The sequence below is a fragment of the Chenopodium album genome, chromosome 8 (genome assembly GCF_948465745.1).
Source record: "Chenopodium album chromosome 8, dcCheAlbu1.1, whole genome shotgun sequence".
In the NCBI taxonomy this organism is placed as follows: Eukaryota; Viridiplantae; Streptophyta; class Magnoliopsida; order Caryophyllales; family Amaranthaceae; genus Chenopodium; species Chenopodium album.
In genome coordinates, this window is record NC_137841.1 from 3,198,022 (window position 1) to 3,339,005 (window position 140,984).

Consider the following 140,984-nt stretch of genomic DNA (forward strand, 5'->3'; position numbering starts at 1 on the left):
CCAAAAGACCAAATCAACTTCACAAGTCTCTATAAATTCTATTTTGAAACCATACGACAATAGGAAGAGAACCCTAAGCCTTAAAAAGTGTTTAACTCTCCTTTCTTTCATTGATGTGAGACACTTACATGTATTGTTTAAAAAGGGCATGTTTCAATGGGACTTAAAGATTTAGAGCAAAAATTTAAGAAAAAAAAAATCTTACCTATAGGTTCCTTAAAACCACAATCAAACACATATTCAAAATATATAAAATGAAAAGCCAAGGCATAGGTGATAAAACCTTGAAAGTAAAACAAGAGAGGATGTTTGAACCTTTAATTGGTGGTGTTCACTGGTCACTCAAGCAATATCAACCATTTATGTTTTGTGTGCTTGTATTTTGATGTTAAGTCAAACTAATTTAACTTCATGCAATCACATAGGTAATATCAATCACATATACATCATTAGATATGAATCCAACATTGAAATCTAGATTTGCATTAGCCTTACCATCTAATTAGATATCCACAACATGCTTAGAGCACTCTCACTCATGGGCATTTTTTTGCCCATGAGGAGAATTTTTTTTTTTAAAATGGAATAATTGTTTCCCAAGCATAAAAAAAAAAATGCCCATAGCAATGCTCATAACAATGGCATATTGGCAAATCAATTTGCTACCGTGTTGATTTATTGGTGGGCCATGCAAGTAATATAACAAAATTTTATAAAAAAGTAAAAGCAAGGTAATTAACATATAATCCGTGAGTGTGAAGGAGAGAGAGAGAGAGTAATGTGGGTTTTTTTTAGCCCATGAGTGTTTGAGAAATTGTAAAAATAAAATGCCCATGAGTAAAAGCGGGAAAGAGGAGTGAGAAAGTGGGTAGAGAGACAATGCCATTTTTTTTTTGCCCATGAATAAGAGTGGTCTTATATGACTTGTTTATTAACAAAATAACAACCTAACATATTTACTAAAAACCACTAGTCAAATATTTGCAATTCACAAATCTAAAATCCACAATTATCAATAACATTTATTTCAAAAAACCCTAAAAAAAACAAAAGAAAAAAAAAACATGCATATCAAAATTGTTATGTATAAAAGAGCTAAACCGAGATAGTGTAAGTGAATATACTTTCAAATCTACCTCCCACCCACGTCTAATAGCCAATTGATATGTCATACATATATCAAACCCATTAGTCAACTACAGACCACCCCTTAAATCATACTCAAACTTGCTCCAATCAAAATTTGAGATGAATCCAATGTGAAATCCGAAAAATTACATCCACCAATCATCCTATATTTTCCTATGAAGGTTATGCACTCATGCGGTCATGCCCTGGCGCCTGCCCAGCTAGGGCACCAGCCTCTCACGAATCAAGGGACCAAAACGAAAAAGAAATTGAGAGCCTAGCCAAGTAGCCAAAGTTAGGCAGCTCTTTCAGTCCAATCCATGCTTCAAATGCAAAGGATAAATCTTTCTTTTCACAATCTCTCAAAAATCAAAACCCCTCAATAGTAGTAGAACTGTAGAATAGTGTTAAGAAAAACAAAGACAAGAAGATGAACTTCACTTCAATACATAACAATTCATCCTCCATTACTCTTTCAACCTTACCTTCCTCCTCCTCTTCTTCTTCTTCCTCACAATCCTACAACAATTACATCTTCTCTCACTACCCCAAACCTTCCAATCTCTCTCTTCCACGTGTCCCTTTCTCCCGCTCCGTCCTCTGCCACGCTCGCCGCCGTAGCAACTCCGGCCGCCCCGTCTCCTCCAAGAAAAACAAGGTCTTTTTTCTTTCATTTCTTGTTTATAATCTTAATTTTGATTTCTTTTTTATCCATTTATATGATGTTAATAATAAGTTTTTGTTTAGTTTTCCATTTCCCATGAATTTGTGGATAATGGGAATTTTGTAATTATATTTTCTGGGATTTTTGTGGAAGTATTTAATATCAATAATATGGAATTAATTAGTGAATTTACCTTGGATGAGTGTTTTGTTGAGTTAATTGGGACTGTATTTTACTTGGGTTTGTTGTATTATCTTCATTTAGCAGCCTATGTTACTCTAATACTCATAACAATTCATTTTTTCTCGAATACCCATGTCGGATACTTGACAATTGGATATAGATATGAGTATATGACACTTCATTTTGGACCAAAATCATGCTAAATTTTCGTGAGGCAGTTTTGTGTGACACTTGTAGCCGAGTTTAAGTAACATAGAATTGCCAACAATTTTGGATTTGATTTTAGGTGTTTAGTATGTTAATAGTCTATAGATGTGGGGTAAGTTTTATGTAATTGGGTTCTCACTAAGTCACTCTTGGTAAGCTGAGTTCGAGTCAAGTTTTTGTTGGTATTGGCTATCACCTGCCATGTTTATGATTCACTCCTGGTAAGGTGAGTTCGAGCTAAGTTTTAGTCTGTGGTCTTATATATTGATGACTTTATGGGAAGTACGACAGTGGAAATGGTAGTTGAACTGAAGTGAGAGCAAATAAGCATAACGCTAGGTGGCACCATTGATCAAGTTATGTGCCTTGTGAGTTATGATGCATTTTGAGAATGCTTTGCAACCTCTTGAAGTTATAGGAATATAAAATTTTAGTACCTTGGCACAAAATTTTCTTGCATTCTTCTGCAATTATTGTGGTTTGCAAATAATTTTGTGCCTTACATGATGAGGGAGAATCAGTCTCATTGACATAAGAGTATAAGACTGCTGTGTGCATTTCATCTCCTATGATTGCCTTCTCTGTTGCATTTTATTTTCCTTTAATTATACTGGTAAGAAATGCATTATACAATCCAACAAGATGATTCTTCTTGTTGCTTGCAGAGTCGCAAGAAAGAAGACTCTAATAAAGATGATGATATAGAGGAGGATGGTTTTGAGGCTCTTTTTAAGCAGCTTGAAGAAGATCTCAAGCAAGATAAGGAGTTTTTAGATGATGGTGAGGATGAGATTTCTGAAGAAGAGCTTGCCATGCTCGAACGGGAGCTAGAAGAAGCACTTGCAGAAGATGAAAATATGTTGGCGTTGTTAAGTGCGACAACAAATGATGCTCCCAAAGGAGAAAGTGCAAAAGAAGAAATGGAAGAGGAAGTTGAAGAAGATGATGCCGGTGATGAAGAAGAAGAAGACGAGGAGGAGGAAGAGGAACCAGTACAACTGAAAGGTTGGCAACTTCGTCGATTGGCACAAGCGCTGAAGGTTGGCCGCCGTAAAACTAGTGTAAGTCATGTACTCTTTGTTGTCAATACCATTTGTACTTGAGTCATAATCAGTGTCTGAGACCCTTGTGTTAGAAAATCTTGCAAGATATATATGAAATTTATACTTGAAGATGAATTTGGAGCAGAAAATGAGTGGGAATGGAGATTGTAGCGAGTAGAAGAGCCATTTCAGTGCAAATATTAAATGGGTAGGGACTGACTGTCGTTGCAATTCGAGATCGACTGATATGATGTTGAAGTTGCCATCATTTTGAAATGAGCAATTAACTGGGCTTCTGTTACTGTGACATTCATTTCTCTGTTGTCGAAAAGTGCTTAATTAAAGGCTTGCCTTTGGAGTACGCTGATATATTTCCATTAGGCACATGTACTGATGTGTTCACACATTGTGCTGTGTATTGTGAATTAGTGAAATCATGTCATAAATAAGTTGACAGGACAATCAGTCTGAAACAAGCTCCTTTCAAAAGGTGTAGGTTAAGGGTGTTGAATAGAAAAGTGACTTATCATGCACCAATGTACGTATTGTAGTATTTGTTCAAAGTTGTTTATGGTGTATGTAGTTTGTGAAGGGGATGTTGCTTTGTACTATATTCCCAGCTCATGGTAAAGAATTTCCTATCTTTGTTGGTAAACTATTATGGTTTCACCATTGACCAAAGTTATCATTTTCCTTGCAGATAAAAAATCTCGCAGCTGAGTTATGTCTTGATAGGGCTGTTGTTCTTCAATTGCTGCGGGAGCCACCACCTAATCTGTTAATGATGAGTGCTTCTTTGCCTGATAAACCAAAGCCTGTTGTCACGATTCCAGACTATGAAGACACGCCAGCTGTTCCTTCTGAGGTTATTGCTGATTCTGAGGTGATTGCTGATTCTGATAAACCTGAACCCAAGGTCGAAACTCCCATTCATGTCCTGCAAGGTAGCTGGTCTGCACGAAAGAGATTGAAGAAAGTTCAAGTTGAAACTCTAGAAAACGTCTACAGGCGTACTAAGCGTCCTACAGTAAGTTTATGTCCATCAAGTATTCATCTGTTTAGACTCTGTTCTTTGCACTGCTTTCTGCAAAGAACCTGAACCAGAGTTTATATCCTTATATGCTGCTTATCTTTTATATCATCAATAATTATTGACGTTACCAGTTATTGACAATTTATTCATTTAACCTTAAACAAATAAGTTTAAGGAAAAAATACTTTGGACTTCGGATAAGTGCCTATTAGTTCAGACAAGTTATACTGAAGTCCAATTTACAACTAGGATGAATTTATAGAGGGTCAATAACATTTAAGTTAATATAAGAGCTTTCAAGTTAAGAGAACAAAGCCTGAGTGTTGAAGAATGTTTTTAATTTTGAATTGGAGTGTTATACATCTGAAAATAGTATGCTGTGTGTTTATTATCAGATTCCGTATTTTTTGGATAAATAAAAAGCATCTAGTTCATTTGATCTCGCAATTGCCAAGCTTTGATTTAAATTTATAGTTATATACAAAAATATTTCTTTGTTCATTCTCTTACTTCTCTTTCGACATTTTGTGGTAAAGTTCTTGTACTAGTTAGTTGTTTGTTAGAAAGACTGAGACTGAATCTTAAAATGTGCAGAATACCATGATCAGCAGCATTGCCCATGTGACAAACCTTCCTCGCAGGAGAATATTGAAATGGTTTGAAGACAAACGTGCCGATGAAGGTGTGCCTGCAGAGCCTGCTAGTGCACAGCAGCAACCCTATCGACGCTCATCTACTGAATCTGTGTTTACCCAATAATTTTGTCATCCTAGTGACTTGTAGTTTATTTTGTAAAATAGCTTTATTAGTGATTATATGTAAAATTGGTCATTAAGCTTATGTACTTTATGCCTATTCTGCCAAGAGGAACCGAGGGGGTAATGTATGGAGTAGTAAAAAAAAAAAAACATCCTACGAAGTATTATACTTCAGAAATCATAAAAAAATTACTATTATACCGAGTAATGTATGGAGTAGTAAAAATTACTATTACACAGTAAAAAAAATTTGTACTTTGTATTAGTTAAATATTGTATTCGCAAAATGGTCTCACTTTAGATGTCAAAATTAGTGTTTGAAATATTCAACCGAAATATTGACACTCATATCAATCACGTTATCAAATCTTTACTTTGCGTCATACACTCGGAACAACTTATACCAGAGTAACCTACCCACAAATAAATATTTCGTAATAGTGATGGTGGAATGCAACTTAACATAATTAATAATATTATGATATTATATTAAATATTAATAACATTTAAGATCTTGCTAACGAACGTTTCCGGACGGGCGTGAGATAAACATTTAAAATAATCACACGTCGATTGGTATAATTAATGCTCATTTTAATTTAATCTTTCTACCATTAGCAGCTATCTTTGACTTTAAAGGCGTTTGTTAGCTTTTGCCTGATATTAATAGCTAAAACTCTAGAAGATGTACATTATACTTCGTATGCCGTATAACCGTATTTACGAAATCAATTTTGCAAAATGGATGGATTATAAACCAAAATCTGGCAAATCAAAATCACATACAGACATACACAGTAACACAAATACACTTATTTCTTGATTCATCCACGATCCACCCAAAAATCTAGAAATATTCAATAAATGGAAATTTGGATATAATTTAGTCAATTTTTTCATCAATAAAACATTAGGAAGTAAGGAAGAAATGGGTGAATCAAAACCCATGTTTAAAATCGAGCAAAGAGTTCATTCAATTGGGGATACTCGAAGAATTGGAACGGTGAAGTATGTTGGAGCAGTAGAAGGTTATTCTGGGGACTGGGTTGGTGTTGATTGGGATAATGGAGATGGTAAAAATGATGGTTCTATTAATGGAGTTCGATATTTTCAAGCTAAATTGGAGAAATCAGCATCTTTTGTTCGACCCCATCTTCTGTCTACTGGTATTACATTGTTGGAAGCTCTTATGATTCGATATCGAGGCGAAACCACCAAGGAAGAGGAAGGTATATTAATGTTATTTACGGCCCGTTTGATAGGTGGTCATTACCATTCCCTCGATTTATTACCGCTTACTAGACGGGGCGTGAGGGTTATTGTTTTATTATTTTTAGTTATGTTTGTTGTTGGTGTTATATGAGTTGATTGAGAATTATTTGGTTTTGGTATATAGTGAAGTATGTTATCAGCTTTTTTTTTTTTTTTTTTTTTTTTTTTTTTTTTTTTTTTTTATGAAATGATGAACTTTATAAGTATGTGCAATGTGCTACCTTAAATGAGGAAATATAGATTGTTTTTCGATGAAGTTAGGCAAAGTGTAAAGAGTGGTGTAGGACAAATGGTGTACATTTGTTGTGAATTGCCTTAAATTTAATAACCATGGCAAGACCATTCACTAATTTGATGTTGTTAAACAAAATAATACAAGTAGAACTTATCATGTGGTTTATCACATTCTAAATGGGTTCATTGGGAATCAATTTATGTGGAATTATGAGGAAATGTAAAACTGTGGAAATCTGCAGAAATGTAAGCAAATTTGACTATGATTTGAATGGGAATTAAAGTTGAGGTGACCAGATGAATGACCAACTTGCATCGAATAGACTTAAACCCATTATATTTACTATGATGTTTGATGATTCTTTGAGGGTATTTTTATTTCGTGTTGCCTATATGTGTATGTTAAGGTTGCATTTTACTATCCCTAGTTTAGTAGTTCTCGAATTTATATGCTAGTCATTCCCCTTGCAGATGAAATGTATGTCCTTTCAGCAAGCAACAAAAAAGTTTCTATTGAACTTGTCGGGAAAGACAAAATTCAAAATAAGCTAAGTCAATTTGAAGAGCTATGCGGTGCCTCATTAGCTTATCTTGGGGTTAGCTCCGCTGGACCTCCATCTCAAGTTAGTTCAATTGTACCCAGTAAGTTGTCATCTTCTTTTACCAATTCTTTTTGCAATGTGATACCTTCTCTTTTGGTAGCTAATTACTAGTAAAAGTGTTTACAAACTGTGCTCTATATTCTATGTAAATTTTTGAGATTTATGTAAGTTTTAGCCATTGCCAATTTTCCAATGCTTATTTTGTTCTGGTTTTTTCTTATGATGATCCCATATTGATTTTTCACAGCTTCGTTTCAGCATGTTCCATGAACGTGATTTCCTTGGTAGCTTTGTGGCTTTATGTGAACACTAAAGAAAGAAATTTCTTGAGAAAACTGTCTCCAGTATCTTAATTCTGTTTGAAGGCTGTTTTTTTGTGGCCTGAAAAATGCTGAATATGCTTGTGTGCCTTTGTTAGAGCAAATTTTTAGAAGTAGTTAGTAGATTACTAGTCAGAAATGAAACGTAGTATAAAGATTATAATCTGAATAGATCTGTATGGACTCTTCTTGTTCATTTTAGTTATTTCTACAATTTCTCCTTTCATCGTATTTTCTTCTTTCACATGAAGTCTTGGATGCCATGCAAAAGAAGTGCTATTCCTTTTATGGTTATATGAATGCGATAGGTGAAAATGTGAAATGATATTCTGTATTAAAATACTAAAGAAATTCAGATTGAAAAATAATAATCTTAGGAAATGTATAATGCTACAGAGATGGGAAGAAGGTGAGAATGTTGCTATACAGTGCGCTAGACGTTAGAAAATTGAATTGGCAAAGTGGTAAACGCTTAAGTAGTGTATAATGCAGCACTCTGCAAAATTAATAAAATAAATTTAATATAATATGGATTTGCCTCAATTTTGGTCTGTGTGGCTGTTGTTGAGGACAGTTGAAAGTAGAGTGTAACGCAGCACGCATGTGTAGGATGATTAATACACGTTATTTTTAAAAAGTTGCATTAGTTTCTTTGAGTGTTGATCTGTCATGCCCTGGATGCTGAAAGTGGGTTATTACTCACTCATGAAAGTTCAGTCCATAATGTTTGAATAACTCAATTTTATACAGAGAATTACCTATTGAAGGAATCTATATCTAGAATTTCTTCTTGATACTTCTTTGTTTTTGTACAGACCTGAAGGAGCTTGATTTAACTGGAAACCTGCTTTCAGACTGGAAGGTCAGTTTTTCATAACTTAAGAATCTCACAGACCATAATATACCTGTCATTGAGTTGAAGTTACTAGGAAGCTTTAGGTTATAGCCACATCATTTCAAATCGGTGGCCATATGGGTGGGAAATGTGACTTATCAATCTATCAAATCTAACCACCCCCACCCCCACCCCCCCCCACCCCCCCCCCCCCCCCCCCCCCCCGCGCGTCCCAAGTTAGTTGCCACAAACGATTTTCTAAGCCACTATTTGGACCATTGATATCTATATGACTGTACATTCATATCGAGAGAAAATACATAATTTGAATATACACATTGAGATGAATCCAATTAGATACCCCATGACTGTTTTCCATGTATAGCTGAAAATATATGGACTATGGTCGAAGTTTATAAATTTTGACCTTTAAAAACATTTGTGGTGACTAATTTGGAACAGAGGGTCTATATATTGTTTATGTGTATCACCTATAAAAAAGGACATAATGCCTTGGCATGCTTAGCTTTGTAGCTATAGCAAATTTCTATTTCTTTCAGTAGAAATTTTTGCAATGATCAATTCTTTTAATTTTATATATGTTCCTTTATTCTTAACTAAATGGTTAATGGTCCAATATTAATGCAGAACAGGAGATTCTATTGTTGTGTAACATGAATATATATCCAAAACTATGCTCATTGATTCTGTGATTTTTTTAGGTTTAATGCTTTGTGAAGTACAATAAACCAATGCTGGTCAATCTGTTATTTTTCAGGATATTGCCGCTGTCTGTCAAGAGCTACCACTTCTTTCAGCATTAAATTTGTCAAACAATATGATGTCGCAGGATGTGACATGCCTACCGATGCTAAGAAACATCCGTGTTTTGGTGCTGAATTATAGTGGTATAAAATGGACACAGGTGCGCTCTTTTGTCTAGACCATCTTTTGTGGGGTTTAACCTAGGAGTGACCTTTCATTAATTACAAGACTGATGAGTGAGGGGTGCATGTATTACTGTATTAGTGACATAATATGGATCCTGATTTATTGTGTGTGTGTGTGTGTGTGTGTGTGTACATATATATATATATGTCTTTTTTACAGTTTTGCATCTGTCAACTGTATCTGAGAATTTTTGTTTTCACTTCCACAGGTTGAGTTGCTCAAAGAATTCTTACCATCTATAGAAGAATTACATCTGATGGGGAATAAAATCAGTGAAATTACGGTATGCCGTTGATGCTTCTGCATTATTGTTTGCTTTATTTTTTTTTCTTTATATTGTCTCCTTGTGATACTGTGAGTCCTGTTGGATGTAGATTTCCTCCTCCTTCCTCTGCAGCTCTAAGGATCATTTAATCAAAAGAAATGTGCTATTTCCTCTTTCCTGACAATTACTGGGAACCATAAATAAAAGCAAATAAGCAAAAGCTTCTTTTAATCTAAATGCTTTCCCAAAAGTAGAACTAGTGTTGGAAACTAAAGACTGTCTGCACAAAGAAACGAGAAAAAATGGATATTTTCAACATGGTCGGGGTATATTGTCTGACATATTCATGCTGGTGGAGTCCTCGTCCTTAAGCTGATTTAATGATTAATTTTCATATTCTAGAAAGATGAGATACCTTTGGGTTGCATATCTCTTTGCCTATAAGTAGTGGAAACTTTAATATTGCACAAGATTTTCTTGTTGCTTTTATTTTCCTGTCTGATTATAATTGTTTATCTATGAAGAAAAAGGGTCATTTGTCCATTAAGCTAGTTTGGAAATGAGTGGAAACTTAAGTGGAGCTTTTTTGGTAACCCCCCACAAAAAAAAAAAAAAAAAAAAAAAAAGAAGAAAAGAATTTCAGCTCCAAGGTTAGTTCTTAAAATCTGGGATTGGATGCCTGTTCTAATTATCATGTGGTGCTTTAGCTGAATTAATAATACTTCTACGAGTCTTATCTTTGATGTAGACATTGATTTAACAGCTTACTTAATTTTTTTTAATTAACTTTCAGCTGGCTGGGTGTACATTTTCAAGTTTGTCTCTGTCTAAAGTTACATTTTTATATGTTCTTTGCAGCCCACGTCAGCCACTGCTCAAAGTTTTGGTTCTCTGCGCATATTGAATTTGGAAGAAAATTGTATATCTGAGTGGGGTGAGGTTTTGAAGTTATCAGAGCTAACTAGGTATTAATATACTCCATGAACTCAATGGTGGATAACATTTTGCTTTCAAGTTATATGTATGCTTTTTTGTTTGCTATAAAATGAAGGGGAATGAGAGGGAATAGATAGGTCTGCTGCAGTATCTGGAGCTGGAAGCTTGTTTCTTACGTGCTATATGTCCAAGAGGACTAGATCTGAAGTAAATGCATTTTTTTTTGTTCCAGTTTAGAGCAGCTTCATTTAAGCAAGAATAACATAAGCAAAGTATTTTACCCATTTACCAACTCTATGGATAAATCCACCCACATTGAAGCCTTTCAAAATTTGCGTTGCCTTCTCTTAGGTAATTTGTGATCAATTCTGTAGAATATTTGTCTATGTTGAATTTCACTTTCATATAAACTGAACTATATGGTGTTGCTTTTTTGTATCTTGCAGGTGCTAACTGCATTTCAGATCTAGATTCTGTAGATTCAATAAATTCTTTCCCAAGCCTAACAGTATGTCCTTGTACCTTTACTAATTTGTTACACGCTTATGGTGATCAGTTATAATAATAGTATTGTGTAGCATATGGTGCTGAAGTGTGGTGATACATGCTATTACTTATGAATGATTATATTTATAATGTTGGTCCTTGAAGTTTGTTTATTGTTGTGACTGTGAAATCTGTGTCTTTAGTGGGTTTGATCATCTTCTCAGGCAATAATGTGCATGTTATACTGATTAGAATCCTCAAGAAAGGCCAGAAAACTGGATTTTAGGAAAGGTAGGAGCTTTGGGGACATGAGTCTCTTGCTCATGTCCCCCATTCGACCATTTCTCATGCTTAGTTTGACTTTACTCCACTATTGCATGCTAACAGGGTAGAAGAGAACGTATAGAGAGAGGTAAAACCGTAAAATTACTCTGTAATCGTAATCATTAAGAATCAGGACATGCTATGGAAATACTGTGGCATGACTTGCCTTTATATAAATTGATAGAACTTTGTAAAACTATTTTAAAATAGATGTGTAAACTTGATATGAATAGTTCTTTTATGTGATTAATAATTGCATGTTTTATCACTAGAAATCCTAATAATAACATTAAGCAACAAATAGGGACTTCCAGGGGTATGTGACAAGGTGCTTCCTTGTCCTCTTCACTTTGGTTGTTGATAGCTTGACATTTTCTTATAAGAGAAGGCTTTGGGTTATGTCAAGGGCATTAGGCCTTAAGGATACATGGGATGGTATCCTTTTTTCCACTATCTCTAATTTGTGGATAATAGTATAATACTACATTTTTCCTTTTGGTTGATGTGATCAGGGGCAAGAATGCTTTTTACTACCATGCAAGTATTCTATATTTTTCCAGGGTTGAGGATTAGTCTAGGCAAGTCTCATAGATCAATTTGGAACTTTTTACTCTTAATTTGCTTGCCTCTCTTGTTTGCTGTGTTATCTAGTCTCAAGTCTCCACATTTGCATACCTTACCAGGAGTAAGGCCTGGCTCTTGTGAATCTTTGTTCTAAAAACATCTCTTTAGTAGGGAAGTTGTCATGGTGATTCTCTTTTGAGCAAGACTCTTTTTGCTTGTAAGGTTTCAGACTTCTTTTCTAGTCCATGAAAATTTGTATCCTAGATTTAGTCTATTGTTTCCAATGGCCAGACATAGTTTGATGTGCATAAAAGTCAGTTTTTGGAGGATTTTTGGGCTGTGGAGGGAGTCGTAAGATGACTTGGACAAGGTAGTTGAAATGACATGAAAAGAATGGGTTTGCAAGAGCATTTGGTGCAAGATGGATGATCATCGTGTATGATTCACAGGAGATAGATCCTTGGGTTATGTAGCCTACCCCATCCTTTTAGGAATTAGACTTTGGATCTGTTTGAAGTCCCTGTTGCTGGAGTTATTTTGGCCTCTATTTGTCACGATGTCATTTTTTGATGTGCTAGTTGAGAGGTAATGTATTGAAATTTTGACTTTGATAGAAATCCTAAGAGTGGGTTTTTGTCAATCTTTTATATTCTACCTATAGAGTACTGCATGCTTTGTGATTGAGGGTTTGTTTGTTAGACATAGCTTGTTTCCATTATTGACTGTTCCTGTATAGCAAGAAAGATAAGTTGTCTCTAGGACATATCAAAAGTTGTTTCGTCAAACATGCTTGCCACTTAGAGGTTTGAGACAAAATTTTAAGATAGTGTGCTGTATTTAGAAGTTTTAGGTGCTTTGTCCTCTTCTTTAGTTTATATTCTCTGATCTTAGCTAGCAAAAACCTTTCAAGTTGTAGTTTAGAAGGAATTTAACTTATCCGGGATGTTCTTGGGGGTTTCTACTGTGGTGGGGTATGAGATCCAGAATTGGCTGTTTAGTTTTTTGGGTTTTCCTCTAGGAGGCAATCCATGAATCCACACTCGGAGAGTCTGAGGCCTTTTGAGAGCTTTTTATCTCACAACTTTCAAGGAGATTGAATGGTTGAAAGAAGGTATAGTTTGCTTTGCCATGGAGGTAGGGAGCGTTATTGCTGCATTCATGTTTGTCTAGCATTCCTTTTTAATATCTCTCACTTTTCAAGATATAGTTAGGAGAAGTTTAGATATCAAAGCTCAATTGATGGGATTGAATTATGTATAGGTTGAACATGAAGCAGTATGTGGCACAAGATGGTTCTACTTTCTATGAATAAATACACAGGCTGCTATTTGTCAATCGTATGTTAAATGATGACTTCATTCAAATTGCTTATGCTAAATTCTTCACAGCTGGATTTGTTGAATTTATCTGATCTTTAGATGCACATGTTTCCATTACATGCTTGCTGATATTATGAACAAGGGTAAATTTTCTGGATTGATAGGCTGGATTACCATATCAGACTGCATATGATACCATATCACAATCATAAATTCTAACAAGATACCATTATTTTCTCCAAAATTGCTGAGTAGTATAGACTCTATTAGAGCACCATAGTGACTATGATGATTACCACTAAAACATACAGGAAGATAGTGAAACTCACCTAAGATTTAAGCATTTAACCGTCAATTTCAAGATCCAGCATCACAACAGAGGATTGACTTGATTGAGGAATAGATGGACATGAAGATCCTGACATAACACTCAGTCAAGTATTTTCTGAAGGTGGTGAAAAAGCAGAAAAGTAAAATAAGGTTGTGACTTGTGATGGAAGAAGTCGCTTTTATCCTGAATTAATCAAAACAATTTGATATTAGGACCTGCAAGAATCCCTAGAACAACTGATGAGTTATTGGTGTTGCACAATCATGGAATGTACCTCTTGTGCGACTTGCTACGTCTTTCAATCCCTTCCTGACCCTCAATGCTCATGTTCAGACACAGTTTCTCAAATTATTCAAAGTATTTAAAGTTTGGCGAGGAGTAGTGACATGCTTGTGGTTGCCATTATCGAACATTAAACTATCATGTGATCCTTCTAGATAATGTTGTTTTCTTCTGTATAGTGTTCTCTTTCAGTGGTCATGGACTCATGGGGGGCTTAGCAGGGTTCAAGAAGTCATTGCACTTCCGTTTTTTGTGTTTAGGGGTTGTCAATTTGACATAGCCTTGTTTATATCATGTTCCTACTTACAAGTTAAGTTACCAGTTATTATTTTGACATCCAGTTTTCTTAGTTCGGGACTAAATTATCAATGAAAAAAGGCTGAAATTTTTGTAATCTTATTGCCTTTGCTTTTATATGGTTGACATCAAATTGTGGAGGTTGACTCTGAACTTTGTAAGAAAATTATTTGTAGTTGAAAGCATTGCTGCTTTAAGGACTCGAGAGTAAATGAATATATTGACATTCTTTCCTTTAAGCACACTATACTGTTCCTGTAAGTTGTAATATGTCTTTGTTTATGTATGGATTTATGTAGGATGTTAGGCTCTCTGAGAATCCCATTGCTGATCCAGGACGAGGTGGAATACCCAGGTTTGCTCTGATTGCCCGATTAGCAAAAGTTGAAGTACTAAATGGAAGTGAGGTGAGTTTCAAAAATTTCTCGTCTATTAGATAATTTTTTTCATGCAGAATGAGTTTAAGATTAGATGAGTACTTTATATTTTTAATCATGGCAGGTGAGCTATCGTGAAAGAAAAGAGTCTGAGATCCGGTAAATATTCCCAAATTACTTTCACTCATTGATTCATTGGTGTGCATACTATGATTGTCGCTCATATTAAGACGTTTTTGCTTGATATGCTCTTTTATCTAATTTGCTTTTCTATGATATTATTACTTCTACATGGAATTATGATTCTCTGAAGGCTAACTTGCTATTTAAACATTATTGTTACATAATTTCATTTGTGGTGTAACTGGTACTTTGAAGAACATCATAGTTTGTTGGTCATTATTTTAAGCTATGTTGGAATAAAAATAATTTTGGTCAAATTCTTATGGTTTGAGGAAATAATAACCAATTGGGAAACTCTTAACCAGTATCGATTTTCCAAAGTGGCAAGAATTTTTATGGTATTAAAAAAAAAAGATCAATAAAACAAAAAAAAACCTTCCCTGCTCTTAAAAAGGGTTTGATTGTTTTCTTTGGCAATCTCAATTTAACAATAGTTATAAAGACTTCAAAGGAGGAAGATTTCAAGTAGGTTAGTAGTTGAGATAGAATGTAGGAAATTTTGACTTTTGCTACCTATCAATTTCAGTTTTGCTACCTATCAAAACTTTTATTTTCTTTTACTACCTAACATATGCCCTTTTTTTTAACTTTTGCTACCAGTTAACGGAATCAGTTAATAATTCCGTTAAGTTTATTTTAAAAATAAATAAATAATAATAAAATTAAAATTAAAATTAAAAAATTAAAAAAAAATAAAAAATAAAAAAAACCCAAATGCCCAGCCCTCTCGTCAGCCACCTTCCCCCTCCCCCCTGCCGGCGACCGGCACCCAAAGCTGCGGCCGGCGCCGGCGACCCTCTTTTACACCCTTTCCCCGCCATTGTAACCCAACCCCCTCCCTTTTCCCCTTCTTGTTGCCCCGACCCTAATCACCTCACCAAAACCACAATCGCCACACACCAATCTCTCTCCTCTGCCCTCTCGGCGTTTCTCCGGCGAACCCACAATTGCCACTCCGGTTTCGAGCTCGGTTCTTCAGTCAACAACAATCGAAGCCACGATCGCCAAACAGAAACCACAATCGCCAAATAAAAACTTACAATCGCAATCGCGAACCCAGAATTCATGATTGATTGAAGAAAAAACCCTAGATTGAGAAGGAGGCAAACCATTTCTTGGGGAAATCTGTGGTGGCTGGTCGATTGTGGCGAATTGGTGGTCGATTGTGACGTTAGCAGAGCTGGGTTAGGTCGCGAATTGGGCTGCTTGGTTGGTTGAGGGAGGAATTGTTGCTGCCCTGTTGCTGGCGTGAGGTGGTGGGGGAAGGCAGGGGCTGCGAGCCTGCGATGGTGGGCTAAGGGAGGGGGCTGCGATGGTGGGGGAAGGGAGGGGGCTGCGTTGGTGGGGAAGGGGGGGTTGGGTTCGCCAGCGCCGGCCAGGGATTACGGGAGGGGTGGGCTTGGTGGCTGGTTTTTAAAATTTTTTTTTTTATTTTTTTTATTTTGGTGGCTGATGAGGAGGCATTTAGGGTGGCTGAAGAGGTAGTGGTGGTCGGAAGGTGGTCATGAGGGTGGTTGGATCTCACTAACGGCATTATTAACTGAAAACGTTAACTGGTAGCAAAAGTTAAAAAAAGGGCATGTGTTAGGTAGTAAAATAAAATAAAAGTTTTGATAGGTAGCAAAAGTGAAATCGCGTTTTTAACAGGTAGCAAAAGTCAAAATTTCCTAGAATGTATTAACAGGAGTATAATCATAAGAGCAGATTATTGAGGTAAATTAACTTAAAAGTTGAGCTTGTTTTAGTTAATATAAAGAAGTAAGGACAAGGGTGTTTCAGGGCTAGGAAATTATTGTGATTCTGAGTTCTTTGTGACCAAAAGAAAGAAGAATATTAATATGAAGTCTAAGTATGTCGTCGAGATAGTATGAGGCATATAGACATATAGTTGTGCACGTCTGAGATGAGTTTCATTGCAAGTCATTGTAGTTTATGTCTTAAGGAGGTACTTTTTGTTCATCATCTTCTTACTCTTCTGCCCTTGGCATAGCCTTTTAGCCCTTTTTAAGGATGAAGTGTGTCTGACCTTGTTACTTAAAGATGTTCTTGAAGCATAAAAATATGGATGAAGAAAGGTTGCCATTGTGGTGGTCCGCTTAAGAAGAAAGAAACCAATGGATTATTAATCCCTTGTCAAGTTTCAAGTTCCTTTTTTTTTTCCCCCGGTTTTCTTTTGAGGCTTTTGTATAGCTAAACACATCTGGTTTGGATACATTTTATTGCTCCAAAAAATTGCATAGCTTTCATTGTGAATCCAAATACAGAGCACATGTTTTTTGTTAGTAAGAGTGTTTTCCATTACAGCCATCTGTACTTGTTTTGCCACTTTTGGCTAGCAGTACTCAAATTCTTGCTCCTACTAGGGAATAAATGTGCTTGCTTTTGTTGTCTGTTTAGTGCTACCCAACGGAAAATTCCATTATCAGCATGGTGTATGATTTAGCTGAATTAAATTATCATCCACAGGATGCATTGTTAAAGGACTGTTAGTCATGTACTAAATTTTTTTACATTTGTAATTTCTCTCTTTTGTATGAAAATGATTCCTAGAAAAATTATATCAACAAGTATGATAACTGTAATGAATGTCATGCTTCCAGATAGTATATATCTTGAGAATCTTGCAAAATACAGAGTTGTTTAAGCCAAGACTCTTTCTGCATACGATTGACTTTTCCTGCTGATATATGAGAGTCGTCATCTTTCTTGCAGGTATGTACGCTTAGTTATGTCAAAGCTGCATGATAATCAAGAGGAAATTAAGCGTTCCCACCCCCGGTAATTTTTGTTTTGTTCAAATCTTTTGAAGCTTTGATAATTTGTTGACCAATATTTGTAACTGATTAGTCCAAGGATGGACGGTACAGGTGATGGGCCTGCTGGCCACTGTAAATAAAGAGTACCATACATCCACCATGGTCATGTTATTCTAGTGGTGCATCCTATGGAATATGTTTATTCTATATTTATCTTATGCTCAAAGTACTTGAGAATTAATTTACATTTGAGAGGACCATGGAAGGTCCATGCCCAATTTTTTTTTCATAAACTAACAAGTTAATGTGTGCTGCGTGATCCCACAGAATGCCTACTATTCCTCTTTGAAATGTCCTCGTAACATGCCCACTTAGCTAAGAGCCGATAGATTAAAGTGATTGCTTATTTTGGTCAACTTCTCATACAACCCTTGCCGTTTTCCTAGAATAATGATTGAACTGAAACATGATCCAATAAATTCCAACATTGGCATAATACATCAAAAAGATAAGTTAATTTTCAACTATGTCAAAAGTCTATGGAGACATCTTTTTTGAGATGAAATGTTAAGTTGGTAATAAGAGACCAAGAGGGTGTTTGCTTTTGGGCTAGTGGATAAACAATGCCTTCATAGTTCATACTACTATGCATCTTGTGATAATGTTTTTACAAAATCACAAAAGATATTTCAATCGGAATACATATCATTACATTCTTGACAGGATGAAGCTCTGTCTTAAAGCACACTCTCTGTGCGGCTATTGTGGATTATACTATCATTCCACTATGGCCACAACACCAGAGGTTTACACATGAAAGCCTGGATAGTAACTCTGTTGGCCAAACAGTAAGAAAATGAACAAATTTGTGAATTTCTGATTGCATGAGTCAGTCTATTTTCTTCCATGATCTGCTAGATTATGCCTTTCAAGATTTGGAGGTTTAACATTTGTTCCTTTGTTTGAATATTTCCCTTTTGGCCACTGCTTCTTAGAATACTTCCATCTCTTGTCTAGTAGTTTCTTTTTTAATACTTTAATCCTCTCCTTTTGCTTCTATTTGCAAAGTTGCTCCTTTCACTATGATAATGAGAAAAACAAAGTGTGCAGTGGCTTGTTTTACTCATTATCATAGTGAAAGGAGCAACTTTTGTTGTATTTTTTTGTTGTCGTTGCTTGACTCCTGGTTGCTTTGATATTGTGCTCTCTAATCCATCATGTATGTTTGTAAAATTGAGATATGCTGTTATGAGAACAATAGCTTTGGATGTATAATTTGATAAAACTTCTTTTATTATATATTACAGCTTTCATGAACTCAAACGTTTGCATGGTTTAGAAGATGAAAGGCCATCAAATGGAGCAAAAGGACCTCAAAAAATGAGCTCTGGACTTCTTAGTATGTATACGAACTTGTGATCTGTTATTTTGAAGTATGCTATTTAGATGTCTTTCTTGTCACTTATAGACATCTCAACTTGGCAGCTATCACTCTGAAGTGTGTTGGGGCATCAATGGGAGAGAAGCCACTGTTGACTAAAAAGTTGCCAGCTACAACTACTGTAATTTGTTTCACCTTTATTTTTTTGATGAATTGGTGGCCTTCCACTTTCTCCTTGTCAAAGAGTTGAATGCAGGATCCATGTGTTGGATTTCAGTTGTAGCATACAGCCGTACAGAGGATTACCATTCTCTTTGTTTAGGTTCTTTCTATAGGTTACATTGACATTTGACATAACTTCTCATTTGTTTTGCTCTTGCAAGGTTGGCAAGCTGAAAATTCTTTGTGAGACATTCTTCAAGTTGAAATCCATCAAGTTAAAGCTGTTTTTGCAAGAAGAGGTACTAAGTGGTCTTCAAGCTCTATACGCTTTTGGCTCACAGATATTGTGCATTTGATAGCAATGTTAAACTTTAAAATTTTAAAAATTGAAAAATTATTCCCTTGGATAGAATGTAGAGGGTTAAGTGATGCCCTATTTGTTTCTTTTTGGTTGTTGATAGATGTAATCTGCTTAAGTTTGAAAAGTACCTCTTTAAAAATTGTAGATAGCCTATCTATGTACCAATGTAATTGTACTAGTTTTGCGTCATGACGCATGTTAGCATACATCTTATATTCACCTGAACCTGCCAGCTGCAGGATCCATATTGAGCGGTCATGTGATTGATATTGTTGTATGTAACATGTGAATATTTGTAAGATTAGACTAAGGCAAATTCACATAGAATAGTATAATGACACTTTCCAATGAGCTATGTTGTTAATGTAAGTGATCGAGAGAAAAGACTTTTAAGACACCTAAGTATTTTTTAGCTGAATCTCATCACATTTAGTTGCTGCATATTAGTCCATAACTTGTGATGTATGATCTGAAATGAAATAATTGCACTAATTCCTTTAACTTGGCTAGTAGCTAGCGATTATTTTTATCCACCATCTAGTTGTTGAAAATAAAATTTCTTACCACGTGCTTGTGTTCCCTTGCAGGGATCACCATTACCAATACTTCTTGATAATGAAATGGATTCCTTGCTTGATGTTGGAGTTGGAAATGAATCAATCATTCTTGTTGATGAAGATGCATAGCATGTTAAAGAAACTGCAATGGAGGTTTTGTTTCTGACAGGTAATATGTCATGCTGTTTTTGTTCTAATCTTAATGTTTATTGAATATATCAGGCTGAGTTGAGATCTAAATGAATTGATACTGTAATGATGACCTTAACACCAAACAGACCTCCTGCTACAACATACGAAGTATATCCTTTAATATTGGCGTTTTTGTCTGCCTTGAAAAAAAAAATTGATATCACGGTTGTTTATAATGCTTGTTACAGATTGAACACTATTCATATGGACCTGAGCGGCTGAGCCACAATACTGATGTGGGGGAGCAAGTCCCTTTTTTAGAGTGTGAGCTATGCGCTCAGTTCTCCTGCAACTTTGGGAGAGTGGCCAAGTTAGCTTGATCAGATGTGCCATGGGAGGCACTCTCCAGTTTGCTTATTGAGATCAGACCAAATGCAGGAAGAACTGATATGTGAACATGATATCTGTATGTGTTACTTGGTGATTAATACTTGTACTACAGGCTGAACCTATTACAGGGTTTGTAACGCTTGATTCATGGCTCCCTATCCTGTCAATGTTGCAGTTAGATACGAGTATAATTATAAATCTCTACTTCCCGATTTGTTGTTGCTTCACAATCGGGTACTGGTTTGAAATGGTACAATGGTTGTGAAGAGTCCAACTGATACATAATTTGAACTAGAAATGAGAGTAAAATAGAGTATTTTCGAGATCTTTTAAGTTGTCTAAGCATAATATTATTAACGCTTCTTGAAATAAGAATACTTTGCAATTTTAAGGTTTCCAGATTACTAAGAACATGAAGAAATGGAAGTCGATGATAACTTAAAATGTTTAATCATATGACCTTGGCCCATTTCCTATCTAGGTTGGTTTAATCCGTGAGTACCTCTAAGGTTCTAAGGTAGTCGGTAGAGAATTAGGTGGGCATAGTATGTTAGGCCAATTGTATACATCTTAATTCTTAAGACTTAATTATATTATGTCTTTACTATTTAATTTTTTTAAGCGTGCAAATCAGCATATACATATATCCCATGCGTTAGCACGAATACGTTTGAGCAATATTAATTGTCCAAATTAACAACATTCCTAATTGGCACCCTTAGAACCTTTTTAACCATTTGATTATAACAAGTCAATTATCTTACAAATTTTGATAAACACTCCAGCAATGCAACAACAACATACAATATGTCCTCTTTTAATGCTTCGTAAAAGATTACTAAGCCAAGCTTGGTTTAGTAGAAAGGAAAACATCTTTTAAAGTTTAATCCCATTAGTGAAAATTTGGGGATGAGATTCCCTTACCTTTCCCCCACTCTTCTAAATTATCTAGCTTGCTAAACCAGGTCGGTTTGACCCGTGGGGAGTTTACGTCCAGAAGACCAGAACCCTTCATCTATGCCCCACTTTCCCAAATTCTCATGTTTCATGCTCATGGACTCATCACTCATGGTATGTCCAGTTATTGTCATCATCTAGGAATAAAGTTCCAATAAGATTGCCCTTGTCTCTCAACATTTACCAACCAAATTCATCACAATTTAATAAGGTTACTTTTGTAATTTCTCAAACTATTTGTCCCAAAAAAACCCAAAATCAATTTGTATTCTGTCCTCCATGGCTCCATACCCTTTTTCAACCAGCACATGTCCACGTCAGAAAATCATCCCATATTATTAATAATATCCACAAATCAATCGCAACCCTTGATTTCCTCCCTCCTCTCTCCAAATCCAACGGTTCTAAAACATCCACGATCTCTTCTCCAAACCTTTGATTACTTAAATGTGTGTATGGCTATATAACCTCCACGATCCTTCATTATTCACCGTTGATCAAGAACAACCTCATCCAACGGCTCAGATTCACTCTCTACTCCATCTTCCCAAATGTTATTACTCTTTTGAGTAAACTCTGGAAATATCCCGCCTTTTCTCTCCCCAAAAAATACAGAGAAGTCAAGAAAGAAGAAGGAAAATCAGAGGAAAACAAAAACACTTTTTATTATATTATTAATTTAATTTAATTACATCATTTTATTATAATTAAAATTAGAATTATTAATAAATTTGTGCTATTAAAAAGGTTGGAAAATATGCAAGAACAGGCTACTACAAGTGCTACTTCTGCTGCTGCTAATTCTTTGCCTTCTAGTAGTGAGAGATCTTCTGGTTCTGCCCTTCAACTTGATCATAAAGAAGGTAACTTTTATTAATTTTTTTTTAATTTCAATTTTAAGTTTTAATTTTTGATTTTCAGTTTTTGTTTGCATTAGAATGTAATTTTTTTTAATATATTTGAATGCCCATTTGATTTATTTGGTGAAATTCAAGTTTATTTTATTTGGGAATTTCAAAAAATTTGAGATTTTGGGTAGAGGGGAATTAACTACCCAATTGATTTTGGTTGATGAAATTTGATGTGAATTTGAATAAGTTATATTTTATTCAATTGAGAAATTTAAAATAGAGGTGATTTAGCAGTTGTTTTAGGTGTGAATTTTTTTTAATTAATTTTTTTTTTTTTGTGGAAGAACAGTAAAGGGTAATGGTGTAGACGGTATTGGATCACATGTCTTGGTTGTTTATTGCTACATGTTTGATTGAATTCTTTGTTTGAATGGTCCAAGGTGGAAACTTTTTGGATAAAGTTGTGAATTTTCTTATTAATTTAGTGTGGAATTGAAGAAATTTATGGTTTTAACATATGTGATTTCGTTGATTTTTATTGACATTTTAAATTGGAACATAATCAAATAATATATAAAATGAGTGAGTATTAAGAATATGAAGTTTATTAAGTAGAAAATTGAAGAAGTTTTGGGAACTTCTCAATTGGATTGATTAGAATTTCCAGGGCAAAGGCTATAGTATATTGGGAATTGGAGCTTTTTTTGTAAAAAAATAAAAAATTTAGGAGTTCTAAATTTTCACTGTTTTGGTGTTTGTTTTGATGTAAGGTATGGAGAGTGATGACGAAATCCGGAGAGTACCAGAGATGGGAGGTGAACCAGGAGTAAATTCGGCTTCCGGCCGCGACACCAGTTCTGCGGCCGGTCCAGACCGGGTTCAAGCATCAGGACAGAGCCAAAGGAAGAGGGGTAGAAGCCCTGCTGACAAAGAAAGCAAACGTTTGAAGAGGTAAAACTAATGTTACAGTTTTTAGTTTTTTTTACATACTTAAATTGTTAACCAATTTGGTGAAAGTATGGCATTTTGGAAATTTCAGTGGTAAAAATATGAGGTTGATTGATATTTTTACTGTTTAGGATTAGGGGATTAAAAGTGGTGGTTTATTTGATATGGGCAGGTTGTTGAGGAATAGAGTTTCAGCTCAGCAAGCAAGAGAAAGAAAGAAGGCATATTTGAGTGATTTAGAAACAAGGGTTAAAGATTTGGAGAACAAAAACTCTGAGTTGGAAGAGAGATTATCTACTTTGCAAAATGAGAATCAGATGCTTAGACATGTAAGTTTGATTACTTGCAATACATTTTTTTTTTTTTTGGCTAATATCGTGTTTAAACTTATTGTCACACCGTATTACTTTTAAATCGCCTTTTGCTGTCATAAGACTTGTCGTGTTTAATATCAATGTAGTATTAATTGCTAGGGCTAAATTATGATGCAAAAGTATTGCCTTTATCGGTCACTTACGTAATGTGTGTAAATGATAGCTTTTGAACTTGTGTTTCGAAATAGGGTGAGTCGCTATCACAATCTGAAAGTTGCATATTTGCAGTTATTGTCATCTAACAGAATATGTCTGCATCATCTCATTACCCCCCCCCCAAAGAATATATGTGATATTGATGTTATATGGTTACACACCTACGCCATATATCTTTATTACTAGTGATAGTTTTGGCATTTAGCGTCAGGTTGAGAATGGTAAGGACCGGTAACTTGCATTGGGCCATGGAGTGGAACCTAACCTGTCTCGGAGACTAGATAATACTCATTAACTCCTAATAGAGTCAAACAAATCGGGATAATCTCAAAACACCCTTGCATAGTTACATATGTCAAGGATATATGAAATGGTCCATTGAGCTGAATGCTCCTGTAGGGTTGATAAATTAAGACAAGAGGCCCATTTTTAACATTTAGGGATGTCATTCCTGATATGTGATCTTCATTTTTACGGGGCCCACTGCCACTATCTCCATTATCATCTATTTTAGCTTTGGCTGCCATTATTGTATAAATATATGCTGCCATTATTGTATAGATACATCACATGGATTCAATGAAATAACATGTTGGGTTGGCTTGTGCAATTTTCTTTCTTTGTTCTGCTTGTGGTGGGACCGTGGGGGTGGAGGGATGGTCTTTGGCAATCCTTTGCACTTTGGCAGTGCATGATCATGAACCAGGATATAGTAGCTTTCCATGTCTATATGCTAATGTAAATGATCATGAATCAGGATAATGCAAATGATCATGAACCAGGATTTACTTAGTAGCTGTCCACGTCTATATGCTAATACACACAAATTAGCAACTAATAATATAAGTTAGTGACATACAAAGGCAAGTATGAGCTATAATGGAAGGTTTGTGCACATTAGGGACTATTATATTTGACTTGTTCTGTCTAAAATTAACTTATTGATCTGATTCATCTGAAATTAGCTAAACATGTGATTGTGTTAGAAAACTTATTTAAACTTATACTTTTGAATTTATCTGTGTACAATTTGCCTGAAGTAAGTCAAAATAATTTAAAGAGAGCAAGGCCTTAGCTGTGTGCACATGTGGCATTTGATACAATTCTTCCCAAATTTTAAACTACTGTGATTTCAGTTATTCTCACCTCAATAGTAAAGCTTTTCATGTGTAAACTATATTTGTAAATCACCCAAACACTGATGCGGTTAACTGTTTTTATTGAGGACTGTGTAAGAGATTAATGTCATTTTTTCACTCATTTGCAAGGATACATTGAATATATGAGATTTATATGGCCTTGATATAACTGTATATAGTTTATCACTGATGAAGATTATGAATATTGAGAATATGAGTCATTTAACTGTTCTTTTGTCATCTTAAAACCATTATTCGAACTTAGCAGCGAGGAAGCTCCAGTTAAGTGGCAAAATTGTAATATTATTAACTCATGGGGGCCTGTTTTTAATAAAAAGTTGATTTATTTACACTTTTTCCATTTGATAACTGATAGACTTGTAATTTCTCCTTAGTAGCACTTGAGCTCTTCCTACAATTCCTCGTGATTAAGTTTATGTTATCTGAACTTGCTGGTCATTAGTACGCATATTTATATAGCTATAAAGAGATAAAATTTCTCGCTTTTTGGGGTAAAGACATGCTACCCAGTGTTTTATGGGGTAAAGACAAATGAGAACAATCAGATTATCTTTATCCTGTTTGTTGGATGTAAAGCCAGTAAATGACTGTCTATGTTTTTCTTATCAGTATAAGATGGATCAAACTTCTTTCACATGGAGATTTCTTATACTTTTGTGATTGTGAAATGCAGATACTGAAGAACACAACAGCAGGCCGTAGAGGAGGTGGTTCTAACGGTGATGCATCCCTGTGACATTACGAAACAATACAACCTTTTCATGAAAGCTACCCTTACGCAGGGATTCAGATTTCGGATAGCGTTTAGCACATGCAACAAATGAAGATACTGAATTAGGCTATGTTTGGCACACTGAAGCTAGCTTTTTGGAGCAGCTGTTTATGGACATCGGTCATGAGTAGCTTTTGCAAAGCTTGGGGCTACTTGGAAGATCATGTGAATGACCGCTTTTGGAATTAAGAGGCTTATTAACTTTCTTTGGTGTATGCCAAACAGTGCCTTGAATATTAGATATGAGTTAAAATATAAACACCAACCGCTTTGTACATAGGCCTGGGATGCTCTCGGTGGCTAGCATCCAGAAACATGAAGGCTTAAAGGGCAGGATCCGAAAAGATGTTCTATTTCTAACCCGATGTGATAAGGGAAATTCCATTGTTCTAAAGGCATGTCTTTTACAGAAGATTAATCATGGTATGGAGATTCTCCTTTGAGATATAAATATTATGTGACATCAGTAGTTTGTAATATTGTGAAGTATCAACAAGAAGCCTTGAAATTTGTTAGTGTAAACCAAAGGTTTGCCCTTGTTAATGTATTTTATAAAGCTGTAATGGTGATGAATGAAGCATTTAGGATAATAATACATGCATGGTCATATACTCATATGTGGTTGGTCGATTTTTTTATCTTTATTTTTATATTATAATTTTCCAAATAAAAGTAGATATCATATTCCTAGTCGATATTGATTTGCTGACATTTTCACAAAACGTCACGAGGCTGTGATAGATTTTATTAAAACATAAGATAATATTTGTTGTAGATGTATGATATATTTTCATATATTTTGTATACTTATCAGGTTATCAAACACAAGTCTTATAACCCTATATTTTATGATTAACATTATTCACTCCAATTTGAAGAGTTTTTCCGAAATCTACATGTACCTTAGCATGCTTCAAAACAAGAGTTTTCACGAAATTTAACATATACCTCCATACATAAACTCTTATCACGATGAAGCTGTGCTACTTAGAGAATCTACTCCCATTGAAACGAAGCAGACTTTTTACAGACGAAAATGGGGGTATGTATGAAACTGCTCATCTACTTTGCTTTTATCTGTAATTTCTTGGTATGTATTTAAACAATCTTATAAATACTTGTACTGTAAACTCTTTTTCAGAAATTGTGAGAGTAATGACAGAAAAATCGCCAGCACATTGCATTCTGAAAATCAATTCATTCTCTATGTTTCAAGCTGTGAATGGAACAGAATTTAGCGTTGGGGGCTATACATGGTATGTAAATCTCAAATTTGAATGCAATTGTTGTACATGTATGATTTTATCATTAACTGAATACGTCTAGGCCTGATTATGGTGGTGTCGACTGTCGATATTTGCCTCAGGGTGCTGTCTGTTAGTCTTTCTAAAGGGAACAAGAAAGAAAAAGGAGATCACCTCTCAGTTTATGTGACATTGGTTGATAAACTTGCACCTGGTAGCTTTGTCGATGTGGTGCTTCGATTTTTTGTTTATGATCATCTAAGGGATGCCTATCTCTCAGTCTTAGGTTTGGACTCTTTTTCTTCTAAACTATAAATTTCATATTATGTGATCTGCTTCTTCTGGTGTTATGTGTTCGGTCTACCTTTAGTTTCAACCAACCCTCGATAATTTAACTAACTAAGCTAGTTGATCATTAATTATTCCATCCAAGTACTTGTTTACGGAGCTTAATAAGCTGTGATGTTAATTTTGATGTAGATGTAAGAGAGAAGCGATACCATGCTTTGAGAGATAAATGGGGAGTTCCTAAATTTCTCCCGATTTCCACATTCAAAAAAAAGGATTATGGGTTTTTGGTTGATGATTGTTGTGTATTTGGTGCCGAGGTTCTTGTCATAAACAACCAGCAGGTTAAGATATCTACTATGTCGATTGTGGGAGAAAATTGTGACAAATATACCTGGAGAATTGAGAGCTTCCAATCACTGAGTGATCGGTTATGTTCTCCAGAAATTTGTTTTAATGGCTGGTCATGGTATGTATTCATTGTTAATTTTGTCGTTATATTGTTCACTAATTGTGAGAAAAGACTTCGATATCGGAAAATGGTCGCTGACTTCACTTTTTCGACGTTGACCATTATGTGAAATGCACGTGATGTTTAAAAAGTGTTTTTTTTTTCCTTTTTTTCATTCAAAGATTTTAAAGAAAGAGAAAAATGGGGATAAAAAGAGGGAGAAAGTGAGAAAGTGGAAAAAAAAGAAGGAATGGGCCTTTTTAAAATATAACGTGCCAGGTGCGTGATTGTCAACACCGAAAAAGTAAAATCAACGACCATATTTCGACGTCAAAGTCCCTCCTTACAACAAAATTGACTTATAAGGACATTTTTCACCTCTTTGAACATAAAAGGTCCTTATTTGCAAAAAACACATAAGTACCTTTCTAACAAATTTCAAACGTAGAAATTTTCACAAGCGTACTCTTTGATTTGCCATTGTTGCACTGTATATTTCCAGGAAATTGGATTTACGTCCAAAAGGGGACTCGTCTGTGAAGGGAGAATACGTCTCATTGTTTCTGCATCTAGAAAATAGCTCGAAACTAACTCATGGTAACAAACTGTATGTTAAATATATTCTTCGCGTAAAAAATCAACGCCAAGGACAAGACTGCCAAGAACTCGGTATGATAATTTTTACCTGCTGCTCTACCTCAGGGCATAATATCTAATTCATACATATATAATTTATTAGTTTCTTTGTATTGCAGTTCATCAATGGTTTTCTGCAAGTGCGAAAAGCTGGGGGTTCAAAAGCTTTATTTCTCTCAAAGTTCTAAATGATCCTTGGAAGGGCTACTTAGTAAACAATACTATAGTTATTCAACTTCATATTCAGAAGATGATTTTGCTGAGAGATGTCGAGTCTGATGTCAACTAGATAGGAGTAAGGAGAGCGTTAAGGATGTCTAACAAGAAACAATTCCGCGATTTTCCTTGTTCTTCATACCATGAGAAATGGTTCATTAGTGCAATTTGCAACAATTGGTCTTGTATGTACCCGGTCTACAATAAATTATTGTGGACCCAAAATTTGACACTTTCAAATAATATAATCACATTGTGGATGATATAATCACTTTTTTAGATGATATAATTATCTTTTTGTGAGTCATATTTTGAATTATATAATCTCATATTAAACCATTTAATGAGATTATATAATTATCTTTAGGATGATAAAAATTTAAAAATCATCTTTTTTGAATGATGTAACTTACTATTTGATACTTTTTATAATGATAAATTCACTTTTTGAGTGATACATTTACATAACAATTTCAGATGATATAATCACTTTTGTAGTAATATAATCACATTTCGTATGATATAATCACATTCGTATTGTATACTAGAAGGTTGGTGTATGCCTTTCAATTTTTTTTTTTTTTTTTTAGTCAAATACAGTTAAATTACAAATTTGGTATATGATTTTCGGAATTCATATTGAAGCTCATTATCTAACTGATATGATAAAGGCATGTGTTGTACTAATTTATCATAGCCTGGTATGGAATTGGAGATTCTCCTTTGAGATCACGAATACTACGTGACATCGATGTAACAATGTGAAGAACGAAGTATCAACAAACTTTGATATTTGTTAGTGTAAATGTCAATGCTAAATAACCAAAGATTTGTCCTTGTTAATGTATCTTATAAAGCTGTAATGAAGAAGAATGAAGAATTTAGGATAATAGACTTGATAATACATATACATGCATGGTCATATGAAGCGAGCATTGTGAAGAACTATTTTCCAAACAATGAAGTATAACCTTTTTCCAATAAGACTCCGGGGTGTGATAGATATTAAAAAAAGATAATATTTGTCATAGATTTATGATATATTTTTATACTCCGCATATATCTTAAATCTATAAGAGTTCTCGCGAAATCTAACATATAATATAAACCTCCGTATTTCGAAATAGTTGTGTTGTACTGCAACCAAGATGGAAGAAAGTAAAGTCAATCAACTTCCTTTGAAGCGAAGCAGACCTCTGAAACTGAAACTGCTCATCTACTCTGCTTTTCTCTGTATTATTTTTCTCTCTTATCTCGGGTATAAATATCATATGAATTCTTGTTCCGTAAAGTCATCTGCAGAAGTTGTGAGAGTAACAACAGATAAACCGCCAGCACATTGTATTCTGAAGATCAATTCATTCTCTGTAATTCAAGATGTGATTGGATTTGGTTCAAACAAAGATCATCACTTTAAATCAACGGAATTCAGCGTTGGGGGCTACACATGGTACGTATATATGAACTCGTAATGCAATTGTTGTACATGTATGATTTTATCATTAACTGAATACTTGTAGGCCTGATTATGGTGGTGTCGACTGTCGATATTTGCCTCAGGGTGTTGTCTGTAAGTCGTTCTGAAGGGAATAAGCAAAAAAAAGAAGAAGATTACCTCTCAGTTTATGTGACATTGGTTGATAATCTCGAACCTGGTAGCTTTGTTGATGCAGTGCTTCGTTTTTACCTTTATGATCAGCTAAGGGATACCTATCTCTCTGTCTTAGGTTTGGACTTTTTTTCTTCTAAATTAAATACTACGTATTTCATATAATGTATTCTATTGCTTCCATTTCATATTATTTGCAACAATTAGATATTTTTCGCTCACACTTTATATCAAATTGTTGCAAATAATATGAAACGGAGATAATATTTATCTTAGAACATTAATCACAATTGTTAAATCAAGGTGTCTAGGTACCCTTTATTATCATCACACTATATGTTGATGAATTAAGTAGTTATATTTTAGTGCTTGCTAAGTTGCAATGTTAATATTGATGTAGATGTAAGAGAGAGGCGATTCCATGCTTTGAAAAATACATGGGGAGTCCATAAATTTATTCCAATTTCCACATTCAATGATGCGGAAAATGGATATTTGGTTGATGATGTATGTGTATTTGGTGCCGAAGTTCTTGTCATAAACAACCAACTCAAGATATCTACTATGTTGATTGTTGAAGAAAATGATAACAGAAGATATACCTGGAGTATTGAGAAATTCTCGACTTTGAATGATGAATTGTTTTCCCCTGTATTTCTCTTTGATGGATGGTCATGGTATGTTTTTAAGTCTTGTGGAAAATTTCACTCAATTGTGACTAAAAATGCTTATTACATACTTTATCTGATTTGTAATATTTCAGGAAATTGAACTTATTTCCTAGAGGAGAGGCTGATGATGGTAAATGCCTCTCATTATTTCTGTACCTAGACAATAGTTCTGGGCTAACTCATGGTAACAAACTGTATGTTGAATTTATTCTTTATTTGAAGAATCAACGCCAAGGAAAAGACGACTATCACAGTAAGATAACTTGTAAGTTTTAACACGTGACATCTTATTTCTTGTTTTAAAAAATTAGCTAGTGTCCTCTAGAATTTATAATTTTTATTATTATTTATTTATTTATTTATTTAATTTTTTTTTGCAGTACGTACCTGGTTTTATGCAAGCTCAAACGATTGGGGCTTCCCATACTTTCATTCTCTCAGGGACGTACATGATACTTCAAAAGGCTACCTAGTGGACGATACCATAATTATTGAAGTTCGTATTCAGAAGATGATTTTGCTGAAAGATAATATGGCTTCTGTCTAGCAGAAGTGATGTATGTCCAATAAAAAACAATTATGTGATTTCAATGTGCAAAGCAACTGATACAAGCATATCATTTCCTTTATTCTTAACTACAGAATATTAAGCATTAGTTTTAAAATTTATTTCAAACTTACATGTAGATCAAATATCATTCATAAGTAAGGATAAATATTCTCCATCAGATACTACGTACTCGGTTTGAATGAAGGGAATACTACTAGGGAGAAGTGTTCAAGGGCTGGGAGTAGAAGAGTCGGGTATAGGAAAGAAGCTTAAGAGAAATTAGAAAGTTGCAACTTGGGAAATGATCCACATGTTAATAACTCTTCATTTCAAATAACAAAGCAAAAATTAATCGACACACTCTTCCAATTCACAACACACTATTATATATACTACGAGTAAGTGCATAATTGCACCTTGCATAAATTTTAAGCTTGAAGCAGAGCAGCTTCTTATAGATGAAGATGGGGGTATGACACTGCTCGATCTTATACTTTGTATTCAGTATAAAATTTATTTTCTATTTTACTTTTAGAGAGGTACTTGTTTTTTTTTTTTTTTTTTGAAAATAAGGATGCATTCATTAAGTCATAGTTAAGTTACAAGCCAAACTTGCTGGGACATCACCAGCCAAATGAAGAGAGTTCTCAGCACAAAAGTTTAAGTCTTTCACAAAAGTATCATTACAAACAGGTGGTGGGTGATTCAAGATACAAATTTCATTCAATCTATCCAAGTTGGCTCTTGCATCCTTTGCTAGTACATCAGCTAGACAGTTGCTACCTCTGCTTTCAAAGAGCATATCCTGATGGAGCTCCATTCTCAGGTCCCTGCAATTAGTTAGTATCGAAGGAGCATTAGAGACACAATCAATAGAGTTAACTTCCAGCACTGCTCGTTTTGCATCCGAGCAGATCAAGACATTATTCCACCCCCTATCCTTAACTAACATAAGAGCTAATTCAATAGCTTTTAATTCAGCATCGTAGCTTGAGGGGAGGTATCCTCTCCAGATTTGACCCTCAATCCATTCACCAGAATTACCTCGACACACAACAGCACACCCAACCTCCTTAGTGGAGGGAAGAAAGGAAGCATCACAATTAATTTTGAAGAAGTTGGAGGGAGGAGGAGACCAGTGGTTTGGGATGGGCTCTTGACTTTCGGTATTAGACCTCAAGGAGAAGTAGAATTCCGAAGCAGCCCAAATACACTGATTGATTGAAGATGGGAGGGGTGTGTTTGTGTTTGAGATTGACCAAGCATTTCGCCTTAGCCAAATGCTCCAAACTGCAAAGCAGAATATAACATTCCAAGGCATCGACCATTTGGTGATTGTGTTATTTCTCAGGTTGCTAGAAAGCCATTCAATCCATCCCAAGTTAGTCGGAATGGTGGATGGGCAAGGAATGTTTTCCCAGAATTCTTTTGCTCTCACACAATGAATGAAAATATGATTGCAGTGCTCATCCTGATCTGGGCAGAAGGAGCATTTGGGGGAGGTGGCTGCCTTTCTAAAGTGGAGATTTTTTTTGTGAGCAATTCGATCCCAAGCTAATAACCACATGAATGACTTTATCTTGGGATGAGTATTCGCTCTCCAAATAAGCTCCCAGTTCACGACAGGTGTGGTTAGCTCACCAGTTTCTTGGATGATCATTTTTGCTTTTTTTGAATCAAACTTGCCCTTGAAGGACCAACTTGAGTAGTGAGTGTCGGGTTTTTGAGAGAAAGGCACTGATTGTATCAGATCAAATAAATGATCAGAAATTTCGAAGGAAAGTATTGTTTCTAACTGGATTTTGGTGGAGTGTTTGATTGCAGAAAGGGGGAGGTGATTGGCATGAAGATCAATTGGGCCCACAAGGTAATGTCTTAGAGATAGATTAAGCAGCCACCTATTATCCCAAAGGGCTATACTAGACCCCTCACCAACATTCCAAACAATACTTGATTGGAAGATAGGCCATGTTTTTCCTATCCCTTTCCAAATGAAGGAGCCCTTATTGAAGGGGGGTGGGATTATGCTTGGAATCAATATAAATTTCTCTAAGTAATTGCGCTGCCCAGCCTTTGTTGTTATAAACTGACCAGCACAATTTTGCTAAAGAAATTTTGTTAAGCTCATCATGTTTCACAAAGCCCAGCCCACCTTGATCTTTAGGCCTGCAAACCTTAGCCCACGACACCCAACTTATTTTTCTTTTGTCAGTATTACTTCCCCACAGGAAGTTTGAGCAAATTGAGTCAAGCTGCTTGGTCATATACTGGGGAAACAAAATGGATTGCATGAAGTACCTCGGAATTGACTGAAGGGAAGATTGAATAAGGAGTTGTTTGCCAGCTTTGGTTAGAGTACTACTCTTCCACAAAGCAAGCTTAGAGCCGAGCTTATCTATCACAAACTGCAAGTTTCTTTTGGAAGGCTTCTTGGAAGATAATGGAAACCCCAGATACTTCCCTAAATCTGAAGTTGCTGTGATATTTAGCTCTTGTTCGAACTCATCGATCATTGATTGAGGGGTATTAGGAGAGAATAAAATGGAACTTTTTTTATCCTTCATTTTTTGGCCTGAAATTCCAAAGAAGTGAGAAAGAGTTTTTGACATTGAATGAAGGGTTTTTTTGTTGGTTTGACCAAATAAAAGGACATCATCCGCAAATAGTAAGTGAGAAATATTTGTTTTCCCACCCCTAAATCGGAAGGGGCTCCAATTATTATTTTCACAATCTTTATGGATTAACCTTGAGAGGTATTCCATACAAATAATAAAGAGGTACGGCGATAGGGGGTCGCCTTGCCGCAACCCTCTAGAGGGAGTGAAAGAACGAGACAAGCAGCCATTAATAAGAATTGAGGAGGAAACCGACGTGACACAACTCATGATAAGATCAATCGTGTCGAGAGAAAAGTTGAAATAGAGGAGGCAATGTCTAATGAAGGGCCATTCCAATCTATCGTATGCTTTCTCTAGATCAATTTTCAAGGCGAAACACCCATTTCTCCCCTTTTTCTTTTTCCCCATGGAGTGGATAATCTCCGAAGCAATGATGAAGTTGATATCCGTACCACGTCCGGGGAGAAAGCTATTTTGATTCGGGGAGATGAGCGAATGAAGGTGAGACCTAATTCGATTGACCAAAATTTTTGACACAAATTTGTAACAACAATTTACAAGGCTGATGGGGCGAAAACTTGAGATGTTTGTGGGGTTTTGGATTTTTGGGATTAGGCAAATGACTGTTTTATTTAAATTTTGGGGAACAGATTTTGAAGAAAAGACGGAAGAGATTAAATGAAAGCACTCAGGATGGATTGTATCCCACATTTTTAGGAAGAAAATGGCGTGGAAACCATCTTCTCCTGGGGCTTTCAACGGCCCAATGGAGAAGACAGCTTCCTTGAGGTCGGTCAGAGAAGGTTGGGTCGAGCAATTGATAGCTTCAGATGAGATAGAAAGTGAAGGAAGCTGAATATTTTCAGAGGTGAAAAGAGATTGAAAGTGTTGGATTATGTGATCATGGATTTGATGGGGTTCGACAATCCATTCCCCCACCTCATTTTTAAGACCCGAAATTTTATTACGCTTTTTACGGATAGTTGAGTAGAGATGGAAAAATTTAGTATTTCTATCTCCGTTTATTAACCAATCCGTTCGAGCTCTAGCTGCCAAAAACATAATATATCACAATATATTTTGATTTATCTTTGTTAAGTGTGTGTATTTGTTATTATCCTGTAAAATGATGTACATATATATGTCATATGCACGTATGCTCTTTTGCAGAAGTTGTGAGAGTAATGTCAGAAAAACCGCCAGCACATTGCATTCTAAAAATTGATTCATTCTCTGAACTTCAAGATGTGTGTGCGCCTAGATTTAGCAAAGATTATCTTGAATCAACAGAATTTAGCGCAGGGGGTTATACATGGTGAGTGATACATTTTAATTTAATGCTACTATATATTGTACTCCATACTTTGTAATTTATAATAGCTATATCTGGTTATTGTTTCTTGTTATGGTTATGTCAAATGTCAATGTTCGTTTGCCTCAGGATGCTGCATGTGTATCCCAAAGGGAACAAGCCAGAAAAAGGAGAAGATCACCTCTCGGTTTATGTGACATTGGTTGATAAACTTACACCTGGTAGCTTTGTCGATGTGGTGCTTCGATTTTTCGTTTATGATCACCTAAGGGATGCCTATCTCTCTGTCTTAGGTTTGTACTCTTGTTATAAAATTTTAACTGAAATATAAAATTAATTTATTCTAATTCATTTGGCACATTCACATTAATCACATTAATCACATTTGTTATAAAATTTTAACTGAAAAAAAAAAAAAAAAAAAAAAAAAAGCCATTTCAATGTATATTGTGGAGAAAATTTTAGAAAACAAGGGGTCTACACCTTATTTTCATCAAAAACATTATTATAAATTAACTAGTTGTAAAGTGCTTAATAAGTTGTATTGTTTGACTTGATGTAGATCCAAGAGGGGAAGAAATAGGGGTACACTTGGTGTACCAAAGAATATTGTACACAAGTCTCCTATTGGTTGATAAGGAATCTTTTTATTTTATGGACCATACAACTTTTCATTTAAATTTCAAACTCATTTTCTGAAAAATTTGAAATTTGAATTTCAAATAAAACCCCAACCCTTCAAATACCCATTTTAATTAGTATATAATCCAAAAAAAAAAAGGCTCTAATATTTTTTCTCTCTCCATCATTGATAGAGAGCAAATATAATTGAAGGCCAAGATTTTTGTACTACGTTTATCTTATTTGTGAACAGATTTCCGAATTCTTATTTGTTGAACAAGATTTCTGTATTTCTTATATGAAGACCAAGGTTTGCCGTTGCGGTGTTGTCCCATCTTTGATGTTGCCGGTGTTTTTCTACCGTCGTGCCGGCGTGTGGTGACCCATTGCCGTTGTTTATAATTAATACGATTAATTTGATGTTAATAATTTTTTATAAAAATATGAACTTGTTAAATTATAATATTGTTGAACTTGTATAAATTTCGTTGAATTTGTTCATATTTCTTTGACTTTATTGTTGGAATTTGGTTGAATTTGTTGCCGGAATTGTAATTGGACAAACCATTTCCGTCCAGGAAAAATAATTTCAAAATCAAAACAACCTAAGGTGAGAGATAAAAAAATTAATTGAAACTGATAATCGTAAGCTGTACTTTTATCTCTCAATCATAGTAAGGTGATCTATGTTTTCTTCTTTTTTAAAAAAAAAAAAAAATTGTAACTTACCCATATTTCTATATTCCCCTCATAAAAAACGTTGTAAATTCTATAATGAATTCATACATATCACATGTACGATGTACCCCGCCCCACTTAAACTTAACTCAATTATCTAATGAATATAAACCATGTTTATGGATATGATTCTATAAATACATGAATAACTACATAAAACAATCATTTTAGTGAATGTTTGATACTTTAAATACATTAATGATTACAAACAATACTTTAGGTTAGAGTTAATCAAACATATATAGCAAGTTACACTAACTAAGGGTATGTTTCGATTTACTGAAAACAACTGAACTGAATTGAACAGAGCTGAAATGAATTGTTTATGAGAGAAGAAAATTAGAAACTGAACTAAACTGATTGGAGTTGAACTGAACTGAACTGAAATTAAATGTAAATGGCACGATACACTAACTATAGTAATGTTTTTTTGTTTTTTAAATTAAAGTTCTATTTCAAAATTTACTACAAACACATATAACGTAAAAATAATTACAATTTGACCTCCCTACCAATAAATAACCGTTACTATTTCATATTATAATAGGTTTAAAATCAACTCAGTTCAGTTTAGTGCAATGTAGCTCCAATCAGTTCAGTACTATTCAATTCTGTTTAGTTCAGCTCAAATTAGTTCAGTCAAGTTTAGTTCTACTCCTATATAATTTCCTTATCTCATAAAATATTCATTTCAGCTCTATTCAGTTCAGCTCATCTCCAATTAGTTTAGTTCAGCTCCAATCACTTTAGTTCAGTCCAGTCCAGTAAATATAAACAGGCCCTTAGACACAATTTTTTTAAGACATGGAAATAGACAAATATTATCGATCATGTAGTCAAATTCGATAATATGTAGAAGAAATCATTATAGAATTTATAAAGGAAAGTGATACACTTAGAAACTTTTCCATTTGGAAAGTTGTACATCTAAAAAAAACAAGAATTCTATGTAGATTTTTGTTAATACATATTATTAAGTTATATAACCATAACAAAGTTCAATACTATTATAATCTAACTACAACAAATTTAAATACCTTTATCATCCTATTATATTTAACACCCTAAACCCTTAATCCTAAACCCTTACTACAATAATTTGCACTAATAAAAGATCATATTATATTTAACGGTATCATACAGTATTTTAACGGTGTAATGAAATTCATTTGACATCCGCACACATGGTGTCATACATAAAAATATATATTTCATTCAAAACATGTGTTATACCCAGTACATGGTTGGTTTATAGAATTATTGTTTGCTACGTGATCCAAGTTCGAATCCAATCCAAAGCTATTTTCATAATTTTTTCATGACCATTTACTTTAGGCCTGAGCGCTATAAAAATTGAAGCCTTGAAAACAAATTCCCAAGGCATGTAATTTGAACGAGACAAATGTAATAATTCATATTAATTTACATTTATTTTTTATATAAAAATAAATTAATATATCATACTCGTATTTGCGGAATCATATAGTTTTAACTTTTAAGTTTGTTTCCTTAAAAGTAGGGTGTTGTATAAGTTTACATTATATGTAGAGACTGTTCCTCGCTGGCCAATTAATTGCCACAAATTTCATCTCCTTCAAATAATGTAATTATGATACTACAAAAAACATAGAAACCCTATTAAAAAATAAATACTTCGATTTTTTTTTTTAACGAAAACCTAGGGAGGTATATTAATTACAAGTAGTAGACAAATTGTCCACGAGTACATAGGGAGTAATATCTTCTGGACAATGATTGACCCATACTTATTCAACCTCGAATGTACTCTATCTAAATGATGAGCTACGAAATTATCCTATTGCTTTACATGAGACCAAGACCAACCCACAAAATCGAAAGACAAACACACCAAGAGAATATTGTCTAGGATATTATCAAGGTCAGTAAAGAAAATAGATGCTTTTGTCTAGCCTTGAAACAATAGCTTTGCAATCTAATTCCACTAGATTTTTTGTCACATTGTAGCGTACTAGCGTTTCCCAAGCCTTTGCCCAAATTCAATTGCCATTGCCTCTGCAATATCAGGTGGCTTGTAACCACGAAGCCTCTTGGAAGCCGCAAACAACACTTATCCCCTGACATTGCTAGGTGTCTTCGCCATTGTTGCTGCCGTCGCTAATCCTCAAAAAAAAAAAAAAAAAGCTCCAATTAATCTCAACTTCAATCTTTTCCACTTTTAATTGCAACAATATAAATTCTTTTTTTCTTATTGCAATTCTATCTTTATAAAATCAAAACCATGACATCCTATATTAATAAACATTCAATTTAATCGAAAACTTAATCGACAAAAAATTACTTACCTATGATTTTTGTCTTTAACAGAATTTCTTTCCCCTTCGTATAGTTGTTATATTCAAATTGTCATGTCAATCGAAATAATTTTGGGGAAGAAGATGAATGTTGCCTAAGATATTCATAAGAATTTTGGGAAAGTTAATTCTCTATTCCACATTAATTGTTTGCTGTAGTTGCTGCCCAAGTGAAAATAATACCGCCACAATCTGTATAAGCGGTAAATGGGTGAAATTATTCCCGCCCAAGCTTCCCTCTTTTTCCCTCTTCTATTTTTAATTTCCCTCTTAAACTAGCTGATTTGGCATAATTTAATTGGTGGTGTACAAAAGAATATTGTACACTTAGTGTACCTCTAGCCTTTTACATCCAAGAGAGAGGCGATTCCATGCTTTGAAAAATACATGGGGAGTCCCTAAATTTCTTCCTATTTCCACTTTTAATGATGTGGATTATGGATTTCTGGTCAATGATTGTTGTGTGTTTGGTGCTGAGGTTCTTGTCGTAAACAACCAAGTCAAGACATCTACTATGTCTGTTGTTGAAGAGAAGGTTGTGATGAGCTATACCTGAAGAGTTGAGAGATTCTCATCATTGAGTCATCGGTTAAATTCTCCATAATTTTGTTTTAATGGATGGTCATGGTATGTATTTTTTTTTTAGTATCTGTTTCTGGAAACAAAATGCTCCTGGGAGTCTTAGGGTAGTAAGGGTAATCAAGATGTCCTAGAACTATGTCCAATGAATGTCCGAATTTCCCTCAGCTATGCCTTGCTGTCCGAGAGCTAGGCCTGTAAAAGAGAAAGAAGGTTAACTGCCCCGGGGGTGTGACCCGGGAAAGCCCCTCCGATGCTTAAGTCAGCGAATGTACTTTCTAGAGAGAGAAAGTAGAGAGAGAATTCGGAAAAAATTACCATCATCAATGATTGGAGAGCTATTTATAGATGTACTTTCAGGTGGCAGAAGTTGTACTTAATTGGACAGATTAGGGGTAAATCTGTACTTTGCTCTGACTAATGATGGGCTGGATCATGGAGGGGTATTTTTGTAATTCCAGGTCACTGGGCTTAGGACAATGGACTAGGCCCAAACATTTAGCCCCACGCGTGATGTGGGAACGAGATCGCATGAAGTTCGGATATCACGCGGAATAGAGATGAGAGAAGTTGTCACATATGCTGAAGTAAATCCCGAGGTGTACCTGAGGGCTAAAATGAGCCCCAAGGGTATCTGAGGGCTAAAAAGAGCCCCAAGCGACTTGCAAAGGTGAAAACCAGCCCCAAGCAATGCATAGAAGGTACTTTAATTCAGATGATTGAGCAGTTTTGAGAGTCAAATCTGATGATGGCTTAAGGATAACTGATGATTTTTCCCGGCTGAGAGGGTGCAGTCCATGCCGAGGGGATTACCTCGGTTGCTTCCCCGAGCCCAGGTGAGGACGGTGCGAGTGAGAGAGATAAGTCGGAGAGAGGGAGTGATGTGAGGGAGAAAAACGGGTGAGAATTGAGGGAGATTTGCGGGGCCGAGAGTTTGTCAGCCTAGGTGCCAAGAGGGTAGAGTGAGGCCGAAAGGGTCGGTGCGCGAGAAGCCGAGTGACCCCTAGCTCTCGGCATCTCTGATGTTTGAGAGTGAGACGGCTGAGGGGGTTTTCGCGCGACAAGCCGAGGGGGAGAGGAGATGCCATAAGGGTATCCTAGCCTTGCCGAGGGGTTTAACTCAGGGGTTTTTTTTTTTAATTTGAGTGAGGTGAGAGAGGTTTCTCGGGTTTTTGTGAGGTTAACATGAAGGGAGAGTGCTGAGGGCGAGCCGAAAGGGTTGATGGGCAGTGCCAAGAGGTTTTACTTCGGGTTTTTAAGTTTTTCCCCTTAGGAACCTGTGAGTCGGGGCAATGCCGGAGAGAGAGAGTTTATTGTGAGGTTTTACTTTGGCTTAGCTGGGTGTTACCCCGGGGTGAGGCAATATTGAGTGTGCTACCCCGGGGTGAGGGAGCAATATTGAGTGAGAGGGAGAGCTATACCCCGGGGTGAGGGAGTATTGAGTGAGAGGGAGAGCTATACCCCGGGGTGAGGGAGTATTGAGTGAGAGTGAGAAGAAGGCATGCTCTCCGGGGTGTTAAGGTAGTTTGATTGTTACCCCTAGGTGAGGGAGGAGTGAGTGAAGGTGAGAAGAGGGCATGCTCTCTAGAGTGTTAAGGTAGTTTGATTGTCACCCCTAGGTGAGGGAGGAGTGAGCGAAGGTGAGAAGAGGGCATGCTCTTCGGGGTGTTGCTACCCCTAGCTCTCGGCATTTCTGAAGTCCGAGAACTTTTGTACCCTTGCCGGAGGAACTTTGAGAATAAAACCCCAAGAGACTTTGTACCCCGGGCGGAGGTGCTTTGACAACAAAACCAAGTGCTTCATACCCCTAGGCTGAGGTACTTTTGAGAACAAAACCAAGTGCTTTATACCCCTAGGCGGAGGTACCTTGAGAAATAAACCAAATGCTTTAACCCCCAGACGGAGGTATCTTGAGAAATAAACCAAGTATTATATACCCCTAGGCGGAGGTATCTTGAGAAATAAACCAAGTATTGTACACCCTTAGGCAGAGGTATCTTGAGAAATAAACCAAGTGTCCTATACCCCCAGGAGGTAAAACTTTGAGAAATAAAAAGTCAAGAAGCTTTATATCCCAAGTCGAGGTACTCTTTCAAAATAACCCCAAAAACTTTATACCTCGGGCGGAGGGAGGCGATGTTGAGAGAGTGATTGAATAGCCCGAGCGGAGGGAGGCCAAGATGAGAGAGTGATGAATAGGCCAAGCGGATAGAGGCCAAGCTGAGAGAGTGACTTAATAGGCCGAGCGAAGGGAGGCCAAGTTGAGAGAGTGATTGAATAGGCCGAGCGGAGGGAGGCCAAGCTGAGAGAGTGATGAATAGGCCAAGCGGATAGAGGTCAAGTTGAGAGAGTGATTGAATAGGCCGAGCGAATGGAGGCCTAGATGAGAGAATAAATCAATAGGCCGAGTGGAGGGATTAAAGAGCCAACTTTAGGCTGGGAGATGCCGATGGGCTTGACTTGTCATGTTGAGGCCTCCTCTAGGCTGAGGGCCTAGCTTCAAGTATCAAGAGCGTGCTCGAGATGGGTATATTAGCCAAGATCTCGGCATGCATTCTCTTTGCTAAAAATTACCCAAGGTTGAGGGGTGATATAGATAAGTCGAGAGCTGAGCCTTAGATAGCGACGCTGAGAGCCTGGGGTATGCCTTGTTTTTGAGTTTGTCACAAACCCAAGATAATTATTTTTCTCCTAATTGAAGCTTGATGATTATTTCTAACTTTTGAATTTTGTTGATGTTGTAGAAGCTAGTCCCCGGGGTGTGCTTGATGAGAGGTATGCTATTCCAATCATAGGGATAGGCTAGGGACGGAGAAGTACATTATCCCCAATCTTGAGATAGATTGAGGGCTAAACGAGCCCCTTGTTATATATGTATGAGAGCTAGACTATCCCAACTTTTAGGATAGGCCGAGGAGAAGTACCTTATCCCAAATCTTGAGATAGGTTGAGGGCTAAACGAGCCCCTTGTTATATATGTATGAGATCTAGGCTATCCCAACTTTTAGGATAGGCCGAGGAGAAGTACGTTATCCCAAATCTTGAGATAGTTGAGGGCTAAAAGAGCCCCTTGTTTTATATGTATGAGATGTAGGTTATCCCAACTTTTGGGATAGGCCGAGGGTTGAACGAACCCTAAGTTTTAGATGTATAAGAGGTAGGCTATCCCAACTTTTGGGATAGGATGAGGGGCTAATGGAGCCCAAAGTTAAAGATGTATGAGAGCTGGGGGGAATCCCATATTTTAGGATAGGCCGAGGGCTAAACGAGCCATTTGTTATTTAAGCGATTCGCCAGGACACTATCTCAAACATTGAGTATAAGCTAGCATCTTGCCCCAAACATTGGAACAAACTTGTTATTGATAACGTTAGTTAGCGACCCGGGGTGTCTTGTATGAAGGAAGGCCCGGTGCTTTTTGAGAAGATAATGAATTCCTGAGATTTTAGAGCTTTAGGCAGCTATGTAGATAACCAACTCGAAAAATGAAAATGATGGACTATAAAAAGAAATATCTTCTAGTATAAGCTCTTATTGCCCCTAGGACATCATTGTCATTTGAGAAGTTGCTCAGACACAACGTCTTAAGTCCGCATTCCAAGCATATCGATTGCAGGCTCCACCTTGTAGATATTCATGATAGACGGGGAAGGATAGCTGAGGACCTTTCTATTTGGAACTTGTGAGTGGAAGAACCTCGAGTGAATGACCTCCTTGATCTTGTAAAGTTCATCTTCAAGAGGGATGCTTGCACCTTAGCATTACCCTTAGCTAGGCATGTTAAGTCGGCTTGGCATGCCGAGGGCTTGATAGAAGCATATCCCTCGGCTAGGCATGTCGAGGGGATGATAGAAGCATAGCTCTTGGCTAGGCATGCCAAGGAGACGATAGAGGCATAGCCCTCGACAAGGCATGCCGAGGAGGTTGATAGAAGAATAGCCCCCGGCTAAGCATGCTGAGGAGATAATGGAAACCTAGCCTTCAATGGCGGTTGAAAGAAGCATATCCCTAGGCTAGACATGCCGAGGAGATGGTAGAGGCATAGCCCTCGGCTAGGCATGCCGAGAAAGCCGAGGAGACGATAGAAGCATAACCCTCAACTGGGCATGCCGAGATGGTTAATAGAAGCATATCCCCCGACTAGGCATATCGAGGAGATGATAGCTAGAGGCATAGCCCTCGGCTAGGTATGCCGAGGCGGTTGATAGAAGCATGGCCTTCGGCTAGGTATGCTAAGGGAGTAGCCAGGCAAGCCGAGGGGATATGCTAGCAGGCCGAGGGGGTAGCCAAGCAGGCCTAGGGGGTATGCTGGCAGGCCGAGGGGGTAGCCAGGCAGGCCGAGAGGGTATGCTGGCAGGCCGAGGGGGTACCCAGGCAAGCCGAGGGGGTATGCAGACATGCCCAAGGGGTAGCCAGGCAGGCCGAGGGGGTAGCCAGGCAGGCCGAGAGGGTATGCTGGCAGGCCGAGGGGGTACCCAGGCAAGCCGAGGGGGTACCCAGGCATGCCCAGGGGGTAGCCAGGCAAGCCGAGGGGGTATGTTGACATGCCGAGGGGGTAGCCAGGCAAGCCGAGGGCCTTGATGTTCGGTGGGGCATGCCGAGAGCCTAATGTAGACTGGTTGGGGGCTCGGCTTGCCCATGATTCTTGAATTGTTCATTTCATTTGAGTGAGTTGTAAAATGATGAGAGCTTAGCTTGTATAAGGGTTTGCCTCTAATATTTTCCTCGACTTCATGCTTATGCCAAGCTGAGAGATTCAGAGCTTCTCTAGTAGCATCTTGATATGTGCTGCGGGGACGCCTAGTGTTCACCATGACTTTTTGTTAGCAATCCTCACAGACGGCGCCACCTGTTTCTGGAAACAGAATGCTCCTGGGAGTCTTAGGGTAGTAAGGGTAATCAAGATGTCCTAGAACTATGTCCAATGAATGTCCGAATTTCCCTCAGCTATGCCTTGTTGTCCGAGAGCTAGGCCTGTAAAAGAGAAAGAAGGTTAACTGCCCCGGGGGTGTGACCCGGGAAAGCCCCTCCGATGCTTAAGTCAGCGAATGTACTTTCTAGAGAAAGAAAGTAGAGAGAGAATTCGGAAAAAATTACCATCATCAATGATTGGAGAGCTATTTATAGATGTACTTTCAAGTGGCAGAAGTTGTACTTAATTGGACAGATTAGGGGTAAATCCGTACTTTGCTCTGACTAATGATGGGCTGGATCATGGAGGGGTATTTTCGTAATTCCAGGTCACTGGGCTTAGGACAATGGACTAGGCCCAAACAGTATCATAACTTGGGTGAATTATAATGATAGACAACATCATTCCAAGACAGATACTACTTTTGAATAAAATCACTTGCGTTATATTAGAACTAGAAACTTTCTGTCTAGTTGTGTGATTAAAATTGCATACTTTCTCTGATTCCTCACCTTTGTACTACTTATATCCAGGAAATTGGATTTATATCCAAGAGGGGACTCTAATGCAAAGGGAAAACACCTCTCATTATATCTGCGACTAGACAATAGCTCTAGTCTAACTCATGGTAACAAACTGTACGCTAGATATATTCTTTACTTGAAGAATCAACGCAAAGGAAAAGACCACCAAATGCCCGGTAAGATAACTTTTACTGGCTGCTTTACCCAAGACATACATTACATCTAATTTCTGGTTTAAGATGTTGGTTGGTTTCCTCTGGAATACATTTCATTTTATTGCAGGCCGTAGCTGGCATTCTGCAAGTGCTTGCAGTTGGGGCTTCTCAACCTTTCTTTCTCTCAGTGTCCTACATGATACTTCAAAAGGCTACCTAGTGGACGATACCATAATCATTGAAGTTCATATTCAGAAGATGATTTTGCTGAAAGATATGGAGTCTGTCAAGCTTTCTTTCTCTCAGTAAGGACTAAGGAGTGTTAAAGACGTCCAATAAAGAACAATTCTGGCATGGGATTTCCTTGTTCCTAATTCTATGACAAAAGGTTTATTATTAATGCAATGTCAAAGCAATTGATGCTTCTTGTTATGGTACTCCGTAGTATTTAGTATGTTCCAAGCAACTTAGGGCCTGTTCATATTTACTGAACTGAGCTAAACTGAACTGAACTGAACTGATTGGAGCTGAACTGAACTGAACTGATTGGAGCTGAACTGAACTGAACTGATTGGAACTGAACTGAACTAAATTGAGTTGAAATGAATATTTTATGTGAGAGGGAAATCAAGAGCTGAACTGAACTGAAATGAACTGAAATTAAGTAAATATGAACAAGCCCTTAGTATGTCTATAGATTGTTATTTTGAATCCTTAGTTGTCTTCTTGTACTATGAGGCAGCAGTTTCAATACTCTTGGGTATCTGTTTTTTCCGTAAATTATTTGGCAAATTGACAATTAAAGTACAGTGTTGTTATGTGATTTCTGAAATTCATATTCTGAGACTAATTATATATCTATAGCACCAGAAAAATATAACAGTATATATCAAAAGCAATACGCCATCATTCTAAAACTCTCATCCATTCCTAACACGTTGTATATATATGACTTTTTATCATTCATGATCTTCAAGACGCAAATTAAATTGGTATTTTCTTTATCCCATACGTCTTAAAAATTTACTCCGGTGTAATATATGACTTTTCATCTTTCATTTAGTTTTTAACGTTTGACCTGAAAATGCAATGAAGCAATAGGCCACTATTTCAATTGGAATTAGGAAGGTTAACTTTTCTTTAATTTGGTGTATGACAAACAATGCCTTGAATATCGCGAGCTTAAATACATATCAATCAATAGGCCTGGGATACTTGTGGTGCTGAGGATAATGCTAGCTTTGAGAAGTACGATGGCCTGAAGTGTAGGATCCAGGAAGATGCTCAATTTCTAACCCGAAATGATAAGGGCAGTTTCATTGTTCTGAAGGCGTATATCTTGTACTCATAATTGAGACTTGAGTAGTTTGTAGCAATATCAAGAAGCTAAGTATCAATACAATTTTGATTTTCGTTAGTTTAAATGTCAGTGTATTAACCAAAATTTACTATTGTAAATGTATCTTGTAACACTGTAATGGAGAAGAATGAGGGCATTCAGTATAATATTACCGTATGATAACACATGGTTATATCATCAGTCAAGATCGATTTTTGTTAAATCAGATAAGATACAAGATTACCAATGTGAATTTTTCAATAGAAAAACGGTTTGATGCACCTAGCTCTAGTATGAAGCATTATTAGCTAGTTTTGAAATTTGTGACAAACTCACGTGTTGATAAGTGTAAATGATTGTTAGGATTAGTGTGGAGATGCATCAATTCATGGAGGCATAAGGGAGGAAGCAAAGGGTTGCTTGTTGGAGGAAGTTCGACCGAACACCTCCCATGGTGTTTCCGAGGTTCGGTCGAACCTTCAAGCAGTAGCAGCGCTGATTTTGGTGAAAGTGAAGGAGTGGTCGAACCACTTGAGGTCCGACCGAACCACCTCTGGTTCGACCGAACTCATGGGTAGGTTCGGTCGGACCTCTTCTGCCCTGTTTCTGCCGTTTGATTTCGAGCGATTTGGCTGCGATTTAATCTTGACCCTTGATTGCTATTTGTACTCCTAGACTATATATATATCTTGATTAATCTTCTTCTTGAATGTATTCACAAATATAAACACTTAGTGAGAGAGTTTATGGAAGATTTGTGAGGAGCATTTGAATATACACAATTCATGCTTGTAATCTTGATTTCATTCATCATCAATAATACTCCATAGTGCAAGGGTGGGTTTTTTCTCCCGGTTCTCGGGTTTTCCCACGGTATTTGTCTCACCTTTTATTTGCTTTAATTTCTTCTTGGTTGCTCTTGATAGTTTATCATCAATAATACTCCATAGTGTAAGCTTGCTTGTTCATTGTTGTTGTGGGTTAATTGCAAGTTAGTTTGAACCCTTAATCCTTACAATGATGTGTTACAATCGTGGTAAGTAATTTAATTTCAAAGAATACTAAAGTTGAAGACAATAATTCTACTAGGGAGAGGTGTTCACTGTTCAGGGGCTAGGAGAAGAAGAGTCAGGTAAATAAACAGGCTTAAGAGAACTAAAAAGTTTCAAGTTGGAAAGTGGTTCGCTCATTAATATCTCTTCATTCAAAAAAGGACTCATAGCAAAAATTAACAGAAGCACTCTGCTCCAACTCATAGCATTACTATATATACCTACATTATATTGAGTGTTGCACCACCCAAAAAAAATATTGGTTTGAAGAGTTGAGGTTGTGCTGCTAATATAATTATATACTTCAGAAATCGTCGTATTGTACTGTAAACCAATATGGAAGAGAAACTCCTCCCTTTGAAACGCGGCAGACCTCTAACTGATGAAAATGGGGGTATGATACTATAATGCTCATCTACTTTGCTTTTATTTGTATGTAATTTATTTATTCGATGCACGTACATTATAAGTGTTGTTCCTTAAATTCATTTGCAGAAGTTGTGAGACTAATGACAGAAAAACCACCAGCACATTGCATTCTCAAAATTGATTCATTCTCTGTGCTTCAAGATGCTATAGTTGAATCTAATGAAGATTATCTAAAATCAAAAGAGTTTAGCGCGGGGGGTTATATATGGTGAGTGATGTGTCTCAATTTGAATGCAATTATTGTACCTTTGTAATTTTATCATTAACATAATAATTGTAGGCCTGCTATAATCGTCTCTTAGCAAGCTATTATTAGGTGGTTTTGTAATAATGTAAATAATTGCCTCAGGGTTCTGTCTGTATATCCCAACGGGAACAAGCTAGAACAAGGAGATGAACACCTATCTCTTTACGTGACATTGGTTGATAAACTCGCCTTTGGTAGCTTTGTCGATGTGGTGCTTCGGTTTTTTCTTTATGATCAGCTAAGGGACACCTATCTCTCAGTCTTAGGTTTGCATTTTACTTATTACTAATTAATTATAGTACGTTTAAGTTGAGAAAATCTTATTTATTACAATTTATTTTTTTATCGAGTACTTGTGTGTGTGTATATATATGTGTGTGTGTGTTTGTTTGTTTAATTAATAAGTTGCAATTTTATTTTTTGTGTAGATGTAAGGGAGAAGCGATTCCATGCTTTGAAAGATACATGGGGAGTCCCTAAATTTCTTCCGATTGCTACTTTCAATGATGCAAATTCTGGATTTCTGATCAACGATTGCTGTGTGTTTGGTGCTGAGGTTCTTGTGGTAAACAACCAGGTCAATATTTCTAATGTGTCGATTGTGAAAGAAAATTGTGTCAGAAGCTATACCTGGAGGATTGAGAATTTCTCGACTTTGAATGATCAAGTGTATTCCCCTGTTTTTTGCTTTGATGGATGGTCATGGTATGTGTATTCCCCCTCTTGATCAATGTATACGCACATGTCAATGCTCAACTTTAATCTTTAATATGTTTAATTATCTATTGGCAAAATTAATAAAAAAAGTACTGACATTAGTTAAATAGATTATGGAAATATACATTGTGACTAATAAGATAGGTATGTGATACATAAGAATTGTTGTGTATTTATGACTATACCATACTTCTGTATTTTCTCTCATATGAATTAAAATACTTTATATTTTTTAACCGTTTCTAGGAAATTGAGCTTATATGCAAGAGGACACAAAAATGAGAAGGGGGAAAGCCTCTCATTGTATCTGCGGCTAGACACTAAGCTAACTCGTGGTAATAAACTGTATGTTGAATTTATTCTTTACTTGAAGAATCAACGTGAAGGAAAAGACCACCAAACACATAGTAAGATCAATTTACGAGTTTCCTGTTAAACTTTTAGTCAAGTGTCCACTGAAATACATAATTTGGTTTCCTTATATTACAGCTTATAAATGGCTCACTGCAAGTGAAGACAATTGGGGCTACACAACCTTTATTCCTCTCAAGACGCTACATGATTCTTCAAATGGATACTTATTAGGCGACACTATAATCATTGAAGTTTGTATTAAGAAGTTGTTTATGCTGAAAGACATGGAGTCTGTCAAGCTAGAGTATTCGCGTTATGGATGTCCTATAAGAAACAATTCTGTGATTTCCTAGTTCTCAGATACTATGAGAAAAGGCTTAACAGTTAATTATGTGTAAAGCAACTGATCTGATGATGTTTCTGGTTATGGTAGAACATTTAGAATGTTCCAAGCATATATCATGTACAACATTCCAGGGAACTTGATGTATGACTTTAAATTGCTGTTTCAAAATTCCTAGTCTACTTTTTACATTTTCCGTCTTTTAAGACAGTTAAACTACAATGTTGGTATGTGATTTTATAAATTTATGTTGTGAGACTGATCATTAAGCGAATCGCGCCAGAAAATACAGTAAAAGCAGAATATAGATATCTGTGCAGCACAGTTGAGAAGGTCCAAAAGCTATGGTGAACTATAGACATTAAACATGTAACATTTGGTAATTTCCTATAATACTATATATGAAGAGACAAATAGACTCAGGTTTCAATCAGTATTAGTTGTATGTAGTCAAGCATAATTGCCGTGGTATCTACTATATACAGAGTAATTTCCTAAGTAATTATACATACTAGCTTAGCGACTCCATCACTGTGACTAAGAGGATAAACAAGAAGCTGAAGGGTCTATCTCCTCTCTCTTTAATTTGTGATGACAATTTATGAGTTTGCTAAGTCTTGACGTGTTTTAGTACAATATTTCTAATGTAAAATGGGTAGGCAGCACTACGATTGCCCATCTTGTGGTGAGGTAGGACACTCGGGGTAGTTCAGAAATCAGAACTAATATGTAAGAAACTCTTTATTTTAGCGGAGTTTTATTTGAAACAAATAGGCTACCTAACATTTTTCTCAAAAATAAAAGTAATATAATGGACTCAAGTCACACAACTCCAACTTCATTTCAACTCTTGAAGCTCAAATTTTAAGATATTTCTCGTATATAGCTACTCCATACGTTTAATTTGAAAGAAATAACTTTTACTGGGAGTAGTGTTCAAGTATGAGAAGAACAGTCAGGTAACTAAACATGCTTAAGAGAAACTGGAAAGTTTCAAGAAACTTGGAAAATGATCCTTTATTAATTATCTCTTCATTTCAAACAACAAAGTAAAAATAAAGGGCACATTCCAACTTATAGCACCATTATATATACCTAGTGCATATTTCAGCATGTACATTATATCAAATAATACAAATTAATTTTAGCTTGAAGCTGTGCTACATACAATTTTAAATCCACACTTCTGAATTTGTCGTGTTGTCATATTGTGATCAAAATGGAAGAGAAATTCCTCCCTTTGAAACGCAATGAACCTCTTATGGACGAAGATGGAGGTATTTATATCATGCTGAAACTTGTATATATACTTGTTCGTTTAGTGATGATACGAGTAATATTCAGTGCATTTTTTATTTTGCAGAAGTTGTAAGACTAATGACAGAAAAACCACCAGCACATTGCATTCTCAAAATTGATTCATTTTCAGCAATTCAAGATGCATCTATTTTTAAATTAAACGAAGATCATTTCAAATCATTAGAATTTAGTGCAGGAGGCTATAGATGGTGAGTTATACTCGATTTAATTAGGCTTATATCTCCATCTATTAGTATGTTAAGGACTAATAGTATATTTTGTACTATTTTTTATTATATATGGTGGTGTTTATATTTGCCTCAGGGTTCTGTCTGTACGCCCCAAGGGAAAAAAGCTAGAACAAGGAGACGAACACGTCTCGCTGTATGTGACATTGGCTGATAAACTCACCTCTGGTAGCTTTGTCGATGTGGTGCTTCGCCTTTTCGTTTATGATCACCTAAGGAATGCCTATCTCTCTGTCTTAGGTTTGGATTCTTACTCAAAACCAAATATTTATGTTACATATTCTAACTTGTTTATCACACCAATCACATTTTTTTTTGAAAAATAAACTAGTGTTTGTGGAAATTTCATATTAATTCATCTCAATTTTTTTCTAAAAAATTGATATATAAGTTGCAATGAATGTTGATCTTGATGTAGATGTAAGAGAGAAGCGATACCATGCTTTGAAAGATACATGGGGAGTCCCTAAATTTCTTCCGATTTCTACATTCAATGACGCGGATTATGGGTTTTTGGTGGATGATTGTTCATTGTTGTGTATTTGGTGCTGAGGTTCTTGTCATAAACAGTCATGTCAAGATATCTACTATGTCGATTGTGGAAGCAGAGTTTGTCAAGAGCTATACTTGGAGAATCGAAAATTTCTCATTGTCGATTGATCCGTTATCTTCTCCTGTATTCTGTTTGGGTGGATGGTCATGGTCTGTATAATGTACCTATCATTTCCGAGTTAGCATGACAAGTTATTAAAATCTCATTTAATGAAAAAAAAAAAAAAAGGTAGAAAATATCATTGCAAGACTTACTAGTTGTAGCTTAATTACCTTAGAACAGGAAATTCTCACTTTAAATTGCAACTTCAATTCTGATTCATCTTCCCTGTATTTTTACTAGGAAACTGGCTGTATGCAAGAAAGGGGACCGCAATGTGAATGGAGAATACCTCTCATTGTTTCTGCAGTTAGACAACATCTCTGAGCTAACTCATGGTAACAAACTGTATGTTGAATATTTTCTTGACTTGGAAAATCAACGCGAAGGAGAAAATCACATAAAACTCTGTAAGATCATTATACTGTGAGAAACTGAGAGTATATGCAGAATGTCTAATTTTAGTTACAGTCCTCAATCTGAAATACTTAATTTAGTTTCCTTATTTGATCTTGCAGGTTATAACTGGTTTTCTGCAAGTGATGACAGTTGGGGGTACCCAGCCTTTATTTCTCAGTGATCTACATGATTCGTCGAAGGGTTACTTGGTAGATGATGCTATGATCGTTGAAGTTTGTGTCGAGAAGATGTTTGTGCTGAAGGACATAGAGTATGCCAAGGAGCAGGAGCAGGAGGACGAGGAGTACTAGTAATGGATGTCGTCCGACATTTTTTAGTATGTTCAATGAGCGAATGAAGCAACTGATGCGACTTGTTATGGCAGCATTTTTAGCATGCATGTTCAAAGCATATCTTAGTAAATTATCATGTACTACATTTTAATGAACTTGAAGTATGTGACTTTCAATTGTAGTTTCAAATTCATAGTAGTCTACTTTCTACACGTACTATGAGGCAGTTTCAAGATTTTTTAGTCTTTTGTTTTTTGGCAAATTGACTTCCGATGTTGGTTTGTGATTTTGAAATTCATATTGTGAGGCTAATTAATATAGGAGTACTATTAGAAAAAGAAAAAAAAAAACAATACACAATTAAGAAGGGACGCCAAAGCCCAAAAGCGATATGTACTCCATTAATAGTCATGTGTTTTTTTTATAAGGAATAAAAATATGTTTAGCACACTTATCTTCAACTTCCTATATGAGCAATGAGCTATATGAGGACATGAGGTGATAGAGTATTAGAGTAGAGCTGTGACTCTCTGAGCTATCAATGTTTTTTAAACGTATTTGAGGCAGAGTGAGGTGAATCGGTGATAGTGATTTTGTCTAATTTTTTATTTTTTTTTGAAAGATAGTGATTTTGTCTAATTAAATCAGCCAAATGTATTTTTTTTTCTAAATTTATCTTATAAATAAACTTTTTTTTTTTAATAGCAAAAACATTTCATTAATTAAAAGTCATACGACATCTACAATAGAGATTCGACGTTAACAAATACATAAGATTATAACCCGTAAATAAACTTCCATATAACTACTTATATTTTTTTTTCAAAGGTTAGTATTCACTTGTTTATTTTAATATATTTTTTTAAATGTTTTAAATTATGCAATTTGATTTGGAGCTTTAAAAAAAAAAATTTAATTTTATTGACTTGAACCGAACCCGACTCGAACCCGAGAATGACCCGACTTGAATATGACCCAACTTGATTATAACCCGCAAATTATTGACTTGAACCGAACCCGACTCGAACCCGATAATGACCCGACCTGATTATAACCCGTAAATAATTGACTTGAACCGAACCCGATTCGAACCCGGATAGGACCCTAACTCGTTTAAACCCGTAAAAACCCGAATGTAACCCGACCTGTTTTTCACCCGACCCGAATGTAACCCGACCTTTTATTGATCCGACCTAAACCCGACCCAAACCCGATAAGATGTATGACCCGACGTGACCCGACTCATGCATGACCCAACCCGAACCTGACCCGCATAGGTCCCGACATTAACCCGTATTGACCCGACCCGAGATGACCCGACCCACACTAACCCGACTCAAACCCGACCCATTTACCCGAATTGACAGCTCTACTTAAAATGACTTCTTAACTTCTAATCAATAAAATTTAAAAAGCAAATACAATATTAAATGAGTAAAAATAATTTAAGTTTGACCAAAATGTTTTAAAATTTATTACGGAGTAAATTTTAAACTTATGAGATACCGGGCAAGTGAATAGAACAAAGTGAAAAAGTGTAAACTATCCTAAAAGTAATGTACGGTAAATATGTTTAGAGACGTTTGACTTGAAAAGTTGTAGGTTTTGAGAGACTTTGTGTTTTTAAATATCTCCATTTTCTCCCTCCTCTTCCAAATGAACTAGAGAGTACTAGATATGATGTGCATTGGACTTCAAAGTTGGGTTTAAGAATTTATTTGTCATAGCTTAACTGTGTTTTGAGTTTTTTTATCATTAAAATACACAAGTTTAATTACAATAATTAAAAGAAAAATTTAGAAAAAATAATTCCAACTTTCATCAATTTTCATAGAATAATCCCAACTTTGAATTATACTGGAATAATCCGAACTTTGGGGGTAGTTCTTTTTCTTCAATCCCAAATACTGGTTACCGGTTCAATGGGTTTTTTCTTTTTTTTTAAATAAAATGACACGTGTCGTACAGCAATTGGATAAAAAAAAATTTTTAAAAAAAAAAATTACCCAGCCTGCGAAAACCCCAACCACCCTGAGAACAACTTCGGCAACCCGCCACCACCATAGCCCAGCCACCCAGTTGTCGAACCTTCGTCCCTACCCCACCACTAGACTCGCCGCTCCGGCGCTTCCCCTTAGCCACAGTCCCCTCCCCGAATCCGATCCCCACGCAACCACCTATAAAAACCCTTGAAAACTTCCATCCAATTCGCTTTGAGGGTGTTTTGACGGTGTTTCGAATGGTTGGAGGGGGTTTTCGACGGTGAGGAGATGGTTGTTGGGGGTTTTCGGGAGTGGGGGAGAGGTTTTGAGGGTGTTTCGAATGGATGGAGGGGGTTTAAAGAGATTTTCGGTTATGGAGGGCCGAAAACCAAATCGGGAAAGGAGGGGATTGGGGGTGGAGGTGGGTCACGACACCGGCACCTGGGGTTGGAGGTGAAAGAGGCGCACGGTTGGAGCAGGGGAAGGGAGAGGTTACGGTGGCAGGAGGTGGTGGTGGTTACGGGGGTCAGGAAGGGGGATAAGGGTTTGCTAGTTTTTTTTTTATTTTTCTTTTTTTGGACCAATTGCATTTTGACACGTGGCATATAACTTGTAATATCAGGTCATTGACTTTGGTTGACCGGTTTAGGATTGAAGAAAAAGAACTACCCCTAAAGTTCGGATTATTCCAGTATAATCCAAAGTTGGGATTATTATATGAAAATTGATGAAAGTTGGGATTATTTTTTCTAATTTTTCCTAATTAAAATAGACTAATTTAACATATTTCACCCAAATTAATTAATTTAAATAAACATTTAATAAGTAAAAACAAAAAAAAAAGAAAAAAAAGGAAAGTAAAAGAGTGATCTAGAGTTATGCTCCCATTTTGACATACGCTACTTACTACGTTGGCGTCAGTTGGAAGTATCTATACAACCCAACTATTACGTACTTAAACTTGCCTTTTCAGACGAAAATACCCTCACTGGAAACAGCTATTTGACAGCGACATCCGAATTTTCAAAGATCAAACTTTCAACTTCTATAAGGGTAATGTTGTAAATTCATTATAGATATCAAGTAGCGAACAAATATGTTCAAGTCCACCAAACAAGCGATTTCCACCGACAAGGCATTTTTGTCTTTTGGGCTTTCCTATTACTAGACTCTACCGACACTCTACATTTTCTCCAAGTACAGACTGTCTCCCATATTTTTTTTAATTTTCCATAAACATGGAAAATACAAGTATCACAAATTGCATTCATTTTATTAGGAGTAATTTTATGAATAGCATTATTTTTAAGGGCCTATTCTCATTGACTGAAATCAGCTGAATTGAACTGAATTGAATTGAATTGAACTGAGCTTAGCTGAATTGAACTAAATTGAAATGAAATGAATATTTTATCAGAGAAGGAAATTAATAGTTGAACTGAACTGAACTGAACTGAAAATAAGCGTATGAGAACAGACCCTAAATACTTATCCTTTTATTTTAGTTCGTTACTCGTATTTTAAGTTTGTCTATACTTTATTTTATTTTTTTTTAGCTATTGAGACTACAATTTTATTCTCCCAGCCATTACATTTAAAGTACTCATTCTAGTTAACTCATTTCAACCAACAATTCAAAAAGTAACTTCCATCCATTTGGAACAAACAAAAAGGGATGAAAAGAGTATGTAGTAATGTTTTTTGGACCAGGGTATGTAGTACAAAGCTCCAAAAGTTTTATTGAATGTTGAACAATTATATTTACGGAGTATAAATAATCAATACACATAGAACTAAAATGAAAGCAATATTTCCTAAAAAAAAAAAAAAAAAAATACTAGTATTACCTTTTTGGATTTTAAAAACCCCTAAGCGTTAGAATTTTGCATATAATCAACTTGATTATTAAAATGACGTTTCAATATTGTGAAGATGTTATTTTCCCGTATAAACACTAAGCTTAAGGGACTATTCACACTGATTGGACCTAAACTGAATTGATTGGAGCTGAACTGAATTAAAATGAATACAACTGAAATTAATATTTTATTAAAAAAGGAAATTAAGAGCTTAGTAGAACTAAACTGATTGGAGCTGAAATGAATTAAACTAACCTAAAATTAAGCTTAAATAAACAGACCCTATATGTAACATGGTAGATGTATTTTTTTATTTTTTTTTAAGGTAAGAAGAAATAAATAATTGGTATTAAGAAACCTTTTTTTTAGATGAAGTATGCAACAACTTTAAATTACTTTAGTGTTAGGTATAGGATCAAACCTCTTTCACCCTAGGATCAAACCTCATTATAATAATAGTACTCGTATTTTACATATTTTATAATTTTTAATAAAATGAATTTATTACAATGTATTAGAATTCAGTAAATAAAAAAACAACACAAATAGTAAAAGTCGAATTGTGAGTTTGTGACCTTTATAAACTACTACACCGACAAATACTTGATTTCAGCCTTAAAAATCACTCAAGTCAAAATACAATTAAGTAATGATATTGCATTATTACAATCATAATTGATTTAAGTAATGCAATTAGGAGCAGACACATTAAACTAATATAAGCCCACTTAATAGAGAAAGTGTTGTGTACTTGAGAAGAGTAGGGGAGGAGAGAGAAAATCAAAAGGGAGGCGAAGAAACAGGGGATATCGATATGATTTGATATTACCCTTTTCATTTGTTTGGGTTTCTTACAAATTGAGCAAATACCCATTTCAGATCTCCCCAAAATACCCCTCACCCACAAAAATTCAGCTTCATTTTGGGTTGAATTTGCTCAGAATTTCATAGCTTAACAATGGAGGCTGGTGGTATGGTGGCTGGATCTTACAATAGGAATGAACTTGTTAGGATTCGGCATGATAGTACTGATAGTGGGGTGAGTTTTCGTAGTCAAAATTTAATCTTGATTTGATCTGTTCAAGATTTTGCATCTTTGTAATTTTTTATTATTATAAAAGTAATTTAGATTTACATTTCTGTTTTTATTATAATTATTAGATCTATGCTGATTGATTGAATCAATGGTTTGATCTGGTTTGATTATTGAAGGTTGTGAATTGTTTATTGGCGATTCAGATTAATTGATAATTGATGTAATAGTGAGTTTATGATGTCTGAAATTGACCGAATTTGAAATTAATTAGTGTTTTTGAGGAGTGATACTGTAGTAATTTACTGTTCATAGCTCAATTCTGATCATGGGATCAAATGAGCTAGACTTTAGGTACTTAGGTTTCAACTTCAATGAAGTGATTTTGGTTGTTTATACTGATAGTTCTTGATAGTAATTGGGCAGTTTGAGTGGGATTTGTGCTTTAATCGATTGTTGTGTGGGACTTCGTGCTGCAGCGAGTGATTAGAGTTCTGATGCTTGATTGATCGGGTTAATTAGATGGTTGTTGTGTGTGATTTCGTGCTGCTGCAAGTGATCAGAGTTCTGATGCTTGATTGTTCGGGTTAATTAGATGGTTGTTGTGTGTGATTTCGTGCTGCAGCAAGTGATCAGAGTTCTGATGCTTGATTGTTCGGGTTAATTAGATGATAAACTTCTTTGTGGGATCGTAGATTATAAATTTCGTTTATGATCATGTCAATAACAATTGGATTAGAAAGTTTGTGTCTTTATCTATATTACTTTGTATTACTAAGAATTAATGAGTGTCATGTAAAATGGTGTAGATTGATTGAAAATGTTGTATTGAATTGGAGCAGGATGCATGTTGAAAGATTTATTTGAGATTGTTTCCATTGCAAATGTGTCATTATATTCTATTGTCTAGTCAAGTATTTCAATTTCTAGCTGTTGATGTGAGCCTTGTGCATTGTGATCAGCAGTCTGCTTTGTAATTTATAGCCATTTGACGAGTGTTGTTTTTATTTTTTATTTTTTTTTTATTTTTGTAAATTGCAGTCCAAACCTTTGAAGAATTTGGATGGCCAAATCTGTCAGATCTGTGGGGATACTGTGGGAGTTACTTCAAATGGTGGTGTCTTTGTTGCTTGCAACGAATGTGCTTTTCCAGTTTGTAGGCCTTGTTATGAGTATGAAAGAAAAGATGGAAATCAGTGTTGCCCCCAGTGCAAGACTCGATACAAGAGACAAAAAGGTTTGCTTGTTTTAGCTTATATACTTTATATCTTTCTGACTATCACTAATTCTTCATTTATTTTATCAAACTCTGCCTGTTTAGCACTGGAAAATAATTGTTAACATGAGTTTTGCATCAGGGAGTCCTCGAGTGGAAGGAGATGATGAGGAGGATGATGTTGATGATTTGGAGAATGAATTCAATTATACTAGGGGAACCAGCAAGGCTAGAAATGAATGGCAGGGAGAAGATGTAGACCTCTCCTCATCTTCTAGACATGGATCTCAGCCAATTCCTCTCCTTACCAATGGTCAAGTGGTAAGTGATGCAATTTCTATTCAAGCTCTTTTCTATTTTAATTATTGGATAAGGCTTGTTATGTGAGTCTTGCAAATTATCGTTTGGTTTCCAACTGGTCTGTATTAATTGCTATACAGTGGTTGGGAAATAAGCTCGTATTTAGTCTTCTGAATGAGGCACCTTGGAATTATGTCTGAAAGCATACCTTTTTAACGAGAAGCTTTAATATACTGCTGTATGAGAAATTAGTGATTCTTTGCTAGAAATTGATGGTGCAAATATTTAGTTTGATGATTGCGATGTGAAATGCAGTTACTTATTAGCTACTGCATACTTTTCAATGTTATTCTGGTAAATATGGGGTTTCAGTGACTTTGATGTTTCACTGTCGGGTGATGTGATATCTCTATGGTGATTCTCTTTTTGACTTGTAAGTAGTTTGGACCAAATTTTAAATTATATATATTCTATTTAATATGTTACTTGTTTCTGAATATATATGATATTATCCTTTTGATCACCATCAGCCCTAGGACCTTTTTCTATTCATATTGGATGTGCTCGACAATGTACTTATAGAGTATCTCCACGCTAGTTATCTGTTGGGTGAATTTTGGTTACTGTTTATGGCTGGAAAACTAGCTGCTTACTGAATTCAATTTTGTTTTTGTCTCAGGTTTCTGGGGAGATCCCGAGTGCCACACCTGACAATCAATCTGTGAGAAGCACATCAGGTCCTATAGGTCCTGAGAAGCGTGGTAACCACTCACTTCCTTACATTGATCCATCCCAACCAGGTAATCTTTGTTACTCATACTGCTGTATTGGTACAAATGTCAGTATTTTTCATTTTGTATGTTATACTTGATACTAATGCCTTAAATTTTGTTGTGACAGTTCCTGTGAGAATTGTGGACCCTTCAAAGGACTTGAATTCATATGGGCTTGGTAGTGTGGACTGGAAGGAAAGAGTTGAAAGTTGGAAACTCAAGCAGGAGAAAAATATGACTCACATGGGGAATCGATATTCAGAAGGAAAAGGAGGTGGTGACATGGAAGGCTCTGGTTCAAATGGTGAAGAACTCCAGATGTGAGCATCTGTCCTGTGCTTTTCTGCTCTCTTTTTTATTTTTATTTTTATCTTTTTTTGGGGCGGGGAGGGGAGGGGACTGTTTAAGAGGTTTGCATTAAAATGTTTTCCTGAGATCCCATGTGCTCTAATTTTATGCTCTACTTACACCAAATGGTGACAAAGGCTTGGTCTTAGATCATGCTTGTCCTGAGTTGGAACATGGGAAATGAAACCTTATTTTTTCTTTTGCAGGGCTGATGATGTGCGTCAACCAATGAGTCGCATTGTCCCTATCCCTTCATCGCATCTCACTCCTTATCGAGCTGTGATTGTTCTTCGGCTGATCATCTTAGCCTTCTTCTTGCAATATCGTATAACCCATCCTGTGAAGGATGCATATCCTCTGTGGCTCACATCAGTTATCTGTGAGATCTGGTTCGCAATGTCATGGATTTTGGATCAGTTTCCAAAATGGTATCCTATCAACCGTGAGACATACCTTGACAGGCTTGCATTCAGGTCAGTTTGCATTGCTATCTTTCTCCTGTATGTGTTGTTGGTGTCGTCACTTGTGAACATTTTGAAATATTTATCTTTATTGATTTTTGGATTGGCAAATTATTGTTATTTTGTGGTCATTAGGACAAGACTGATCTTGAAAATTATGCGTACTTTGCTAGGCATGACCGCGAAGGAGAGCCATCACAGTTAGCTCCTATTGATGTGTTTGTCAGTACTGTGGATCCTCTGAAAGAGCCGCCTATCATTACAGCTAACACTGTGCTGTCCATTCTAGCAGTGGACTACCCAGTCGACAAAGTTTCTTGCTACGTTTCAGATGATGGGTCTGCTATGCTGACATTTGAAGGTCTTTCTGAGACTGCTGAGTTTGCCAGGAAATGGGTTCCATTCTGTAAGAAGTTCAATATTGAGCCAAGGGCTCCAGAATTTTATTTTCAACAGAAGATCGATTACTTAAAAGACAAAATTCAGCCATCTTTTGTCAAGGAGCGTAGATCAATGAAGGTAACAATCATATATTTTGTGTTTATTTAAGATATTTTTGTCTAGTACTCGGTTGAGGCTCGGGTTGTACTGTTGGGTCATGGGCTTATTCTAAAAGATACTGCTTTGTAAACCAGCCCATTTAAGGCCCAGACTAGTTGGTTGGACCTTTTTGAGCAATTTTTTTTTTTTTTTAATACTCTATAAAATGAGCCTGCTTTCGGCTAGTGCTCCAAGCCTTCCCACTGCTTGTTAGGTTTTGAAATGGCCTACTGTCCATCACTGATCAATCTCTGGAGAGTAATGATTGTTGCCCTTTTAAATGCAGAGGGAGTATGAAGAATTTAAGGTCCGCATCAATGCCCTTGTTGCCAAAGCACAGAAGGTGCCTGAAGAAGGATGGACAATGCAAGATGGAACAGCCTGGCCTGGAAATAACCCCAGGGACCATCCAGGAATGATTCAGGTAAAATCATTATTTTTTAGTTACTGCACTTTTTCTCGTTTATTTGCTTGCCTTCATGATCTAACAATCCTTGGTTTTACAGGTGTTTTTAGGCCACAGTGGAGGCCTTGACATGGATGGAAATGAACTGCCGCGTTTAGTCTATGTTTCCCGTGAGAAGAGACCTGGTTTCCAACATCACAAGAAAGCTGGTGCCATGAATGCTTTGGTTCGTATACGCTTCAATCTTCCCACCCTTTTTTTTTTTTTTTTTTTTTAAATAATGTGCAGTATTTACTCTTTATTACTCATGTATTATTTGACACTTCATCACATTTGATGTGGTTTCCTAAACTTTAATTCTGTGATGCCTGATGTCTTAGCTTGCACTTGTCCTTGTCATATTTGCTTGATCATTATTTTTGGAAAAGTTATAATTTCTCTATTATTAGCGACTATTTGAGTTAAACTAAAAGTTTTACTGGATTCTGCAGATTCGTGTTTCTGCAGTACTGACCAATGGCGCATATATGTTGAATGTCGATTGTGATCACTACTTCAACAACAGCAAATGTCTTAAAGAAGCCATGTGTTTCATGATGGATCCTGCTCTTGGGAAGAAAGTCTGCTATGTGCAATTCCCTCAAAGATTTGATGGCATAGATTTGCACGATCGATATGCTAACAGAAATATCGTGTTTTTTGATGTATGTATCCATTCTCTAATACTGAAAATATTGTTGTAGACCTGTCTCCTAGTTGTATCAAATATTGAATAGTTTTTGTCCTTGTATTTTGCAGATCAATATGAAAGGGCAGGACGGCATCCAAGGGCCAGTGTATGTGGGTACTGGATGTTGTTTCAACAGACAAGCACTCTATGGGTATGATCCAGTATTAAGTGAAGAGGATTTGGAACCAAATTTCATCATCAAAAACTGTTTTGGATCAAGAAAGAAGGGGAAGAGTGGTAACAAAAAGTACACGGATAAGAAGAGGGGACCCAAAAGAAGTGAATCTTCCATACCAATTTTCAACATGGAAGACATCGAAGAGGGTGTTGAAGGTAAATATATATATGCATTTTTTTTGCTCTCTATTGCCGTTACTCTTTTAGTGTTGTGCTTGTGGCTAAATAGTAAGAGCTAAAGAGTAAACATTATTGTTGGATGGTGCTATTGCTATTGTGGTCTAAAGAGGTAAATAATTCACTGATTTCTTGTTGGACAGGCTATGAGGATGAGAAGTCTCTGCTTATGTCTCAGAAGAGATTAGAGAAGCGATTTGGTCAGTCACCAGTGTTCATTGCAGCCACCTTCATGGAAATGGGAGGCATTCCTCCTACAACAAATCCTGCAACACTGCTGAAAGAAGCCATCCATGTTATTAGTTGTGGATACGAGGACAAATCAGAATGGGGTAAAGAGGTGAGCAAAGTAGAAACCTTCATTGCAATAGGAAAAAATTTGAAAATTTACGCATTTCAGGAAATCTGTCTATAACAGCCCCTTGTTATACCAATATTCACAGAACTACCCCTTGTCTTGGTTTATCCACCTTAATTTATTTTCCTCACTCTTTGACGCTATAAGATATTAAGATCCCACAAACTGTTTATTTTGTTAAAATGAAAAGGTGGTGTATTTTTAATCCCCAGTTGTTTTGTAAGTTCATCTTTGTCATTCACTCATTTGGGTATCAATAAAGCCTTTCAATTAAAAGATAAAAGGTTGGTTGTTTGTTGACAAATAAACATATGGATTATCTAGTGAAACTTGCGGACAAAGGACTATTTTTTTAAATTTGACATGATTTTTCTACATGAGCAATTTCATTGTGGAAAGATGTTTTTTTTTTTTTTTTTTGGTTTAAATAAATGAAAAGCTTATGTTGCATAATAATGTTTATTATCCAGATTGGGTGGATTTATGGTTCCGTCACAGAAGATATTTTGACTGGATTTAAGATGCATGCTCGTGGCTGGATTTCTATCTACTGCATGCCTACCAGACCAGCCTTTAAGGGTTCTGCTCCCCTCAATCTTTCTGATCGTTTGAATCAAGTACTTCGATGGGCTCTGGGGTCTATTGAGATTATGCTTAGCAGACATTGTCCTGTATGGTACGGTTACAAGGGGAGGTTGAGATTCTTGGAGAGATTGGCATACATCAACACTGTCGTCTATCCACTGACGTCTATTCCACTTATCGCCTACTGTATTTTGCCTGCTATCTGTCTTTTGACAAATAAATTTATCATTCCCACGGTAAGTATTGTTTCCACTTTTTGGACTAAATAAATTGGAGTTCTGTCAATAAATATATGAAGTAGAACATGTCAAAATGTTTACTTAGTATTTTAAATGTTGATTCTGAAATAATTTCTTGTGTCTTCTTGCAGCTAAGCAACTTTGCTAGTGTGTTGTTTATCATGCTTTTTATGTCCATTGCTGCTACCGGTATTCTTGAGCTTAGATGGAGTGGAGTTTCCATCGAAGACTGGTGGAGAAACGAGCAGTTCTGGGTTATTGGAGGCACATCAGCCCATCTGTTTGCCGTCTTCCAGGGTTTGCTGAAGGTGCTCGCCGGTATTGACACCAACTTTACTGTTACTTCCAAGGCAGCCGATGAAGATGGTGATTTTGCTGAACTTTACATATTTAAATGGACATCACTTCTCATTCCTCCCACCACCGTCCTGATCGTGAACTTGGTTGGTGTTGTGGCGGGTGTTTCTTATGCCATCAACAGTGGTTACCAATCATGGGGTCCTCTCTTTGGGAAACTCTTCTTCTCCTTCTGGGTGATTGCCCATTTGTATCCCTTCCTCAAGGGTCTCTTGGGTCGTCAAAACAGGACACCTACCATTGTTATCGTTTGGTCCGTTCTTCTTGCTTCCATCTTCTCCTTGCTCTGGGTTCGGATCAATCCATTCACCACTGATGCCGAGAAGGCTGCTGCTGGTAATCAATGTGGTATTAATTGCTAGATTGCCTTCTAAGTTATAAGGTTCACTAGGCAACCGCTTTTTGGTTCAAAATCTCAGCTTTTGTGTAAATACCAAGTCATATGCCGGACCTTCGGATTAAAGCACGAAAAGACGTGACAATGTTGTTCCTTGTGCTAGTTAAAAGGAAATCAAAGGGACCAAAGTGCATCTTTGTTTAGTAGCTTCACGATGTTTTAGTGTAGCTCTGAGTTGCTTGTATTTTTTGATAGTCAGTGACACTTTGGTCTTGCAACAGTTACAAGTACATCTGTGAGACTGTGAAAGTGAAATTCATGTCTCAGTTTGTTGTTATTTATGTACGATTAGCTTTAATTTTTTTTTTTATAATTTATGATTTGTAAAGAAAACATACTTAAAATGTACTATTCTTTTTGAACCATTATTATTATATAATACGTACATGTTCGCACGTATTTGTGCATCAAATGATCGTATATTCTAATATTTGTATTAGTGAAACAAGTCTTGGATGATCATATTAAAAACAAAACAAACTTTTTTTTTTTTTAATCATGATGATTGTACCTCAAATGTATAATTGTCCTATTTAATTAAATTTACAATTACCTCAATACATAATAAAAAATCATACACAAAGTATTTTGTACTCGTATTTGTTATAGATCATGTTACTTATTTTCAAAGAAAAAAGTTATTTTTTTCTTAAAAAAAAAAAATGCATGAGTTGAGTATTGGGATTTTGGAGGATTCTCGTGAAAACGACTCTGCAATTATATACTACGTATTAGATTTGTAAGAAAAACCCTTTTCAAACACCATTTTTAATTTTTCAAAAAAACACCTTTTTAGAGATTTTTTTTTGTTAAAAAAGAATCACTACGGTAATTTTTTTTTTCTACAAGTAGAAAACTGTTTACCTGATTAGAAACTGATTTCCTCGTATTTCTTTTATTTAACCAATCAATAACAATAACTATATACAAAAAGACACACCAACAATGACACGTGTCATTTTCTGGTGTGTCCTTAGTTTTTTTTTTTTTTTTTTTTTGAATAAAATTCAATTAAAGAAACAAAATTTATTTACAAAAATAATTCTCTAATCTTATACGATAAAACTACTTAAAATAAAAAAGATTTGATATATATTTTACAAGAATATTTATATAGCTATTAAAAAAATTCTTAACTCATAATTTGTGAATTCCTTTATTTTACTAATTTTCAACATCGCTTTATATAACACTAGTTTTGTACCCGTGCGATGCTCGGGTTGTTTATTGAATTTTGAGATAAATTTTAATCTATATGTCAAATTTTAAAACATATCATTATTGATACAAAATTAGTAAGGAATTGATGTGTTTTTGTGATGATTTAAACTATATAATAGGCATGTAATGACTAATAATAATAACATTGGTGAAAAACATTTCTTGACCCGTAACCTGAAATAATAACCCTGTCCGAAATGACTCTAGATTGTAAAGTATATTGTTTTAATTGATTAGAATATATTATAAATAATGGATGTGGTGCATTTTGAGCTAATTCCTTCGCTTCAAAAAAAATACTATGATACAAAAAATAAATTTATACGATAATTTATGAGTGTAATAATTTTTTTTAATAAAATTATAATTTAATTTGTACATATTAAATGTTGGTACTTTATCGAAAATAAAACTCTAAATTAACAATTTTATCCTAAAATTCTATCCAAATTTGATTGAATAGAATTCTAAATTAATTTTTTTATCATACAAATTGAATTCTATATAACTTTATCCTACGTGGCGCGACACTTGGCGAAATGTTGGAACGCCAAGTGTCGCTATCTCGTCGTCTGACTAAAAGTTTAACTTTATATATTAGTTATATGATATCTTACGCAATCCTTTATTTTGCTCAAAATTTGTCAACTATATTTTTAGAATTTTTTTTTTGTTTTATAAACTTATTATAATAATAGTTTAATAATGGTTATTAAAAATTACCGTGCATGGTACGGGAACTAACCTAGTAGCCACCACTAAATTATTAGTCGCATAGGCGGCTTGTCAATAATAAGGTGTTTATTAAATGATTTTATTCTAAAAAAAAATTGAATTTTTTTAAAAAGGAAAATAGTGAAACTTACGGTGCCTATATTATTTATAAAAAAAATATATGGTGTACATAATTTAATGATTGATTTTTCAAGCGTTGTGCAGTAAAAGTTAGGAAAAAAAAAGTGTAATACCGATTCGTTGTAATATTGGAGTTCCTAAAAAGAAATTTAGTGGTTAATATAATAAAAATATAAAATAGGTAGTTTTTTTTTTTGGTCTAGTATGTCTGTTATTAGGAAAAATAATAGTGGAAGTTATTAGGAGGTTAATTTTTTTTTTTAAAAATTGAAAGTAAGGTTAATTTTTTTTAGAGTGGTGAAAGTTATTTAGAGGTTAAAAAAAATAATAAAAAAAGAAAAAAAAAAAAAAAAAAAAAAAGGAGGAGGAGTGCATGAGATTTTTTTTTATCTTCTAAGAGTTCTAACCCACCTAATTACGTATTTGATAATTCAATTTAATTTTTTTTTTAAAAAAAAAACCACCACCCCCTAACCACCAGCCAAGGCAGCCACCCCCCTCTCATCCGCAGTCCCTTCATCTCTCATCGGAGCCGCCGCCCAAATCCCCTGGACCTAATGTATGTTTTCTTCCATTTCATTTATTAATTTGTTCGAATTTTGAGATTATTTTGTCCGAAAACCCTAGAAAAATCGATTTGGGGTTTTTCAATTTTGTGCATATTGCTTGTAATCGATGGTTGTTTTGGCTTTGATTATGTATATATGTGATGCTAGGGTGATTTAAAAACAAATTGCAATTGATTTGGACTTGATTTGAGCATGTTTGAGTAAATTAGAGCCAAAAATTGATTATGATGGTTGTTATTGTTGACATTAGTAGTGCATCCTCTAATTGTTAGTGAAGTTTATGATGTGATTAGCTTGTTTCAGATAGAGGTTAACTGTTAATTGTTACTCAAGTTTATGATAGAGGTCTGTTTGTTTCAGGAAAAAAGTTAGGATGGAGGTTAACTGGGCAGAACTGCCGATTGATTTGGTGGTTAATATAGTCGATAAACACATAGTATCATTCGTGGACGGTCTAGCCTTTTCCGGTGTGTGTCGTTCGTGGCGCAAAGCTTCTGAATTAGTCAATTTGAAACAAAAGTGGGATTGTCAAATGCCGTGGCTAATGCTAACTGATGGCAACCAGGATATCACCGAGCATGAATGGATAGGGCCTTATCTAAAACCCGATCATGTAGAGTCGAGTGTTATCGTAGCAGCAAGGAGTATTGAAGACAAGTTTGATGATATTAATACTACTCGAAGCTTGTTGGATTTAACGCAGGAGAAAGTTAGATGTTACAATGTCGAGTGTGATCTAGGATATGGAAGGAATTGTTGGGGATCGTCTCATGGTTGGATACTAACTCAAGGGATTGATGATAACATGTACTTATTTAACCCTCTTACCAAGGATCGCCTCGATCTCCCTTGTCGCCGTACAATCCCCTTCCTTCTGGATAATTCTGGTGAATTCCTTCGTGCATATTTCATAAACAGGGCTGTTGTACTTAAGGTGTCAGGTGATACTTTAGTGGTGGTACTTATATATGATTGCTATCGTAGAGCTGCAATTGCCAAGCCCGGGGACACACAGTGGACACCAATTGTAATTCCACAACAGGGAGATCTCAGGAGGGTTATGGATGTATTATATCGTAGGGATAATCTTGGTACCGATGGACTTGTATTCGTGAATGAGAGTGGCAATATTGCACTGGTAAACCTTGATGATGTTCAGAATAAGAAACCTCTGGCATTGAGTTGGTACGGATGTTACGTACCGTATATACAATCTGTATTTCTACATACAGATTCACAACTTAATTTTTTCGATCACTCTACCTACATAGTTAATTCTGGTCAGGATCTTCTCTTGGTATTGAGGAAATTTGACACGGAAATAAACGGTGAAGAAATGGTCAGAGAAGATGAACATGATATTGATTATTACAAGACAGTTAATTTTAAGGTTTACAAGTTTCAGTTTGATGACAGGAGTTGGGAAGAGTTGAAAGATTTGCAAGATGTTGCTCTATTTGTGGGTAACAATGCAACTATGGCTGTTCGTGCAACTGAGATGGGATGCCAACGCAGTTGCATATACTTTACAGATACTTACCCGTTCGGTTCCAGTGCCACCAAAGATAAACTTGCGGGACATGACATTGGTGTTTTTCAAATGGGTGACAATATCATCCGGCCATTGAAGCTGGAGAATAACACCCACTTACGCTCTTCCTATTGTTGTCCCATGTGGTTTCGTCCTGCAATTTAAATTTAAAATCAATTTTGTCTTCCAACTTGTACTTTTACTGAGTTTTATTGTTGTATCAAAGTGCTTGAATGTAAATATCAATTCTGACCCAAGTATTGTTGAATTAGCCCTCAAAGTTTAGATCTTCCCTTTTGACAATAACTTTGATATTTAACACACCAAAACTACTAGTGTACGCTAAGGTGTCTTGCATTGATAATTCCTCGTGTAAAAGAAAAACTAGTTAGGTACTTGATTACACTTTACTCCGTATCTATCAATTGTATCATAAGTTCTTAATTGTCTACTTTTTACCAAAATTAAAACAAAATTAATAGAAACTTGAAAACACACAATCACACAACGTTATAACTTATAGTACCAACCTTATCACCACATTACCTACAAATCTATCTTTACTAGGGGTGAGCAAAAAAAAAAGGTACCCTGAATAAGAACCATAACTTGTTAGGAATCGCAGGTTCCGGTTCCAGATAGCAAATTGGAGAACCTGTTGTAATAGGTTCCAGTTCAGATACTCAATTTTTTGGAACCGAAACATGTAGGGTACCCAGTACTTGATAAAAGTATCACTTAATTTCAAATTATACCCAAATTCTTACTCAATTTTTAAATAATAAATTTCAAAATTATAATTATAGAAATATATATTAAATTTGTTAGACAACTACTATTAGTTTGTCTTATTTGCAAGTTGCAAATATAATAAATTAGTTACCAACCTAGTTTTTTATTAAAAAAATCCGCGAAAAAGTTAGTGAGTATATTATAATATAGGGTACCCTGAATCAGAACCGGAACCGGAGCCTGTTCAACATGTTCCAGTTCCGGTTCTCAATTTCCAACAGGTTCCGGTTCCCATTTTGAGGAACCTATTACAAAAGGTTCCGGGTCCTGGAATTTTTACAAGGTACCTTGTTATGCTCAACCCTAATCTTTACCCATAATTTCAAGTAGAATACACATCTAGGCATCTAGCCGATTTAGGTGATAAATTATTGATTCTTTAACAGGGAGATATATTTACATGTCACTAATCTTATTTAATGACTTTATAAACATCTAATATTTATTACGCAAGTTTATAAAAATTATTAAAAATAAAAAGCAGTATTTTATCAATTAATAAACGTGTGATTTTAGGATATCCATGATTGTAGGATATGATAAAAGATAACTGATTTTCCAAATTTAACAAACAAAAAAAAGGGGGGGGGGGGGTTTACAACAATTTTGGGCATCATATTAGGTTTTGAAAATTTTAATTACAGACGGTGTTATCATGCTTGGTACATACAAAAAACGCGGAAAGAACATGTACCTAATTTGTAAAGAACGTACAACTATTTTGTAAAGAACATATATCTTTTTTGTGAAGAAAAACTAAATATTATTACTTTTTATTTATCAAAAGAACATCCGTAATATTAATAAAGAACATCTTGTCAAAAAAAATATTAATAAAGAATATGATAATATTATGTAATACTCCCTCTGTTTTTAAATACTTGCTCCATTTCTCTTGGACACGCATGCCGATGTTAATCTTTGATCACTATGATGAGTCATATTTATATAGAGTTTATAGGCACGTTTATGCTAGTTTTATAGTTGCTTTTTGTGTCTCTTGTCGCTTTTTAGGTCGCAATTGCATAAGTTGTCCATTTTGTATTCTATTACGCTTCGTTTGTGTTTTCTTAATGTTTCAGGTAGTTTCTATAGCTATTTGAACGCTTTCGGAGTGGTTTTGGAAGAATCGGACAATGAAAGGATGAAAAGTCGATGAATTGAGTTTATTAATCGAAGATCTCATGTTCGTGGATGTAGACTATGAGGATTTTATGCATGAGAAATGAAAATAGCATCCACAATGATCGTTATGCACATTTCGGAATTGAATTTGAGTTAGAAATGAAGTTAAACGATGTTTTACAAAGTGGTAAAACTAACTCTTATTCACTCTTTTGATCATAACTTGAGTTCTACAGATCGAACTGAGGTGATTCAAATTGCGTTGGAAACTAGACTTGAAGATATTTCCATTGATAGGTCACACTCCCCTATACGATTCCTAGAACGTGAGATACATCCCTTTGAAGTCAAGTCTGCGAAGCTGCCAACCCATCGCCCAGTCATCGGGCGATGGACGTGATGTACGCTCGAGCGTGAGCTGCTGGTTGGGGCGATGGTTCTCCATCGCCCGATGGTCGAGTGTCATTCCGACCATCGGCCACCCATCGCCCGATGGGTGAGGTGTGCGCGCAAGCCACGAGAAATCCTACATCGATTATAACTCTTTCAATCGACCAATCATACACTAGCAGAATAAACTTGATGGGCAGCCACAAATGGCAAGCGGTTATTGAATTCCGCTTGCCAAAATGTAAATGGCAAGCGGTTTAGGATGAACCGCTTGTCAAAATTCCAATGGCAAGCGGTTTTAAATGAACCGCTTACCAAAATGTAAATGGCAAGCGGTTTGAGCATTGAACCGCTTGCCATTCGGTCAAAAAAACCCTAGAAAAGTTGAACCCAGCTCACGCCTCATCTTCTCTCTCCTCCGTCCCCTTTCCCCTCATTTTCACGCTCTCTCTCCTCTGATGTATCCCCTCATTTTTTCTCTCTCCTCTCATTTTCACGTTCTCTCTCCTCTTTCTCCCCTCCATTACGCCTCAGTTCTTTCTCCACTATCTCCCCTCCATCCTTTATCTTCTTCTCTTAATTATCTCCTTTCTCAGCCTCCCTTCTTTCCTTTCTCACGCCTCACCACAACAAAGAACGACGGACACATATCTCACGCCTCACCACAACGAAGAACGACGAACGCCTCAGTACCCAACGACGAGAATGAAGAAAACGTTTGGGTTCAGTTTTCCGGCTCGGCGTTAGGGTTCAGATCGTTGCTTCTCAAGTCATATCTCACTTGATTTTCCGGTATTTCATTAAATTTTTAGCTAATTTTCGAGTTTTTGCATATATTATGTTTGTGTATAATTTAAGATCTAAACCCAATATGTTTGTGTATAATTTTCGAGTTTATAGCTTTAAAATCGGTATGTTTGTTTATAATTTTCGAGTTTTTATCTTTAAAATTTTGTTGTTCAAAGTTTAAGATCTGATTTTTTTTTTTTTTTTTTTTACACAAAAGATCTGAAATTAAGTTAATAATTATTGTTGTTTATTTTTTCAACTTATTGTTTGACAGATACGGTGAATCGGGATAGGGTGGTGGTGGTAATACGGGTTAAGGTGGTTGGTGGTGGCGGCTGGTGGTGCGCGCGGCTGGTGGTGTGCACGGATGGTGGTGTGCACGGCTGGTGAACAAGAGCAGCATCAGTTTTATTTTGCTTGTTTTTTTTTTTTTTATGAAAATGTAATATTACAACAATTAATTAATAAAAATATTAATTTTTTTGCATATATTGTGTTTGTGTTTCAATTTAATTGAAAAAACTAAAAAAATAAAAAATAAAAAAAATAAATTATTTTTTATACCCATAATGGGCAACGGTTTGGCCCCAAAACCGCTGCCCTTTCACTACAAATGACAAGCGGTTCTGAACCGCTTGCCATTTAAAAGGCTAATGGCAAGCCCCCCAATGGCATGTGGTTCAAAACCGCTTCCCATTAGGGGGTTTGAACCGCTTGCCATTATGTTTATTCTACTAGTGATATCACGACTATTGTAATTGCTATTTTTCTGATTTTATTTTATTTTAATTATCTTTAGATTAGTTTTAGAATATTATAAATACTCAAGGGATATTATTTTTCCCTTATGCCTTTTTTTATAATCATCACTATTTTTAACAATTGAAAATTAATAATATATTCATTGAGATTTAACAAGTACCCACAACACTATTTTTTTATTATGTATAAATCACAAACATTAGTCAAAGTAGGACAAATGAATAGTGCAAAAAATAGAAATGGAGTAAGTATTTAAAAACGGAGGGAGTAAACATTATTTATATATACCCACCCTAATTTAAAAACGAAATTCAATGAACATTTCGCAATAAGCAACGAACATAATATTATAAATAAAAGTACATTACGCTGACAGGGGCGGATCTTCTAGGGGCTGGTCAGGGCTTGACCCCCTTAGAATCTGATCCAAAACAATAATATTAAGAAGTTAGAAGCAAATTTTAAAAAAGCCCAATATGTAGCCCATTGCAACCAACAATCCAAAAACAATTTGCAACCATTTCATGTATTCCATTCCTTTATTTGCTTTTACTTGGCCCAAACTCACATGAACATCTGATATATTGGCACATCTCATCAATACATAAATGTCAGTAACTCAATGCTAGCCTGCCAACTTTGCCAATACAAGTTCCATTTTTTTCTAAAAAAAAAAATAATCCTAAAACCTATAGAAGCAATAATAATTCATTAGAGATTGCTTGTTATTCATAATTTATTTTATTTTTACTTTTATTTGATAGGTAAATTAAATATATAACAGTATATAAAATTATAAATTGATAGTTTACATTTTTTATTTAAATATGGAGTAATACTTTATAGCTACTTAAAAAAATAAGGTTACACTATTTTGTATTATTACTAGTGTCTACTTGTTTTGAGTTTAGAAATTGAAAGTTAATTCGGCCCCCCAAAAGAAAGTTATCAAGATCCGCCACTGACGCTGACAATAAAAGAACATGGAAATATGTTCTTTTTACTCTTTTTTTTGGTAAAAAAAAATATGTTCCTTTAGGTATGTGTTCATTACAATTTAATAGTATGTTCCTTTCACAATAGATGTATGTTCTTTACATTTGTATAATATGTTCTTTCCGCGAGAAATGTCTGTACAATGCATGGTACAGACGCCTGCAGGAAGACTAGGAACCACGCACTGATTAGGTTTACTAACACCATTAGGTCTCATTAGTTTTACATAAAATTAAAGCAGTAGTGTTTTTTGGGCATTATAAGTTTGAGGCAAAAAGGTGCAATAATGGTGTTTGCAGAATCACTAACTTTATAAAAAAAATCGGGTGTACAATAATTATTGTACATCCATTATAAAGATAACCTAAAGTGATTAAAAGTTATTTCTGAAATGAATAAAAGTTACCCCAATATGCGTTAAAGTAACCCAATTCAAATAAAAATTATCTATGTTTTATTAGTAAAGAATCACATTTTAAATGACTAAAAATCAATTATTAGTGATTGAATGTAATTAAATTACCTTTATAAAACTTTTCTTGTTGTTGATTTATATAAAAACTCATGCACGGTTATTGCCAAAAAAAATTATGTACGTATATACTTATTAGTGATCATATATTGTAATATCTCGTTTTTAGTCATTAACTTTTGTCTATCTCAATTGTATCCTTGAAACAAACATTATGTTTGCCACACAAAAACTTATAGTAGAAGATTGTATTTTTTAAAAATATTTACAAAGATTATATTTTGCTATTCTATTTTTCATTTTAATTAGTTAATTGAATGTGAATATAGAAAAAAAGTAAATATCATTTCTATTTATATCGTAATTAAATTTTACAAATAATTTCCTTAAATAAATTTTCTATTAAATATTTTTTTTACAAAAATACTAAGGACACACCAGAAATAGACATGTGTCATTGCTGGTGTGTCTTTTAGTATATAGTTATTGATTATTGATTGTATTATGTTTAAAGTTACCCAAAAAAAAGACAAAAAGTTACCCTAAAATTAGCTAAAAGTTGCTCTTATACTGCTCGATGCACACTAATATTAGTGTAAACCGAATGTATACAAAAAATTTTGTTGCAGAATTAGAGGGGTGCATTATATAATGCTCTTCCGAAACTAGATAATTCAAGTGTGATCGATAAGAAGGTACTCAGTAAATGTTTGAATGAGATCACTCATGCTCTTCGCGATACTGATGTTAACTTCGAGTTTATCAATCGCAACATAAACAATATTAAGAACAATATAAATCTTGATCATCTTTCTGAGGGTCTTAATAAGCGCAAAATTATTGAACAAGTACTATCTTTCTCTACTGTATCTTTTTTTTTTTATAAAACCTTGATTATTATTGTCAATTAATATCAATTACTTATAATATTGCTTTTTGTTGGTCGGTTTTTAACTTGATATTTGTTTTTTTTTAAGGTCGTATTCAATGAGCTATGTAGGTTGTGGATAGAGTTGTTCATCATGGACGGGTCAACCCGCTAAACCCACCCAACCCGGCCCGCAAAATAAGCAGGCTTGGACAACCATTTTGAAAAAAATTGAAAATTTGGGCTGGCTAGGCTCGGCCCGTTAATATAAATGGGCGGACACAAACAAGACAATATATACCGTGGGCTAGCGCGCCCGTCCCGTTTAATTCAAAATGTAATAGTTTAATGATTTTTTAGTTAGTTGATTATGTAGTATATTTTAGAAAATAAATACAAAGAGACTAATATTGGACTCTAACCTTATCACCACATTACCTACAAATCTATCTTTACTAGGGGTGAGCAAAAAAACAGGGTACCCTAAATAAGAACTGGAACTTGTTAGGAAGCGCAGGTTCCGGTTCCGGAACCTTTTGAAGAGGTTTCGGTTCCAGATATCAAATTGGAGAACCTGTTGTAACAGGTTCCAGTTCAGGTTCTCAATTTTTTGGAACCGGAACCTGTAGGTGTAGGGAATAATTCAAGCATTAAACCTCTAGCTTGAACCCCACTGTGATCATACACTAAAGTACGGTGGCGTCCAAAAGGGAAGAAGATAGAGCAAAAGAGTCGCTAACAAGTTTTAGGAACTTGTAAACCGTTCACAGAGTGAAGGTTACACCCCTTAACGATCCAAGAGATCGTCAACTCCATAAGGTCTAGAACCAAATAAGGGTTCGGGGATGAAGGTACAAATCCAACCTAAAAGAGATTGAACCTACCCTAATAATAGGCTTCTACTTTATTCTGATCGTATTCATGTGCGTTTTTTAATTAACATGCAATCAATAGGACTAACCCTAAACCTGTTTATCTATGTTAGTTGAATATAATGCACAAATAAACTATTATTGGCAATCACTTGAAATTATAATCACATTAAACCTAAACAAGATTATTAATTATCTCATTAAGCGTGATTACAATGCAAGTACAAATTCCCTTTTAAACATGCATAAAAGTGTGATCAAGCAATAACAATAAATAATGTATCAAGCAACATAATAAATAATCAATAATAATAATCATAATAACAATAATTATATTCATAGAAATAAACATGTTCATGTTAAAGCATAATAGCAAGATCCTATGCATGATACTAACAAGATTAATAACAAACCCTAGCATGTCACTAAACAATAAAAATCAAATCTTTAACCCTAACATGATACTACAATCATAAATATTAGGAAGAACATAGGAAGCATCGTAACAATCATATTTAATATTAAAATTACCCTAGACATGATACTAGGAATATCATAATAACAATCTAAACATGATTTCTACATCATAACATAAATTAATGTACTTACTTTGATGCCTCATACCTCTTTCTAATAACAAAATACACACGTTAATAAATTCAAGGAAAATAATAAACAAACAATTAAATTAAATAACTGAAAGAGAGATTTGGGACCAAACCCTCAAAAATTAAACCTTTCACGTTTAGAGCGAAGGCAACTTCGAATATGGCTAGGTGTTTCTAGATCTAATGAATGCAGAATTTTGTATGAAAAGCAATTTTAGAAAAGAGAGAGAAGGATGATTGAATTAAGAGAGAATTAGGGAATTAATGATTGCGAATGAAAACTGATTGTAGGTGAATATTCGTGAGAATTGCTGAATATTAATTAAAATTGATTGTTGATGATAATTGATGAATGAAAACGGAGTTTTTAATACGTTATTTATAGAGAAAATCAGCCAAAAAGATAAAATATCAAAACAGAGTACTTGGCGCACGCAAAACGAGGTTGGCGGACACAAAATAGAGCTGGCGCCAGCACCAGCTTATTGGCGCCAGGCGCCAATGGCTGGCGCTAGGCGCCAGGTCTGGTTCCAGGCGCCAATGCCTGGAGTCAGGCGCCAGGTCTGTTTTGGACGCGTTTTCGAAAATCAGATAAAATCGTATCTTTTCCTCGAAAATGTTTTTTGATTTTAATTAAAACTCTGAAAAGTCAACAAAAGTCAATTTATCAATGCTAATTGAATTAGGAATGAAAAGAACCTTCTAGAAGAATCTAGAAGACTAAAACCATTCCTAATTGCATTAGGAATGATAAATCATATTAGGCCCTCCCCTAGATCATTGGGCCGCACATAAGGCTCAAACCGGACACAATTTAGTAAATTGGCCATAACTTCCTCAATATTCATCGGAATTGGGCTTATAATATATCGTTGGAAAGCTCTTGTCAAGCCCCATCCAACTACACTACTATTGGACCCATATCATGGACCAACCAAACTGGATTGACTGTTTTCTTAAAATAAGTTTTCAAAAACAGAGAGAAGAGAAAATAAATTAAAAACTATCCGTAACACTAGACTTTCCACATTTTCGCTTCATTCGATTATGATTCGACGTGAAATGTGCTCATCACCGGGTTTGGTTTTGGGGAGACACAAATTAGTGTCTATAGAAGCCCCCACTTTGACTGAGTTTGGAGAAACGCGAGTTTCGAAAACAAAAGTCAAAGTATCGATAGGGACGGAGAATGATTCAGAACGTTCTGCAATCCTAAATCACTCTTGTAACGCCAATACCTACAAAAATAGGGTTAGTGAAACAGATAAAAGAGTTAAGAAACGCGTATCTTGCACCGTCGAGCACACGTCTCTGAGAGTAACCGATTGTTTTGATGACCTCCTGCAAGCTAGAAAATGCCATTCCGCTTGAAAATCGCTACGCTTGTAACTGCTTCCAATATAGAAGATTGCTTCGCCTGAAACGATCCTCCTCCGCTTTTATAATATTACACGTCCAAGGAATACTATCGAAGATTGTCTCTCTTGAAACAATCCTCAGTTGTTTGTGACAACTCTCCACAATCTAGAGAACGCCACCTTGCTGTTTCGATGTTCACTCGTCTCTGAACCAAGAGCTTCTTTTTGATATGTTCACGCGCCTCTGAACAAAGAGCTTATTTTTTTTAAGTATGTCCACGCGTTTCTGAACAAAGAGCTTGATAATAGGATGCCCACGCGTCTCTGAGCAAAAGAGCTTTGTAGGAAATAGGAGATCTTTGATGATATGTCCACGCGTCTCTGAACAAAAGAGCTTTTGAATGATATGCCCACACGTCTCTGGAGCAAAAGAGCTTGATGGAAATGTTCACGCGTCTCTGAACAAAAGAGCTTGATGGAAATGTTCACGCGTCTCTGAACAAAAGAGCTTGATGAAGTGATGTACACAGTTTGTACCACATTTTACCCTCGGTTTATAGCTATTTCTGTGTGATTTCTAAGCTCTACGGAGCTATTTCTCGCTAATATCCTCTTCTCTAGTGTGGCTTGGTCTATTTGATTGATTTTACAGGCATATGAAGATTTTCGGATGATTTGGACGCATTTTGGATTGCCACGAGAGCTTAGTAGGATGGAAGAGATTTTTCCCGTGTCCGCCCTGGAGGGCAACATTGCCCTGGCAGCCAGGGCGAAGAAGAAAAGAAGCGAAGAAGTTCAGCCCCCGTCCGCCCGGACCGGGCGGCTTTGCCCGGCCTGACCGGGCGGAGTTTCGCGGATCCTATATTCAGTTTTTTTCGGGTTTTCTTATTTTAAGGGATATAAATACCCCTTTGTAAAGCCGATTAAAAATACTTAGTGATGATCTTAGCAGTTTTTAACATTATTAGAACCCTAATATTCTCTCTAGATCTAGATTAAAATTGCACTTTCAAGTTTTGATCTTTGTTCATCAACAATTGGTACTTTTCTTCATTCAAGCAATTGGTATTCATCTCTATTTCTTCTTTTACTTTTAATTGCTTATTAATCATGCTTTCTTCATTGATTATTGTTTTTGCTTCCATTAATATGTGTGAGTAGTTCTTTATTCCAAGATCTAGCGAAACTCGAATATGATTAATGCATGCTTTAATTCTTTAAATTCTCTAATAATAATTGTATTTGATTTGCTTAATTGATTATGTTTATGCCAATACTAGATTAGGGATAATTGGTATTGTTATTAATCCTTTGTTTTTATCGCAACGGGAGTTGGGTTTTGACGGATTTGAATAAATCAATTAAGGGTTTGAAGTTTATCACGGGAGTAGGTGAATGGATGATTAGGAAGTTAGAGTATTGTGCTTAAGGTCTCTAATTTACACGATTCCACGGAAGTAGGCTTGATTGTGGTTAGAGAAGCCATTGATAACTCGAGAGAGACCATTGGTATTATTCATGGATTACTTTTCCTCATTAATCAATTGAATTATATGTTAGGGGTAGAACGACTATTGCATTAATTGTATTCGTGGTGAAGCTTGATCTTGGATGTTTTTAGCATTGAATTGTGCATTTTATTAGATTTTATCGTTTTAATTAGTTCTTTAGATATTGATTCCCACTTATTTGATTTGGTTACTTGCTTAGTAATTGCTTGAGTCTATTTAATTAGTTGAACTACAGTCTCTTGGGATCCGACCCTTGCTTGCCCGTCTATATAGTAGTGGTATAGTTAGGTTTATTTTTGTTAGGTACGCGACACGCCTATCATGAAGATTGTCCACGCTTCTCTGAACAATAGAGCTTTTGTGATATGCCCACGCGTCTCTAGAGCAAAAGAGCTTTAGAAAGGAATGAGATATGTCCATTTTATATAGTGTTTTATCCCCGTCCCTTGGTCATTATTAGTAGTGTTTTTGGCTCTTTCGGGCCACTTTTATTACTAATTTGTGTGTTCTAGTGTTTTCGTAGTTTTAGTTGTATTTTTACAGGAAATTGCACTCTTGGAGCATTTTCCCGGGCTTTATGGATCGATTACGGAAGCTAGAAGGACACGACCACTTTTGGAGCCCAGGATCGGTGAGAGCCGGTGATTAAGGGCTCGGTAATTGGGATCCCGAGGTATTTGGACCAAGTATTCGAGACCCGAGAGGAAATCCGGATTGGGCCGAGAAATCTAGCCCAATCGAAGTCCAATCCTCAAGGAGAAGCAACCGCCCGATCGGGCTACCTCTAGCACGATCGGGCGCGGCAGGACTCTTAGGCTAAGCGTGCAAAGGCGCGCCCGATCGTGCGAGCATCTAGCACGAACGGGCGATGCTGCTGGGTAGGAACGCGAGGAAAAAGGCGCGCCCGATCGGGCGGCCCTTCGCCCGATCGGGCGCGTGTTTCTGGAGTACCTGATTAAGTTTAGTTTTAATTCTTGTTTTAGGAAAGGTTTAAATACGATTATGTACGGAATTATTAGCTTACCTTCTTTCTTAGACTTTCTCTCTCTACTTAGTATTTTTCTCTCTCTTAAATTCTCTCTAAACTTTTATTCTTAATACTTCCTTTAATTCCAGATTTATTTTTGGTACAATTTCTTCCCTTTTAATTTCAGCTATTTTAATTGCTTTCTTGATTATGCTTTTAATTATTTACTTGATTGGCTTAATTATGATGATTTGTGAGTAGTTCCATTTTAGGGTTTATGGGGATCCATAATTAATATGAAGGGATAGTTTGTTATTATTGATTATTGATATTGCATGATAATTTCTTATTGAATTGTTTTAATTCTTTGCAATTAGATTATGAATCGAGCTGATGTAATTTGATTGTGAATGTTTAGCAATATTAAATTGATGAATCGAGCAGATGTTGATTTAATATTAAAGGCTATTTTTAATAGGAACTTAGATTTAGTAAATTGCGAGAGCCTGTTAGATCTATGTTGATTAATAAATTGCAAGAGCCTGTTAATCTTGTTATCTGTGCATTGTTAATTATTAATTACTTCGTTCTATCCCGGAACATTAATTATTGGTGAACCTGTGACCCTAGGCTTCTCTATTATTGTTTCTTTTCTCCCTAAACTTATTCTTCGTAGTATAGAATTCATACCTAAAAATATTGGTTACTTAGATAATTTAGATTATAATAATTAATTAGAATTAAAAAGACCTGTTTCCCTGTATAGTTCGACCCTACTTCCCTATCTACTTTAGTTAGAGATTTAGGTAATTATTTTTGATTAGGGGATAAGACTTTACCCTGTCAGAATGTCCACGCGTATCTGAACATAAGAGCTTTGATGGAGATGTTCACGCGTCTTTGAACAATAGAGCTTTGGTACTTGAACGTTTGTTGCGATAATATTATGAAAATTTTTTTGAATACCAACGTTTGTCGATCTCTAAAGCTCGCCTGAACTTTGTTTCCGCTAAAACCAGTATGTCGGTGTTTCCGTGATGAGCCTATTCTTAGGCGCTTTAAGCTAAGTGAGACGATCAACCTATACGTGAAATAAAAAACAAAAAAAAAGAAGAAAAAAAAATTCAAAACCCAGGAAACGCCTAGGATTTTCGAATGACCTAGGCTGAAACGTGGGGTGTTATTAGTGGTACCGATGGACTTGTATCAAATTAATTGCAAATTAATTGCAACTTTAATTTGGACAATGATTCTCTCTATCTCTTTGACCTACTCATCACATGGGTCACCCCTTTTTTCTCTCTTTTTTTTTATCTCTTACCGCACACACATCCCACGTTGAAATTAAAAAGAACGAAGGTGTACGTATAGCTCGCACATAGATAGAGGATAAGATAACCTTTTTTGGCTCCCAAAAGGCCAAAAGAACTGCAACAGTCATCAGTATTGACTTTGTAAAGTAATTACATTTTGTATCATGTCTTTGTGCAAAGAAATTATTTTCATTAGATAAAAGCAGTAAAAATAATGTTTGTGTATATACATGGAAATGTAGATGCTCTGCTGCTGTCCCTGATTTTACTTTTCTCTAGTATGGTGTTCTTGTTTGATTGCTGTCTCCGTAAATTTCAGTACTTTCCTTGTGATTGGAAAGACATCTCCAGTCACTTATCAAGTGCTAGGACATCTGAAAACATCCTTGGTTTTGGCATTTGGCTACATCTTGCTTCATGATCCATTTAGCTGGAGAAATATTCTTGGAATCTTGATTGCGTTGGTGGGAATGATTCTTTATTCCTACTACTGTACCCGAGAAGCTCAGAAGAAGGTGTCTGAACCAGCTCCATTGTCTCAGGTACTGTTTTCTCAAGAAAAAAACTCCCAACTTTGACGACCTGTTTGGTTAGCAACATTGGTAATGAGTTTATACTACCTCCGGTTCATTTTAGTTGCAACAATTTCCTTTTTGGGGTGGTTCACTTTACTTGCAACAATTTTTTTTTTCCTTTTTTGGTAAGTTTTTGGGTGGAAATTTACATATTTGCCCTTACTTATTTACTAACCTAGTATATTAACACTCCTAATCTGTTTTACTTAGTTTACTTATTTTATGAATTAATCTAACTACTCCCATTAAATTTACCCCCTCCTTTAAATTGCTTCATCTCCCAACCACCTTCATTGAATCTGCATTCAATACTGGAAAATGGTTGGGAGAAATAAATTCTGGAAAATTTTTCCAGAAATGAAGCCCCCCCTCTCAAACCCTAACTCTTTAAAATCTCTCTCTCTTTTCGTTTCTTATTTCTCTCTCCTCTTCTCCTTCTCTTTCTCCTCCAAAATCGTACTTCTTCCTCCTTTCTCTCTCATCATCCTCTGTATTTTGACACCGATTCACCCCTTTTCACTCTTCAAATGTCTTCCTCTCAACCAAAAATCATTGATCTCGAAAGCCATGAGTCCCTTTCTTCTGGATCTACTCGAACTCCAAAAAAAATATGAGCGAACCACGTACATACCTCGTCGTGGTTCTGGGGTAATGAAGCCGCTCCGTCGTGCTTCTGTAATTGCGAGGAGGAAGATACACGGTGCGAAGCTTGCTGAATACATTTCAAGCGACGAGGATGACAAGCCCATTAAGGTTTCTGGGTCCAAAAGGGCTGTTCCGCCACCTCACAGCGCAGATCTGGAGGTTGTGTCCACCAAAGTCGGTGGATCTGCTGCTGTGGTGGCTGTTCCAACTGCTTCACCACCACCAGACGCTAAATCGGAGACGGGTTCTTCGTTGTTCCAAGAGCTCACTGCCGAAGAAGTTCTCCAGCCACCCACTTCCCATCCCATGATGGGTGGGAGTGCTTCTAGGTCTGGCGCTGGTAGGAAGCGCTTTAGGGGCTCACCTCCTGGGGACCAGGAGCCTGATGATGTACTGGAGGCTTACCTCCAGATCTACTACCCCCAGTAGTCCCTTCCCCCATACTAATTGGGCAGCGTAATTTCTAAAACTCTAATCTTCTTCTTCAGATGCAATTTATGCTATATTATGGTATTCATGAGTCCCCTGTTGGTTGTTATGCCTAGTCTGATATTGTTGGTTGGTTGGCTTTGATTAGATGTGTTTACTTTTATTATTGAATATGTTGTTGATGAATCAGTTTTTGGTTGTTTGGGTTTGGATTAAAATTGATGATGAGCACCCTGTTTTTTTTTTTGGAATTGACATGTTGGCTGGAGTATGAAATGCATATGTTGTTGGTGATTCAGTTGTTGGTTGTTTGGGTTTGGATTAAAATTTATGAGCTCCCTGTTTTTTTTTTGGAATTGACATGTTGGCTGGAGTATGAAATGCATATGTTGTTGGTGATTCAGTTGTTGGTTGTTTGGGTTTGGATTAAAATTGATGAGCACCCTGTTTTTTTTTTTTTGAATTGACATGTTGGCTGGAGTATGAAATGCATATGTTGGTGGTGTATCAGTCGTTGGTTGTTTGGGTTTGAATTGTTTTTTTATTAAGGATTTATCTTTATCCTGTGATATGTTTGGATATTTTTTTGTTGTATGAGTTGTTGGTTGTTTGGATATGAATTGTTGATTTGGATTAAAATTTATGAGTCCCTTTTTTAAAAAAAAATTGGAGAAGTTGGTTGTGTGCTTCAGTAACTATGGTTGGAGTATGAATTGGGTTGTGTATGATTTTGTTCCTTGAGTCCCCTGTGTATGATGCATTGAGTCCCCTCTCCCAACTGATTGCATCAAATTGAATCCCATCCAAATGATGAAGGGACTCATCTGATAGCTATTTGAGTCACATGGCTGCTCTAGATGCCCTTGTTTGAGGTATCTATTGAGGTACCATAACTCATTGATGCCTTGAAAGAGAAATGTAACCCTATCTGATGGAATATTAGTGACCAAAATAGATTGAGTTTCCATTAATTACCAAACTATAGTACCATACAAGACTGCCTAACAATGTTTACATTAACTATGTACCAAAATACACCTAACCAATACCAACAAAAACTACAAAAAACATGTTAAGCTTTTACTGGTTAGATGTGGCAGTCTTTGCTTGTGTTGGTTTGAATGTGGTTCCTTATAGTCTTCAATCTGCATCCACTTCCATTTGAAATTCAGTTGCATTTGAACTTGGAATTGTGATTGAATCTAGATAGGAAACAACCTCTGCAATTAATTCCTTGTCTACTTGAAGCAATTCTGGTATAACACCTTGCCTGTCTAGACTTCTTTTTTTCATGTGTGGTATTGTGTAGTTGTTTCCTCCTTTTCTTCTTAACACCTCAACCATGCATGACTGAAGTGTAATCCAACTGTATTTGTTCAACTCTGGATCAAATCCTTTGAATGCTATTTCTACTTCTTTGATGAGATCATCTAAATTTTGAGGGAATGACTGATATTGCAGTGATTGTATGACATTGAAAAGTCCTAAGTCTAGAACATTCATGTCTGGTGATTGTGCTGGTTGAAAAACAAATTGGATGTTGAATCCATATGCTTGACATGCTTCTTGAAATTCTGCATCTTGTGGTATTTGGTGAGGCTTAGCATTATCCCATTGGATAGTTATGTTTTTGGGAAGTTGGGGTGGCCATTGTTCATGTATTGTTGGCAACACATGATTAAGTAGCATGTCTCTTATTGCTTCCTTGTTAATGCTTTGGACTGCCTTAGCCTCAATGGTTCCCTTGTCTCTGTTTTTACTCTTTTTCTTTGCTTCCTCATACTTCACAAAAGGGAAAAGACCATACTTCCCATCATGTAATAATTGTTTGTTTGCTTCATACAATGGTTTCCCAATCATACCCATAAACATAGCCTTTATCTTGAACCTTTTGGACTGTTGGGCTCTGTATGGATTGTCTTCAGCTGGGAGGAGGTAGAATGTCCTTGTTTCTGGGTTGATAAAAAACCACTTTTCATCAATGTGTATCCATTGTTGCATGTCTTCAAATAAAGGGTCCCCTTCTGCTGGAATTGGGGTTATGTGACTTAGAACCCATTTCATTCTTGTTATTTTATGCTGGTCAGTGAGTGCTGGTTTGTTTGTGCTTGTGTGTGTTCTCAATCTACCCCTTTTCCTTAATCTGTGAATAGTTGACTTTGACACATTAAGTGCTGCAGCATATCCTCTTTCAGTTTGTCTTTTGTACAAAGGCACTGAAGTTAAGAATTCATCTGTGTACTCCTTTTGTTTTCTGCCCACATTGCCTATTTTTTTTGTCCTTACATCTACAACATTTCCTTCTAACATGTGTTGTTTAATTACCTTAAACCATCTAGTTGTTGTTGATCTATGCACATGATGCTTTCTTGCCAAACTGGATAAAAATCCCCTTGGCAATGAGTCCCCCTCCATATTGAGCATGATCTCATCAACTAGTTGGCGCTTTTCTTCTACTGTCATTTCTCTGCTTTGTCTGCCATACATATGTAGTGGACCATGTACTTCACCATCATCATCTCCATCATAACCACCTTCTTCTTCTGAGTTGCTGTTTTCAGTTTGAGTCTCTTTATCTGTGAAATGATGCCATGCTTCCATTGTTTGCTCCTCATTGTACAGTTGATTTTCATTGAAAAAGAGTTCTTCCAAGAACTCTGCCATGAGTCCCTATACTTTTTTTTTCAGGCTGACAGTAGGTGATGAAGTGGTGGTTGGATTTTTTTGGAATGGTCTTCAACGGAGCCTAGAAGAATGGAACATAGATGCTGCTTTTGTCTTTTTAGCACTGTGAATTTTAGGCTAATTATGAACAATTTTTAGGATTATGTAATTTGTAGGATGGTGTTTTGTAAACAACTAACTACTCACCCTTAACCCCCCCAACCCCTCCCTGCTATCTCTTTTGCTTGAAAAACAAACTGAAATCTGGTTTGGATAGTCCTCTTTTTATAAGGGGATATGATTTGAATATGAAAAGGTTTATGTTTTGGGGTATTTGGCAAATTTTTTGAATTTGCCTTCAAAATTCAGGAGGGAAAGTGAAAGAAATACAGAGAAAGTGAAAGAAATTGGCTGAAAAAAGGGAGGGAATCCCCACCCATATGCAAAGTCAGGGAGTATTTGGGTGGGAAAAGTACACCTCACCATTTTTCCCCACTTGTTTTACTTTATTAAAAAAAGACCCCACATGCTTTCCCTCCTATTTTACTCCCTTAATTACTTAATCTCCACATGCTTAAAGTCCCTTAAAAGTTTTTCCTAGGTATCCGTAAAATGGTCCTTTGTTGCAACTAAAATGAACCGGAGGTAGTATGTAGTTTTGTTAGGGAAGTGTCATGTCATTGACCATAGTATATTTTTTCATTTTTTTTTTACCCTTTTAAAAAATAAATTTTTATTAAAAATGATGGCTTAGGGCCTGTTCTTTTCAGCTTATATTTTCAGTTCAGTTCATTTTCAATAAGTTTTGTTCAGTTCTTATCTTAATTTTCTTCTCTCTTAAAATATTTACTACGTAGTTCAGTTCAGCTCCAATAAGTTTATTCAGTTCAGCTAATCAGAACAGGCCCTTAGGCAATATTAATCTCAGTATTTGTTATGGATAATGAAAAATCTTCACCTCTTCCATTATTGTCCCTGTGTCACATATCTGTTTTCCTTCCTATATTAACTATAGACATATTTTTATACTCTAAAAATATTTTTATACTCAATATAATTAACATTTGTTTCTAAAAATATTTTTATACTCTAAAATTTTTTTATACTCGATATAATTAACATTTGTTTCTAAAAATATTTTATAAAGACTAGAATAGACCCGGTCTACAATAACTTATTGTAGACCCAACCTTTTAGTATACCATACAAATGTGATTATATCATACGAAATGTGATTATATTATTACAAAAGTGATTATATCATCTTGAAACTGTTATGTAAATGTATCACTCAAAAAGTGAATTTATCATTATAAAAAGTATCAAATTAATAAATTACATCATTCAAAAGATGATTTTTAAATTTTATCATCCTAAAGATGATTATATAATATCATTAAATGGTTTGATATGAGATCAAAATATGACTCACAAAAAGATAATTATATCATCTAAAAAAGTGATTATATCATCCAGAATGTGATTATATTATTTGAAAGTATCAAATTTTGGGTCTACAATAATTTATTGTAGACCGGGTCCATACAAGACCAATTGAACATATTTTTATACTCCAAACTCTCTTAATGTCTTAATTAAATTTTAGCTTCAAACGATAATGCATTAAGATAACACTAATAATGTTATAATTTTTTTTTGGTACTACAATACTAAACAAATTAAATACATACTATTACTTAAATCAAATTTACAATTCTTTAAAAAAAAAAACAAATTTAGATTGTATAAGTAATAAAATGTTAAGGTTGTTGGTAATAAAATATCATGTATATTAGAATGTTGATGGTATATTCTATATACATGTGTATGATACTAACATACTATAATCGTACAAAACCATAAAAATAATAATATGATGTTTCACAACTTGTACCACATCGATAAAATTATAATGAGGTAGAATAGAATGAGAGATGTATAACAGAATACTAATGGAGTAATGGTATTAGATTTTCTACAAAATTCCCACATTGAAGTTTTGGAAAAGTTGGGTGAGATGTTATAACATAACCCAGTATTGTCTAGATATTTAGTGTGGGCCCTCAAGTTGAACTCCAATTGAGCTTGAGACGAGCTCAAAATGAGCACGAGACGAGCTTCATTCGAGTTCGAGCTTGACTATTTAACTAACGAGTCAAGCTTAGAGTCAAGCTTAGTGATACTCGAGCATACTCGAGCTTGACTTGCATCGCATCATAATCAGCCCTAAGCCCCTAACTATAATTGAAAGCACATATTAACACCTTAAAAGAAAACAAATAAGAATGAAATTAGCAAGGGTATATTAATTTTGTTGGTTATCCTATCACTACTAGTACAATATTACGTTTATCCTCTTGCTACTGCAGTCCGTGTATATCTCTAAGTTATTTTTTTTTTATTTATATCTTTTTAATCTCTTAGGGTCTATTTACATTTACTAAACTGAACTGAGTGTAGCTTAACTGAACTGAATTGATTGGAGTTGAACTGAAAATTTTATGTGAGAGGGAAATTAGAAGCTAATCTGAACTGAATTGAAATTAAATAAATGTGAACATCCAACACTATTTTATCCTCTTACATGTTAATTGATAATAGATATCCACCATATCACTACTAGTACAGTACTACTATACGTTTATCCTCTTGCATATCTCTTGCACACCCTAGATGTAGATAACCGTGCATTTATGTATTTATCTTTTCTTAATACTTTGCTTATTAATTTATTTATTTTTTATTTTAATTTATTAAAATAATTTATGTACATACAGTTCATAATCCAACCAAAATTAGTTAAAAAGAATTTATTTCCAAATATCTGTTAAAAGAATTTATTTCCTAACTTTCTTCAAAAATTAAAAATAAAAAATTATTTGAAAGGATTTGTTTCCTAATTTTTATTAAAAGGATTTATTTCCTAATATCTCTTAAAATAATTTATTTCCTATTTTCGAACACAATAATTTATCTCCTTTTTTTTTTTTTTTTAATAACAATAATTTATCTCCTAATTTACAATGAAACGCGTTTATTTATTTTTGTTAAAAGGATTTGCTTGAAGGTCACGTTTTTTTTTTAATAAATAGTCAGAGTTGGGAAGTTTGAGACATTAGAAACTCACAAGTCCAAGAGTTCAACACAACACCGATAACTTTTTTTGAGTTCGGTTTTTCACTCTTAAGGCTTATGGCTTGTAGGAAAAAAGTGAAGATGGAAGTTAACTGGGCAGACCTGCCTACTGATTTGGTGGTTAATATAGTCGATAAACACATAGTATCATTCGTAGATGGTCTAGCCTTTTCCGGTGTGTGTCGTTCGTGGCGCAAAGCTTGTGAGGTAGTCAATTTGAAGCAGAAGTGGGATTGTCAAATGCCGTGGCTTATGTTAACTGATGGCAACCAGGATATCACCGAGGATGAATGGATAAGTTATCTAGAACCTGATCGTTTAGAGAATGTGATTGAAGCAGAGAGTGTTGAAGACAAGTTTGATGATATTAATACTACTCGAGGCTTGTTGGATTTAACGCAGGAGAAAGTTAGGTGTTACAATGTCAAGTGTGATCTAGGATACGGAAGGAATTGTTGGGGATCATCTCATGGTTGGATACTAACTCATGGGATTTATGATAACATGTACTTGTTCAATCCTCTTACCAAGGATCGCCTCGATCTCCCTAGTCGTCGTACAATCCCCTTCCTTTGGGATAATTCTAGTGAATTCCTTCGTGCATATTTCATAGACAGGGCAATTGTACTTAAGGTGTCAGGTGATACTTTATTGGTGGTACTAATATATGATTGCTATCTTAGAGCTGCAATTGCCAAGCCCGGGGACACACAGTGGACACCAATTATAATTCCAAAACAGGAAGGTTTCCGGAGGGTTATGGATGTATTATACCGTAGGGATAATCTTGGTACCGATGGACTTGTATTCGTGAATGAGAGTGGCAATATTGCACTGGTAAACCTTGATGATGTTCAGAATAAGAAACCTCTGGCATTAAGTTGGTACGGATGTTACGTACCGTATATACAATCTGTATTTCTACATACAGATTCACAACTTAATTTTTTCGATCAAACTACCTACATAGTTAATTCTGGTCAGGATCTTCTCTTGGTATTGAGGAAATTTGACACGGAAATAAACGCTGAAGGAAAGGTCAGAGAAGATGAACATGATATTGATCATTACAAGACAGTTAATTTTAAGGTTTACAAGTTTCAGTTTGATGACAGGAGTTGGGAAGAGTTGAAAGATTTGCAAGATGTTGCTCTATTTGTGGGTAACAATGCAACTATGTCTGTTCGTGCAAGTGAGATGGGATGCCAACGCAATTGCATATACTTTACAGATACTTACACATTCAGTTCTAATGCCACCAAAGATAAACTTGCGGGACATGACATTGGTGTTTTTCAAATGGGTGACAATATCATCCGGCCATTGAAGCTGGAGAATAACACCCACTTACGCTCTTCCTATTGTTGTCCCATGTGGTTTCGTCCAGCAATTTAATTCTAAAATCGATTTTGTCTTCCAACTTGTTTATATTCTTGTAACTTAATTGTACAAGCATTAATTTAAATTTGCTTTCTTTTACTGTGTTTTTTTGAAACCACTTCTTTTACTGTGTTTTATTGTTGTAATTATTTGCTGGATTTAGTTTGGATGCTATCAATGTTTTTGTGCGTAAATATTTGTTCTAACCTTAGTATTGTTGAATTAGCCCTCTTGACAGGAGTTTAGAATTTAGATCTTCCCTTTCGACAAGAACTTTGATGATTAACAGAACAAAACTACTAGTGTACGCTAATCCATGATCATGGATTACCCATTTAATAGATTGTATTCCCCCCGTCCCTTAATACAATGCCTCTTTTGAGCATTTATTTCTCTTTATTATGTGAGGAATAAATGCTCAAAAGAGGCATTGTATTAAGGGACGGAGGGACTACTAAGTTCTCAAGTGCCTACTTTTTACGGAAATTAAAACAAAATTAATAGAAACTTGAAAACACATACTCACGCAGCGTTATTTATTATTTATTGGTATCTAAAAGTACATAATATACTACTACTCTTGTCCGAAAAAAAAAAAAAAACAACTCAATTACTTGTTTTTGACCTACCTTACTCGTTTAACACTTTAACCCATGATCACTTACTAAGTTACTATTACAAAGGAGGGTAAACATTCAACACCCACTTAAAGCACTAACCTTATCTACCTACGATAGCTAGCTGGAAAAGAGCCACACCCCATTGATATCCACTATCAACAAAAATATGTTGATATAATGGCATTGTTGTAATATTTGGGAACTTTTTGCTGAATTCCACATGCTCAATGTTGGGATGATGATGTGGATCCCGTATATCGAATTTTTTAATTAAATCTTGTAACGGGACATTGTTGATGGAGAGATTAACGCCATCACTTCCACTTTTTGTTGAGATCCCAGATGGATGAGGAGAGAGATTAACGCCATCACCTCCACTCGTGCTCACTCTTGCTCTGTATCATCGTCACAGCTCTTACAGAAAGTCCTTAATAAACATCAAACATGTCAAGTGTTTGCTGAGTTAGAGTTGGGCAATAACAATTTCCTGTAGTGTATTGATTGATATATTAGAAAACCATTGTAGAATTGTTTACTCATGTAATCAATATTATACCCTCTAATTGATACGAATGGCCAAATCATCATTTTACCAACACCATAGGAATTACAGTTGATTTTACCCACACCACCAACATAGGAGTATTTACCTGGAACCAAAATGTCTACTTCATCCAATTCGCGCAAATCTTCCGCAATTCGTACCGTAATTAAGCCTTTTTCCAATGTCCAGGATGAGTAACTAATCTGACCAAATGCAAATTAACAGATGAGCTAATTAAATACCATCCATTAAACAGTTTTAGAACCCAATTAACTTAAAAAATCATTTTTAGTCCGAAATTGGGTCGCCTTCAATACTTCGATTAATACGTGAACTATATGATAAAAAAAAAGACATTACCTTGATTTTGCAATCGAATTCCATACCCACCAATTGAAATTGTTGCAATTCATATTAAAGCAATCTTGCAATCGAATTCCATAACCACCAACTGATCCAAAATCGGCCCTTGGTTTCGATTTTGTTAATTAGTGAACTGGAGAGCAACTTCAAAGTTATCGCCACTAGAATCGAATTTGAAAATTAGTGAACTGGAGAGCAAGAGAGTAAAACGCAGTGTTTGTCAAAAGGTCAACCACGATATTGACCGCAACAGCTAAACAGACGTTAGGAAAGTTAACGTCTGCAATTGGTTTGCAACGGGGTGTTACTCACTTTCCAGTTTTGTCCTCACTTTAATGAGTGATAAGTCAGAAATGCCCTTATATCAACGCTGTTGGTTGATATAGGATATCAATATGTATTTACTCGCTGGAAAACCAACCAAAATCCTTCTTCACAACCTCACACAACTTATAGGTCCTTTTCCACAACTTTTGTCTTAAAAGGTCCTTATTCACAAAGACGACCTCTTAAAAGGCTTTTTTCCACAAATTTTCTATATATACTCCCTCCGTTTTTAAATACTTGCTTCATTTCTCCATACGCGGAGTTTTAGGAGAAATTGGAGAAAGTAATAAAATATGGAGTTAGTGGGATAGTTGAATAAATAAAAAATTATAAAAAGCAAAAGTAGTGGAAGAATAAGAGGAGAGTGAGTATTATCTACCGAGTGTGATAAATGAATTAAATATTATAATAACTACTACGAGTACTAAAATAACAACCGCTGACATCATCAAACTCCAATATTGTACACATCATTTTCTTCACCTCATTTAATCTATTTATTTTTTCCTTTAAAATTGGCTGATTCAGAGTGACAATTGAGCTCTTCCCAAATAATATTTTCAATGTCCATTCTTTCTTCCTACGCATTACACACAAGTAAGCTAAAAAAAATGTTAAACTTGTGCATCACACGAGACTAACATATAACTAATAACTACTACGAGTACTAAAATAACAACCGCTGACATCTTCAATCTCCAATATTGTACACATGTCAAGCTCTCTAACAAAATTTTTCGGCCTAAATTCACCTCATTTAATTTATTTATTTTTTCCTTTAAAATTGGCTGATTCTAACAAAAATTTTCAACCTAAATTCACCTCATTTAATTAATTTATTTTTTCCTTTAAAATTGGCTGATTCAGAGTGACAATTGAGCTCTTCCTAAATAATATTTTCAATGTCCCTTCTTTCTTTCTCCATTGTCAAAACATATTTCAAAACATATTCTATTGTATTTGTATGGCTTTCCTTCTACCTATTATTTTAAATTTTCTTTTTTATCTATATAGAAATCGTGCATCGCACGAGGATAATCTAATTACAAATAAATAATAACACATACAAGCTTAACCCAAAGAATAATTAGGAACAAACGAACATGATCAAATGATCATAGAAGAACATGTTATTAAGTAAAAAAAAAAACATACTTTGTGTCATTAAAAAGAACAAAGAACATAATGATCAAAGTCTAAGGGCCTGTTCACATTTAGTGAACTGACCTGAATAGAACTGGACTGATTGAAGCTGAACTGAACTAAACTGAATTGAATTGAGCTGAAGTGAATATTTTATGAGAGAAGAAAATTAGGAGCTGAACTGAACTGAGCTGAAATTAAGTAAATTTGACAGGCCCTAATAACATATTATGCTCACATTCTTTGTAAATATATGTTATTTTATTTCGTGTTCTTTATACATATGTGTCTTATTCTTTCAGATATATCATGCGCATGATCCAACTGTACCCTAAAAATTCCATATTTTTTAAAATTATGTGCACTCCCTAATATAGTAATCCCTACTCCCTATTAATTACCAAAGGAGTATAAATAAAAATAAAAAATCAATAAATGTTTAGAGAAAACGACGCCGTATGAAGCCCATGTAAAAAAAAAAAAACAAAAAAAAAAAAAAAAAACTTCCAAGATATCCTTGGTGGGCGAGCACAATCCTCTTCCCAAAATTTGGAGGAGAGAGAAACAGAAAATAGAAGCAGTCAAGGGTTTTCGGCTTTTGAACAACTTAACAACAACAACAACCAGTTTTCCAGAACAAGAAAAACTAAAAATGGAACAAGTTGCAGAGGGCGTTAACAATCTTAGCATTACAGATTCATCCAACAACAATGACAACAATTTCAACAACAACAACAACAACAAGAAAAACCGTATTCAAGTTTCCAACACCAAAAAACCTCTCTTTTTTTACGTCAATCTTGCCAAGGTATTTTCTTAAGAATACTTTTGATGGGGTTTTCTTTTTGTTTTTTTAATTAAGTTTTTCTGTTAATTATGCTATTTATTAGACTTTTTGATGGAATTTTATCTGGGGTTTTGTTAATTTTTAGTATAATTTTGTTAATTGTTCAAAGAAAAAAGGGAATATTTTGCTTCTTTTATTTTTCAGAATGTTGGTTTATACAATTATTTATAATAAAAAATGTTCATATCCAGATAAAGAAATGGGGTAAACATTCATAGGACATTTTAAATGGGTATATTTATAATAATTGCTCAGGAAATTTATTGTAGGAACAATGTTGTATGAGATGAATTTTGATTTTATTGCTATGAATAATTATTTGTGTGTAGATTAGCTTTAAATTTAGAATTCGGATTTTGCAATGTGACACTAACATTATTATAGTTTTTGGGCTATATAGCTGATCTATGCTAATTATGATGATGCATTCAACGGTGGATGGCATTTTCATATCCGAGTGAAGGGAATTTGTTTTTGCTTAGAGTAGTTTTTGTAAATTTGATGCTCGTAGTATATTTGAGCTTGTTTGGTGTGGATTTATGTTGCTGTGTGTCAGGTTAGTTGACCTTTGTTACAATTTTTGAAGTAGTGGAAGTAATGTAGTTGATAATGTTTTTTTGTAGAGGTATATGCAACAACACAATGAGGTGGAGCTCTCTGCTCTTGGAATGGGTATGTATTTCGTAATCTTAAGCTTCAATTTTTTTACCCTTTATTTGATCTTAAACAGTGTATGTTGCCTAGTGGTGCCTTATCTAGCCCTACTTCTCCCATAGAAAAAATTGAAAGGATAAAGGGAAGAGAACAAGGAGAATTTTGCTTGGTAACATCTATCTATTTGCTTGTCTTGTTTCAAAGTTAGTTAGCCTCATGATGGTAATGGCTCGTATTTGATGAAACCCAGGATTGATGAGCAAAACAATATGTTACTCATGTAAACCTCATATTTGATGAAACCCAGGATTGATGAGCAAAACAATATGTTACTCATGTAAACCTTAATTTTCTTCAGCTGTAATAAATGACTTAAATAGAAGGTTTATTCGCTAGACTTACAGGTGTATCAGTATATGGTTTCCCTCAGCTGAGCTACCAAGGCCAGTTTAGTTATCCAAACTGGATTTTGTGAAAGGATCTTCTGATTAATTAGCTAGATTGCTTGGTAACGACTATGGTTGCGTTATCTATAGTTTGTTTATTTAGTGGAAAGGAGTTATTTTTTATGATTATTCATTTATTAAGGCTATGTTTTCTTCTTCTTATTTAAGGTGTTATGATTTGAATTTTTTAAGATATGGTCTGAATCTTTCCTTTTTAGTCTGGTTTGAATCTCTTCAACTAGTCTGTTCAGGCCAATGTTTTGGGACTACCATGATAAAAATGTCAACAAAATCATCTCAATTAGTTTGAGATTTGACCAAAGCCTGCAGATCTCCCATATGCTCATTATAGTCATTAAAGTTTCTTTGTGTGTATTATCAGGTTTTCTTTAGTGACTATATCTTGCTTTGGTATGTGTTGGACTTGTACTTCTTCGCAAAACAAACTTTTGCCTAATATTATCCCCCAGGTGGACTGTCTGCTAGATTAAAATTAGGTAGCTATAGCGTCGCCTTCAGCACAGATACCATATTTAGCCTAGTTTATCCAGACTAGATATGATTAGAATAGGTCAACTTTCCTAGTGGTTGGTTTTCTTTTCCCTGTGATAAATTACAGACGTGTCTGTGGCTACTTCGTTTTTTATGGTGCTCCTCTTGATATAAAATTCCACTTCCATTTACAAACTCTTATCGGTGTTCTCCATAGTTTTAAGTTTTTGGTTTGCCTTTTGGGAAAGGGTTGTGTTGGTGAATGGTGAAAGATGAGTGTGATGATAGTTGTTGTACGTGTAAGAGCTTGTATAAGTAAATGATATCAAAGGCTCTTTAATATGTTGAACACTTGTGTCTTGCTTTTCCCTTGTTTATAAAGTGCGAAGAAAAAATTGCCTGCAGGAAAATGGGATTTAGGATTGCTCAGAGTTCTTGAAGCACTTGGTAGTTTGTTTCTAACCTGGCATCGCTGTAGTCAGATACTGTTATTATAAGACATCTCAAGTTAATTGAAATTTACACTGTATATTGTCAGCATAAATTGCTTAGTGCATCAACTTTATTATAATGTTAAACCCTGATTAGCTCCTTGTTGGTATTTGCCTACTTGGTGTTGTTCATTTGTTGCTTTTAAAGTTATATAGTAACTTTGTTGGCTTACTTCTCTATCAAACCTTTGTATCTAGAATTTTTTTGTCCTCTAATTGTCTATTTCAAACCAAATATTTGCTGGTGTCTGCAGCCATTGCAACAGTTGTCACAATTGCTGAAATTTTGAAGAACAATGGATTTGCTGTTGAGAAGAGTTAGTTTCTTTTTGTCTTTCATTTCTCTTACTCTTATTTCTAAGTTGTGATTGTTCTTTGGAGCCTTCGGATGTTAATGCTCTATTATTTATTTCTTTTGATAGAAATAGCTACTTCAACAGTTGACATCAATGAATCAGGGGGACGACCTGTCCAAAAAGCTAAGGTATCTGGCTTTACACAATTCGGTAGCTGCATTTAATTTATTGTGGATTGTGGGCATGTGTTCATTTTTCTCTACCAGCCAACATGAATGGAACCAGATAAGGGCATTGTCTTTAGAGAGTGAACATTAGTATTCTAGTTGTCTAGAATTAGTTGCCACATGCTCCTTGCATGTGTAAATTACTCGTAAGAATATAAGATAAAGGCATGATTTTACTAAGCATAAACATGTTAGGAAATTCACATAAAGTTTTTAATTTTGAATGTAGGCTTAGTTTTAATTCTGATTTAATTTCTTCTTTAGATTGAAATTGTGCTCGAGAAGTCAGAGAAATTCGATGAGTTGATGGCTGCTGCTGCAGCAGAGGCTGCCGAAGAAGAGGAGCAGGCATAAGGATGTCCAAACTGCAGTGCTCTATCAGTCATTTCAGTCTCTATTTATCTGTTTGCCACTGGTTTGTAAGGGACTCAAGGGTTGTCTTTTCTATAAAGTAAATTGTACTAACGGATTCAGCTACAAAGGCTTTCCCTATCAATTTTGTAACAACAAACAGTTCTATTTCTGGTTTCTTACATTGCAAATTGTGATTAATTCTTTATGGGCTTATAGGGTTACTGATTGATTGCTGACTTGCTGTGCTCAGCTGCTCACTATACTATACTGCTACTTTTTTTTTTCTTTTCTTTTTTTTTTTTTTTTTTGGCAAAATTGGCCACAACATCCTAAACTATGGCTTAGGTGCAATGAGCACCCTGAACTTTTCATATTAGTCAAAACACCACCAACTATGATGTAAGGTGCGACGCGTGCCTTAAATGAAAAATTATGGCTGTTTATTTCACCGGAGGAGATGAATCCGCGTGTGCCAAGTGGATGAGATCAATTCACCATTTCTTTAAACTGCTATGGAGTGAAAATTCACTTCCTCTAGTGAAATAAGTTCTAGTGAAATAAGTTCTTGGAAATTTTCATTTAAGGCACCCGTCGCACCAAGACTATAGTTGGTGGTGTTTTGGCTACTACGCAAAGTTTAGGGTGCTCAGTGCTCCTAAGCCATACTTCAAGGTGTTTTGGCCAATTTTGCCTTTTTTTTTTTTTTTTTGAGTTCATATTATCGCATGGCAAGCTCTTAGTTGTATAATACAATTTCCACATTGACTCTTTTTCTTTGTCAGAAGACAGGGAGGGTAGTTTTTAAGTTGGTGTTGGCTACTACCAATGGGCTTACTCTTAAAATCCAAAGACTTACTCCTTAAAACCCAATGTTACCTAATACATTGCCGAAAAAGCAAAAACAAGCAAAAATATAAGTTATCATGGTATTGTTTGGGATACAATTAGGGGGGACTTTCAATGACACTTATGTACATAGTGGCAAAATGGATTTTGAGCGATGCAAGTCACAATTACGTATGTTTTAATGCAGAAACTTAAATTGCCAGTTATGTAACTACTCAAAATTTCACTAATTAAACCACAAGATTAAACCTTCAGCATATTATTCCACTTCAATCATAATAGAAAAAGATAACAAAAAAGGGGGGAAAACTGTGATATCTCTAGAAAAAGTATAAGCTCCTATCGAGTGGCCATTTGAGTTGCCCCAAACAAAGGCCTTGTGACAAAAGTTGCAGAAGGTAAGTCGCCGCAAAGCTTCATGTGTCAATAAATTCCGTTGGTGAACTCTCCTATGCCTCATCTTCGTCTTCCACCAGTATCCTCTTGCATGCTTCGTAGCACATGAACGAAATCCCAGCAGCTGGCATCAATTTCACACAACTAGGGCCAAGACCTCTATAAAGACCTTGTACCCCTTCCTGTTCGAGGATAGTAGCCAACGCGTGCAACACATTATTGTATACCTTTCCACTTACAGCCCCTGCTTGCATATGCTTCCTGGCCACCTCAAGAGGGAAAGTTGCTGTACTGGAAATGGCACCTGCCAAAGAGCCAATCAGTAGGGTTTCTATATTGCCAATCTTCTCTTGCTTGAAGACTCTGCGATATGCTTTCCGCAGCGTGTCATAAGCACAATAGTTGGTTGCAGCGTACGGAATCACTCCAATTAAGCTTGGGGCAAGGCCTCTGTATAACTCAGAGGCACCTTCCTCACGTATGATCTTCACAAAAGCATCAATTATACCATTGTAGACACCCCTCTGTAAATTTTGCTCAAAAGATGATATAAATCATGTCATCAGTCGTGGGTGTATAATAATCTGGAAGAACAATTGTGGTAAGAAAATGGAAGCACCTGTATGGTTAAGCGGGTCTTCACCAACTCAAGAGGGTATGTCAATATGGTAGAGGAGACCCCAGCACAGGCCCCGGCAATGAGAGAAGGTGGAATAGGGACTTTAGCTTGTTCTCCTTGCTTTGCTGACAAGTACTTATTGACCGTGTCATATGTAAGGAGCTATACAGAAAAACAAGAATGAACATTATATTCATGAAACAGATTTTAATTGATTTGGCAAGAAAGAGAAAATCCGTGTAGCATAAGCTCAACACTCTTAACCAGCACTGTTCAAAACAAGCCAAAATACCCACCAACCCTAGCACCACACATATCCCACAAAAAAAGTGGAAAAAAATATCTACTACTGTCAATCAGAAAAATTCTCAATTACAACCTTGGGATGTTTCAATTTTGGATAGTCTAAAAGTTACGGTGTCATAAAGAAGCTCGTCTAGTATTAGGCTCACTAACAACAATGACAAACAAAACCCAATCAGAACTATAGAGCTACATCACACCAAATCTCAATGACCAAAATGTTAACAAGTCAGAGGACAAGATAGGTACTGCTCATAGTAAGCAAACTTATTTCAGCATTAATTATTATATCATTACACATACCAATACAAATATCATGTTGATCCATGATCAATACAGGCTTATAGAATAAAAGCTTTGTATGAGCTCAAACTAAAAATTAAGAAATCACCCACGTTAGAAGAGCTTTCGCAAACAGAGATAAAGTGCAAATGTGCATCATAGTACGATAGAATGAGGTTTTGTGTTGTGACTTGGACACATACATATTAGTTAACATAATAAAGGTATACCCCTCTTTCCCCATATCAAATGCTTAGAGCAAGCAAACAGCTTTAAAAAGGAGGTTCACACAAAAACTATATAGCGTCCTGGGATCTAATCATATTTTGATCACAAAGAACAAGATAATTTATGAGAAAGCTGAGAAGCTCAAGCAGCATCATAAAACTCCCTAAAGGAGGCAATAAAACAAACACGATCATCAATCACAACTATAGAAAGTATCTGTCATTGATTAGCTATTTATTATCATTAATTCAATACTTAATCTTGATAAATTCAACTATAATCATAACAAGGGGGTGGTAGATGTCAATGAACATATTTTAGTGAATTCTACAGTCTGATGAAATATCAGCAAAATGATCAAACAACATAAGGCAGCAGCAAAATTTACTCTCACACGACAACTACCCAACTAATCCTCACAGGTATGTAATAAATTAATAAAAAGTGCATGTTTAGTATGAATTTAGGAAAGGTAATAGACTTGAAACATATAAGAAGAAAGAGTACTGTTAAATGTTACTTTGTTAGTTGTTCAATACAACTCAGGACATGAAACCCCTTATTCAACTTGGGGGTTGAGGAAGGTATCAACTAAGTTACCATTGAGTAAGGGTAACGGATAATTGGTTCCATTTTTAGCACTTACAAACAATATATACCAATCATGCTCAATATACATCGAGACAAGAATCATACTGATGGCAATAGAAGAATACTCGTAGTATTTAAGTATATTTAAAAAATTAAACTAGCTAACATAGGCTAAACACTCATTAATAGTTGCACAACCTACTCTATTGCTCATTTTCATTTACAGAATATAATTCATAGTAGCTAATCAAACAATGAATCAAGATTACATAGATAATATAAACATGCACCAAATAAGAGTATAAGGCAAACAAACAACATTATCAATTCAGCTAGGCCAAAAAACAATGAAAGCAAGCACAATTGAAATCACAAAACAAATTAAAACAATTTAATAGAGAAAAATTAATGTTGTTATACCTCAATAGCCTTACTAGGAGCCACCCTAATAACATTAATCAAATTCCCCCTAAACAATCCAGTCCATCCATCACTCTTCATAATTTCCTGAAACACTTCAGTAGTAGAATGTCCACTACTCCCAACCATCAAATGAGTCCTAATAGTCTCCAATGGTGCCACAGCCGTCCTTGAAACCGCGCCGGCAATCGCCCCACTAATCAACCTCCTCAATGAAGGATTAGCAACCTTAATCTTCAATTTCAACCCATTTTTCTTCTTCCTACCCTTCTCCCCTTCCTCAACACCCTCAGGAATCCCAACAATTTTGAACCCTTCAGGAGATGATACATACTTTACATACAAATCCATCAATGGTACCTTAAAACCACCTTCATTGTCCTTAGGATTTGTGGGGTTTGGTGGTACCCCACCACCATATCCCACCTGCCCTACACTTGCAAATACCCCCCTTTTAAAGGGTTGGTGAGAACTCTCTTCTGGGATACTCCATTGAAGCCCTAAATTGCAATTGCTCAAAAACCCCTTTTCATTCCCATTACAAATTTGCAATCTATCCCAACCCATGAATATAATTTTATCAAAAAATAATATTTTTTAATTCAAATTTCCCCAATTTCAAAAATTTAATTTTGCTAGGGTTTCTGAATTGCCCAGAAGATGAAATTCACATGCAGTAACAAACAATGGAGGTTCTGCAAACCAATTAATCGATTTCTGGCAATTGGGTATGTTTCAAAATCGTATCTTTATGCAAAAATCACAGGAAAACGAGGGAAAAAAGGGGGTTAAATTCAATGATTTTCAAAAGGGTATGCAAAAATAGTTTTAATTTATGATATTTTTGATTGAATAAAAACTAAAATAAATCTACACCCGCCCACTTACCCACTCACAGAGAGAGAAAGAGGAGAGAGAAAGAGGGAGGGATTTGATTTAGGTTGTCTGGTGGTACAATTTTATATTTATACAATTTACATTGAAAACTTAGGTTTATTAATTTATTAATATTGCGTAACACCAAATAAGATTCTTCATCTACTAAATATTTTGACTAATATATTCAATTAAAGGAGTCACAATGAAGACGAAATTAGAGTGAGTCAGTTGGAGTGAGTCAGTGAGTGAGATAACTCGTGCAAGCGTCATTCATCGTCAAGATTCTACATGTGTACATTGATGACTTATGTTGGTACAAGTACGACACTTCCGTATTGTTTAACTACTCACGAGTGTTTTAGAATTTCAGACTAGTCAAAGTCTTCACCAAACTTACTTAATTCTATGTTTGTGTTTAGGAGTGTCAATTCGGATAATCTGATGAGATTTTGGGTGGGTGTCGAATATGTTCGGGTCAAGGTTACCCTTTTAACAATTTAACTCGTCTCAGGTTGGATAAATTTCGTGTCGGGTGAAGATCTATTGGCCAGGGTCGGGTTTGGGTCAGATCCACTTAGATCGGTTCATATTTTGTTCGGATAAATTTATATTAGATTCAAAACAGATTTGATCGGGTTAATTTTAAGTCGGATGACTATGGGACGTGATTATTTTGGTTTGGTTGAGTTCAATTCAATTATTTTATTTTATTTTTTTTAAAGCAAAGTTCAATTCAACTTGACAGGCTTTGGAGTGGAGGGACAATGATTCGATCCTCACCCCACATCTCCTGTGATACGAGGGGCACCCACCGTATCTTACCGTGTAAAAAATGATTAGGCTTTGGTTGATTCAGTATAGGTCAATTTAAATTTATATCATTTTCGGATTTGACTGAATTTGAGTCAGGTTGACCAAATTCAATATTCAGAGTTATTACCTTATTTTTGGGTCTATATCAGGTCATTCAAATGTCAATTTTCATGTCGTGCGTCATTAACACTCGTGGAGAAATAGTTTTCCCTTTAGATCAGTACTTGTGACATTTTTTTTTATCTTTAAAGCCAATTAAAATCAAATTATCGATGACTTATCATACTTGCATAAGTGAGACGATAAGTAATGAACTAATAGTAGATTGAGAGATGATTAGCTTAACAATGAATTTTCAATCCATGGCTTCCATACTCTTCAACATGGGGCTCCCATAAGTTTCTTTTGGGGGTTTTTAGTATGGTAATGGTCTCTTCCATAAAATGGAGGCCAAAGGTACCCACGGTTAGGGTATCAAGTCACTTGTGAAGGTGACTCAACTTGTGCTGTTAAATCTTGGTCATCTTATTTTCCTACTCGTTAAACTTGTTTTTAAAAAGACTGTTTATGTCTTTGTGAGCTTGAGTTAATGTATACTACCAACTGGATTTTTTTTCCCTTTCATTCCTTCCCCAATTCTAGAGGTAAAATGTCTCAATTTCATGCATACGTCCCTACTTTTTTAATGCCCTATTCTTTTGTACTACAGTCTAAAATGTCTCAGTTTCATGCATATCAATCAAAAATGTCGTGTGCATATAGATCTATAATTGTATATTATAGTAGTTGCACACTTGCACATACAATTTCATACTCCATAACTTTATTGTAATAACGGAAAATGTTAGCTCATATGCATATAGCTAGTAAAACAATGGATAAACTTTAGGAGGATGTATACACTCTAGTCAAAGAATAAACAGATACAAGGAAAAAACAGGTGATCATGTAACATTTTGAAGTAAAAAAGGTCAAATGGATGTTTGAGATTGCAATGTTCTTGTATGATTGTTCTCATGATGAATGATTGAATGGGTTGTCTCTTGAAGTATGGATGCAAATCACGAACTCCATCCAGATACAAAGGGGTTTGCATTTCTATCAAGGGGGAGATCTATAAGGAAAGCATCGGGTTAAGCACAGATTCGAGCATTAATTAACAACGACAAATTCTATATTTCCCATTGACAGGAATATAAGAGAACTTCCAAATAAAACAGGAAGACAGAGATAGTAGAACGTGCAGTATCTGTTACAACAAAAGTATTTAGTCAGACATATTTGGAAAGAACAATTTATGCAACTAAAAAGCAAGATATTTCAGTAAGAACATAGGCCTTAATGTGCAAGTGGCAAACTCAAATTTTGAGAAAGCTAAGGTTCCTATAAGGGGGAAGGAGGAGGGGGTGCGAGGGGGGGGGGGGGGGGGGGGGGGGGGCAAGGGTACCTTGCTAGTTTTATCAGGAAGGTCTTGGCCTCAATATATTAGTTGCACAATGAAAGAGGATTCTCTATGTACGATTTGCATAAAAAGTAACCACTTACAACTCGATGGAAGGCAAACATTTCTTCTTGTGCAGATAGTATGGATATGATGCCACTTGGTGAACCACCAGAACCCATACTGTCTTCTATTAAGACATCCCTGCGAAGCTTTGAACCTTCCATATCTGTTTCAAACTAAAAACTGGAAAAAAAAAACAGAGAAAAAAAAAACCCATTTCTGTCAGTGTTCATCAATTCTAAAAATGCTTTACAAGAGAATTCTTCACAAGTTCATGGCATAAATGTTCTCAATTTCCCTTCCGTAGTTAACATTAACCAAGTTGCTTACAGCACTAAAACAGTAAAACATGAAAATTAGTTATGCACTTCGTATAATTTATGATATATGTCATCTATTAATGAGCTTAACAACTTAGCTTTCGGAGGGCTTGAAGACAACATATAAAGATATGCCAAAAGTTACACCCATGTTAAAAGGTTGTTATGAAGTTTTGCAGTCAAATTTCCATAGCGGTCAACCATTTGACTTTAGGAACTGACTTTATATAGGTGCATAGACAAAGGCATGCAGTCGATGTTCTCTGTCCAAAAAACTAAGGGGCCGTTTGGTTGGGGGTATTAGAAAAGGGAATGTGAATCAACTGCCCCGATTCCCTTTATTGTTGTTTGTTAAGCACTTTTAATCATTCCCTTTACCTTCTCCATTACCCCAAATCCTTCCAACTTCATTCCCCACTCCCCCTAGACTTTTCCATTCCCTTTCCCTACCCACCTTCACATAGTGCTGGGCACGTGCCGTGCCGGGCCTGCCGTGGGCCGTGCCTAGGCGGGCCTGGTACAGTGTCGTGCCGGGCCTGGCACGGCCCACGGTGGAGGCGGGCCGTGCCGTGCCGGGCCTGCCTTCAAGCATCCCTGTCCACGGCACGGCACGGCCCACCGTGCCGGTCGTGCCGTGCCGGGCCGCCCGTCGTGCCGGCCACCGTGCCGGCCCACGGTGGAGGCGGGCCGTGCCGGCCCACGGGCCACGGCTTACCCTTTTTTCTTTTTTTTTTTTAAAAAAAAAAATTAAAAAAAACTTTAAAAAAACTTGAATTTTTTTTATGAAAGAAAAAATTGAATTGAATAATTATACAATTTAATATTTGAATATAATAATTATTAAATTTTTTATGGAGTTAAGTTATATTAAATATTGTTTAAATTATATTAATATTTATTGTTCATTCATAATTTACTATATATCATATTATTCATATAACTATATAAGTATTAGACAAAAATTAAATAACAATATAACATATTCCATAAAATTAAAAGTTGAAAAAATTCATTCATAAAAATTTATTAAGTAAAAGATAATATGAAGTACAAGTGTACAACTAACAATAATTGATGAATAACTTATTTTGTTATTTTATTATACGGCTAATGTTAATAGAGTACATAGCCAACATAGGATATACTAACATTTTCACTAATTAATAGAGTACATAGGAAATACTAGAATTTTCGCTAATTAATATTAATTCTCGAGTTGTTGGTAATCTTCAATCAAGGTCTTCATTATCTTCTTCGTCTTCATCTTCGGCTTCATGTTCACTAGCTAATGCGGAGGAGCTAGTTGAACCAGAACGATCGGAACCATCGATGTTGTCGTTGGCCGTAAAAGTACGATCTTGGATGCGTTCTTGGGCATCCATCCAATCCTTCAAGCAAACACACATTTCTAGTGTTTCGGGCTTCAAACTTGTTCTTCTATCGTCTAGAACCCTTCCCGAAGCACTAAAAGCTCGTTCCGAGGCAACGGAGGAGGCTTGGATGCTGAAAATATCACGTGCCATTGCCGCCAAAATTGGATGCTTTGTGCTTTGGGATTTCCACCAATCTAGGATGTCCATCCCCAACCTCGAATCTTCGTCCAAGCCTTTCATGAAGTCGTAGTTTAAGTACATTTGCAACTCCGAAACATCGCTTTGTGTTCGCCTTGATGATGATCCACTACCTGAAAACTTAGATAACATGTTAGCAGCTTGGGCCGCCAAACTTTTGCCCGTTTTACTTACGCTTTTGGATGTTTGAGAAGGGGCAAAATGAGTGACGGTTCCATATTTAGATTCATAAACTCTATATAACTCAAAAAATTTATCTTTCACATGATTTTTATATTGTTCGACACCATCACCGAGTTGCATGCATTCATAGTAAATATCAATTAGCATAAATGTGCCATCATACTTTGATCTAGGATCTAAAATAGAAGCAAACATATAAACCATAGGAAGCTTAGTGTAATATTTACGCCATTTAGCCTCCATTTGTGGAACATAATCATTGTAATCTTGTTGTGATCGATGTTCATAAAGAAGTTGAGCAAATAAACATGCATTTTGAAGGAAAGAATGAATGCAAGGAACATAAACAGAAGAAAAACAGTGAGTCATACTATATAATAATTGTAAAAATTGCATATATTTTTCACAATTATCCCAATCGGAGTCTGCTATCATGAATTGTGGATACTTATTATTGTAAAACAATGAAAATGGAACTCTATACGAAAGTGCCTGACTCAACATGTCATAGGTGGAGTTCCACCTAGTTGGACAATCCGTTTTAATTCTAATAGGCTTTATCTTATTTTGCTTAAGATATCGCCTCCATTCCTGATACCTACTGCTAGAAGACATAATAGACAAAACAGCATTTCGAATTTTGGAATAGTATGGACCAATTGCTTCTTGTCCATCCTTAACACACAAGTTTAAAACATGACAAATGCATCTAATATGTAATGCATCTCCATCCATTATGACATTATGCAAGTTTGGTTTAATTAGATTAGCACTAGCTGTCATGGATGTTGCATTATCAAACGTCATGGACATGATTTTGTCCCTAAGACAATATTCATCAAGAGCACTCATAATACAATTAGAAATATTAAAGGCCGTATGGGGGTATTCAAGCAATTTGAAATAAATAATACGTTTTTGCAATAACCATTCACTATCAACCCAATGACAAGTAACACACAAATAATGTAAACCATAACCACCATCCCATGCATCAGAAGTTATAGAAACTCTTGAAGTAAGAGTTTTAAGTTCTTCAATTAATTTCATTTTGTATTCTAAGTAAGTTTTCATGGCAGCTGTTTTAACGGTTTTTCGGGAGATTTTTTTGTGTTGGGGTTGTAGTGCTCGTTTAATGTAATTGTTAAACGGATCACTTTCAGCAAAAAGAAAAGGTTGTTCGGCTTGGACTATCATTCTCCCAAGTTCATCCCTATCTCTCTCATAATTGTAAGTGAAGCCATAAGGATGGAATTGAGAAATTTTTGGTTGAGTTGGGTCAGTACTTGGGGCACCACATTTTTCACTGTGTCGGTTTAGGTGCCCCGTACCGCCTTTGGCTGGAGCCGAATAAATATTACCACAAGTTTTACACTTGGCTTTTTCACCATCTCTACTTAACAAGAAATATTGCCAACATTTACTCTTTCGGTTTTTCAAAAGGGTCATTTCTTCTTCGGTGTACCATTCAATGAATGGGTTATCAGATGGGGGAATAGTATTTTGGACGGATGGGTCACTAGAGCCGGCAGGTTGTGTGTTGCTTGCTTGAGTTGTTTGATAGTTAAATTCAAAAGGCATATCATGTGCGGAGGCATAATAAGGTGGAGATTGGGTGCTTTGCCATGGTTGGAATGTCCCTTGTTGATCTAATCCGGTGGGAAAACCGGTAGAAAACCCGGGGTGGGTGGTGGCCATTGTAGGGATTTGCATAGTAGGGATTTGCATTGTAGGGGGGGGCATAGAAGAGCCTTCCAATGGTCGTTTAGATTTGGCTTTTTTAGAGGAGGATTGGTTCGGGTTTGATGCCATGATTAATTAAGATTATTAACTAATAAATAATAATTAACAACAATATTAACAATTATAACAAATTAACAATTATAAGTTTATAACACTAACAAAGTAACAAATTATAACAATTAACAAGTATAAGTAAGTTTTTTTTCTTAATTATTACTTAATTAGTAAGTTAATAAATTTTCAAAAATAATTATAATAATAGTAGATTATCTAAATCAATGAGATCCCAGGTAGGTTATGGTTAGGATCGACGTTGTCCAGAGCCCAAATCCCGCCTTAGACAGATTTCAACAATCCAAATAACCCACAATTAAAATAGAAATTAGTTTTTATGTAATTAAGTAGTTCCAAGTATACAATAATAATAATAATAATAATAATAATAATAATAATAATAATAATAATAATAATAATAATAACAACAATAATAATAACAATAACAATAACAAATTAAAATAAAGTTGAGTTAGATCTTACAACGACGCTTCAACGCTTTCCCAAATTTATAATTTCTCGAATTTATAATTTCCCGAAATTATAATTTCCCGAATGTAAATATAACAAAGTATTTTTTTTTTTTTTTGGTAGTAGACTAATAATATTAAAAATGTAAAATTTATAAGAGAATAAGAGATTAAGAAATATTAAGAGATTATAATTTATAAATTATAATATATGAGAATAATGAGATTATGAGAATAAGAGAGTAAGAGAATGAGATGAGAAGTTGAGTTGTGGAAAGAATTGGAAGTTTAGGGTGGTATTTATAGGTGAAAATATAGCCGTTTATAGCCGTTTATGGCCGTTTATGGCCGTTGGAGGGAAAACACAACCAGCCTTATAGCCGTTAGCCCGCGGGCCGTGCCTGCGGGCCGTGCCTGCGGGCCGTGCCTGCGGGCCGTGCCTGCGGGCCGTGCCTGCGGGCTATTGGCCGGGCTCGTGCCGTGCCGGGCTGTTTTTTGGTTTTTTTTAACCGCAGCCCGCACGAGGCACGAGGGGCGTGCCATCGTGCCGGGCCGGGCCTGCCGGCGGGCCGTGCCGTGCCGGGCCATCCTCGTGCCGTGCCCGGGCCGCCCGCGTGCTGACCCGGCCCACGCCCAGCTTTACCTTCACACCACCACATCACCACATTCACACTTACCAACACCATCGGAAAACCAGCCCAGACCACCGCCGCCCCTCCCCCGACCACCGCCAACCTTCCCCCGACCACCGTTAACCCTCCCCCGAGCCTCGCAGCCCTCCCCTCCCCCAAAAAAACCACCCCTAGCCCTGCAAAACCCTAGCCCCCGATCTCCCCCGACCCCGAAAACCGCCGCCCAGTCCATCGCCGTCGCCTCCTCCACCTCAACCACCGAATGGATCGTGTGAGGGAGATCTAGATGGTGTTGGTTTTTGGATAGTGTGTATATACAAGGGACGGGCAATTTTTTCATCCTCCCTAATGTAAAACTCAACTGTGTTGAAGCTCCTGGATGTGAGATTGCTATCAATATTACTGGTAATCTTAGTTATTTGATAAGATGATTTGAGAAGATGATAAAATCAAAAGTATAACATGTTATGATGTGAGAATTTCATAACTAATTCCACGATTATTGCTGGTACTTTTAATTTAGGGATTTCTAGCAGCGACTAGCGGCAGCGAGGGGCGCGGGGAGGGGCGGGGGAGGCGCGGGGAGTTGTGGAGGAGGTGCGGTGAGTGGTGGAGTGGCTGGGTGGTGGCTGGAAATGGTGGAAAGTGAAGCAATGTGGTGGTGGTGTGGTGGTTGGACTGGTGGTCTTCCATACATTCCTTTCCTTTGTTATTCAAAACAAACAACACCCCAAAATTGGGGGATTTTCATTCCATTCCTTGTCTTTCCCTTTGTTCATTCCATTTTGATTCCCCCGTGCGAACCAAACGACCCCTAAGTAAATTTCCAACCACATTCATAAAAAAAATCAACTAGTGTTCGGCCCGGGCGTTGCTCCGGGTGTTACTTTGAGTGTTTTTATCATTATTATTATTAAAGAGCTTGAAAGATATTTTTTATTGTCAAAAATTATAATATTACAATAACAATAATAAATAGTTTTGAATAATTTTTGCTTTTATTTCTAATATGTATTTATACATTTATGTGCATAAATAGAACAACATTAGCTTATAGCTTCAATGGTAATAAGTTGGTCTTCATTCAATGAGGTCTTGTGTTCAAACCTTATTGTATGCATTATTCTGGTGTAAGAATGAGATACAAGTGGCACATTGACATTTTTAGTAACGCTTTTTAATTTATAAGTATAGATGATGGGCATGGGTCATACCAAGGCACTTAGGATCATATAGCATGGATCTCGGTTGTGGCCAGCTTATGTTTAAGGAAGGGCAAAGCAAAGCTACACTAAACAGCATTACAAGTAAGCTTAGAAATACATTTATTAGAAGATTGGATGATATGGCCAACAACAGTAATTCCCATCAGTAGTATCAATAGTTCAACACCCTATATTGTAACCAGTAACACACTGCCATATAATTGCACTGATATTTCAAACTATTAAAATTTAGCACATAATATATGAGTCAAGAGTAGACGACAGATCAATAATTTTAACACCTTAACTTAATATTAGCCCGAGACAATTCACAAAGCAAAGATAGGCGTGAAGAAACTAGCACTTTTCTGGTAGATTATTTTGTGAATTATTACTTATAATACTTGTAGATTATTATTACAACTCAACATCTCGTTACTTTTCTGGTTTATGATACTTGTAGAATGTAAACCCTTTGTAGCAAGATTTTAAAAAATATGCGCATAATTCCAACTTTGATCATGCTTCAAAATTGACGATGCATCTTTCATTTCAATTAAATCCACCACAAACCATACCACATCTATAAGCTACATACTCATGCATATACATTTACCATTTTTTTTATTAAATATCGTAACACGTGTATACTTGATTGATAAAGTCAGAGCTTCAAGGCCTCCTTAGCTGCTGACCTTTTCCTCAAACAAATCAGCCCATCTCACAAGCCCAAATGGCACTTCAATATTCAACACTACAGCAGCCCATTACGTAGCCAAAACAACCCAAAATCTGGTTCACCAACATTTTATGCTAATACTCCAACATTTTTTGCTTCAAGGCCTCCTTAGCTGCTGGCCCTTCCCTCAAACAAATCATCCCATCTCACAAGCCCAAATGCCACTTCAATATTCAACACCACAGCAGCCCATTACGCAGCCAAAACAGCCCAAAATTTGGCTCACCAACATTTTTTGCTAATACTCCAACATTTTTTGCTTCAATATGTCCTAGATCGAGTTGCCTGTTGCTGTAACTGGGTTATTTATTACGATATATAATTAAGTGAAAATATTTTATTGTGGGATTCATTTGTAAAATTTTGTCTTAATGTATACTTTAAATTTATTAACTATTTTTTATTTTGTTAATAACTCTACCCTCAGAAAAACAGAGTATTTCTTGCTCTGAATTTTAGGATCTTTGTTCAGCAATGTCATTACTTCATATCATTTATACATGCCATTTTTAAAGGTAAAATTTTGTATGTAATGTGTCACTTCAATAATAAGATCATAGGAGTTAATTAACCCAAAAAAAAACAAAAAAAAAAAAAAAAAAAAAAAAGATCAATTGAAGCAGATACCTTTTCACGTCCAATGTATTTAGTGGCGAATCTTAGACTAAAGGATATGTGGGGTCAAGTTATAAAATTTAATAACTTCTAATTAAATTTATAGATATCTAACTATTTACAAAAAGCAATAATATGATCGGTGTCAAGTTTAAAAGAAATGAAATCAATCGTCCTCACTTAACTGTTATAGAAGCTTGTTACATACAATTAAAGTATGATAATTAAATATTAAATCACTATAAGAAAACAATATGTGAGTTTAATCTAAAATTTTACTTTACACAACTTATATGGTTCAATAGATGCAAACTAAATATTACAATACATGTACAATATATGTACAAAAATATTATAATTATTTAAAAATACATACCATTTTGGATTTGTAGTTGTTAAATTGTAAATAATGAAATAAATTTGTATTGATGTCATGATTTGAGCGTAAAAATTTAAGGTCTCGATAAAAAAAAAATTAATATATTTTTTCTTAATTAAGAAGTAAAAGTATCTATGTTATATTAGATTTCAAAAAAAATATATTAGATTTTAATTTTCATTTATTTGAACCAACTTGAAAAAGTTGTTATGTTTGTCACTTGACATAATATTTTTATCACGCTCGCTAATAACTCTTATAAAAATAATAGGGGCCGAACCCTTATGAGCCCCAATGAAGATCCTCCCATGTGTACAGTAGTATATAATGTGATCAGTATTTGAACATATATATACTAGTAGTAAACTAACTAACTTACTAACATAAAGACTTTTATTTATAATTATTATTTTTTGATCCTATCCATTCAATTGAAGTAGAGCTGATGTCTTGAATCCTGAATAACTAACAAACATTAATTATGATGCGAGTATTTTGAAGCGTCGGGCTTGGCTATGGTATTGCAGTTGGCGTTGCTGTTGCTGGTGTAGTACGTAGAACAATTGACAAAGGCGGTTGCTTTACCATCCAAACAAAAGTAAACATCCGTCAACACATAGTCACCACTACTCTTGCTTTTGCCGCATATTATGTAGGCGTGTGCCTGCTAAACGCCGTGAGAACATCTTGTACTGTGTATATCTTGTTATTATCAGCTGCCAAAGCTGGATATATTGATGAGAACGAAATTATTAAATTATTTATTAATCCCACATATTAATTATAACAAATGATAAATTAATAGAGAGTAGAGTTAGTTTGCTACTATACATACCTCCGCAGATAAGTGGATAGTTAGTTAATTAAACAAATCCAATGTCTTCTGAAAATATTATATTGTCAATTCAGGATTGTTTTATGGTGGCAAAATGCATAGAGGCCCCTTCCCCTCCAAGCCCAAGTCTCCAAGCCGTAGCTCAAGGCGAGAATGTGATTCCAAGCTGTAAAAGGTGGGGTTAGGGTAAGAGGAGTACGACTTGGGCTTGGAGGGGGAGGGGAACTGCTGGGGAAGGGGCCTCTATGCATTTGGCCACCATGAAACATTTTATCATTAGAAGAAGATTGATTATTTTCATGTTTGTAATCACTGCTTGAATTTGATATGATGGTGTTGTATGTCAACTTAAGAATTAATGTTTGTATAAATATTGATTATTTATATAGGTCAGGCCATACTTAAAATAAAATTAGTAGAAGCTGATCACTCCACCACCTCCAACAAAGTTTTATTCACACTATATATGTATGTATGCATGTCAAATTTTGTATATGAGAAGCGCATGTCCATATACTTTATATTGCTACTTATTATGTGTTCATATAGTTTATATTCAATATAAACTATTCCGTAAAGCATAAAACAAACCTATATTAACACATTATTTGAGATGTTTTACATATTGAAATTAGATTAATTTGCTCAAATTAAATTCATTTATATAGAAATCAAAACATGTGAAATGGCTAGATATGGCCTAAAATTGCAAGTGGTGGCTGTTTGTTGCGTTCACTGAGTGAAATGGTGGGTCTAGTGCTTTTTCTTGTTCTTCTTTTGTTTATTAAAAAATAAAAATAGGTAACTGGTTTTTGAAGGCTTTGATGAATGTATACTGTATATTTTGTCCAAAATGCTTTGTTGGGTATTTTTTAAAGGCCCATTTTACATAGTTTGGCAAGCTAATTGCATGGAAATCCTTCACCTAATAATGAGGTCAATATCTTCTATAGTCCTACATTGCATTTTGGCATGGTTAAAATGAAATGGAAACACATTCAACATCCATCAAATACTAAGTTAATGTTCCTTAGTCAATTAGGACTGACAATCGGTCCAGATTCATGGACCCAAACCCATTTTTTAGGGTGAAGCGATGCATAGGCTCTGTTTATAAAATATTGGCACAAGTCTGACTTAACACCGGACCAATTCTAGACAAGGCACACTAAAACAGCATGTGAGCTTACATGGTATGACCTACAATATTATTCTCTTGGGTGCATAACATAGCAATGAAGAACAAATGCATTGCTTCGTCTTGGGGCATCATGATTAGCCGAGAATCAATTAAGAGCGTTACATTTTCCTTACGACAATAAATAATGCTGCAACAAACCACACCAAACAACTCGCAAGAACTCAACTTGCAACAACACACGCACTACTCTAGCACTGTAATAGCACACACACCCAACACACACTGCAGCGCACCTACTCACAAGGGCAGCCCTGCAGCGCACACAACACAGCAGCAACACTACTGCACGCAACACCCAAGCAGGCACCACACAACACAGCAGCAACACTACTGCACGCAACACCCAAGCAGGCACCACACAACACAGCAGCAACACTACTGCACGCAACACCCAAGCAGGCACCACACAACACACCACAACAATCTGTCGCATCACACACGCAACCAGACATCAACAAAACAGCACGCAACCACACAAGGCAACCCTACGCACCGCACAACAATAGCACGCCAGCAACGCACCAAAACAGAACAAAAAAACGAAGCCAAAACAGGACCAAAACAGAACAAAAACACAGCAACACACAAAGATGCGCACCACAGCAAAATCAAACCAAAATAAATTAGGGTTTCTGAGCCCTAATTTGGAGCAAATGAAACAGAATTTGCAATAAAAAAAAATGGAAAAAAAATAAAATCAAAGCCTTAATTTCTCAAACAAACAATTAATTTGCGGAATCAAACGAGAACTAACCAAGATCGATGGAAAAATCTCTAGAAATTAGAGAGGCCTGATTAAACTCAAGGAAATATTGGAGAAAAAGGCTTAGCCTTTGTATTGATATTAATCACAAATATATACCCAATACAATAGAATACCTAACTTGCCTAAAACTCCTAAACAAGCTAAACTTTCCAAAATACAATATTAACATAAATAACAAACCAAACTCTAATAATTTCTCTTTTAAAAAAAAAACACAAAAGCCATGGAGCTAAACTACAATGTACAGAATAACTGAATTCTTAATAAAACAAAAGGGAAAGCATAGTATCTATACTAATATATTAAAAGGTGTTACTAAGAACGTCTCTATGCCACGTAGACCAGATCACGTCATCTACTCCATCTCTCATTATGCCATATCATCACTACTCAATCAACTTGAATCATTATGCCACGTCACCCAATATTGGGTTATATAAAAAGATGATGACTAGGGGATACGAACACCCAACCTCTTATAAGAAATTAAGAAGGTTGGTTATTTAACCATCTAAAGCCAATTATTAATTATGTTATAAACATTAAAATAAATGTATATAATTGATTATTACAAGTTCTAATTTAAAAAAAATTACTATAAATATAAAGTACATATTGAAATTAGATTCTAGACAAGGCACACTAAAACGGCATGTGAGCTTACATGGAATGACCTACAATATTATTCTCTTGGGTGCATAACATAGCAATGAAGAACAAATGCACTGCTTTGTCTTAGAGCATCATGATTAGCGGAGAATCAATTAAGAACGTTACATTTTCCTTACGACAATGAATAGTGCTGCAACAAACCACACCAAACAACTCGCAAGAACTCAACTTCCAATAACACACGCACTACTCTAACACTCTAGTAGCACGCACACCCAACACACACTGCAGCGCACCTACTCACAAGGACACCCCTGCAACGCACACAACACAGCTGCAACACTACTGCACGCAACACCCAAGCAGGCACCACATAACACACCACAACAATATGCCGCATCACACACGCAACCAGGCAGCAACAAAACATCATGCAACCACACAAGGCAGCCCTACGCACCACACAAATCTGGAAAAAATAAAATCGAAGCCTTAATTTCTCAAACAAACAATTAATTTGCGGAATTAAACGAGAACTAATCAAGATCGATGGAAAAACCTCTAGAAATTAGAGAGGCCTGATACCATGTTAAACTCAAGGAAATATTGGAGAAAACGGCTTAGCCTTTGTATTGATATTAATTACAAGTATATACCCAATACAATAAAATACCTAACTTGCCTAAAACTCCTAAACAAGATAAACTTTCCAAATATACAATATTAACATAAATAACAAACCAAACTCTAATAATTTCTCTAAAAAAAAAACAAAAAAGCCATGGAGCTAAATTAAACTACAATGTACAGAATAACTGAATTCTAAATAAAACAAAAGGGAAAGCATAATATCTATACTAATCTATTAAAAGGCGTTACTAAGAATGTCTCTATGCCACGTAGACCAGGCCACGTCATCTACTCCATCTCTCATTATGCCATATCATCACTACTCAATCAACTTGAATCATTATGCCACGTCACCCAATATTGGGTTATATAAAAGATGATGACTAGGGGATACGAACACCCAACCTCTTATAAGAAATTAAGAAGGATGGTTATTTAATCATCTAAGACAATTATTAACTATGTTATAAACATGAAAATAAATGTATATAATTGTTTATTACAAGTTCTAATTAAAAAATTACATCAGAAGGAGCTTCTTCAAGCCATACACGCATATCAACATACTTCTTACTTAATAAAAAAAATAATATAAATATAAAGTACATATAATTACAAGGAATAATTAAATTAGCAATCCGGTGCAACGCTCGGTCTACACACTAGTTTAGACATTATATGCCTACGACTTTGATATAGTTACAAATAGGCTAGTTCTACCTCAATGGTACTATACCATTGCATTTACTTCGTAATAGCAACAATATTTTGTGCTTTAAAAACCACATATGAAGATTGAAAAGTATGTCTTTTAAACCATTGCGAAAGCTAGATTTCTAATATTATAGCTAGGAATTTCTAATACGTAGTAATATTTTGCCAAAAGATAGATAGGTTATTTTCGTACAATACTACACAACATAGCTCTTGCTAAGCCATCTTTTTATATTGTAGTCTTAGTTCTAGTTAGTCAGCAGCTACAGCTAGAAGTTACTTAATTTGCTCAAATTCATTTATATAGAACTCAAAACATGTGGCCTAAAATTGCAACTTACACGACTCATCAGTCATCACTAACATTAAAAACAACCTATATTGACATTTTTGTTTGAGGTATTCACATGTTGAAATTTGATTACTTTGCCCAAATTCCATTCATTTATAACTCAAACTAGTGAAATAGCTTAAAAAGACCTAAATTGTAATTTACGTGTCCATATTCTTTATTTCGAATAAAAAATACTCTCTTAACACTTAAAACAGCATATATTCAAATTGTTAAAGGTTTTTACAAGTTGAAATTAGATTAATTTGCTCGTATTTGTGAATTTAAATGACTAAAAATGGCTTGAAATTTCAACTTAATGTGTCCATATTCTTTATTTTCAATCAAAACTACTTACTAAACTTAAGACAACCCATATTCACACTGTTTATGAGATGTTTACAAGTTAAGATTAGGAAAATTTGATCATGTTTATTCATTTAGGACTCAAAACTAATGGAATGGCTAAAAATATGGCCTAAAATTACAGTTTACGTGTTCATATACTTTATATTCAATCAAAACTATTCAGTAAAACTTAACACAACCTATATTCACATTGTTTTTACAAATCGAAATTAGATTGATTTGCTCAAATTTATTCATATGCATTTAGAACTCAAAACAAGTGAAATGGGTAAAAAAAAAAAATGGCCTAAAATTGCAACTTAAACTACTTACTAACACTTTCAACAATCTATATAGACGTTGTTTGAGATGTTTACAAGTTGAAATTTGATTAATTTGCCCAAATTCATTCAATTAGTACTCAAAACTAGTAAAATGACTAAAAATGACCTAACATTGCAACTAACTTGCCCACTGACATTGCAACTTACTTGAATTTTCGAAAATTTATTTTTTTTAATTTTAAATTTTTTTACCAATCACGTAGTGACGCGTGTCAAGTAACTTATTATAACAAGTTAGTAACTTAGGGCCTGTTCTCATTGACTGAACTGAACTGAACTGAACTGAGCTGAAATGAACTGAAATGAATATTTTATAAGAGAAGGAAATTAGGAGCTGAGCTAAACTGAGCTGAGCTGAGCTGAACTGAACCGAATTTCAATGTAAGAGAACAGACCTTTATTATCGCTACCCCGCTTAGGAGATCATGTTAGTAGTACCCCTTCCCCGCGGTTGTTGTATAGTCTTCATTCCGCAAAGAGGTTTGAGGTTTGTAGTAGACTAGTAGCACTGTTTGTAATATTAAGTCAATTGGGAGCTAGTTTCCTTTTAACAATTGTCAAAAAAAATAAAATAAAATAAAATAAAGATAGATTTTTTATTTTTTATTATTTTTTTTTTTCTTGAAGCAAAGCAAGGGGCATTAATTAATTAGATCGAGTTGTTTCAAAAAAAAAAAAAAAAAAAAAAAAAAAAAATTAGATGGAGTTTCGCCAAAACTTGAAATCTTTTGGGGAAGGTGGTAGTACAAATACAAGCCGAAGTAATTTCAGTTTAATTTCCCACCTTGCAACTAAATAGGCAACCGAGTTACCGGTCCTCTAAATATGAAGACATTCAAAGCTATTAAGAGAATTACACAATCTGAAAATATCATCAAAGAAAAGAAAAATTGGAGCAGCTCCTTCTTGCTTGTTGTTGATCATACGCACTACATCACACTCAAGGACCAAATCCCTATATCCCAGATTATTCGCCGCCACCAGAACAAAAAGTGCAGCAGCAGCAGCTTCAGCTATCGCAGGCTCCCAGCAACATCTCAGACGCTTCAAAGCAGGGTCTGACAGAAGCGAACCAATTTGTAACAGCAGGGTCTGCAGCAGCAACCATATGAAGACGTAGATTTACAATAAGGAGATCAATCACCGAATTCGAAATACTTTGAATCTGCTGGGAAATGTAATTCCACATTCAACTGAAACCCAGGACATCAATTAGTTAACTTACTATCAAAAGAACCTCAATACATATAACAGTCATTATAGTACATACTACATACAAACACATATCACAGTAAACCTAAACACGACAAATAGAAGCAGGCTCCCTTTACTCGGTGAAACTATTGCCATTAACTCATTTCTAATTAGTACTTTGGAGACTACATTTAGTCTCAACATTTCTATACTCAGAATTGAGCAACCTGGAAACTTCAGTCAGTCAATCGGTATTGAGCAATGTACTTCTACGGGTTTCTATGGTTATAATGCGTTTGGGTAAATATTTGTGCAAGATGAGACATTTATTGTGAAGTAAACAGCAATGCCTCTTTTATCATATTTATTAAGGAAGTTTAAAACAACTTTAAGTAAAACAACTAGTCTTGTGATTTGAAGAAAGTTTTTCCAACTAGAAGCAACAATATGTAAAGCAAATAAGCTCAAATCGTAATATCATATTAGTAATAATGACACATACCTTGCCTTCAGAATCAGTATGCCTTTGAGGAAATACAATTCTCAGGTCATTGTACAAATAAAATCTCCTTTCCCGTTCATTTTCTGCAGAGTATTGTAGGGCACCAGAACCATTGGCATTCTCTTTAACCTTAAATGAACCAAGTGAGACTGGGAATATTCTTGAGTTGCGAGAGGGAGAAGAAGCCATTGCACAGCAGATAATGGTTGGGAATTAGTTTTCCTATTAGATCAGTACTTGTGTTATTTATTATTATTATTTTTTTTATCTTTAAGCCAAATTAAAATCAAATCATCGATGACTTATCATACTTACATAAGTGAGACGATAAGTAATGAACTAACAGTAGATTGATAGATGATTAGCTTAACAATGAATTTTCAATCCATGGCTTCCCTACTCTTCAACATGGGGCTCCCATAAGTTTCTTTCAGGGGTTTTTAGTATGGTAATGGTCTCTTCCCTAATGGAGGCCAAAGGTACCCACGGTTAGGGTATCAAGTCACTTGTGAAGGTGACTCAACTTGTGTTGTTAAATCTTGATCATCTTATTTTCCTACTCGTTAAACCTTATTTTAAAAAGATTGTTTATGTCTTTGTGAGCTCGAGTTAATGTATACAACCAACCGGATTTTTTTGCCCTTTTGTTCCTTCCTCAATTCTAGATGTAAAATGTCTCAATTTCATGCATACGTCTCTATTTTTTTACTACCCTATTTTTTTTTACTACAATCTAAAATGTCTCAGTTTCATGCACATCAATCAAAACATATCAGTTTCATGCAAACGTCGTGTGCATGTAGATCTATAATTGTAGATTGTAGTAGTTGCACACTTGCACATACAATTTCATGCTCCATAACTTTATTGTAATTAGCTCATATGCATATAGTAAAACAATCGATAAACTTTAGGAGGATGTATACACCCAAGTCAAAGAATAAACAGATACAAGGAAAAAAACAGGTGATGGGGTAAAATTTTAAAGTAAAAAAGGTCAAATGGATGTTTGAGATTGCAATGTTCTTGTATGATTGTTCTCATGATGAATGGGTTGTCTCTGGAAGTATGGATGCAAATCACGAACTCCATCCAGATACAAAGGGGTCTGCATTTCTATCAAGCGGGAGATCTACAAGGAAAGCATCGGGTTAAGCACATATACTTCGAGCATTAATTAACAGCAACAAATTCTATATTTCCCATTGACAGGGATATAAGAAAACTACAAAATAAAACAGGGAGACAGAGATAATAGAACGTGCAGTATTTGTTCAAGCAGAAGTATTGAGTCAGCATGTTTGGAAAGAACAATTTATGCAACTAAAACAGCAAGATACTACAGTAACAACATTAGCCTTAATGTGCAAGTGGCAAACTCTAATTTTGAGAAAGGTGCCCATAAGGGGGAAGGAGGAGGGCGAGGGGGGGGGGGGGGGGGGGGGGAAGGGTACCTTGCTAGTTTTGTCAGGAAAGACTTGGCCTCGATATACTACCTCCGTTTTCATATTATTTGCAACAAAAGATATTATTTGAGAGAGATTTTTTTTTCTTTTTTTTGGAAAATAATATGAAACGGAGGTGGTATATATTTACTGAAGATATTTTATCCTTACAAAGTTGCAAAATGAAAGAGGATTCTCTATGTACAATTTGCATAAAAAGAAACCACTTACAGCTCGATGGAAGGCAAACATTTCTTCTTGTGCAGATAGTATGGATATGATGCCACTTGGTGAACCACCAGAACCCATACTGCCTTCTGTTAAGACATCCCTGCGAAGCTTTGAACCTTCCATCTCTGTTTCAAACTGAAAACTGGAAAAAAACCATATTCTGTCAGTGTTCATCAACTATAAAAATGCTTTTTACAAGAGAATTTTACACAAGTTCCATGACATAAATGTTCTCAATTTCCCTTTAGTACTTGCATTAACCAAGTTACTTACAGCACTAAAACAAAAAAACATGAAAAGTAGTTAACTTAAGATATATGTAGTCCAACTCGACTAGTCATCTGTTAATGAGCTTAACAACTTAGCTTTCAAATGACCTGAAGACAGCATATAAAGATAAGCCAAAAGTTACACCCATGTTAAAAGTTTGTTATGAAGTTTTGCAGTCTAATTTCCATAGCGGTCAATCATGTGATGTTCAGATCAAAATTATAAACTCAAACACCATTTGACTTTAGGCACTGACTTTATATGGGTGCCTAAATATCAGACAAAGGCATGCAGCCGATATTCTCTGTCCAAAAAACTAAGTAAATTTCCAACCACATTTCATATAAAAACAATGATAGGCATGGGGCATGCCAAGCCACTTAGGATTATATAGCATGGATCTCGGTTGTGGCCAGCTCATGTTTAAGGAAGGGTGAAGCAAAGCTACACAAAACGGCATTACAAGTAAGCTTAGAAATACATTTATTAGAAGATTGGATGGTATGCCCAACAGTAATTCCCATCAGTAGTATCAACAGTTCAACACCCTATATTATAACCAGTAACACACTGCCATATAATTGCACTGATATTTCTAACTATTAAAATTTAGCACACAATATCTGAGTCAAGAGATGACAGATCAATAAATATAACACCTTAACTTAATATTTGCCCAAGACAATTCACAAAGCAAAGATAGGCATGAAGAAACTAGCACTTGCCTTTCCAAATCGAAAAGAGTTCCTTCTTCGGTTCCTTGGAAAAGGTCATCAATGGAACAAGCAGCAGAACAAAATAGACGACAGTGATGGTTGTATAGTTCATCTATGAGAGTAATAAATCTCCGTGCCTGAAATCGATAACATTTGACACATCCAAAGCATTAGATATACTGCTCAAACATGAAACAGTTTCCTAGAGGTTAATGCATTACATTTGGACATAACTAATCAGTATACATAGCAATAATTTCATTGAGCAAGTGTAGAAAATTAACACAATTACGAAGCTATGTCTCAGGATTTCAGGCATGACCACTAGTGTTGGATATCTGTATCTCTCCAGGTGTCAAATTAAATTTCAAGAAATTTGTATGTTTGTCCAAAATAGTTTGTCAAGTGTCTACGTCCACACCAATAGTCCAGCACGATACTTGCTAAGTCGATAATCTTACAGAACTGTACTGAAGTATGGAAGTAATAATTTGAAATGCATAACTGATATGTATAGGCCAATACATAACCTATTAGCTGGTATTTAATGTCATGATTATAGAGCATAAGTGAAGCCGCCACAGCTAAGATAGAGATTTACTTGGGGAAGATCCTTGTTAAGTTTTGGGATATTCAAATTGATCTAAACTGATGAGGTTTTTAGTCATTAAATATTTATTGAATAAAATCATGAAATTAGTCAATTTTTACGCACTACAAAGCACATGAAAAGACAGAGCAATTCATACCTTGTCCCTGATACGCATACTCATTGCCGGTATGTCAGAAATAAAGACTGTGTGGTAGTTTTTAGCTAATGCAATATAGTCTGCAGCCCCAACCTAACAGCAATAATAAACAAATGTTGGTATTTAATATAAACTACTACAAAAGCAAAGAGAATTGACAATGCGCAAATATAATTTACCGGTCTTCCACAAAGATACTCAAATGAAAAACGTGCAACCCCATTGCAGCTTTGAGGAACATCTAAAGACCTGCATAAATGAACTAATTAATCAAACAGGCTCTACAAAATCATAAAAGACTTGAAGAAATAAAATAATACCTTCCAAACATCACTGGAATAGACTCAGTTGTCACAATTCCTCCATATTCATTAGTGACCTCATACCATGATTTGTCAAATTCCTGCAATGCCTTGCTATCTAAAGGACAGAAGTAGTTGACCTGTGAATGGAGATACCTGAATTAAGAAGGGAAACCATAACCAAGCATGCAAGGTAGAGTTGATAGTTTTAAAAAAAAATTCCTGCATAGTAATACTTGTTAAGTACAAACCAGCTCTCACCTGGCTTTTGGATCCCTGAGCAACAAGTCGGCGATAATCTATCTCACTGCCAATAAGAACATTCTGGCAATGTTCTTCCAACTTCTCAACCAGCTTTAGGAAGATCTCCTTCTGCATTCCATCCTGCAGATGAAAGGAATTCAGGGTTAAAATAGTTGATTTACAGCTCACATAACTCAAAATCATCACAAAAAAGGAGAAAGATTATGCATTTGGCATGGATAGAAAGAGTGTGTTATCCTTTTAAGCAGTGGCGATTCCGGTATGGGTTCAGTGGGTTCAGCTGAACCCATATTGGATTTGGGGAAAATTCGTAATTTAGAGGAAAAAAAATTCCAAGTTAAATAAAAAATGCAACTTCTTATATCATTTACACCTTCTGTGGTTCAGCGGTCAAAGAATTCACTTAGATGGGGACGCGGGATCAAACACCTTGCCAAACCCAATTTTTTTTTTTTTTTTTCTTGACAACTTAACACAATAGCCTATTTTAGTATTTTACTGCTTACACCATTATACTTTTAGTTAATACAAGTATTATTTATATTTTTTTTCGTTTAAAAAAAAGTATTATATTATATTCACTTTTATTTTACTATTGTATACTTAGTAAAACTTTTTTCCATTTCATTAAAATCAAAGAATATATACATGTATTATTTTACACCATCATACTTTTATTTTGTACAAGTATTATATTATCTCTGTTTCACATTTTTTGCAATTTTGAATATTTTATAAAAAAAAAACTGGTATGTTCGAGAACTTCGAGAGTCCGAACCCATAATGACAAATTCCTGGAATCGCCACTGCTTTTAAGATAAGGTGTCAAAAGCATCAATGGAAAGAAAGAAGAGAAGGAAAAAAAAAATTAGCTCGATATAGACTTACACACACACACACACACACACAAAAAAAAAAAAAAAAAGAAGAAGAAGAGGATAAACGTAGAAAGGAAAGTGAAAATAATGGGGCACAGAGGGATTTTTTAATTCATTGACCATAAAAGATAGCAATCAGAAATATACAAATAAAATCTCTTTGTACTGTTAAGGAGTCAAAGTTTCAAGTCCGTTTAAGTTGAAATAAATAAAAATCCAAGCTGACAGAACAAAGCTCGCCAGGGTGTTGCAATGTGCAAATGAAGGTACTGTGCATAAAACAGAACAAAGGAAGTCCAAAATGTTTCACTGTATTTATATATACCTTAGTTCATTCACTCACTGCATGGCTAACATTTCTTTTCAGTTTCCAAACATGAAGAATCAGGAAAGACAGAACAGAGCAAAATGCAGAACAATCATTTCTGAGCATAATACATATTAAAATAAAAAGGCAAAACGTTGCCATCACCTCCATCAGAAGTGACCAGAATCACCCAAAAAGCAAATGCCTTCACAAGCCTAAAATGCCTACCTGATTCAAGTCTCTGGGAGCTCGATTACTGGTAGCTACAAGCACAGTTCCAGTGCTCAGCAATCTGCTAACAATTCCAGATAAGGTCACAATAGCAAATACATCAACAGCCTGTGTAGAAAACCAAAAATACAAGTCAAACTGAGTTGCAAAACCAACCTTAATACCAAGGAACACGTCTTATAAATAGTACATTTACTAGATGTGAGAGTATCTAAAATCCAAAGAAGTGAAGCAGATTCCAAATTTATAAACTTTTTAGACAACAAACAACATAATAATAAAAAAAATAATAAAAAGGACTACGAAATGATAATTTGGTACTTTGCATGATTCATCCAAACTTTGGTCTTTCTCTATTGTGCATCAAGCCATCGGAAATACAAGACTGCTGTTTAAATGCATCTCTGATAACAAAATGGGTAATCTTGAACTTTGAACTTTTCCATAATCCATATTACCCTTATTGATACCCTTAGGAATTCCCAAGAAGACTACATTGGAATATCAAGTCATATAAGCTAATTCTTGAGAGCTATATTTCAAAATTTTGAGCTAACTATTGAACTTGTAATGACCTTCGTGTCAAATTGTTTATATACTACAACACAAACAAAAAGAACAACAAAGCCGTAGTCTAAAATTGATTGTAATAAAGAACCATTGACGAAAATAGAATACAAAAAAAAAAAAAAAAAAAAAAAAGGAAAAAAAAAGAAAAGTTAAGAGACAAGTTGAAGAAAAGAAAACAGAGAAAGTGATAAAATGAAAGTGGAAGAGGATGAGTGAAACATCGTGAGCAAGTAAATAAGAACATTGTAAAGTGGAAACCCAAAAAATGAGGTTATATAACTAGAATTTGAAGAAGTCTTTTAAGAGAAGGCTAAGTGGATATAAAAAGAGAGAAAACAGGAATACACATAAGAATCCTAGGAACGATTGTTTTTTATTTCCACTTTCCTTGGTTAACCAAACACTTTTTAGAATTTCCTAAAAAGTTCAATTTCATGGGAAATCAAATTTCCAAGAAATTTGCAATTCCTACATTCAACCAAACGAGCCCTGAAAATAGACAAAATTTCCTTCTTCAATCCCTAACTAGTCAAAAAATTCTATATATTGCAAATACATTTTAAAATTCTCACATCTCAATGAGAAAAAATTATAGTCATGCAACCACATCTATGTTTCCCCACCATATAGAAACAGGTACAGTCTCATAAGGCACAACACCTTCAAACATCACTAGATAAACTAACCTGTATCTCATCAAAGCAAAGAATGCTAGCACCTCTTTGACCAACTTGTTGACCAACCAAAAATTTATCTGCCACAGCAGGAAGAATGTGGTTCATTTGCACTTCTTGCTTATAGTGTTCTTCCCCAGCCAACCATTCTTTGACTTTGGTATCAAAGGGAAGATTCATAATCCAGCTAGATATACTCGACTGCATGGGTTTTTCTTCCACTTGATTCTTCCATATATTATGCATATGTTCATTAATTTCTAGCATAGCCTGCCAGTAAATGGTCATGAAAAACAAACGGCTTAATCATCAGCCGCGCTATACCCAAAATCTTTTCTTTTTTCAAAATCTTTCTCCCTTTTTTACCTCATGAAAGTGAAACCTTCTTCGATGCTTAACAACTCCTTCTGTTGCACTATAAAACATGTCCATCAGCATAGTTTTTCCTACAAAGATAGCAAGAAAAGAGTTGAGAAATATCCTCTCTAAAAACTCAACAAGCAACTTTGGGGGAACCCATACCCACTGAACATTTACAAACAAAACTAAAAAAAAAAAAAAAAAAAAAAGTCTAGGAGAGTGAATCACAGCTTACCACTTCCCACATTTCCATACAAATATAATCCTTTTGGGGCCACAGGAGCAACTGGACGATGACCAATTATAGAATCTAACTTCTTCTCCCTATTCAGGTACGAAACCCGCTTTCCCACTCCTGGTTCTACATCCTGAACATTTCTCCTGAACCAAAAAAAAAATCTCAAACAATAAGAAAACATAATAATTGTAACAAGAAAAAATTCAGGAACATAAGAAAAGCAATCATTTAATACAGCAGACAAAATGTAACTTTACTTGCACCAAGAGTCTAACCTACATCACACACTCTACAGAGCAAACAAACTCCATCTTTCTCCTCCCTCCCCTGCACCCTCCCAACCAAAAGGAGAAAAAAAGGAAGCTAGACCAGAAATCTTCCACCTCACTATCAACCACAAGAACCCCTGCCCCCTCTCCCTCAAATTAATTTTCTGTCAGCCTCACAGACTCAACAAATGTAAGAAAAACTGAAAAATGCCAGTAGACACAAGATTCATGATAATCTAAAGTTTTATCGTCTTTAAATCGTAACTTATGATGAATCAAAAAGACGGGAACCCAAAATTCCCCCATTGAAGCACCAATAAACTTAAAGCACCAACCAAGAGTGGCACAGGAAGTTATTGGGGAAAGTGCATGAAGGCTCATTGATTTGTACTCAATATCTTGAACATAATACTTCACATTTCCTCAATATCTTAAAGAGCAGAAAAAATCAAAAGAGAAGGCCAATTGAATTGCAATTGAAAAAAGTCAAAAACTGTTTCACTAATTGTAAGCATAATACCACCAAATGAATGACAATAGGATCCCTCTCATTGCCCCTACACAAATTATAAACACAAAGACATACAATAAAAAAGTATTTCACATAAGACTTCTTAATTAATAATGACTGGAATAATAAACATCAAAGAACCACCAAAAGTCTCAATGGTTGCATCAATGTGATCACATCAGAATGGAAAATGAATTTGTCTTTGAATTACCCCAAACTATTTATATTGGAGCCTTTTATTTTATTACAAGTCATGATAGAAACTACAACTACTTATCCATACATATACAATTTATTAGTTTTAAATTACACATATTGATGCAAGTTATGGAATATGGTAAGCATTTCATATGTGTTTTAGACATCTTCTTTCAAATAACTGAAGTTGAAGAACATCTAGAGATATCAGATGTACGGACACGATTTGCAGTTAATTCTCCAGACCAGTGCTTATGTATGCATATTTCTGAAGATCAAAACAAGCAAGATAAATCCATCCACCTTCCCCCACCCCCCACCCCATCCCCAACCCGCCCTCCACCTCCCACCCTCCAAGCAAAGGAATAATTTCAATTTTTTAAAAACAGAGATAAACCTTGAAAAAGCAGCAAGAGGTATACAAAATCAATTTTACTTAAGAAAAAGGAATCACCTTAAAAAAAAAAAAAAAAAAAAAAGAGGGAGGGGGGGGGGGGGGGTATTGAGTACACTTATTCAAGACATCTCAACCACATCTAATATTAAAACTATGACATTAAACAGCATGCCTCACCGAGTTGCCCAACTGTCAACCAATGTATTTCGTTTCTTCTTTATTTCTGACCACATACCACCCTCTTGTCTACGCTGTGCCTCCTCCATTAAAATCCGGCGATGCTCTTCCTCCCTTTTCTTCTCCCAGCTGGCTAACTTTTGCTGCAAGTAGAAGTCCAAAACAGTTGTAAATTTCAGAGATACATATCCTCACTATCACAAACTACTAAAAATGTAATATATCAGCCATTTGGCATACATGATATTCCTCCATATCCTTCTCATATTTCTCCAACCTCCCCATAAGATTTTCCAACTCTGAAGCGACTCTTTCTTGATATGGATCATGCTGTAACTTCCCTTGGTCAACCAGATTCTGGTATTGTACCAATGGTCCTGCATGAGATAGCTTTTAGTTAGTGTATCATTCCAAACAAATCAAATTATCATAAACCTCACACACCAACATCTCAACCAATAACTGATTCAATCCGTAGAGATAATTCAGGCAATACAAACAGGAGTCTTACACTTTTTCACCCACTTTCTAGTCTACAGACAAAAGATGCATACAAAAGACAGTCTAAACAATGACCCATCTTAGCATCTTCTGTCACCTAGAAGCACATCTTAGTGATAATAAAACACCAATAGAATTGAGAGGGTTCAATCAACGAATTACAAGATATATCCAAAGACATAAAATATTCCTCCTAGGCAACCTTTGGAACTGTGGTAATTTTGTTATGTCCATTGCCATTAGAACATCTAGATTCTAACAGTACGTATTCCAGAATTCTGATCTCCTCGTGTACAATAGCAATTATTTTTATTTCACTTCAAACAAGACTCGAATTCAGCAGTATCAAAACAATCTGAGTTTGACATCATTTATTTTGGTCCAAGTGAGCCAAAAAGGGCATTACAAATTACAAATGGGGTATACAGTTTCGAACGTGTGACCAATTAGCCCCCCAGTCTTTGCCACTAGGCCAATACATTACTGGTAAAACCTTGACACCAAATAGATTGGATCATAATGGAAGAAACCAAAGGTTTCACTAAACCAATCATGAATTAGGCAAGAATTTCATAACCCCACCTCCTCTTAGTAAAGATATTCTCTTTTTTAGTGTAACAATTGATCAATGTAATTTCCAATGGTCAAAATTCTATATAAAACTGTTTCATTGACAATGAAGAACTAATCCAGCTAAAAAAAAAAATATCAAATCCAACTTAATCAACAGTTACCAATTACTATGTTAATGTTAATTGGACTCGGGAACTCATATCCGACATGATACGTGTGTCCAAGTGTCAGACTCGTCTATTTAATAACCTAATCATGTCGTGTCAAGAATCCAACACGGATAAAAATGAGAGTCACAAGTAACATAACACATTACTATTACAAACATATATGTGGTAGAATTATGATCACATTACATTGACGACGAAGAAAACTAGGTTTATAACAGTGAAACTCGAGAAATCCATCCTACAATTACGCGCAAATTAAAAAGTTAGGAGAATTGAATTGAATTGAATTACCTGGACGCTTAGGGTAGAATCTGATGAATTTGTGTAGAAATTGATGATGATAACGAACAGATGAATGTGAGAAGATGTTGGAAATTTGTGAAATTCGTCTGATCATTTTCTCTCTCCTCCTTTGTTCAATTCGTAATTGGTTGTTGGGAATTCATCAGAATTTGTGACTCCATTAATAAGGAAAGAAGAGTAACGAAGGAGGAGAGCCAAAATGTAGGAAAACTGCGACATTTGATATTGAGGATGTGGCTTCTTTTAACATGGTGAACGTGTAATGTATACGGTGGTTTATACTTTATTATAGGTATACAATATAAATAACTACTACCTCCGTTAACGGTTATTTGCAACATTTACCGAAATAAGGTGCTACTTATTATTTGCAACAAATCTATTTTTTTCCTAATATAGTAACTTTTTTCTGGTAAAATGACCAAAATACCCTCATTTAAAAATTATTAACACATAATACTACACATAATTACAAATTATTATAACTCTAATCTAACTTTTAATTATCAAACTTTTCCCCTCAAAAAATCAAATTAATCTCTTCTACCCACCATCTCTCTCCTCCATCTTCATCTCTAAGTTCATCATCTCTCATCTTTTTCGATCTTCATCTTTTAGTTCACCATCATCATCTTCTCTCATCTGTCATCTTCTTCCCTCTTCATCTCTTATCTTCTTCCCACTTCATCTTCTTCTGTATCGTCATTTCTTCTCAGATCGTGGTGGATGTTAATGGTTTGTGGGTGGGTTTGGTAGATTAGGTGGTAATTTATGGTTCGGGGGTTGTTTTTGTGGTTTGTGGGTGGGTGTTATTCGCGGATGGTTGTTTCAATTCGTGGGTTGGTGTTAGCAGTGGTGGTTTTGGGCGGTTCGTGGGGGTAGTTTTGTGGATGGGTTTAGTTTTTGGGTTTCAGATCTGGTGGTTCTAAGGTGGTTTTCGTAGTTATTGTGTGGTTTCCGTGATTCTTGGGTGGATTTCGGTGGTTTGTGGGTGACTTTCGTTGAGTTGTGGGTGGCGTGGGTGGTGGTTCGTCGGTTCTGAGTGGATGCCGTCAGTTCGTGGGTGGTTCTCGGTGAGTTGTGGGTGATTGTCGTGAGTTGTGGGTGGCGTGGGTGGTGGTTCGTGGGTTCTGGGTGGCGTTTGGTGGTTGTTCTGGGATGTTCTTTTTAATTGGAATTGTTTTTTTTTTAATTAAAATAATGTAGTTAATTACATATCCATAACTTTCAATAATCATGTTTAAGAAGTTTTGCCTAGGAGTCCGCGCATGTCCCTTTCGTTGCAAATAACTGTTAACGGAGGTAGTACATGAAACCCGTGCAGTGCACATTTTTTTAAAATTATTTTTTAAAAAATTATGTGTTAAAATTAGTTATATATTTAGATAAAATTCCTAATATCTAAAGATAATAATTTATATTTAATTAATTTAAATTTAAAATCCTCATTCGTTAATTTTGCTTACGTGGCAGTTGAATTATTTAATTATAAAAGTAATAATCTCTCATTTAATTGGTTACTACTATGATTTATAATCTTACGTGGCGCACTAAGAAAATTAGATCCTATATGGCTCTCTAAAAACTCGGGAAAAAACTCCCCTTTATATATAATAATATCTAAAGATAATAATTTATATTTAATTAATTTAAATTTAAAAATCTCATTCGTTAATTTTGCTTACGTGGCAGTTGAATTATTTAATTATAAAAGTAATAATCTCTCATTTAATTGGTTACTACTAGGATTTATAATCTTACGTGGCGCACTAAGAAAATTAGATCCTATATGGCTCTCTAAAAACTCGGGAAAAAACTCCCCTTTATATATATATATTAGATTATTTCCTTTAGGAAAATTTGATTCTAATAATCCAACCTTTCACCGGCCTTATTATATTACTCCCACCTTTTGATTATATATGATTACTCCCACCTTTACACCCCATTCTATTTCATTAGACCAAAGTGACTGGTAACCTTTTCTTCAGGTATTTTTTTTTTCTTTTACAATTTTTAACAAAAATAAATATGGCATTACGAAGTACAAGGCTAGCCATTAGCATGTGCAGCCTTAGTGGCCGCACAAGGCCCAACTTTGATTGGGGCTTCAGTTCATTAAAAATGTATAAGTAATACGAAGTATATGCTATAAAATTATTCATGTATACTAATTATGGCTTAGTAGTTTCATGAGTTCCAACGTCTTTACTTTCAAAGGGTCTGTGATTCAATTCTCACTAAAGTAATAGAAGTATTAAGGAAAACCTGACCCAAATCCTATTCCTTTTGATTGAATACCCACTTTTATTTCATTTGGTTTTTATGGGTCAATTTTGATTTTCCGATGCCTAAAACTTCAATCTCCCTCTTAACAATAACGGTTAATGTGAGTCAACACTACCCAAATGAGGAAGCTCTAGCTTTTCCATGGAATCACCACTCAATCTCTCTCCTCCAAACACTTCTAGCTTCCGAACTGAGCTAAACTGAACTGAAATGAACTGATTGGAGTTGAACTGAACTGAACTGAGCTGAAATAAATATTTTATGAGAGAAGGAAATTAGGAGCTCAGCTGAACTGAACTGAATTGATTGGAGCTGAACTGAACTGAACTGATTGGAGCTGAAATTAAGTAAATGTGAACATGCCCTAATTCAACTCTTTCTCTCTCCTCCAAAACTGCGATTTTCTTCTTCAACTTCTCTAAATTCGAGCTCAAATTCCTAAATTTGGCCTCCATAACAACCCTTTAATCCTCACAATGTTCACTGTAACACCCTAGAAATTTCTTTCCTTTAAATACCTATTCTATTTTTTTAAAAAAAATACGATTTAGGAATATCTAAGACATTACCGCCACCGTGAAAACGCCTAAGGCAACTATAAAAGATACATAGCGGAAGACTTAAATCAGAAACCATTCAAAACAATTCAACTCAAAAGTCAACCAAACGAAAGTAAAGTTAAAACCAAAGTCAAACGAAGTCAAATAAAAGTCAACCTACAACTTGGAACCATTATAGACCCTTATTAAAAACCGAACCAAATCCAAAACTTAACGTTAGTTCCACATATAAATAAATCTCATAAATAAGTAAAGCATAAAACACATCGTAACTTATGAAAACTAGCATGATTCGCTCTTCACTCATGCCCCGTCATGAATATGCTTCAATACCTAAAAAGCTTATCTCTACTTGTTTCCACTACTCTCCATTAAAAATGGGTCATCATAGGGCCAAGATACAGACATGGCCAAAACACACAATCAGCAAAGCTGAGTACATAAGCGTAAATAACACACTAACATGCTTTCACCTACCAACACACACACTTACCTCAATGCACCTGTTTACAAGCACACACAACATTCAACAAGACTTTTCAACTAGACCACTAAATAATTTATTTAGCGTTGATCACGCATCGAACGGGTTTCCAACTCTACCTTCCCCAAATAAATTGAGATTAACTGACACGGGAGCTAACCGTGCCAGCACAAAACCACACATAGGTGGCGGAATTCCAGCGCATAATAAATAATAAAAAGGAATGTACAGCGTCCTGTACTCGCTCCATTAGAAGTTATGATCAAATATAAAGTCACATAACTCCCCCCATATGATCATACTCAAGGTATATACGTTCCAAGAGTTTGGTGCGTAATCTCTTTCACTTTACGTTATTTATATATTATTAGACTTGGTGATGACTCTCAAAGTATAATAATTCAATTAACAATAATTATTCAATCAAACAAACATACCAATTTAATTCTTAAATATTTAGTGACCATATAATATTTAATGTTGAACCCTTTTTAATTCTACCTCAGTGTCAAAAACACCTTAAACGCATAAAGCGCCACAAATCATATTCATCGGTGTTAAAAACACCTTAAATGCACAAAGACACCAACATACAATTTATTCCTCGTGTACATAGACACTTATATAGCTCCTTCCTCATGCTTAAAGCATCAATAAAAATTATATGAACCATAATAAAATTCATTTTAAATATTCCAAGCCAAATTAAACATGTAGTTTAATTAAACATGCATTCTAACATGGCATAAACAAAAGTGTAGTCCATATAATCATGCCAAAATATAATTTTCCAATCCATAAACCATCACAAATAAATCATGCTTCACAATTCAATCACCAACACCAATAATTCACAATTCCAAACATAGACCTTAACATGATACTACTTGTAATTGATTAAAATATGCTAAGTACGCGAACGTACCTTGAATACGATCTCAAAATTCGACACGACTAATAAAAATTGCTTACTTCAAAGTCTCCTACACATTAAAATCATAGTAGAGTATTAAAATCCACTCTAAATAAATTTCCAGCAATATATACTATTTAAAACATCATACTTAAGTCCCAATTAATGGGTAATTGAAATTTCGTCAAAAAACTTAATTTTGAATATATACTCTACTAAAAATTCCTGCACTTTATTTTAATTAAAACTTGCTGTAATTAAGCCTTAAAACACTATATCAAATATCTAAACCATTGTACATCAAAATCCTTCAATTATTCATAAATCAAGAACCTAGGGTTTCAAAAATTGGGGCTTTTTAATTAAAAACATAATCTGAAAATTAATCAACATAATACTTATAATCAAACATCAAAATTGAATCCCAAAACTCATAATTAACAATTAGATTTAAGCATAGATTAATTTTAAACAATAAAGTTTAAGTATTTTTTTTTTCCGAAAAAGGAGGTTGCCGACAGCAGACCGACGCCATTACCTGCTGGTGGTCGCCGCTGCTGCCGGCTGGGTTGCTGGTGGTCGGCGGCCCACCGATGGTGGTGGTTGCCTGTAATACCCCGTATTTTTAATGTATTTTATAAATTATTTATTTAATTATAAAATATATTTTTGGGTCAAACTAACTATTTTAATTATTGGATTATTAATAGAGCAAGTATTTATATTTAAGTCAATAAACTAATTCATCCTACTTTTGTATTTGGGTTAACTATTTTAAGTCCATGACTATATGAAGCCCAAACCTACACTAATTACCCTACACTATATATATCTACTAGATCCCCAAAATTCCCCACACAAAAAGTCAAATGGTCAAAATGGACTATTTTTCCTTTTCTTTTCTTTTCTTTTTTTTTCTTCTTCTTTTCTTTTCTTTCCCATTTCCTCCTTCCCGTGAGAACAGAGCAGCCACGCACCCCGTGCTACTGCCGCCGTCGGAAACGGCCAGCCAGCTGTCGGCCACCTGCCGGCGACCCCAGCAGCCACGCCTTTCCCCTCTCCTCTTTTCCTTCTTTTCTTTTTCTTTTTCTTCTTTATTTTCCTTTAATTCCCTCTTTGTCTTCACGTAGGAACACCGCTGCCACCACCTCGCTGCTGCCGCGGCTCCACCGCAGTTGTCCGCCGGCGCCGCTGCCACCTCCGGCCAGCAGCAGGCCGCCAACCACCACCCCTTTTTGGCTTGGTTCCTCTCTTCCTCTTCCTCTTCTTATTTTTATTTATTAGTTTAGTTTTGATTTTATTAGTTTCAAAATGGTTAATTTAGTATCAAATCATGTTTTAATTGATTTAAAGATATAATTTCAGATTATTATAAGTATTATTTTCTGATTTGGATATAATTAAAGTAAGGGTTTCTAATTTATTAAAGATGTAATTTTTAGGGTTCTTATACTATTTGATTTGGGGCTTTTGTTTATCTATTGATTTTATTGATTAATTGGGCATAATAGTATGTTTTAACCAAGTTTTTAAGGGAGTTTTGATGAAATATGTTGCTGGAATTTTATTTAAAGTAGTAGATTTGCGATTTTATAAAAGGGTTTAATTACCCATTAAAGAAGAGTTTAATTAGGGGTTTTTAAATAATTTTTAGATTATTTTAAATAGTCTAAAGCGGATTTAAGTTGCTGGAAATTGTGTATACAAGAGCAATTGATATAGTATTATTGTCCCTTTATGTAGGAGACGTGATTCGAGAGGTGTTGTAGTGTATTTGGCCACTTTAAGGGCTTATTTGAGGTACGTTCGCGTACTTAGCATATTTTGATGATGTAGAATCATGCTAGGTTTAATTTCAATCAATTACAAGTAGTATCATGCTAAGGTTTATGTATTGAGTTGTGAATTATTGGTGTTGGTGATTGAATTGTGAAGCATGAATTATTTGTGATGGTTTATGGATTGGAAAATTATATTTTGGCATGATTATATGGACTACATATTTATTTATGGCATGATAGAGAGCATGTTTAATTAAACTAATTGTTTAATTATGTTTGGAATATTGAAAGGAAATTTTATTACGGTTCATATAATTTTTATTGATGCTTTAAGCATGAGAAAGGAGCTATATAAATGTCTATGTACACAAGGAATAAATTGTATGTTGGTGCCTTTGTGCACTTAAGGTGTTTTTAACACCGAGGGATAGGATTTTTGGCGCTTTATGCGTTTAAGGTGTCTTTGACACTGAGGTAGAATTAAAAAGGGTTCAACATTAAATATTATGTGGTCACTAAATATTCAAGAATTAAATTGGTATGTTTGAGTGATTGAATTATTATTGATGTTTGAATTGTTATGCTTTGAGGGTCATCACCAAGTCTAATAATATGTAAATAACGTAAAGTGAAAGAGATTACGCATCAAAACTCTTGGAACGTATATACCTTGAGTATGAACATATGGGGGGAGTTATGTGACTTTATATTTGATCATAACTTCTAACGGAGTACAGGACGCTATATATTCCTTTTTATTATTATTATGCGCTTGAATTCCGCCACCTATGTGTGGCACAGGTTTGTTGCTGGCACGGTTAGCTCCCGTGCCAGTTAACCTCAAATTTATTTGGGGGAGGTTAATAGGTGGAAACCCGTTCGATGCGTAATCAATGCAAAATGAATTAGTTAGTGTCTAGTCATTGTGTCTTGTTGATTGGTGTGTATGCTTGTGAACAGGTGCAATGAGGTAAGTGTGTGTTGATAGGTGAAAGCATGTTAGTATGTTTAATTACACTTATGTACTCAGCCTTGCTGATTGTGTTTGTTTGTGTGTTTTGGCCTTGTTTTTACTTTGGCCCTACGACGACCCATTTTCTAATGGCGAGTAGTGGGGACAAGTAGGGAGGACGTTTTCAGGTGATAAAGCATATTCATGATGGGCATGAGTGAAGAGCGAATCATGCTTAGTTTCCATAGGACTATGATGTGATTTATTGCTTTATGGATTATATTATTATTGTGCTTGTGAGACTAATGCAGAGGTTTTCACGTTTCACTTGGTTTTGTTAAGGGCCTATAATGGTTCCAAATTGTAGGTTGTTTTTGTTTGACTTTACTTTCGTTTGGCTGTGTATCTTTGATAATTACCTGAGCCGTTTTCACGGTGGCGGTAATATCTTAGATATTCCTATTTAGATTTTTAAACAGGGAAAAACAGGTATTTTAAAAGAAAGGAATTTCTAGGGTGTTACATTGCCGGTGGTGGTGGTCCTAAATAAAAGGGGAAGGGGAAGAAAGGAAAAAAAGAAAGAAGAAAAAATAAGAAGAAAAGGGAGAGAAGGTTTTCTCCACTCTGGTTGCCTCATAAGAGGGTTTTTTATATCCCTTCGCTACCAACCTTTTTCCCTAAACTTTCCTCTTTTAGTTTTTTCCTAATCCCTTCCCTAATAAAATTTGCTAAAATCATATTTTCCTAAAATGGACCCCAACTTTTATAAAATACTTAATAAAATAAAGGAAAATTTTCAAATTACCACCCAAAAAGGGGTCCTAATTTGAAATTACTACCCAATAAAAATTTTATTTTAAATTACCACCCATTAAAAATAAAATTCTTTCAGATTACCACCTTTTTATGTTTTCCGGTTGAAAATCCGACTGTGGGTCCCACCCTTTTAACTTCCCTCCTTTTTTTTTTCTTTTCTTCGACCTAATGTTCTAACTATTGCATTAAACTCCATACTCTTCATCTCTCCTCAATTCCTTCTGTTAATCTAACCAAAAATCATCAATTTTTTCCCTCTTTCTTCCTTTAATTCTCTGTCAACTTCTCAACTACCCATATAGGATTTAATCAAAACCCTAAGTCTACTTTTTTCTGGAAATTGAATGCTTGGTTGTACTTATTCTCCTCCATTTCTGCAAGACATAATCCAAAAACAAACAAAAAGAACTAGCTTACAACTTCATGCATCAATGAATCATTCAAATCATTCAATCGCAAAACACAGCACATAAGATACAATTATTCAGCATAATAAACAATTGAAGAACAAATTTGGACCACATCAACTTCAATTAGCAGAATTCTAACTAAATCGCACAATTAATTGCAAACAAATACCCTAATTGCAAAAAGCCCCAGATTTTATTGCCTCATGAACCCTAATTACTAAATTAGGGAAAAAAAACCCTAATTTACGAAGTACTGGAATCATACCTTAGCTGCAAAATCAGAGTATGAAATTCAGTTTATATCTTCTTCTAACAGTATATGTTGAAATTTGAGGGATTTAGAATGAAATTTGGGGCAAAAATTTTTAAATTGAAGTTTGACAATTTATAAACAACAGAAATCGGGGAGAGAGAGTCAAAGTAGTCGTTTATAGCCGTTATGTGGGGCCCTCAAACAGATTTTCCACCGGAAAACAAAAAAAGGTGGTAATCTGAAAGAATTTTGTTTTTAATGGGTGGTAATTTAAAATAAAATTTTTATTGGGTGGTAATTTCAAAACAGCACCCCTTTTTGGGTGGTAGTTTACAAATTTTCCTAAAATAAACTTTCCTTTTATAAAATATTTCCAAACTTACATAGAATAAATAATTAAAATACCATAATTAAAACATTAAAATTATTTAAGTACCTTTACAGAATACCTTTTTCAAATGAAATATGTATAAAAATACAGGTATTACATTCACATTTACATGTTATAACCTCAACGTCATTGATTACCTTTCTTCCTTTTTTTTTCTCCCCAAAGACGATACTCGTTGTTAGTCTTTTACGATTCCTTTTTGTTTAATATTGTGATTAGGGGTTTTGCAAAAACCTTTGATTTGAAGCATTGTGCTCTGAATGTTTACTGTTTTATGACATAAAAAAAAATGGGGGTTTGCCCGATAATTTCACGTACCATTATGTTCTTAAGAGAAATTTTGATGCTAAGGTTGCTAGAGGTTTGCCGTGATGAGTTTAAAATGAGAAATATTTTTATATTCATGTTACAAAGTGATTTACAAGTAATTAAGAATTTCAAAATATATCAAGTGTTGCAAAGTAATATACAAGCAATTAAGAATTTCAAAATATATCAAGGGACGTTTAAGGACTACCCAATTTTCAAATAAATGGGTCTGATTTGGACATGTTAGGGGTGGTGAGTGCACATCGAAGGCAAATTAAAGGTGTGCAGATTGATAAAATTATTAGGAAAAAGATAGAGGCAAGATAAGTAGTAAAAATGGACACACAACATTTAACGTGAAAAAAATTATCAAAAAATACACAAATCATTATATGAAAACTCTCACCGTATCAATAAAAAGCTTATGTATGTGTATGGTATGGCTTCTTGTGTATATATATGATGATTGAATACCTATTACCTATATTTATAGTTGTAGATAGAGCATTGATGATTTGGTCGGAGGAGTCTTGAAAATCCTTCTAGTAAATTCACGAACCATATTATTAGTTAATTCTATTGTCAAGAATTCTCTAGATTGTGGCTTGCATGATTCAAGCTAGTAGAAAAATCTAGAGAAATGAGAAACATTATCAACCATGCTATATATATTCGAAAAATTCTAGAACATGAATAAATACTCTGACAGAAATACTTGCGTGGACCTGGTCCACAATAATATTATTGTGGACCCGAGGTTTATACACACGCAACTGACATTATATTGAACATAGTGACCCTTATTTTTAACATAGTAACCTTTATTAAAAGTTGTATAATGTTTAATACTATTGTAAACTTCAAGTGCGAGGTTATGACCCTAATTTTAACATAGTGACCTTTATTATTTATATTGACTTTATAAAATATTTCATTAAAAAAATTAACCTCTTATAGCCTATGTATTACCAAAATGACTTTTATATTCAACATAGTGAACTTCATTTTATTATAGTGACTTTTTTTATTAATAAATTAACCATAGTTTCTCTAATGTTAGTGGTCCACAATAAATTAGTGTGAACCAGGTCCATTTAAGAATTTGTAATCAAAATAAAGGGCCACACCCAACATGATTTCCTAACTTTTTTTCCGTTCGTTTTTTTTTTGGAAAATTTGTAAATTACCACCCAAAAATAGAACCATTTTCGAAATAACCACCCATTAAAAAATTTATTTTAAATTAACACCCCTTAAATTAATTAATTACGCAGATTACCACCTTTTTTGAATTTCCGATTGAATTCAGATGTGTGGGGCCCACAGTCGTGACCTCCCTCCTAATTTTTTTTTCTTTTTTGTCGATTTCACTAATGTAAGCTATTGAAGACTACTCCTCTCTCAATTCTCTCATCAAATCCACCTATCTCCATAAATTCTCACCCACTCTTCAAATTAGGATCCTAAATTGCAGATTAAAACCCTAAATTAGATTTAGTTCACAAAAGAAGTTACTCCTGTCTTATTGGGGTTTTGCTTGAAGCTTGGGCGAAAACAATTTGCAAACACAATTTTCCCTGATATAGCAGCAATTCAATGACAGAAAACCAAAATTGGGCGAAGAACATGAAACCTAATTAACTAAACACCCAATTTCCCCCAATTAAAATACAATAAGAACCCTAATTTGCGAAGAAAATAAACCCTAATCAACAATCAACCAGTTTACCCCAATTTAAGTACTACAAGAACCCTAAGTTTAAAGATTAAAGTATTTACCTGATGCGAATTCGCCTATGAAGTTTCTTGAGACGCTTCTACAATTACAAGCTCATATGTTTGGGGTGAATTTTGGGGAGAATTTGCAGTATAAATCGCAAATTAGGGTAGGAGATATGTTATATAGGGAAAAATCGAGGGGGAATTCATTTGGGAAGCAAGAACTAGTCGTTATTAGCCATTAGGAGGGCCCCACACATCTGAATTCAATCGGAAATTCAAAAAAGGTGGTAATCTGCGTAATTAATTAATTTAAGGGGTGGTAATTTAAAATAAATTTTTTAATGGGTGGTTATTTCGAAAATAGTTTTATTTTTGGGTGGTAATTTACAAATTTTCCTTTTTTTTTTCGATTTTCTAGTCAATATTGTCTTTCAATATTACAAAGGAGAAATTCCGAGTTTCTCATAAACAAAAGGGGTATTATAGTTTTTTTACACTGTCTACTAGAAATACAAAAGCCTCCTACTTAAGTGGCTTGGAAGACGTTAACCG

At 35.2% G+C, this 140,984-nt stretch overlaps 13 protein-coding genes and 2 long non-coding RNA genes across 16 annotated transcripts; 12 read left to right on the plus strand and 3 right to left on the minus strand.

Annotated features, from left to right (window-relative positions):
• The first annotated feature begins 1,361 nt into the window (after positions 1–1,361).
• Positions 1,362–5,224, plus strand: LOC145641587 (protein OVEREXPRESSOR OF CATIONIC PEROXIDASE 3-like). Its single transcript, XM_081692440.1, has 4 exons — positions 1,362–1,786; positions 2,848–3,243; positions 3,926–4,252; positions 4,853–5,224. The coding sequence occupies exons 1-4, from the start codon at positions 1,559–1,561 to the stop codon at positions 5,015–5,017; spliced, it is 1,116 nt and encodes a 371-aa protein (XP_081548566.1). The 5' UTR covers positions 1,362–1,558; the 3' UTR covers positions 5,018–5,224.
• Positions 5,225–5,736: 512 nt separating this feature from the next.
• Positions 5,737–20,660, plus strand: LOC145555646 (tubulin-folding cofactor E-like). Its single transcript, XM_081617388.1, has 16 exons — positions 5,737–6,245; positions 6,994–7,164; positions 8,260–8,306; positions 9,058–9,204; positions 9,439–9,513; positions 10,354–10,460; positions 10,664–10,782; positions 10,878–10,939; positions 14,334–14,441; positions 14,536–14,570; positions 17,307–17,372; positions 18,658–18,749; positions 18,836–18,912; positions 19,115–19,192; positions 19,842–19,980; positions 20,192–20,660. The coding sequence occupies exons 1-15, from the start codon at positions 5,945–5,947 to the stop codon at positions 19,938–19,940; spliced, it is 1,584 nt and encodes a 527-aa protein (XP_081473514.1). The 5' UTR covers positions 5,737–5,944; the 3' UTR covers positions 19,941–19,980; positions 20,192–20,660.
• A 1,195-nt stretch (positions 20,661–21,855) lies between these two features.
• LOC145641588 (transcription factor HY5-like) lies at positions 21,856–26,166 on the plus strand. The gene is made up of 4 exons (XM_081692441.1): positions 21,856–22,153; positions 22,912–23,092; positions 23,262–23,418; positions 25,453–26,166. Exons 1-4 carry the CDS (start codon positions 22,048–22,050, stop codon positions 25,513–25,515), a joined length of 507 nt encoding a protein of 168 aa, XP_081548567.1. The 5' UTR covers positions 21,856–22,047; the 3' UTR covers positions 25,516–26,166.
• A 1,314-nt stretch (positions 26,167–27,480) lies between these two features.
• On the plus strand, positions 27,481–28,726 carry LOC145641589 (uncharacterized). The gene is made up of 3 exons (XR_014115479.1): positions 27,481–27,552; positions 28,037–28,203; positions 28,290–28,726. It is a non-coding gene; the product is annotated as an uncharacterized LOC145641589 (long non-coding RNA).
• An 808-nt stretch (positions 28,727–29,534) lies between these two features.
• Positions 29,535–31,039, plus strand: LOC145642603 (uncharacterized). The gene is made up of 4 exons (XM_081693795.1): positions 29,535–29,836; positions 29,947–30,113; positions 30,396–30,672; positions 30,759–31,039. Exons 1-4 carry the CDS (start codon positions 29,535–29,537, stop codon positions 30,940–30,942), a joined length of 930 nt encoding a protein of 309 aa, XP_081549921.1. The 3' UTR covers positions 30,943–31,039.
• Positions 31,040–34,558: 3,519 nt separating this feature from the next.
• Positions 34,559–45,317, plus strand: LOC145642604 (MATH domain and coiled-coil domain-containing protein At3g58210-like). Its single transcript, XM_081693797.1, has 6 exons — positions 34,559–34,637; positions 35,005–35,149; positions 35,276–35,384; positions 36,021–36,145; positions 44,863–45,029; positions 45,136–45,317. The coding sequence occupies exons 1-6, from the start codon at positions 34,559–34,561 to the stop codon at positions 45,315–45,317; spliced, it is 807 nt and encodes a 268-aa protein (XP_081549923.1).
• Positions 45,318–47,735: 2,418 nt separating this feature from the next.
• On the plus strand, positions 47,736–49,499 carry LOC145642605 (uncharacterized). Its single transcript, XM_081693798.1, has 6 exons — positions 47,736–47,793; positions 47,895–48,036; positions 48,178–48,341; positions 48,504–48,780; positions 49,039–49,199; positions 49,282–49,499. The coding sequence occupies exons 1-6, from the start codon at positions 47,736–47,738 to the stop codon at positions 49,497–49,499; spliced, it is 1,020 nt and encodes a 339-aa protein (XP_081549924.1).
• A 1,209-nt stretch (positions 49,500–50,708) lies between these two features.
• LOC145642606 (uncharacterized) lies at positions 50,709–52,398 on the plus strand. The gene is made up of 7 exons (XM_081693799.1): positions 50,709–50,766; positions 50,853–50,997; positions 51,113–51,276; positions 51,455–51,545; positions 51,607–51,738; positions 51,932–52,040; positions 52,207–52,398. Exons 1-7 carry the CDS (start codon positions 50,709–50,711, stop codon positions 52,396–52,398), a joined length of 891 nt encoding a protein of 296 aa, XP_081549925.1.
• Positions 52,399–56,957: 4,559 nt separating this feature from the next.
• Positions 56,958–64,730, plus strand: LOC145641590 (cellulose synthase A catalytic subunit 1 [UDP-forming]-like). Its single transcript, XM_081692442.1, has 14 exons — positions 56,958–57,260; positions 58,296–58,491; positions 58,613–58,791; positions 59,450–59,570; positions 59,671–59,863; positions 60,098–60,364; positions 60,526–60,871; positions 61,179–61,316; positions 61,399–61,524; positions 61,790–62,002; positions 62,097–62,361; positions 62,526–62,722; positions 63,211–63,561; positions 63,696–64,730. Exons 1-14 carry the CDS (start codon positions 57,180–57,182, stop codon positions 64,281–64,283), a joined length of 3,261 nt encoding a protein of 1,086 aa, XP_081548568.1. The 5' UTR covers positions 56,958–57,179; the 3' UTR covers positions 64,284–64,730.
• Positions 64,731–66,823: 2,093 nt separating this feature from the next.
• LOC145555647 (F-box protein SKIP23-like) lies at positions 66,824–89,056 on the plus strand. 2 transcript variants are annotated; one of them, XR_014091525.1, is made up of 2 exons: positions 66,824–66,953; positions 88,834–89,056. XR_014091525.1 is itself a non-coding variant. In XM_081617389.1 (2 exons), coding segments are annotated over exons 1-2 (1,338 nt in total). In that variant the 5' UTR covers positions 66,830–66,951; the 3' UTR covers positions 68,660–68,765. The 2 variants fall into 2 exon arrangements, 1 of the variants encoding a protein (XP_081473515.1); XM_081617389.1 differs by lacking the exon at positions 88,834–89,056 and adding an exon at positions 67,324–68,765 and having other exon boundaries at positions 66,830–66,953.
• Positions 89,057–89,269: 213 nt separating this feature from the next.
• On the plus strand, positions 89,270–90,160 carry LOC145642607 (uncharacterized). The gene has a single exon (XM_081693800.1). It carries the CDS (start codon positions 89,270–89,272, stop codon positions 90,158–90,160), a length of 891 nt encoding a protein of 296 aa, XP_081549926.1.
• A 544-nt stretch (positions 90,161–90,704) lies between these two features.
• Positions 90,705–91,923, minus strand: LOC145555649 (uncharacterized). Its single transcript, XR_014091526.1, has 3 exons — positions 91,670–91,923; positions 91,416–91,512; positions 90,705–91,192 (listed from the first exon to the last, which is right to left on the minus strand). It is a non-coding gene; the product is annotated as an uncharacterized LOC145555649 (long non-coding RNA).
• Positions 91,924–93,652: 1,729 nt separating this feature from the next.
• LOC145641592 (uncharacterized protein At2g34160-like) lies at positions 93,653–97,154 on the plus strand. The gene is made up of 5 exons (XM_081692443.1): positions 93,653–93,950; positions 94,613–94,661; positions 96,327–96,389; positions 96,495–96,556; positions 96,860–97,154. The coding sequence occupies exons 1-5, from the start codon at positions 93,795–93,797 to the stop codon at positions 96,947–96,949; spliced, it is 420 nt and encodes a 139-aa protein (XP_081548569.1). The 5' UTR covers positions 93,653–93,794; the 3' UTR covers positions 96,950–97,154.
• Positions 97,155–97,928: 774 nt separating this feature from the next.
• Positions 97,929–101,562, minus strand: LOC145641593 (adenine nucleotide transporter BT1, chloroplastic/mitochondrial-like). Its single transcript, XM_081692444.1, has 3 exons — positions 100,635–101,562; positions 98,811–98,972; positions 97,929–98,715 (listed from the first exon to the last, which is right to left on the minus strand). The coding sequence occupies exons 1-3, from the start codon at positions 101,199–101,201 to the stop codon at positions 98,245–98,247; spliced, it is 1,200 nt and encodes a 399-aa protein (XP_081548570.1). The 5' UTR covers positions 101,202–101,562; the 3' UTR covers positions 97,929–98,244.
• An 18,496-nt stretch (positions 101,563–120,058) lies between these two features.
• On the minus strand, positions 120,059–129,777 carry LOC145555650 (uncharacterized). The gene is made up of 14 exons (XM_081617392.1): positions 129,541–129,777; positions 128,246–128,382; positions 128,006–128,148; positions 126,451–126,596; positions 126,222–126,301; positions 125,868–126,125; positions 124,609–124,719; positions 123,193–123,315; positions 122,950–123,071; positions 122,809–122,878; positions 122,630–122,722; positions 121,890–122,017; positions 120,895–121,036; positions 120,059–120,350 (listed from the first exon to the last, which is right to left on the minus strand). The coding sequence occupies exons 1-14, from the start codon at positions 129,644–129,646 to the stop codon at positions 120,216–120,218; spliced, it is 1,794 nt and encodes a 597-aa protein (XP_081473518.1). The 5' UTR covers positions 129,647–129,777; the 3' UTR covers positions 120,059–120,215.
• Positions 129,778–140,984: the final 11,207 nt, after the last annotated feature.

Bases quoted from the DNA above. Each gene is read 5' to 3' on its own strand.
- LOC145642603 (XM_081693795.1), top strand. From the start codon at position 29,535: ATGGAAGAAAGTAAAGTCAATCAACTTCCTTTGAAGCGAAGCAGACCT. The intron at 29,837-29,946 runs GTACGTATATAT...TATTTGCCTCAG, and splicing joins AGCGTTGGGGGCTACACATG to GGTGTTGTCTGTAAGTCGTT. The intron at 30,673-30,758 runs GTATGTTTTTAA...GTAATATTTCAG, and splicing joins CTCTTTGATGGATGGTCATG to GAAATTGAACTTATTTCCTA.
- LOC145641588 (XM_081692441.1), top strand. From the start codon at position 22,048: ATGCAAGAACAGGCTACTACAAGTGCTACTTCTGCTGCTGCTAATTCT. The intron at 23,093-23,261 runs GTAAAACTAATG...TGATATGGGCAG, and splicing joins GAAAGCAAACGTTTGAAGAG to GTTGTTGAGGAATAGAGTTT. The intron at 23,419-25,452 runs GTAAGTTTGATT...TGTGAAATGCAG, and splicing joins AGAATCAGATGCTTAGACAT to ATACTGAAGAACACAACAGC.
- LOC145642605 (XM_081693798.1), top strand. From the start codon at position 47,736: ATGGAAGAGAAACTCCTCCCTTTGAAACGCGGCAGACCTCTAACTGAT. The intron at 48,342-48,503 runs GTTTGCATTTTA...TTTTTTGTGTAG, and splicing joins CACCTATCTCTCAGTCTTAG to ATGTAAGGGAGAAGCGATTC. The intron at 48,781-49,038 runs GTATGTGTATTC...AACCGTTTCTAG, and splicing joins TGCTTTGATGGATGGTCATG to GAAATTGAGCTTATATGCAA.
- LOC145641590 (XM_081692442.1), top strand. From the start codon at position 57,180: ATGGAGGCTGGTGGTATGGTGGCTGGATCTTACAATAGGAATGAACTT. The intron at 61,525-61,789 runs GTTCGTATACGC...TGGATTCTGCAG, and splicing joins CTGGTGCCATGAATGCTTTG to ATTCGTGTTTCTGCAGTACT. The intron at 63,562-63,695 runs GTAAGTATTGTT...GTCTTCTTGCAG, and splicing joins ATAAATTTATCATTCCCACG to CTAAGCAACTTTGCTAGTGT.
- LOC145642607 (XM_081693800.1), top strand. From the start codon at position 89,270: ATGTACTTGTTCAATCCTCTTACCAAGGATCGCCTCGATCTCCCTAGT.
- LOC145555646 (XM_081617388.1), top strand. From the start codon at position 5,945: ATGGGTGAATCAAAACCCATGTTTAAAATCGAGCAAAGAGTTCATTCA. The intron at 10,461-10,663 runs GTATTAATATAC...TTTTTGTTCCAG, and splicing joins AAGTTATCAGAGCTAACTAG to TTTAGAGCAGCTTCATTTAA. The intron at 18,750-18,835 runs GTATGTATACGA...TCAACTTGGCAG, and splicing joins AATGAGCTCTGGACTTCTTA to CTATCACTCTGAAGTGTGTT.
- LOC145642604 (XM_081693797.1), top strand. From the start codon at position 34,559: ATGGCGTGGAAACCATCTTCTCCTGGGGCTTTCAACGGCCCAATGGAG. The intron at 35,385-36,020 runs GTGCTTCGATTT...ATTTGTGAACAG, and splicing joins CTGGTAGCTTTGTCGATGTG to ATTTCCGAATTCTTATTTGT. The intron at 36,146-44,862 runs GTGACCCATTGC...ACTTATATCCAG, and splicing joins TACCGTCGTGCCGGCGTGTG to GAAATTGGATTTATATCCAA.
- LOC145641592 (XM_081692443.1), top strand. From the start codon at position 93,795: ATGGAACAAGTTGCAGAGGGCGTTAACAATCTTAGCATTACAGATTCA. The intron at 93,951-94,612 runs GTATTTTCTTAA...GTTTTTTTGTAG, and splicing joins TTTACGTCAATCTTGCCAAG to AGGTATATGCAACAACACAA. The intron at 96,390-96,494 runs GTTAGTTTCTTT...TTCTTTTGATAG, and splicing joins TGGATTTGCTGTTGAGAAGA to AAATAGCTACTTCAACAGTT.
- LOC145641587 (XM_081692440.1), top strand. From the start codon at position 1,559: ATGAACTTCACTTCAATACATAACAATTCATCCTCCATTACTCTTTCA. The intron at 1,787-2,847 runs GTCTTTTTTCTT...TGTTGCTTGCAG, and splicing joins TCTCCTCCAAGAAAAACAAG to AGTCGCAAGAAAGAAGACTC. The intron at 3,244-3,925 runs GTAAGTCATGTA...TTTTCCTTGCAG, and splicing joins TTGGCCGCCGTAAAACTAGT to ATAAAAAATCTCGCAGCTGA.
- LOC145555650 (XM_081617392.1), bottom strand. From the start codon at position 129,646: ATGATCAGACGAATTTCACAAATTTCCAACATCTTCTCACATTCATCT. The intron at 128,149-128,245 runs GTATGCCAAATG...TTCTACTTGCAG, and splicing joins AGGATATGGAGGAATATCAT to CAAAAGTTAGCCAGCTGGGA. The intron at 122,879-122,949 runs GTATTATTTTAT...TCATTTATGCAG, and splicing joins ATTCCAGTGATGTTTGGAAG to GTCTTTAGATGTTCCTCAAA.
- LOC145641593 (XM_081692444.1), bottom strand. From the start codon at position 101,201: ATGGGTTGGGATAGATTGCAAATTTGTAATGGGAATGAAAAGGGGTTT. The intron at 98,973-100,634 runs GTATAACAACAT...TTTTCTGTATAG, and splicing joins CTCCTAGTAAGGCTATTGAG to CTCCTTACATATGACACGGT. The intron at 98,716-98,810 runs GTGCTTCCATTT...CAAAATTTACAG, and splicing joins AGACCCGCTTAACCATACAG to AGGGGTGTCTACAATGGTAT.
- LOC145642606 (XM_081693799.1), top strand. From the start codon at position 50,709: ATGGAAGAGAAATTCCTCCCTTTGAAACGCAATGAACCTCTTATGGAC. The intron at 51,739-51,931 runs GTCTGTATAATG...TATTTTTACTAG, and splicing joins TGTTTGGGTGGATGGTCATG to GAAACTGGCTGTATGCAAGA. The intron at 52,041-52,206 runs GTTGAATATTTT...TTGATCTTGCAG, and splicing joins CTCATGGTAACAAACTGTAT to GTTATAACTGGTTTTCTGCA.